Source organism: Calliphora vicina, chromosome X (genome assembly GCF_958450345.1).
Source record: "Calliphora vicina chromosome X, idCalVici1.1, whole genome shotgun sequence".
Classification (NCBI taxonomy): Eukaryota; Metazoa; Arthropoda; class Insecta; order Diptera; family Calliphoridae; genus Calliphora; species Calliphora vicina.
Genome location: NC_088785.1, coordinates 4,974,488 through 5,105,552, shown reverse-complemented (window position 1 = coordinate 5,105,552; position 131,065 = coordinate 4,974,488). Strand labels below are relative to the sequence as shown.

Sequence of the window (131,065 nt, the reverse complement as noted above, 5' to 3'; positions counted from 1 at the left end):
TCGTTCGGCCGGTATTATCAAATTCTCGTGGAAGGTCACTTGGTAACTTCTCCAAGGTGACCCGCCGAACAGAGCCTTCTCCCCGAACCTATGAGTGCTACAAGTTTCACCAAGAGAGTCTCTCGACAATCCCAGAAGCCCGTCCACATCCAGTTCGTGACGTTTCTTTCATCTTCCATTATCCTTGATACCCCTTCTTCAGTACCCTTGTCCGTACTGTCTTCTCTACTACTTCCCTAATTTCCGTTTTTCATAGTTTGGTAAATCTTACACAGTGACGACATGAACCCGGTCTTCGTTACTGGCCCTTAAGCTGGCCACTCACGGATGATTTGTGAGTCCGATTTGTTCGTGTTCGACGTCTTGTTAATGGGGCTGTGCGCGAACAAAATCACAAGTAATTGAAATTTTTTAATCACAAATCAGGCGAATAAATCATTCCGTGTGTGGCCAGCTTTAGAAAACATCTGTTTTGTATTGCATCTCGATTTTAATATACAGTGTCGGACAAAACTAAAGTAGCTAGATGACGGAGGATGAGGCGTTCATATAACAAAGTTGTACATATATATTTATATATTATATTTATGAATTCATCTTAACACCAAGGTGTTCATATAACAAAGTTGTAGCAGATATCTATAAATACATATATGTTTATATATTATATTTATGAATTCATCTTAACACCAAGGGGATAGTGTTGTAAATTATGGGTACTTTTGACTACTCAATACAATACTCAATACTTTTATTGGGTACTCAATATACATATTATACAATACTTTAACGATTTTTTATACCCTTCACCTTCGTGAGAAGGGTATATATAAGTTTGTCATTCCGTTTGTAATTTCTACATTTTTCATTTCCGACCCTATAAAGTAGATATATTCTGGATCCTTATAGATAGCGGAGTCGATTAAGCCATGTCCGTCTGTCTGTCTGTTGAAATCAATTTTCTGAAGACCCCAGATATCTTCGGGATCCAAATCTTCAATAATTCTGTCAGACATGCTTTCGAGAATTTTGATATTTAAAATCAGCAAAATCGGTCCACAAATGGCTGAGATATGAGGAAAAAACCAAGACAACCTCGATTTTTGACCTATATCTGGATTACTAAGGCATTAATATAGACAATATGGATATCTAATGATAGATATTTCAAAGACATTTACAACGTATATAAGACCATAGTAAGTTGGACCTGCAATGGGTCAAAATCGGAAAAAAAATTTTAAACCGAATTTCTTTTTTCAAAAAAAAAAATTTAAAAAACAAAAAAAAAATTTTTTAAAATTTAAAAAAAAAAAATTTTAAAATTTAAAAAATTAAAATTTAAAAAAAAAAAAATTAAAATAACAATCGAAAAAAATTTTTTCCCAAAAAATTAAAAAATTAAATTTTGTTTACCTAAAAATATTTAAAATTTTAAAGTATAATTTGGTGAAGGGTATGTAAGATTCGGCACAGCTGAATATAGCACTCTTACTTGTTTTTATTCAAAAACTTAAAGAGATACTTCTTACATATATTGTAAAGGGAAATGAATAAAAAAAATATTGTTTATTATTTATATGCAAATGCATGTTTTTTCTCAAACTTCCAAATACTAACAATCAATATTTTAATTATTTTAAAATGTAAGTCGATTGAAGGACTATGGCTCATAATCATAGTCAAACACTAAAGTCGGCTCTTTTTAAAAACAACTTTAACCCTCTAACCGGCCAATTTTATTTTGATTTAAAAAAATATACCAGGTTATTGTTTGAATAAAAAAAAAATGTTGGAATAAAAACAAGTAAGAGTGCTATATTCGGCAATGCCGAATCTTATATACCCTTCACCTTTTGGATGCATTATTATTTTTTTATAATAATTCGTACATATGTATGTATATTGCCCACTTTCAGCATAATAAAACACTAAACAACAAAATACTCAAAGCAATAAAACCAACAATTATCCAAAGCATGGCGTAATGATTATAAGGTGTATGCGTTACGGCAACAAATACAACAATACAAAAACAAATAACTTTTATAGTGTCAAAAACAACTGACATAATGTATACAAACTACAGCAAAAAAAAATTTTGACAAGATTGAAGTTGTAAACAAACTCGAGCAAAAAAATAATCAGCTGTTTGATTAATGTCACCTTGTATATCATTACACCATGATCCAAAGTATATTTATACAAGTACATGCAAGTGATCAGCTGTTTATTTCATTTTCCTTTGTAAATACTTGTGAGATTGTCAAAATTTTTTACTTTGTTGTTATACGCAAAGCAATAAAACCAACACACATCCAAACATACGTTTTGCTGTATAAAAAACAACAACAACGCCAAACAAAACAAAACACAAAAAAAAAAAAATGCGCAAAACAATGAAACCAACACACATCCAAACATACGTTTTGTTGCTTTTTTGTCAAAGCATGCAATAAATTGTTTTGAAATTTTCATAGGTTGTCTCGGATTTTTGCTCATATCTCCGTTATTTATGGACGGATTTTGCTGATTTTAAATAGCAAACTTCTCGAAAGCATGTCTGACAGAATTATTGAAGATTTGGATCCCGAAGATATCTGGGGTCTTCAGAAAATTGATTTCAACTAACAGACAGACGGACATGGCTTAATCGACTCCGCTTTCAGAATATATACTTTATAGGGTCGGAAAATTATATTGTGGAAATTACAAACGGAATGACAAACTTGTATATACCCTTCTCACGAAGGTGAAGGGTATAAAAACAAAATACAAGTGAACGTTCATATTCACCACATTAAGTAAATTGTTTGTCTCTTTACACATATTTACCGTTATAAAGGGAGAAATAAGCAAATAAAGCAGCATTACATACATTTAACATACCCCGCCTAAAGGCAGCCTTGCCGGTTAGAGGGTTAAAATAAAAACCTTTTATTAACTATTTATCTATCATAATTCAAATTAAAGTATGTATGTTTTAAGTCGAACCAGCTTTAAACGAATTTAGATAATGTGTGCATACAATTTGTAACAAAATAGAAGAAAGTCTCTAATCAGCATTATGTTTAAAACTGTCAACAAACATCATAAAGGGGAAAATTTAAAAAAAAAACAAGTAAGAGTGCTATATTCGGCTGTGCCGAATCTTATATACCCTTCACCAAATTATACTTCAAAATTTTAAATATTTTTAGGTAAACAAAATTTAATTTTTTTTCGTTGTTTTTTGAATTTTTTGGAAAAAAAAATTTTTCGATTGTTATTTAAAATTTTTTTTTTTAAATTAAAATTTTTTTTTTTTTCAAATTTTTCAATGTTTTTTTTTTAAATTTTAAAAAAAAATTTTTTGTTTTATCAATTTAAAAAAAAAAAAAAAATCGGGTTCAAAATTTTTTCCCGATTTTGACCCATTGTAGGTCCAACTTACTATGGTCTTATATACGTCGTTGCAAATGTCTTTGAAATATCTATCATTAGATATCCATATTGTCTATATTAATGTCTTAGTAATCCAGATATAGGTAAAAAATAGGTCAAAAATCGAGGTTGTCTTGGTTTTTTCCTCATATCTCAGCCATTTGTGGACCGATTTCGCTGATTTTAAATAGCAAAATTCTCGAAAGCATTTCTGACAGAATTATTGAAGATTTGGATCCCGAAGATATCTGGGGTCTTCAGAAAACTGATTTCAACAGACAGACAGACAGACAGACAGACAGACAGACAGACGGACAGACAGACAGACAGACAGACAGACAGACGGACATGGCTTAATCGACTCCGCTATCTATAAGGATCCAGAATATATATACTTTATAGGGTCGGAAATGAAAAATGTAGAAATTACAAACGGAATGACAAACTTATATATACCCTTCTCACGAAGGTGAAGGGTATAATAATTGGTTTAAAAATAAATAAAGTGATTGGGATAAATAAAAGCAATGGAAAAAATATAAAAGGTAAGTTTAACATAAAATTGTTGGTTTTAGAATAATTTTTTAAAAATTTATTTACAGAAACCAAGAGAAAGAGAGACGAACTGGGGTACTTCCATGATTCTTAAAAAAAAGAATTCATGGATAAACAATACGGTATAATATGGCTTCAGCGGGCTACGATCGCGAAATCCCAAAATAAAGCGCAATGGGTACGGATGAAAGTAAGCGCTAGAAAAGCTGTTGCATACATAAAGCGGGCATCTGTTGCAACAGTTAAGAAACTTGACTATGTTTGGGCATTTTCGAAATGAAAGAAAGGCACAACCACGATATGAGATTTTTTAACCATCCTCGGGTGAAGTTTATTGTTAATCTTCTCCATTTGCAATGATTCATCTTTTCTGCCTTTCTTTTATTTCGAAAAAGCCCAAACATAGTCAAGTTTCTTAATAGGCTCAATAAAATGTTAGTCTATTTAAACAAAAATATAAAATACGAAAGGAAAAGTTTCGCGTTAAAAATGGGAAGCTCGATTTTGATTTTATACCCATGGTTTCTTCGGCAAAACTTCTTAGAATTCATCGTAGATTACGATTTTGATAACCGCTTTGTATAGAAAAAAATTGGACCACTCTAATGATCACAGTTGCCCCCTGGTATAGAAAAAACGCTAATAATTTGAGTATTTCATGAGTATTTTTTAATAACTCAAAATCAATGTTTAAATTATTCATACATTTTATTTTCGTTACAAAATATTTGTTTTAAAATTCAACACTTTAGTTTTGGTTAACATCTTTTATTTATAATTGGGCTGTGGATTGCTTAACAAATTTAGTTTATGAAATCAAGTGATTTTGGAAGAAGTTAAGCAAAACCAGTAAAAAAATAATAAAAATAATTATGGATTGCAATACATATGTTGAAGTGTATGTGAAATTACTTATTTTTTTTAAAGAGATGTAACACTCAGGCATTAATGTTTCTATGTACATATATAATTGTGTCACCTTCTTTAAAAAAGGCATAGATAGTTCTTGAGAAAGAAATGTGGTGAAAGGAGAAGAAAGCTTTTTGTTTGGCAACTCTGTAATTGCGCATTATGTTTGATATTAGTACAGGTTACAGCGTCTCTGGTTGTGAGTATGCGCATTATTCAAAGTTTTATAGTCCTTTTTTATTTAATTTACTTCGGCGGCATTTCAATGCTATACCGCCGAAGGAGGGCGCTGTGATAAATACTTGTTATTAATAGACTATTAAGCTACAGCACCCTCCAGAGGTCCCGGACTTTCAAGCGGATCACAAACTGTATTCGCAATAAGATTAGCAACATTTGCTTTTAAAATACGGAAATTAATTTCATCATAGTTTAGTTGGCTGTATAGATAAATCGGCAAACGATTGCTTATAACCCATATATTTTGATGTGGTAACGGCTCGTGATCAACTTTTAAGTCGTTTGGAAATTGTATCAGGGTTTCTGTTACATTTTTGCCGCCATTGTTCGCCTTAGGACCGTTATCGAAAAATCTATGGATGTTGTTTTGACCATACGATTTAGATGTATCCCAGCATCCAATATCATCTCTGTGCACTTGTGTAAAAAACATAACTCCATTTTGTGCAATACCAGACGTTGAAGATTGGCCAAACTCTCCTCTTTCTCCAATCGGTACAAAATACTTGGCCACCTTTTGAGCATCAGCTATCCATATGTTTTCATCTTTCAATAAACTTGTAGACACCATAAATTCCTATAATGTGAAAAAATCTGATCAATATTATAAAAAAGTTTTAAAAGTATGTACATATATGCATCAGTGTAGGATATCATTAACAAACTCTAACCGCAATTGACATGCAAATAATGTAAAAAGAATTCCAGCAATAAGAAAGGGGGGTTTCAACAGGGACGCTACAAAAATAGACCGATAGGGACAGCAAACGACGCCATATTTTATACCGCTCTTTTGACATTTCTCATCAGTAAGGTTTGCCATTTCATGATGGAAAGATATAGATATCAAATTTACTACCGAAATTCGGAATCAGTGGCCTCAACGTTAAGATCGAAAAATCATCTTCAGCGATGAGGCTCATTTCTGGCTGAATGGCTTCGTCAATAAGCAAAATATGCGTTATTGGTCAAACAGCAATCCACACGTACTCCATGAGTCATCATTGGATCCTGAAAAAATTACGGTTTGGTGTGGTTTATGGGCCGTACTTCTTCCGTGATGATCAAGACCCGCACGTTCGAGAAATCGAGTTCCATACATACTGGAATCGAACGTACTTTCACAGGAATAAAGAATTTCATTGATATCCAAAACCGTTTTTGTTTTATTTAAAAAAAACTTTTGTAGCGCTCTTATTGAAAAACCCTTTAGGTGAATAACGTCTTGTAAAGTGAGTAAGCAGTAAACGGAGTCATTTGAAGTTTGGCGTATCTATGATTTGGACAGAATTGTTATTCAATTACATTTTATGAATAAAAGGAAAGACTGGCCTTTGACGATTTGCACTACAAAACTACGCTATTGAAAATTAAAATTTTAGTACTCTGAAGTTGAATATTGTTTGACACCGAACAGCAAATTTGTTTTCCATCATTGTTTGGAATATTAAAATTTAAACTGATTGCTTGGTATTAATACAAATTTATCCTATTGAGCCATTCATTATTAGGTGCTAAGCAAATGAATTATTAAGAATGGAAAATGATCTGTATCATCTTATCAGCGCTAACTAATCATATATGTATGCGCATCATATGCAGAATAGTGATGCAAATCTGAACGTGGTCATTACTATTTTGATGCATAAATTATTGCCATACCTTAAAGCTTGCCATTGGATGAAAGTACAATACACGTTCATTTGTCGATATCTTCGGCAAAGACATGCTCATACCAAACACACCATCCAACCATTGAAAGTTTAAGCCATATACATTGAAATCAGAAGCAACCGGATCGGGAGAAAAGTTATAGTTGGTTACTCGCCAACTTCGGTTTTTCCTCAAACTGTACACTAGAATGCCAAAGCGCCAAACGTCAGTAACGTAAACATGTGCATCATCGCAACGATCATCGGTAACATCCACCACAATATTTGAGTGTAAACTATCTTCTTTTATTTGACTAGCTGGAAAGTCATAATGGACTATTTTTTCATTTGTCCTCAAATCGAAGGCAACTATTTTCGGAGGACATACTTGATTAAGTGAGACAGTGGCATTAACAATACCCGAATCTATTAAAAAAATTCGTTTACAGCTATCAATAAAGGTTCGGTATACGGAGATTAATTTGGAGCAATCCGGATTATAAGGATCACTATGAGCTTCCCAATTTGGATATGGCTTAATAGCCGGACTACGTTCTGCAGGTGGATAATTTAAATAGCCGAAACTGGCTGGAACGCCATCTTTCCATCGAGGTGTTGTAATAAATATTCGATTTTCGTAGAAGTCAATGCCTAGTGGCAGGTTATTTTCCGGAATAAATTCCCTTGAAGAAAGAAAAATAAAATAATAAGATATATGAATTATGAATATCTAACGTTTAGTTCGAATTTTTAATATAAAGTAAATTATTATTATTACGGCTCATGTTCGTGATAAATTTCTTGTTCAATGTATTCATCGAATTAGCTAGACATATGTACACAAAAGAATGGCATTACTCTCTGAATGAATAACTAACAGATTCAAGCCCAAATGCCTGAAGCTAGATACATAGTGCATAAAATTTGCACTGTTGTGCGTATCCCATCAAGTAGAACCACTAAAAAGGAAAATTCTACTGTTTAAAGTCAATGGCAAGGCGAATTCATACAAGGTGGTTGTAGTTCTACAAAAGCAACAAGTGGTCTTTAAATTAAAACTTAATATAAATTAAATTAAACTTAATTAATTTAATTAAACTTAATATAGTGCAGATAACTGAATAGTGATGGCTTTACTTATTTATGTAAAAAATAAATATTTTGTTAATAAACTTAAAATATAAAGATATTAAAATATAAAAACTAGCTTTGACAATTGTTAGAAAAAAACTTTTTTTTTTTCAACAAAAAAACTTTTTTTAAGTACATACACAAATTACAAAACCTAATTCGTACATATACAGTGGCTCACAGCTTATTTCGTGTATATGACTTTTTATAAAATATTTCGTTATATTTTTATAATTATCTTACATACTAAAAAAATAACACCGATAAATATTCGAAAATATGGTATTATTTATTGTTTTTTACAAAAAAAAAAAAATAAAATTAAAAACAATTAATTTATTAAAAATATTTAACATAAAAACGAAATTTCAAGAAAAATAACCTCACAGCTTATTTCGTGCACATATTAAATTACTAAATTAATTTATTACAAACAATAAATTAAACCATTTTTATTCGTATTTTAAAGAAAACTAATATTTTGTGGGATATCCTTTTTGTTTTAAAACTGATTTAAGTCTAGATTGCATAGAGTTAACCAGTTTTTGTGTATATTCCGTCGTTATATTCTGCCATTCATGTTGGAGTGCATTTTTTAAGTCCTGCTTATTATTTATCTAATGTTTTCTAATATTTCTTTCAAGAAAACTCCACAAATTCTCAATAACATTGATTTGACATTGTGGGGACAGTTACAAATAAGCCATGTTCGTACAAGTTGCGACGTATGCTTTGAGTCATTGTCCTGTTAAATCCTAAAATCGTCTCTTATACCCCCTTTCTAAGCACTTTGCAATAAATTATTTGTCAATAAGTTAAAATATACATTTTTGTCCATAGTATCATCGATAAATATTAAATTCCCGACCCCAGTTGACGACATGCATCTCCACACCATGACATGGCCTCCATCGTGTTTACAGTGCCACGTTAATTTTAGAGTTTCAAATTGAAAGCAAGATTAAATTAGCTTTTATCTACAAATTACATCTTTTTGGATCTGATGGAAAGTCATATGTTCGGGGAAAACCAAATACGGAACTGCAACTCAAAAATCTACGTGGCACTGTAAACACGATGGAGGCCATATCATGGTGTGGAGATGCATGTCGTCAACTGATCAATTTTAACCCGAATTTCTTTTCCAACAAAAAAAATTAAAATACAAAAAAAAATTTAAATAATAATTCCAAACTTTGGAAAAAAAAAATTTTGTTTACCTAAAAATATTTTAAATTTGTATTTTGAAGTATAATTTGGTGAAGATACATATATAAGATTCGGCACTGTCGAATATAGCTCTCTTACTTGTTACTATTTAATTTTTTCTGTGTATAGATAGTTGTAGATCTTATTCACAATTTATAACTATTACTACGTTTATACGCACAACTTATTAGCAAATAAATATATTGAAAGTAAAAATAAAGTGAATTAATTTTTTATTTGCAAATAGCTAACTCACGAAAACAATTACGGATTAACAACAATATTTGCAAATAAGATTTTAAATATTGCCATATTTTTTTAATGTTTTTAGTTTTTCTTCCGTTTTTAAAATATTTTATTGAGTTTTTGCATTAATTGGATTGCAAGACAATCAAGAATTTTTAATTATTTCATTTTTGCATTTAAAAAATTAAGAATTTTCCGAAACCAAAGTAATATATAAACAGGGAATTAGAGATTGCAAATTATTTTTATTTGCGAATAGGCTACGTATAAACGTAGTATATATTAGTTACTGCTTTGACATGTAGAGAAAACAAAATGTCGATAATATTTTGATTGATATATACTGTAATTAATTAAACGGCTTATAAAGCTATTAAAAAACTATTTATGTTCTCCAAAAAGTACATACAAAATTTATAGTTATAGTTTGTATGTAAATCAATTAAAATAAGGACATGTAAAATTTAATTTTTCAATAGAATGCTGTTGACAAAAAAAAAAACACATGTCTAGTTTATTTTATTTTTGTATGAGAAGAGAATGAGAAAAATGTCTGCATTGTAAAAGGGGACTTAGTTGGCATCAAGGCGTATTTATACAAGGTGGAGTCAGTCAAACAGCTGATATCTTTTATAAAAAGTCATATGCACGAAATAAGCTGTGAGCCACTGTATATGTACGAATTGGGTTTCGTAATTTTTGTATGTACTTAAAAAAAGTTTTTTTGTTGAAAAAAAAAGTTTTTTTCTAACAATTGTCAAAGCTAGTTTTTATATTTAAATATCTATACATATATTCTAAGCTTATTAACAAAATATTTATTTTTTACATAAATAAGTAAAGCCCTCACTATTCAATTATCTGCACTATATTAAGTTTTAATACTTATTTGTTTAATTTTTCATTTTTGTTTTTTGACATTTGTTAAGACCAATTGTTGCTTTTGTAGAACTGCCACCACCTTGTATGAATTCGCCTTGGTTGGCATTTAGTTACAACTTTACCCATGATTAAGTGCTAACTAATTGTTGTCCAATAATCAATAAATAGGTACTTAAAAAAGTTAAGACTTGGTGATCGTTTATGAATATGCGCCATTGTTCGATTTGGCTGAAATGATCTGTGCTGCAATTATAGCCGCACTTAGTTAATTGAATTCGAATAAAAGTAAGGTAGGCTACCGATTCGAAACGTTTAAAATGTAACGGCAACTTTCATTTGCAGGTTTCGAAACAGTAGCCAACCTTGTACTTGTAATATTACATAAAATATTAAATAAATGAGGGGTTTGCAATGGAGGTGAATGAAATAAATAAATGTTTACGATATTCAAAATACAAGTTACCTATTTTCAATTGCTCGTCTTCGCTGTTCGTATGTTAAATATTCGAAATCTAAATATTTCCACTCGTTTACAATTTCAAACAATTTCGTTTTAGTTTGTTTGCCTGGACCTGAATATACAGGTTGTTGATCAGCATTTCCATAAACAGCATGCGGATACAATGAAAGAAACTCTTGTTGTTGAACACCATTATTATTATGGTGAACATAACTGGATTTGTAGGCCTGAATTTGAATGATGCAAAAACAACATACCAATGCTGAACTATATAAGATATTCATTTATGTACTTGAATTTCAAATGTGAAATTTAAATATTAATATTTATACACAGCCGCTGAGAACTGTATCGACTGTATAATAAACACACACTAATGTCTAACAGCATATTTGGTAATTGCTTTATAGACAAGACAAGACTTTTTACAATCAAGCCAACCAAGTATTGGGCAATCATCAATCGACTTTCCTTTCAACTAAATGTATCTGCATGTATAGTAGGGTGGTTCACCCGTGTATGAGGAAACATTACTAAACAGTCATAGGAAACAGTCACTAAGTTTGGCTGCAATTAGAGTTTTTCACAGGAATTCCAGGGACGCGAATTCCGCAAAATTTTTAATCCCGAAATCCCGGGAAATTGTGCGAGAATTCCCGGGAATTATTTTCCTTAGTTTTAGTCATGTTTTTTGAACTTGACTTTCTCTAAAAGAAGGGGTCCATAACAAATGCAGAAGATTCATACAACAAAAAAGATTTAACCCAAATAGACCAATAACAAGTTCGTTATTTAAAATACATATTCCAAAAACTCATGAATGTTCAGGGCTGTCACCGAATTCTATTCCTATCGAAAGTGGAATTATTTTTTTTTACAAAGAGTGAAACGAAAATATTTGGAATAAAACTACCTTCCGTGAAATTGAATTTTGTTTAATATTATTGGGTTTTATTCAAGTTTTAATTAACATCTTTACTTAATTTTTGATTTACTCACGAATTCAAAATAAAATATTAATTTTTTGCTAATTAACAGAATTAAATGGAATCTAACAAAGGTAATCTAATTTAAATTGAAGCCATTCCGATACAAATTTCAAATGGTGAAATGTTTGTTTGTATATAACCAAAATTATACCGGGAAATTTCAAAATGAATCCCGATTCCCGGGAAATGAAAAAGTGCGGGAAAAGAAAAACTCTATCTGCAATCGGAAATAATTTTCTGCCTCCGGTTTCATGTTGAATCTTTCAAAAATGTATGTAATTAAAAAGACAATGGCCCATAATCATAGTCAAACACTAAAGTCGGTTCTTTTTAAAAACAACTTTAAAATAAAAACCAGCTTTTTATTAATTTGCAACCATAGTCAAAATTAAAGTATGTTTTAAATTGAACCGACTTTAACTGGGTGCCACCGCAAATGTAGAAAATGTTTTCATACAATATACAATAAAAAACAGACAAATGGCAACGCTGAACAGCTGACATACAAAATTAAAAAAAAATCCAAAAAACGTAAACAATAAAAGTAACCGGGACATCTAAAGAAAGAAAGTTGTTTGTTGAGGAAAAATGGTAAAGATAAGATTAATATCATAATAACGATATTTTGGTACTAATTTTATTGATAACTGTTGAATAATTGCAAAATCTCTACCAATATCTTGTAACTTAAACATTTTTTACTTTGTGACGAACTTTTTTACTCGGTGAAGAACAGTAGATGCTGTTGTTAAACGAGTTAAAAACAACTTCAGCTAGTTTTATATTTAGAGTCGACTTCAGCGTCAGAAGTATACTTTAACTTGTCTATGATAGACCTAAAGTCCACTCTTAAGTAAAGTCGAGTTTAATTTTCTTAAAATGTACTTTATTTTTGACTATGATTATGGGCCACTATGTTTACAGAAGTGAAATAAAAGATAATCAAAACAAGTAAGAGAGCTAATTCGGCTGTGTCGAATCTTATGTACCCTTCACCAAATTATACTTAAAAATATTTTTTTTTTAAATATTTTTATTTAAACAAAATCAAAATTTTTTGTTTAATGTTTTAAAATTTTTTTTTCCAAATTGTTTTTTAATGTTTTTTAAAAAAAAAGTTTTTTCAAAATTTTTATTTTAAATTTCTTTAATTAATTTTTTTGGAAAAAGAATTTATGACAAAAAAAAAATGTTTGATGAAAAAAAAATTCGGGTTAAAAAATATTTTTTTCCGATTTTGACCCATTGTATGTCCAACTTACTATGGTCTTATATACGTCGTTGCAAAGGTCTTTGAAATATCTATCATTAGATATCCATATTGTCTATATTAATGACTTTATAATCCAGATATAGGTCAAAAATCAAGGTTGTAATAGTTTTTTCCTTATATCTCAGCCATTTGTGGACCGATTTTCTCGATTTTAAATAGCGACCGAGCCGGAATAATTTCGGAGATATTGATGTATGAATCGTGTATGTAAGTTATTTGGGGGCAGACGGACATGGCTATATCGATTCCGCTATCTATAACGATCCAGAATATATATACTTTATGGGGTCGCAAATGAAAAATGTGGAAATTACAAACGGAATGACAAACTTTTATATTTACCTTGCCACTCATGATGAAGGGTATAATAATGAAGTGTTGATCCTAACGACATAATTATTTTTGCTATCAAATTTTGGTTCTGAGATTTGATGAATCTTTCTCTTGTTGTTTTGCTACACAAAGTTGATGTGACTTTGCTCACAGCTTTGACTGCTCTCTTTATCGCTTGATTATAACAGGGGAGGTGAAATACTAGTTCAGTTCCCCCGTTTTTATCTTCTTCAATAAACAGACGATTTTTTTCATCTACAGATTAAGGTGATTAAGTAATATTTTCATCCCATTTCAAAAGGTCATTGTATGACGTAGCATTAAAATTTATCTTTGGTATCTGAAACAGCTGTAATTTATTTGACGTTGTGGATCTACTTTTCAAAATTTGATGGGCAGCTAATTCACGAATATGTTGTGTCTGTTAACATTACAATCAATAAGTGCTAAATAACTGTTTCTTTGAATTACCTTCAAAGTTGTTGGTAAATATCTGGTTGTCGAGGTCCGTCTTTATACGAAGTTGGGAAGAGTTTTTTTATAGAAAATCACGCTGTAGCGTAAACCTTTACAATATACTATATTGCAAGAATTATTAGATGTGTTCTCAACAGCTCTGGTAAGTTTGTGGGTATTGGTTGAAACTTCGAAGTTTTCAACTTCATCAGATGCACTGTTCAATATATATGGCTACTTTAGTAATTTGTGTAACCTTTCTGTGGTATGTTATCAGAATTCGTTCTCTTGCGCGTATTTTTTTTGTTTTTGATACAAGTATATTTAAAAAAATGTTTGCACTTACATGCTGAAATATCAAACAAAGTCTTGCTTTCACAAAGGATCTTTTTTAACTTTTCTTTAGGAATTTTCGGGTGAGACTATAAACGATTTTTACATTTCGTTCGTTTAACAGATACTGAAGATATTGGCGATTTCTTCCATATTTCCATTAATTTTCTAATAACGATGGCTTCTATTTCTTAATATGCTATGACTGGTCCACTCATAAAATTTCATCAGATCTGCATAGGTTTGCAATATATTATTTTTCAAATCACGCAAACACCAAATAAGGGCAACTTCCAAATCGTCACATCAAGTGCAAACGGGCGTAACTACATTTTTATTGTTTTTACAGGAGAAGCAAAACACGTTATAAAATCAATAATAATAGAGTATTCTTGGCAATTTTTTTTCGTTTGAATTTATTTAATAATTGTAATTTTTGATCGCAAAATTTGCGTGAACTTGTAGTTTGATAAAAAGAACATAATCAATCAAAAATTCGATTTTGAATTTTTGTGTAGTTACGTCCCGTTTGCATTTAAGGTGACGAAATATTCCTGGTACTCTACATTTCTCAGATTATGAAAACCAAATAAATAATAGCACTTTTCAACGCAACACTTGTCTCATCTAACTCCGTGTTGTAAGAAACAAAGAAATTGTTTAACATTTGCCATGAATTGTTTGGTATGCTGAATTTTATATCATTTATTATTTTAATGACTCTTTGGCTGTATTGCACTAAATCAGTGCTGTATATCACTATCTAACTCATTTATCAATCGATAGACTATTATGTAAAAAACTCGATTAATGGTAAAATTTTATATTCGTATCAGTAGTTAATTTTATTTCGCATAAAATAGTATTATAAATGTAATGTAAAAAATTTATTCTTTATAAAAATTCAATCGCGATCCGGAGGCAGTAAAACTTAAAACAATGCAATAAAAAAAATGTTGATCCACCCTAATGTATCGTATGTACGGTACGAGGTGATACATTTAATGCATTGTGAACAATAAATCATTAACATTGTAATTATTGTATAGGAGAAAAACCAATTTCGTATGTATACAGTACATACAGCATCAATCAGTCTTATTAACAAACCAGATTTTATATTTCTGATTTAGAAAAAAGCCAAATCCCTTATAAGCCAAAATTTTTTTTTGTTGGGAATTTTGGAACGGGCACCCTCTATTTTTTTATATATATAAAACTGTTGTTAATAAACTTAGAAAAGAACTGCCATTTTATTCAATTTCATATACATATTTCATTACATGTGACAGTGATGTAAACTTACTGACTACTTTGTATAAATAGGTTATTCAAGTACATACATATTCACAATATTCCACCTGAATAAATTATTTATACAATTTATTATATTATTCTTCACTATAAGAATAGCACTTTTGTTGTCGCAATATAATGTAATCGGTTCTTGTACATCTTGGATAAGCTCCCTCTGTAGTCGCTGTAACCATATACACTCTTTCATGGCTGATACCATTGCCATATATTCAGCTTCGGTTGAGGAGAGTGCCACAGTACGTTAGCGCCTTGTACACCACGAAATTGCACCACTTTGCAAAGTAAATATGTAGCCGGTAGTAGAACGCCTATCGTCGATATTGCCTGCCCAGTCTGCGTCACAAAAACCAACTAGACTGCTATCGATGGTGCCCTTCAGATATCTCATTACCCTCTTTACTGTAGTCCAATGAGTTTTACCCGGATTCGCATTAAATGTGTTTAACAAATTTACAGCATAGCTGATATCGGGAAGTGTGATTTGTGCAGCAAACAAAAGACATTCCACGGATTGCATATATAGCACCTTCGCCATTTCTTGATTTTTGACCAACATCCATAGGTGTCGATACCGCCTTACACTCACTCATTGAAAAACGATTTAATACTTCCTCGATATACTTGGATTGATCAATTTTGATTGTGCCACTTTGCATTTTATCGCCTTTTTTCCTTGCGGTAATTCAGTGAGACACCAAGTATTGTTTGCTGTGGGCGATTCCATTTCGGAAATCATTGCCGCCATCCATAAATCTGCTTGCTATGACAAAATAGCATCATCATAGGTTTCGGGGTCACCCTGTTGGCTACCACTCTCAGTTTTTGTAACACATAAATTGTACTTGCGCAAAGGTTTATTTGCAATACGTTCTGAACGACGAGGTGTATGGATAACGTTTTCGACGTCATTGTTGTGTTCATCGCTGCTGTTGTTTACGTCTTCAAAATCGTCACTTTCGAAACCAAAAAAATCTTCTTCTGCAGTTGACAATTCATCAGTAGTTTGCAATTCCATTGGACTTTCTTCCCCTGAATTGGAAACTTCATCCTCAACACCAATATCAACTACGGTAGAATTACAATTATTAGAAGTATTCTCATTGTTATTGTTTTCGATGAAAACCACATTACGGCAGATGATGATGTTACGGGTAATTGGGTCTTGTAACCTGTAGACCTTACTCCTTTTTTTATTTTTCATTTCCCCCGCTGTGACCCAAAATATCGGTTTTAGGTTCTCGCACAATCACAATATGAGATTTTGTAACCATCCTCGGGTGAAATTTATTGATAATCTCCTCCATTTGCAAAGATTCATCTTTTTTGCCATTCTTTCCTTTCGAACAATCCCAAACATAGTCAAGTTTCTTAAAAGGCTTAATAAAATGTTAGTATATTTAAACAAAAATATAAAATACGAAAGGAAAATTGTCGCGTTAAAAATGGGAAGCTCGGTTTTGATTTTAGACCCATGGTTTCTTCGGCAAACATTCTTAGAATTCATCGTAGATTACGATTTTGATAACCGCTTGTTGCATTTTTTTGGCTCCATACAAATTGACCCACTCTAACGTACATATTTCGATTCTCTTAAATTAAATTGCAAAAGTAATTATTTAATGGCAACATTTTTACAAAAACTGAAAAAATTTAATTTATTTCCCCTTGTAAATGCACCTTAAAACTAAATCGCAAGTCGGCACGGGTTGCAATCCTGATAGAAAGACAAAATTTCATATTTAACTATAGTTTTATATATGTATATAAAAATAATAGAGGGTATGCGTTCCAAAATTCCAAAAATAAAAATTTGGGACAACCTAATATACATATTATTATATATTACTAACTTTAATCCGGTGCGCTTTGCTATCCCTATCGTAGGAAAATAAAAAATGTGAAAGGATTAGATATTCCAAAACAACTATTTACTTACCATGATCTGATACCAAAATAAAACATGCAAAATTATTGAGAATCGCACTATTGCAGATCTCCATATACATATTCATTAATAACAATACGAAGTATGAAAACTCTATCTATAGTAGTTCCCAAAACATTTCACAATGAATATTATTTACGAATGGGAGGAAAAATCAATATTGTTCAGAGCTACGTTCAGTTTTTGCTGTTGTCAACTATGTACAATGGCAACAAAATAACTCACGAAAAGTTTTAAGAATCTCACTATTATAGTTCATCAGATATTCGATAATACATATTTACTTTGTATAAGACCGATTTCTACAAATATTCGATAATGCAATCCAGCACATTTTCAGCCAACTACGCACAGTGTACGCACGTATTTTTTCTGCAATAATTCGGTATCTCGGGAACTATTACGAAATTTCACATGGTTGGAGCTGAGGTGTTTTCGAGTTGATTTACAGTTGTTCAGCTTCCTAGGTAATGGGGGCTAATACGTGGCCCTTCAAATTTGGTCATCTCGTGTCTCAAATTATTTAAAAAAATCGACAAAAACCCATTTATGATCCGAATAAGCTAAAATGGAAATAGTCCTTGTGAAGATCTACTGAAAATATGCTTATACGTGTAGGTTATCTCCATTAGTTGAATAGATATTTAGGTTTATTGATTTATATTCTTTTTTTAATTTTGCTCGATCTTTTTTTAGTTTTTTAGATATGGACAGTATGGATGAGAGTAATTTTTTATAGGGACGACATAACTGTCCATATCTAAAAAACTAAAAAAAGATCGAGCAAAATTAAAAAAAATAAATCAATAAACCTAAATATCTCTTCAACTAATAAAGATTACTTACACATCTAAACGTATTTTTAGTAGATCTTCTCAAGTACTATTTATATTTTAATTCGGATCATAAATGGAATTTTGGCGATTTGTTTTAAAAATTCGAGACCAGAGGTGACCATTACCCCTAGGAAGCTGAACAACTACGAATCAACTCGAAAATACCTCAGCTCCAACCATGTGAAATTTCGTAATAATATCTCCAATATTCCCGAGATACCGAATCATTTTTTATTTAAAAAAAACTATTATTGCATGCTCAATAATATGTTTGTAACGTTTTCTTTAAGTTTTTTATAGCGGAACTACTTATGGGCAAAAATGGGCAGCTGAATTTTTAATAACTTCAAGCTTTAATTTGATATAAGTCTTGGACATAAGCGTAGCTAGACTATTATTCCTTGCCCACCCCAGAATTACGCCCGCTGTTGTGAGTTAGTGGAACTATTTTTAGGAATTCAAAAAACATCAATTGTATTAATTTTTAATGCAGAATCCATTGGTGAAATCATATTTGCAGTATATTCAACCGTTTTTGCTCTACAGAAAAATGTGCTCGAAATCCGCGTCTTTAAATGTGTTTAACCACCACAGGAGTGAAAATTTTCCAAAAAAAGGCCGCCATTATTTTTATTTATACAAAAACCTTCAGAAAAATTATGATACCCGCAAATCAAATTTTTTTAAATTAACTCTAATATATATGGGGGATTTCAAGTCAAGTGAACCAAAAAAGTTTTTGATTTCGGAAAAAAAAATTAACAATTTTTTATTTTTTTTTAAATATTTTTTTTCGAAAGATTGAAGAAATAGCTATCTAAACTATTTGGAACACATTTTGCTAAGAACAATAGGTAATAAGTTACATGGATGAGAAAAATCACATGTTTGGCCAAAATGTCAAATTTTAACCCCTCTAACTAGAGAGTTCTGGACCGATCTTGTTGAAAAATTGTGTCTGAATTATTATCCAATAGGTCTAACCTTGGTATAAATTTCATCTCGATCGGAAGACATCGATTTCAAAAGTTGGTTCACTTGACGTGAAATCCCCCATATATATTCTGGATCGTTATAGATAGCGAAGTCGATAATCCATGTCCGTATGTATGTTGAAATCAACTTTCCGAAGCCCCCAAATAACTTACATACATCAATATGGTAATGGTACTTTATGCGCAAGATAGGATTTGATTTAAGACCTATGCTTTCTTGAGGAAACTTTCTTAGAATTTTCCGTAGATTGCGTTTCTGCTATACGATTTCTTACTTTTTTATCGTCCATACAATTCGACCCTGCCTACTATTTATATATGTAAATATCTCAATTTTAAACACTGTTTTGGTACTAGTTATTTGAAGCCTGGTCATATTGTGGTGAAATTAAGGACGGCTACATTCCTAATGGTTGAGTATCCCTAACAATTCCTAATGGTTGAGTATCCCTAACAATATGATTATATAGGATATTAAATGTATTATACAAGAAATTAAACGTATTTACAAATGTAAATAGTACCAGGGTTCGTAGAAAAATATTGGTGCCAGAGCCAGATGGTTAAACAATTGCTTAAAATTATACTTTGTGGCAGCCAATTTTTTGTCCATACTTTATTAGGTCTAGTTTCAAATTCAAAAATTAGTTTGGCGACAATCTAATTCCTTTTCACATTAAAAAATTTTGACAAAAATATACTTTTATATATTTAATTGCAAAAGGTATTACTAAAATCATTTTCACTACAACAAATCATGTCCTCGTAATCTATAGGACTTGTTTTATCCAAAAATAAAGTGTAGGTTCAATAGCGCAATAAAACTTTTGATAATACATTGGGTGAAATATGAAACCAAAATCCCTCACGAACGTGTACTACTTATTCATTGCATACATTTACGGCCCTGTATTTTCATAATTAACATATCAATCGAAACATGTTGAATGCATTTTTTAGTAGCAACTATCATAGAATTATTCTATTTATAGGTTTATAAATTTAAAAAAAAAAATATTTTTTATAAGAAAGATCATAGGTCATTTTTCCCACAGTGCGCCATTTTGAATTTGGAAAATTTTACCTCAGATTCGAAATTAGCAATCGTGAATAACCCCGAATAACGATTTTCATGTAAATCAGAAGTCATTTTAAAATTTACGCCGCCATATTGGATCCGCCATTTTTAATTTGAAAAATTTTACCTCAGATTCGAAATCAGAAACCTTGAAAACCCCCGTAGACCGATTTCATCTTGTTCAGTGTTTCCTTATAGTTTTGGCCACAAAAATGGGTAAAATTATCTGTAGTGCATGGTCCGGGATTTTCTTCAACTCCAGCGCGGACCAGTAAAATGCGGAGCTCCGAAGATAAAAATTGCATTGCTGTTGTTGCTGGATAGACAGCCCTTGGCCAAAGATCTTCGGGTCATTCCGGTACGTAGAACATTGCTCAACTAAAAGCATTTATTCAATGTTGTATGTTGAACAGCTATGTTAATAATACCCACAGATATGTTAAAGTTTGAGAAGCACTGCTGTTTGAACCGTCCGTTAAAACCAATATATTTGAAATCAAGTACAATTTCAACGAGCACAAAGCGCTTTAAGAAAAGCTGACGGAACCTGGGCACGAAGTGCTATAGAAAAAGCCTCAGTATTTGCTGAACATTTAAGTGAAGTATTTCAACCCAACTCCACGGCAAATGAGTTTGAACTAGAAGAACTGCCAGCTTCAACAATGGTTAATGCAGCCCAATTCGATATTAGTCCTGAGGATGTTAATAGAGTAATTAAAAATAAATTAGACTTGAAAAAATCACCGGGATATGATTTAATAACGCCATCAATGATTAAGAACCTACCAAATGTGGCAATAATTGTGCTATCTATATTGTTTAATGCGATCTTGAAACTAGGAATTTATCCAAAAAATTGGAAAATTTCTCAAATAATGATACCTAAACCGGGTAAAGATTTAACCCTGCCATCTTCTTATAGACCTATTAGCCTACTCCCTTGTTTGTCGAAGATATTCGAGAAAATATTCCAGGAAAAGATAATACCTTTTTTGAATGATGAAAACATTATCCCAGTACACCAATTTGGTTTCCGTGAACATCATGGCACCATTGAACAGGTCAATCGTTTAACTGGAGAGATTAGAAAATCTTTTGAATTAAAGAAATATTGTTCTGCCGTCTTTTTAGACGTTGCTCAGGCTTTTGACAAGGTATGGCATAAGGGTCTAGTACATAAAATCAAATGTTTACTACCACTATGTACTCATAAATTGCTGGAGTCTTATTTATCGAATAGACTTTTCAGAGTTAAGTACAATGATTATGTGACGAGAGAATACAAAATTGGAGCTGGCGTTCCACAGGGAAGTGTACTAGGACCTACGCTGTATTTGATTTACACCTCCGACCTCCCTACGTGCGATAAACTAACAATTTCAACATTTGCTGATGATACCGCCATTATTAGCTCAGACGAAAACCCACTCATGGCATCTAGTCAACTGCAGAATTACCTCGTACGTGTGGAGTCATGATTGAAAAACTGGCGAATAAAGGTAAATGAGCTGAAAAGTAAACATGTTACGTTCGCTCTAAGAAGAGGAAATTGCCCACCTGTCACACTCAACAACGTTAATATACCGCAGTCTGATTATGTCACCTACCTTGGTATTCATCTGGATAGACGGCTTACTTGGCGCCGACACATAGAAACCAAGAGACTTCACATGAAGTTAAAAGCCTCTAGCTTTCATTGGTTAATCAGTGACCAATCAAAATTAAGCCTTGAATATAAAGTCATCCTGTATAAGACCGTTTTAAAACCAATTTGGACATATGGAATTCAATTATGGGGAATGGCTAGCAACACCAGTATTGATCTTATACAGAGGGCCCAATCTAAAATTCTTAGGACCATGACGGGAGCACCATGGTACATAAGAAATGAAAACATCCACAGAGACTTAAAAGTGACATTGGTAAAGGAAGAGTTCGAGAAAGTCCGTGAGAAATATATTGTGAAGCTGCGAAACCATCCCAATACGCTTGCAAGACAACTTGTGCAGACCCGTAGAGCAGATCTACCACCCCGCTAAGATGAGTGACAGTTTACCATTATGTTATAAGATTTAAATACTTATTGTAAGGTCAAAATAGACAGATTCAATAAATCAATAAAGCGTTTAAAAAAAAAATAAGTACAATTTAGTTTTACAACGATGTTTAAATCCAGTTTACCGTACCTGGTCGTAGTCCCCAATTCATAACAATGGATTATCTATCTATATCAATTAAAATGAAATGGTCCATGTATGTAATGGCATCACGTGAGGACGGCTGGAGCGATTTGGCTGATTTTTTTATTCGATTTCAAATTTTCAGATGTTTTGTAAAGAAAAAAAATTCAAAAATTCCGGGTAAAACTCGGAAATTTTTTAAAATTTTTTTGAGTCCAGTCAACTGTAATAAAAAAGCTCCCTAAAGTATGCAGTACAAATTTAGATATTTTATTTGCAAATAAATAAGAACATGTGGGTTGGAGAAACTTGAAGAACTAACATTAGTAAATGCTACCGGGGGGGTCAACTAGTAAATTATAACTTTCAAACAAACAAACTTGAGTCATTAGACGTTGGAGATAATCAGAGTTCCTAGGAGTGAGATATTAAAAAAAAACTTGTACCAAAAAAGTATGCTTATATGATTTGTTCAAATTTTACAACGTGAGAGTACTAATGAAAAATACATTCCAGAGACAAATAAACACTTAACCAAAATAGCGATTTCAAAATCGGCGTAGCATAAAAAAAGTAATTGTAAGTAAATCATTTTATTACGTACAAACCAAACTCTACGTTCCAAGTATAAATAAAATGTTTTACTCACAATATTTTATCGATTACATACCACTTCTTAGGCGAAATTAAAACGTTTATTAAATACATCATTTAATTGCAGTTGCATAGTTCAAAATTTCATTTTAGAAAAGTAGTTATAGTAAGTAATTTCACGATACGAGTATTATAATTTCTATATGGTGATGGATAGAAAAATATTAAGTAAATAAAAAATATAATTCAGAGTTAAATACAACTTATACTAGATTTTTTATGTAGTAACCTAAGGGTATATTAAATGAATATTGTATAATTACAGTGGCAAATTCAGTTTTAAAATTACCAAAAGTTTGAAAGAATAATGTATGTATAATATTACTTATTATTAAAATGGAAAGTAAATTCAAATTTTTAAAGACATTATTATTTACAAGATTATTACAGACAGTATGAAATCGGCATTTAATGGAGGTTATTATTTATTATAAAAAGGTACATGATCTGTTTTTATTTATATTTGGATTACAACCCCAATTTCATACTTTTGTATTTGTATTCTACAATTTCTTTTTCTTAACTAGTAGTTTATCCAGAATTTATACAATTTGGTTAATGATTTAACCATTTATGAAAACACTTAATTTGTTATGTAACTAACTTATTTACCAATAATTCAAAACAAATATGTTACAGCTGCTAATTTAACTTAAAATTCAATAATAAATTAAATATATCTTTGTTTGTTAGACCTTGATATAAATCCTATTACTCAGTGTATACAACATATGATGAATTTGAGTCCATTTCGTTCATTTCCATTTTTATAAAATTATTGGTTGACGAAAGTTGTACGGGAGGACTGTTAGAATCATTATTACTTGTATTGCTTCCACTACGTACAGCCATCGATGATGTACTTCGCCTGCAATGAAAATAGAAAAACATAAGATATCGTAGACTAGATCTTTTGCTGTTCCTTGATTACAAAAACATATTTTTTTTTGTTGAGTCCAGTCAACTGTAATAAAAAAGCTCCCTAACAAATTTAGATATTTTATTTGCAAATAAATAAAAACAGGCAGGTGTATGTGGGTTGGAGAAACTTGAAGAACTAACATCAGTAAATGTTCAACTAGTCAACTAGTTTTATATCTTATTCAATCTGATGTCAAAGATATACTAAAAAAAAAAACAGAATCCTATATGCATCCTTGATGGAACACTTACCTTTTTAACAATTTCGTTAAGAATTATTTTTCAAAATACATATATTATCTGGTAAAACCCTAATTTTAATAACTGATTTATTGCCATTGTATATTCATTTCTGCAAAAAACACAAAATTTTAATGAATACGAAATTTAAAATGTATGAAATAATTAATTAAAATTCATATCCATTAATCGTTGATGAATTCATTCAATTTTTAATTTAATTCGTTTTTGGAAGAACAAATGCAATCAACAACTTTTGATTCATCAAGATTCATTTAAAAATCAATCATTATTTTACAGCTATGTTACCCAACCTTTATTTTATTTGAAGTAAATGTTTTTCAATTAAAAAATATTCAATATTTATACATAAATACATATTTATCTAAATAATAATACCTTTCGAATTTCTTGGTTGTCCGACATAATTTTTGTATCTATATTTTTCTTCTATATAAATAAAAATCAAATGTCGTTCGTTGGTAAATGCATCAGTGGAGAACTGCTGGGCCGATTTGGAAAATTATTTTATTTAAACATTCGTCATGGTCCAACTTAAGTTTTTACGGAAAGAAAAATTTACCATGCCTACTTTTACGCCCATTTTTTCGATTTATCTAAAATCGGAAAACGACTGCACCGATTTGTCTTTTTTTTAAATGTTCGTTGTAATAAGTTTTTACTGAAAGAAACACTTTTTTTAGATACATATATCTAAAATCGCAGAACGCCTGGACCAATTTGAATAATTTTTTTAAATCTTTGCAATAGTCCACAAAAGATTTTTACAGAAACCTAAATTGTCCACGCCCACTTATACGCACATGTTTATTAATTCGTCGGGTAATTTGATGCACAAGTTTAACTGTATACGGTCACGAATAAGGGTTTTAGGGAAAGAAACATGCTTCACATACAAACGTTCCACTGTTGAATCTACGATGAAACTGGAGGGATTTTTTTACGTTCCTGTGGAACTGCTCATTCAGCACTGATGTTGCCATTGAATATGCAAAACAATGCAAATTCAATATGCAACATTTAGATATTTCGAATTTTTATATAAAAAAATCGAGTTTTTTTTCAGAAATATGAGTGATCACAGATCGACCTCCCATTCTTGATTAAACGCTTTTTGGCCAAGTTATTAGCGAATTTATATATTTTGAGTTTTTATATAAAAAATTGATTTTTGTTCAGAAATATGAGAGATCACAGATCTAGCTCCTTTTCTTGATTAAACGTTTATTGCCCAAGTTATTAGCGAATTTAAATATTTTGAGTTTTTAAACTAAAACAAGATTTTTTTCAGAAATATGAGTTATCGAGATCGAGCTTCTTTACTTGATTAAAAGCTTATTGGCCAAGTTATTAACGATTTTAGATATTTTGAGTTTTTATATAAAAAAATCGATTTTTGTTCAGAAATGGTCTGAAATATGAGTGATCACAGATCGATGTATTTTGCAAATGTATTTAATAAGTGGACGTATTAGTGGACACGGACAATTTTTATTTCTGTAAAAACTTTTGCGGACTATTGCGAACATTAATAACAAAATTAGCCGAATCGGTCCAGGCGTCCTTCGATTTTGGATATATCGAAAAAATTGGGGTGGTAAATTTTTCTTTCAGTAAAAACTTTAATTGGATTACTATGAACATTTAAACAAAAAAATTAGCTAAATCGTTGCAGCCTTTTTCCGATTTTGGATAAATCGTAATCTAAGTTAGACTATGACCAACTTCTCGAATGCATGTCTGACAGAATTATTGAAGATTTCGATCCCGAAGATATCTGGAGTGTTCAGAAAATTGATTTCAACAGACAGACGGACATGGCTTAATCGACTCCGTCTCAGCCTTGTCAAATTTCGTTACGATATCCCCAATAGAATTATTTAGACAAAAAAGAAACGTTTCTAAACCAATGTTCATTGATGGTAAGATACTAAACGTCGACGAATTCTATGATTTCGCTTAGGTCCCATACAAAATTTAGCAAGGAGCAGTTTTGTGTACTTAGGAATCATGCTGTAAATATTGGTGAAAATCGCCATATAAAGTCCCTTTCAGAAATTTACTATAATGTTCACAATTAACTTAAAAAGATTAATATCGTGATTGGACCTAAGTACATGTTAAAGTTATTCAAAAATTCCCAGGTCATTAACGTCTCTCAGGCCACTAGAACGAGAAATGTAGGAACAAAATTAAAATATTTGAGAAATATTAAAATAAAAGCTTCTTTTTACTTAAAATATATCCATATTTACTTGTATATGAGTTTTTGTCTTCGTAGTATACTGTTAACTTATTCGTAGATATGACCAAAAAAAATTAAATTTTTTTAACGGCAGTTTCAAAACTCCAATTAAAAAATTTTTAAAAATTTTGTTACACAAATTTCAGAATTGTGTGATCATCACATTGGGATTTATGGAGAACATAATCTTCTATCTTCTATATAAATAAAAATCAAATGTCGTTCGTTGTCGTTTAGACAATTTTTTTTTTCAAAATGTTGGTCATAGTCTAACTTAGGTTTTTACGGAATGCAAAATTGACCACGCCCACTTTTTACGATTTATCCAAAATCGGAAAACGGCTGCACCGATTTAGCTAATTTTTTGTTTAAATGTTCATAGTAATCCAATTAAAGTTTTTACTGAAAGAAAAATTTACCACCCCAATTTTTTTCACCCCAAAAATCGCATAAAAAATTTAACTAAAATGTATTTATTTAATTTACTTAAACAATAAAAACAAAATACGTTAAAAAAAATAAAACAAAATATAATATTAATTCATTAATTACAGAAAAAATGAAAATGGTCCAAAAAAATTAGATACAAAATTTTTTCAGGAAATTCTGTAAATATGTTGATTAATCTAAATCACTGAATAATTATCTGCATCGTTTTGGAATTGGTTCAACGTCACTTTCATCACTAAATGATATAATCTTATTGTCATCATATGGTAAAATATCATTTTCATCACTTGAATTAATCTAGTGAATAGGGGACGACATCAAAGAATTTTTAGGGGCTTCAATTGTTACTTTTCTTGCAAAATAATTTGTCATTAAACTTTGCGATTTTGGATTTTTAAGTTGATTTATGCAACTCTTGATATCCGGAAAATTGATTAGTCAGTAGTGTTTATAAAAAACCGACTTTTTAAAAAACCGGTTTGTCGGTTAACCGAAAATTGGCCTTTTTGAGAAAACCGGTTTTTCGGTTAACCGACATTGAAAAAACCGGTTAAACCGGTTAACCGTCATATATGTGTAGAAAACATAAAAAGACCAATAAAGTATATACAGCTTTAAAAGTTTTTAGTAATCAGTAATGGAATTGAGTATAAATATGTTTTAGTTTTGGGTTTATTCATTAAATTTCAACCAAAAAATTTAAATCCATTTTTTAATTAAATATTTGATAATTTTAAAAAATTATTATCACCTCGACTTTCAGATATGAAACAGAAAATGTTGCAAGTCCAAAAAAGGACCTATAATATGCAAATGCACTTCTTCTTAGTTGTGATTATTTGTCATTATAAATCATACTAAATAATTAATAAAACTCCATTATCAGATTTCAAAAATATTTCAAATCATAGATTTTAGACCGTTTATTTCTTAAAAGGAACACTAAGCTAACGAAATGATTAATAAAATTTTAAGAACAAAACGCACTAATGAAGTTAAATTCATCAAAAGACGGTATGCACATAGAATTCAAGTTAACGTTAGGTAAAATCATCACTAAGTTTACAATGAATCATTATTACGATTTAGCTTAACTTCTAGAATTATGCGGAATTTAATTTTTAATAGTTTCATGTGTAATTTATTGTGAAAAAGTTTTTAAGTAAACTCATCGTCTTCTACTATTTAGAATTATTGCAATTCTTAAAAATATCAGTCTAAATAGGTTTGTATTGTAAATGAGCAGTTTAGATTTCAAATTAGACCAATAATGTATGTCCAATGAATATAAAAATTGCACCAAAACATGAAATTTATCAATTTTAGTCCCAAATTTTAAAAACCGGTTAACCGAGTGATAAAAACCGGATAAACCGGTTAACCGAAAATCAACATTTTAAATTAACCGGTTCGCAAAAAACCGAGATTTCGAAGAAAAACCGGTTTTTCGGTTAACCGGTTTATAAACACTATTAGTCAGTCCGCGAGAAATCTTTAATGCTCTTTCCGTATCTGAATTTGATTTTGTAAAAAACAAACTACCCAGCAAAAACTTTTCTTACAAATAAGCCGAAAAATAAGGGGAATTTGACGATTCAACTACTTATTTTTCTACTGTAAGAACTCTTTATTTTTGTTCGCGATGTCCCAAAAGTAATCCTTTATATTTTGGCCAGAAATAAGTTGTTTTGTTAGTAGAGTTATTTATAGAATTTTTATTTACACAAAAAAATAAAAATAAAAAAAAATAAGTCGCAGACCCGATTCGAACCTGCAACCTTCTGTTTGGTAGTCTGCCGTTGTGCTCACTACACCACTGCTTAGTTATTTCATTGTGCATCAAATAATGGTTTTCACACAGTAATGCAATATTCTTTTCTGTTTTTCTAAAAATAAACATGCAATAAAAAAAATGGGCAAATTGAAAAAAAGTAACAGTTTTTTTTTTTTTTGTTTGTTTATTTTGTTTTTTTAGACTTTACTACTTAAAAAGTAAGTTATTAAAAAAGACATTATTAAAAAGGCATTGTAGCCTTTGTAAGGGAAGTTTTTGCTGGGTTGTTTAAACTATAAGTAGTCCGTGAGAAGATCTACAAAAATATGCATTAAGTGCTCGATTTTAATTTTGCTCGATCTTTTTTGTTTTGTTTTTTAAATGCAGCAATATTTGCGATAAAATTGTGAATATTTTAAAAAAACTGACAGTTGGAACATGTAAAAAGCCGTATTTTTTAATTTTATCCCAAAAAAGTCCCTATATTTTTTTCTTTTATAGAAATTTTTTTTAACTGAACTACATACTATATATATACTGTTTATATATGATCCGGAAAGATAACTTAATGCAAAAGCGTGTTAAGTAAAAATTGGCTAAATTAAATGGACACATTCCACCTCAGACCTATTCAAAATTGGCCAATTTTGAAAAAAAATCAGGTTTGATTAAAAAATTCTAAAAACACTTTTGTAAAAAAAAACTCAGTTTTTGAAACACATTTTCAGCATTTTGGGAATTTCGGTTTTCAGAAATAAAATAATAATAAATAATTATGTACTTACTTAGATTTGGCATGTGTAAGAATGTGAGACTTTAGATTTGTAGATTGTGCAAATTTCTTATTACAACCATCAAAAGGGCAAACGTAGGGTCTATCACCAGTATGTATACGAACATGAGTTCTGTAAAGATCAGAGTATAAATAATTAAAAACAAATTCTAAAGTATTTCGAACGATACTATATTTTTTTATTAATAATCTAAAAATTACTTTTTAAAAAAATACTATAATTATTATTTACTATTACTTTTAAATATGTATAATAACCCAGCAGTTAAGCAAGTAGTCAATGTATCCCTTAAAGACAGTAATTGTCACAAATGTCTTATCACTTGGCTGACTCCATTTTATATATTTTGGTCATTTGACACGTGTGTGCACTTTGTAGTGCAGAGAGAAGACAATTGGTTACTTTATGCATCCCAAGTAATCTAGCGTGAAGACAATTGTCACTTAAGTGTCTCTAAGTAATCGAGAGTGTAGTCACTTTAAACGTTTTGTGAGTAATTCGTACAAACTGGTTTTTTACAAATTGTGTTAATATAATTCTCATACAGTTTATTTTTATTTTTGCTTAAGTATACTGATATCGCATGTAACATAGCATGAAGTCAATAGTCACTTTAGTGTCTCTTAGTAACCTATGGTGAAGTCACTTCAAACTTTTTTTTGTACTGCAGTTTATTTTACCCACCAGAAGCGTTGACAACCTTCGATCAGCTATCCGATAGTCACATTGTAATCAAAAGGGTCAATTGACCCTCTGCTTAGGACATGCACGTGTTAAAATAACTAGTCAAGTAGCTGATCAAGTAACCAGTTACAAAGCTAGGAAAGTAACTGACGCTATGTAACCAGTTTGTGAATCCAATGCGTTGCCTACTTTGGACCAGCTATTAGACAGTCCCATTGTAATCAAAAAGAGACAATTGACCCCCTGCCTAGGACATGCCCGTGTTAAAATGACTAGTCACGTGGCTATTGAAGTAACTAGCTCCCACCCTAAATGATTGGTAAAATCACTAGTTCGGTACTGTCTCCTAGAACTGCTGGGAATATACTATATACAAATTTCTACCAAAAGTTAATTATTGACTTTTCTATACATTAGGAGGAACCCGTTTGTATTTAACAAAATAGGGTATCGATGTTCTCAACTAATATGAAAGATTAGTTTGTTTGAGACGAACGAAGTATAAAAATACTGCATCTGGGATAAAAATGCCATTTTCTTAAGGTTTTTACTACATACGAAATTTTGATATCATGTGAAAGATCGTCATATGTAACAATTTATAATTGGATTAGGTTATAGATTTTCTAAAAAAAAAACATTTAAAGTACGATCGTTTATTTTGCGTGATTTTGTGCTTTTCGAAAAACCAAAAAATCGCAACTATGCACGATGTTATACCTGGTACCTGTTGAATTCTTGCATATTCATTATATGTATTTGGGTCAATTTCCAAGTTATTTTGATTGTGCCCTAAGTCACCGACAGATCGCAATCTTTTCCATATTTGCGCCTGATTACAATTTGAAAAAATGTTGATGTAAAATTTCCTTCTAGTTTTTCGGATGATAAGCCAATTTCTAAAGATACATTAAGTCTTCACGGTTTGTTCCGTCCTATTATCACGCTTTGCCCGAAATGCCAATCTCTATTTTCCCTAGCAGCTATTATATCAGGATGATTCATCCAATCCACGATGGGGCCAATGACAGGTTTTTGAGGCAAAAAGTCAATTTTTCAAGTCAACCATTTAAAAAAAAATAATAACGGAATATTATATTTAACTCTTTGAAACACTCAAATATTAACAAGTAAGAGAGCTATGTATATTCGGCTGTGCCGAATCTTAGATACCCTTCACCAAATTATACTTAAAAATAATTTTTTTTTAAATATTTTTAGGTAAACAAAATTAATTTTTTTTTAAATTTTTTCTTTTCGAATTTTTTTTTAAAAAAGTTTTTTAATTTTTAATTTTTGTTAAAATAAATTTATGATTAAAATTTTTCCCGATTTTGACCCATTGTAGGTCCAACTTCCTATAGCTTTATATACATCGTTGCAATGGACTTTAAAATATCTATCATTAGATATCCATATTGTCTGTATTAATAACTTAGTAATCCAGATATAAATCAAAAATAGTCCAAAAATCAAAAAAAAAACTTTTAAGATTATTAAAACTTTGTAAAATTTAAAAAAAAAGTTAGATGTGGTAAATAATTTTTTGTGTCAACATGCGTTGTCTTTGTTGTTCTTTGGAATAGAACTTTGTTTATCTGAGCGTATCCGTGAAACAATTTATATGTGGGGAAAGGAAATAATGTCTACTATAAGTTTTTGGAAAAACCATCTGCCGCTGTTTATAAAAATTTATTTCCCGATAGCGTATAACTTTAGTAAAAATTTAGATTTTTATACCCTACAGATCCATAGTGGGGAGGGTTTTAGTGCTGAAGTTTATAACACGCAAAAATATTGTCCCAACACCCACCTTATAGTATACCAATCAGCTCAGGATAATTTTCTTAGTCAATTTAAAGATAATTCAACAAAATTTGGTACAAGCTTGTCCCAGGGACAAATCCTATTGAATTTGGTTACAATCGGTCAATTATTTCTTCTAGCCCCCACACGATTGCCCTATCTGAATAGTTAAGCTCTCATAAAAATCTTAGTTATAGATATTCATACCAAATTCAGCACAAATAAGTTTTATATAAGCCGAAATCGCACAACTAAATTTTATGACGATCGGTCCTTAATTAGACATAGCTTCCATATAGGGTCCACTTCCGAAAATCACTGTAACGAGCATATATCTCTTAAAAATGTGGGTATTCCATTAAAATTCAATACAAATAAGTTTCATATACACAGAAAACATGCCACCTAATTTTAGGGCGATTTGTCCATAACTAGTGGTAGGTCCTCGCTAAATTTCAAGATCCGCCTATCGCCATGCATATATTTCCTGTCACTAGAGGTGGGTGTGGCAGTAGGCGGATTGACTTGAAATGATTACTAAAGTCTTTGGTGAACATACTATATATGACCTAATTGAAAGTCAGAAATTTAATTTTTTCCAGTGATCTTCATCCGCAGTTGCACTTTAATCCACTTACTGGAAATGGAAGTGGCACTGCCCGATTGACTTAAAAACTCATTATTATCATCTGTACGAAATTTGAAAAGTCTAGCTGTTTCCTGTGATTTATTGTCTCAAAAATTGGTCATTGGCCCCATCGTGCTATGTAATAATAAAGCAAGTGTCAAAATCATTACTAACGTTCATAATTCATTCGAATTCAATTTAGCTTGGTGAAATGAAGAGATAATGATGGAGTTTTTGGTTCTAATTCGGCTTTGACAAAGGGAATTCATGGAAAGGATATACCAAGATCTAAATGCTGCTTTGCTGGGATAAGACAGACAAATGCAAAAACGTTTGTTTTAAAAATTAGAACTATTAATACAAATGTGTTTCTGTTTATTGTATGTACGAAATTGTATTTGAATTCAAATGTTTCTCAACATTTCTATTTCTGGAAACTTCTAATTGTGGACAATGTTGTTTACCGGCCAATTAACAGCAGTTAACGAAACTGAGGACATTATTTACATATCTGTAGATGGTATTAACATAGCTGTGGAACATACAACATTGAATAATAGCTTTGAGTTAATCATTGAATAAATAGGACTTTCACAAAGGAAGTTGAAGAAAGATGGCGCTGTGTGTAAATAGTGGCTGTGTTTAATTCATCATAACATCATTATCATAACATCATTTATCATAACATCATTATAATGTGTAATTTAAGTGTGTGTATTATTGTGAATTATAAACGTTTATTTGTATAAAACCACATAGATTAGTTTGTCGCTGGCAACATTATGGTGTGTTGCTATTTTTGGGCAAGGTATGGATCCAATTCATATCATAAAAAATGGATAGAGATCCATTTTAAACATACGCTTAGGACGGCTTTTAACCGAGTGGTTACAATGCAATGTGGTACGTGTTTTGAAGAGACCAGTCCAATCATCTTCGAAGGAAACGATTAATTCGTTAATTAGTTCAATGAATATAACAATATTTTTGCTTAAACTATTTTTATATTATTCCTTTTTTATACCCTTCACCACGAGTGGCAAGGGTAAATGTATATAAGTTTGTCATTCCGTTTGTAATTTCTACATTTTTCATTTGCGTCCCAACAAAGTATATATATTCTGGATCGTTATAGATAGCGAAGTCGATATAGCCATGTCCGTCTGTCCGTCTGTATGTTGAAATCTACTTTCCGTAGACGCCAAATAACTTACAAACATGATTGATACATCAATATATCGGCTCGGTTGCTATTTAAAATCGAGAAAATCGGCCCACAAATGCCTGAGATATAAAGAAAAAACCGGAACAACCTCCATTTTTGGCCTATTTTTGATCTATACCTGGATTACTAAGTCATTAATATAGACAATATTAAAATCTAATGACAGATATTTCAAAGTTCATTGCAACAATGTATATATGGCTATAGTAATTTGGACCTACAATGGGACAAAATCGGGTAAAATATTTTTTAACCCCAATTTTTTTTTCCAAAAAAAAATTTGGAAAAAATTAAAAAAAAAACAATTTCGAAAAAAAAAAATTTTTTAATTTTGAAAAAAAAATGTTAGTTCTAATCTATCTATCTGTCCATGTCCAGGACTATACATATTTATTTCGAACCAAATAAAATTTAAGATTGTTTTTATACCCTTCACCTTCGTGAGAAGGGTATAAATAAGTTTGTCATTCCGTTTGCAATTTCCACAATATAATTTTATGACCCTATATATATTCTGGATCCTTATAGATAGCGGAGCCGATTAAGCCATTTCAAATCTTCAATAATTATGTCAGACATGCTTTCGAGAAGTTTCCTATTTAAAATCAGCAAAATTGGTCCACAAATGGCTATTATATGAGGAAAAACCTCGATTTTTGACCTAATTTTGAACTACCAAAATTTTTTTTAAAATTAAAAAAAAATTTTAAATAATTCGAAAAAAAAAAAATTTCCAAAAAATTAAAAAAACAACTTTGGAAAAAAAAGAAATTTTGTTTACCTAAAAATATTTAAAATTTGTATTTTGAAGTATAATTTGGTGAAGGGTATATTGTATATAAGTATATTGTTTTAACTAGAACCGAAATATGGTATCGCGAGTCCTTGGAAACGATCGATACTTAATTGAGGAAGTTCCCGTAAGTTTTGACGTGTGTGAGAAAATAATTTCTTAAAACTTTATTTTTTATTAATTCTTTATTGAAATTGTTTTGGTCAATAAAATTTCTATTTTAATCAAATAAACTATTGTCGAGAATTATTTAAGCAACAATCAATCAGTGGACAAATGTACGCCGTACATTGTCGAAGGACAATGAAACTTGGCTCATAGGCCTTTTTTGTTTGAATCAAGAAAAAATGGAAAAATCAAAACGATCCACCTACTTTTACGCCTACCTCCCATACAAAGTGAAAATTAAATTTTGACCTACGGCATTGGTTTTTTGGCACATAGCATTTTTAAACACACAGAATCATTTGTGTGAAATTTGAAAAATATTCGCCCACCATACGCCCACTTCCCATACAACTTGTATTGAAAAAGCGGCATAAGTCCCTTGATTTTTAATACTCAACTCAATTTTCACAAAAAATAAATATTATAATTGTAGAATGGGCTCGTGAAAATATATACCTGATTACGCCTTCTCCCATAGAAAAAACCAATAGAAAAAACATGAATAAGTAATTTAAGCATATGTAGTCTATATAAATAAAAATCTAATGTCGTTCGTTGGTAATTGCATCAGTTTAAAACGGTTGGACCGATTCGGACAATTTTTTTATAAATGTTCGTCATAGTCCAACTTAGTTTTTTACGGAATGCAAAATTGACCACGACCACTATTTCCGATTTATCTAAAATTAGAAAACGGCTGCACCGATATGGCTAATTTTTTAGTTAAATGTTCGTAGTAGTCCAATTTATCTAAAATCGGAAAACGGTTGCACCGATTTGGCTATTTTTTTTTTTTTTTGAAAATCCAATGAGTAATCCAATTTAAGTTTTTAATGAAACAAAAATTGACCATGCCCACTTTTTTCGATATACATATCTAAAATCACAGAACGCCAGGACTGATTTGGGTATTTTTTTTGGAAATGTTCTCAATAGTAAACAAAATCCTTTTAAAGAAAGAAACATTGGTCACGACCACTAATACGCCCACTTATCAAATACATCTGCAAATATATAACCACCCAGCAGTTTGAAAAGTGCCAATTGGAAACCTTGCACTAGCTATATTACTACTTGTACAACTAACTAGTTCGATGTGGCTGCTAAAGTGGTAGTTAAATGGTTATCATTTGCACTACATTTCACCAGCATATTCAGTAATAAACAATAGTCAGATATTTGTCTTTAGTTTTTGAAAATAAATTCAAGAAAAATAAAATCTTCTAGAATATACCACTTCGATGGCCACATGTAATGCTGAATGTGGCCGTTTCTGTTTTCATTCTCAGTGATGATGTAGAAATGCAAAAATAGAGAGTAGACTCACATGTTATTCTTAATAACAATTAGAGAGCAGTACAAATAAGAGCTCAGTGGTTTAGTGGTTAGAGCATTTGACTAGAAAACGAGAGGTTATGTGTTCAACCCCGCTCTCAGAAAAATTTATTTTTTCTTTTTTTCTCAAATGCTGGAGTATTTTCACTATTGAATTTAATAGTGAAGTGTTAAGCAGAGTGTGCCAATCGGCCACTTGCAATGACATCCCCGTGTTAAATTCACCAGTCAATAACGTTGCGAGTGGGTTGAAAATTCACTAGTAGTAGTTCTTAGTGGCCAACGAATTCGATGTAGCGGAACTAGTGCAATGAACTGCAGGGCAATGACTGAGTTAGTGCTAAGAATTCCAGCGATGAAATCATTCAATTTCAATTTGGCGCATTTTTTCATTTTCCATTCAGACATATATTCAGGAAAATGGTCAAAAAGTGTACTTTACTGAGGAGAATGTTGATCATCCACCATCTACAACATTGACCAGATTTTTTGAAATGTGCCGGAATGATAAATTTTCCCGAACGCAGATATACTCCGAAATAACAAATAACTTGAATCAGTCGTGAAAGAAATTTCAACGGCGGAAACAAGGAAATCCAGTTCCAGGTTTTCCAGTTTATCCAAGAAACGATGAGTGATTAGTCAACGTTCGTGGACCAACATCATTCAAAGATTTGCGAACTTTAAATGGTGAATTGTGTGACACGTATAGAAATGGGTGTCAATGCTTGCATTTGTTAGAGAATAATATACATTGGCAATACACCCTCAGATATGCTGTGCTTTCGTCAAATTCCCATCAAATACGAACACTGTTTTCTATAATAATCTCAACATGCTTGCCATCCAAACCGACTGATTTGTGGTGAAAATGCAAAGATGTAATGTGTGATGATATTTTTGTATCAGATGCGTATTAGAACATCAAATCCAAATTAGCAAAATTTACAACTAAGCTTTGATATTAATTGAGGATATGTGCTTGATGATGTCGAACAAGGTATTATCCGATGCACGAAGCATTTAATCAAGAGTTCGATGCGATGCCTTCAATGTTTCACTGTTGAATTGACAACAAAAATATGCGTATGAGGGATTTTTTTGGAAGGCGGTCGAACTGCTCATTCAGCACTTAAGTTGCCATTGAATATACAAATCAATGAAAATCCAAAGCACACTGATCGTCTGGGTTGGCGCATAAAAAGTTTATGACGGTATTAGACAATATGTTGCAAGATTTACGAAACTAGGTGATTTTCGGCAAACATTGGCAGTGATTGCATGTTTGAAGTCGTCCGTTTTGTGGAAACACGTCAAGAAACTCAAATTGACTGTGAACATAAGTGTCGAGTTGCAGAACGATCAATCTGGAGAAGTATTTTCCAAAAAATTGCTGGACATTGGCAACGGCAAAATCCCGGTTGACATTTCGACCGGCTGCATTCCATTTCTGCCATTTCACCGAATCATAATCCGAACTCATCCGAAATGTGTTTCCAAACATTGCACAAAATTACAAAAACCATGATTAGATGTGCGAACGTGTTATACTGGCTGCGAAAAACATTGATGTCGACAAACTAAATTTTTAAGATTCAAAATGAAATTGCTGTCGAATTAATGACGTAGAAATCGGATGATGTCGTCAACTATCCAACCGAGTTTTTAAACTCGCTGGAATTACCCGGATTACCGCCTCACAATCTTTAACTGAAAGTCAGATCGGTGATCATAAAGTTACGAAACATAAACCAACCACGTCTTTGTAATGGCTCCCGACTTGCGGTAAAAATCCTGATGAATAACGGCATCGAAGCAACAATACTTAAAGGCAGTTTCCGGTACGGCTTGCATTCGCAATGACAATTAACAAATCTCTAGGGCAGTTATTGCGTGTTTGCGGTATTAACCTTGAAATTTCATGTTTCTCGCATGGTCAATTGCATGTCGTATGTTCCAGTGTCGGATCAGCATCAGCATTATTTGTTTACGCGCCAGACGACAAAACAAAAAATGTCGTGTATCATAGAGCACTGCAATGAACGAAACTATGATAACATAGCAAATCAGTCGAAAAAAAGTATTTCTTTATTTTCATTGGTTACTTTAAAAAGCATAGGGTTAAAATTAGAGACGCAACTGAGATAAAAATTATTACTCTCTTCCAAATTTTATGGCTGACATAACAACAAAATGAATTTTTGAAATTTGGACAGGACAACGTCTGTCGGTATATAGAAATGGTAGTCTTAGTACTACAATTTCTATATAGTGTCATATCCGAGCCCTTTTCCTAATTTCCATAATGGCCAAAAATCCTCTCCAGATTTATTTTTTCAAAAAAGTTAAATTTACTGGAATCCCAAAATTATCTCAGATATCCCACTACCACAGTTCCATTAAGTGAATCTAGGACTACCATTTCTATTTAGTGTCATATCTGAGCCCTTTCCCTAATTTCAATAATGGCCACAGATTTATTTTTTCAAAAAACTCAAATTTATTGGAATCCTGATATTAAGATATTCAAATATTATATTATAATATTGTTTATTATAATTCAAGTATTATGACTGTTAAGTGATTTACAGTGCTCTGTTAACTGCAAAATGGGCTGAGCTAAAATATATGGTTTATGTCTGTGCTAAATAAATTTAAATTTATCTTCACACACATTAAATATTTGGGCCTGCTATTAGTCATATTGTCATAATGTCCTAATATATTATAGTAGTTGTTGTTGTGTTTTAAACAAAAATAGTATTATTTTATGACAAAACAATAAACATAGTTCAAATAGTCTTATTAGTTTAGAACTTTTTTTGTTTGAAACACAACAAAAATTTTATTAAACTATCATAATATATTAGGACATTATGACAATACGACCAAATAGTAGACCGTGTGAATACCTCAATTATGTTTACAAGTTCAACTTCAACTCTTAATTTCAAAGGAATATGAACAATACTTCACAAGTTTCATATTTATTACCATTCATTTTGGGTATAATTAATATAGCGGCCTATTTAATATATGTAGTTATATTTATACGGAACTCTATTAGTTAAATTAATTTAAAGGGTTTGTGTCCAAGTTTTATCTGAATTATGATATTAACTATAAGGCGACACACAGTGGTATGAGAAAAAAAATGGAAATAAATCTGTAACTTCTAAACCCTTAGTCCAATTTAAACGAAATTTCACATGCGCAAAGAGGAAGTGTTGTCGAGTTTAAGTTTTGAACTCGGATCTCATGACCCCACCACGAGCGGGACCATGGGAAAATGGGTCGAGTGATCCCATTGCTAAAACCTGGGAAAATCGCGAGTGAGGGACAATCGTACAGGCCGATTTTCCTCCTGTCACCTGTAGCGAAGACACTCGAAGCTTTTCTCCTCCCCCAGCTGACCCGTCAACTACCAGCTGCTCGTCACCAGCATGGATTCCGTAAAATGCACAGTACCACCACAACATTATCCGCCATAGGCAATCAGATCTCACAGGGCTTAAACCAGCAGAGGCCTTGTGAACGGACTATCCTAGTGGCACTTGACCTGTCGAAAGCCTTCGACACTGTCAGTCACGCCACACTCTTCCAGGACATCCTGCAGTCCACAATGCACAACAACACGAAGAGATGGATAGTGAACTATCTGAGTGGCAGGCAGTCGTTCGTGGAGTTTAGAGACAAATGCTCAAAACCCCGTAGAGTTAAACAAGGAGTCCCTCAGGGCGGGGTCCTGTCGCCGCTCCTGTTTAACTTCTACCTCTCTAAACTCCCAGTGCCCCCACAGGGCGTAGAGATAATCTCGTATGCGGACGACTACACTATATTGGCAACAGGTCACAACGTTGATGAGTTTTGCGGTATGGTAAATGGTTATCTCAATGAAATCCACAATTTATTCACTGCACGTAACCTGCAGTTATCACCAACGAAGTCATCAGCAACACTCTTCACCACCTGGACGAAGGAGGTAAAACTGAATTTAGTCATCATGGTCGACGGCGTACAAATTCCGACAGTGAACCACCCGAAAATCTTGGGTGTCACTTTTGATAGCCTTTTTACCTCCTCAGCACACGCCACTGCAACCACGCATAAACTGCGAAATAGGAACAAGGTCCTCAAAGCACTAGCCGGCAGTACTTGTGGTATGGACAAAGAAACCTTGCTTGCTACCTACAAGACGATTGGCCGGTCAGTGGTCAACTATGCTGCTCCAGTGTGGTCGCCTTCGTTGAGTGATACCCAGTGGAGAAATATTCAAAGCTGTCAAAACGCAGCCTTAAGGACCGTCACAGGCTGCCTTCAAATAACCTCCGAACACCACCTTCACGAGGAAACCAAGGTTCTACCGGTCAAGGAACACAACGTCATGTTGACGCAACAGTTCCTTCTGGGATGTCATCGGAGGAGTCATCCAAACTTCAACATCACACAGTTGGAATCTCCCCCGACGCATGTCAGACAAGACCTTCGGAAATACGAGGAGAACATACAGAGGTATGTGTAGGATCCATTTGATCGCCGCTCGTATATGACAGCTTTGAACGACATTCACAGAGACGCCATCAATTCCGCGGTAGCAGGATACCGTATGAATGTCGTACTTTGAGGTCGCCCACCACCGATAGCAGACGCCGAGAAGATTCTGCCGCGTGGAACAAGAGTCGTTCTGGCACAACTTAGATCAGGATGGACCAACAGGCTTAATGCCTTTTGGTCCCGCATAGACCGTGCCGTCCTTAACTTATGCCCAGCATGTGGTCAGGGTCCTCATGACACCCTCCACATATTTAACTGTTCTGCCAACCCTACTTCACTCAGTCCAATGGATTTATGGACTCATCCTGTTGAAGTAGCTCAATTTCTTGGACTTGAACAACATGCAGAACATCCAGATTGATTATTGTAAATTGTTCATGCTGCTACAACAACAACAACTTGTTTTTAACCGCAAAGCCTGTTAATCGTGCTCGTTCTTGTTTCCCCGCATTGTCAACAACTAATGATTGTCAAACAAAAGAAAACCCAACAACTAATAATCTGGAGTTTATTTACGCCTGAAAGTATGCTAGCAATATCAGCTTCAGAAACGAAATCCAAAACACCGACAATAATTAAAATTAACCCATTAAGCGGCGCTAAACCCAAGATTAGTCAACCATTAAATAAAGATAATAAATCCCAAATACAGGTTGGAAAGGACCGGTATGTTACAGTATTAAAACGGGCACGAAGTCCCAAGTCTTCGAAAGCGGCACCCTTGGCTAAATTATATAAGGATAGTGAACCTGCTAGACTAAACAATGAAAATCGTTTTTCTATTCTGGAATGTGAAACAGATGAACCAGTAAATAAAATTACCTCTACAAAACCACCCCCTATTTACTTGAGAGAAAATAATTCAAATTCACTGGTTCAGAGCCTGATCTCATTAATAGGAGAGAACTCTTTTTACGTTATCCCAATCAAGAAAGGCACGAAGGCAAGAAATGCACTTATCAGCTGAAAGGAAGCAAGGGTCTACAAGTTGTAATAAAGGGTATTGACTGTAATGTTGAACCACTCGAAATAAAGCATAGCTTAGAAGATAAAGGCTTTAAGACAAAAAATGTGATAAATATTAGAAATCGCGAGAAAAAAACCCCAACAACTCTTCCCTGTTGAACTTGAACCCGGTGACATAAACCTGAAAAAAAGAAACACATCCCATATATAACCTGAAGTATTTATTGCATCGTAAAATTACGGTAGAAGAACCACACAAACGATTTGGCCCCGTCCAATGTATGAATTGCCAAGAATATGGACCAAGGCATATTGCAAATATCCACCAGTATGTGTTATTTGCGGGGAGTTGCATAACACATCCCAATGTAACAAATCCAAAGATGATCCTAAAATAAAAAATGCAGCAATTGCGGAGGTAACCACACAGCAAACTACAGGGGTTGTCCTGTCTACTCAAAATCACAATGCCAGAAACCAAAGATTTTCCCTGCTCAGCCATTAAATAACATCAATTTTAATTACCCCCTGTTGTAACAGACATATTACAACAAAGTAACATATGCAAATGTACTTAGAAACAACCAAACTCAGACGCAAGTCCGTCAACTCCAAAACGAAAATGTGAACCCAGAGGTAAGAGAGCAAACGCCAATTTTCAATTTTACAAGACTAGAATCTACAATAGAAACTCTTGTGCAATCGGTAAATAACTTTTCAAACTCATGCAAGAAATGCTTAAGATGCTATCAATGTTATTGCAGGCTGTGCTTAACAGACCATGAACTGCCTAAGAATATGTTTTTGGAATGCAAACGGCATACGCCAACACAAAAACGAAGAAATCAACAAATTGATGTAATGCTGGTTTCTGAAACTCATTTGACGTCCAGAAGTTCATTTCGAATAAATGGATATGTAATATATGACACCAAAGATCGCAGAGGTAGAGCATGCGGAGGCTCGGCAATTTTAATAAAAGCTCGAATCAAACACTACTTAATGTGTGATTTTTGCGAAGATTATCTTCAAGCTACTACAATCTGTCTTGAAGATTTTCATCGAAACTTAGTTATTTCATCGATATACTCACCCCCTAGATTTTCAATTACAGAAAGTCAATATAATAGATTTTTTAAATCACTAGGCCACCGTTTTCTGGCTGCTGGCGATTATAATGCTAAACACACATTCTGGGGATCACGACTGATTACCCCTAAAGGTCGTAATGTTGTATTTTTTATATTTGAGCCAAACACGACCTTTAGGGGTAATCAGTCGTGATCCCCAGAATGTGTGTTTAGCATTATAATCGCCAGCAGCCAGGAAACGGTACAAGTTCTAAAATGGATCTGAATGTGCTTTAACGATGGCAGGCACAAGAATAAATTGGCTCAAATATAAAAAATACCTCAGTTTACATTGCTCGGAAAACATACCGCTAAGAACACCAGAAAACATCGATCACTCTCTTATCAATTTCGATAAAAATCTCAAACTGGCTGCTCAACATGCTACCCAAACCTCCCGACAAATCAGATATAATAGAATTAATTCTGCAGATGTCGAACGGCTCTTAAATGAAAAAAGAAGATTTCGCAGAGAGTGGCAATTGCACAGATCCCCCAACTAAAATCGAAGCTTAAAGATTGTATAAAAAGACTTAAAAAGCTCTTGGAATTTCGAAAAATGGAATCATTGAATAAATATTTAGAAAGCCTGGACGCAACCCCGCAATCGGATTACTCATTATGGCGAGCAACAAAAAGTCTTAAAAGACCCGTTATATGTAAGTCCCCCTTGCGAAATTCAAGTGGCGGTTGGGCAAGAAATGATACTGAAAAAGGGAATCAGTTTGTTAATCATTTAAAAAAAGTATTTACACCGAACACATCAAACGAAGCAATTGAGTTGCCACCTGTTGCACCCCATTTTGGAGCAGCCGAACCCCTACGTTTTGAGATTCGAGAGATCGAAAATGCTATTGTTGATTTAAATCCCAAGAAAGCGCCTGGTATGACAAGATCAGCAACAAGATGCTTATGGAGCTACCCCGGATAGCAATAAAAATAATTCTTTTTATTTTTAAATTGGAACACAAACGAAGAAATAGGATCATTTTTAAAATTGAACATACCCGAGGTGTCCTATTTTAGGGTCCCCTAGTCCCGCTCGTGGTGAGGTCATGAGATCCAAATTCAAAACATAAACTCGACAACACTTCCTCTTTGCGCATGTGAAATTGGACTAAGGGTTTAGAAGTTACAGATTTATTTCCATCTTTTTTTTTGTCTCATACCACTGTGCGACATGAAATAACACCCAATGAAATAACGCCCAATTAGGAAAATGAAATAAGTTCCAATAAAATAGGAAAAATTTAAAATTGGGCTCTATTTAATTTTTTGGGGGGTTAATTCATTTGTAAATTGGGAATTATTTCATTATGAAATAACTCCCAAATGAAGTAAATTCAAAAAGAAAAAAAAATGGGAGTTTACTTCATATAAAATATTTTTGGGCTTTATTTCATTTTATTTGGGCTTATTTCATATTCATAAAAATGATTTGTTGAAAAATTTTTAAGAGTTTTAAAACTTGTGTTACAACTAGAAACCGTTAGGATCGACTTAAAATATTCTTGATGCAGTATTAGAATAAGTATTAGAATTTGACTACTAGACGATAGAGTGTTGGGCTATCAATCTGAGGGTTGCGGGTTCGATTCCCGCCAGAGACTCTGGGTGTATCTGCAGACAAGCAAAACGCTTCGCAGTTCGTGTTTTTTTTTTTAAAAAAAAACTTTTGAACTCGTGACATCAAACTAATTTTTATTAATGGAATACGAAATTATGAGTAGTCACCGTAGAAATAGAAAATTGTTGTATTTTATTACTGAACAACAATTGTACTTAAAGAATCATTATACAAAAATACAGTACTCTACATGTACTACGAAAAGAAGCTTTACTTCTTTTTTCCATTACAAAATGATCTTAATGTAAATTTGTTCTTGTAATTACATTAACATTTGATCCTGCAAAGGTTACAACCACATATTTAAATATTTTAATTAAAAGGTGTTTAATTTCAATGCAGCCATATACAAAACTGTATATGGCTGCATAAGAAACGTATTTTCAGGTTCCAGAATATTTGGATGCTGGTTCCATTACTGCCAAGCATTATGTCGACAAATAACATCGAAACACAAAAATTTAGATAAATTCATATATGAAACACCAATAAACACATTTCATTAAAATTTAAAATATTAGGGTCTTATTTCAATTTTTTTGGTACTTATTTCATTGGGCCTTATTTCCATATTTTTTCGGAAATTATTTCATTATGAAATAAAACCCAAATATTGGGAATTACGCTGTAATTATAATTGGGAGTTAGTTCATAGAAATTGGGTATTTATTCATTGTTTTTTCATTTGGGAGTTATTTAATTTTTTTGGGTTTTAATTTATTGGGACTTATTTAATTTTCCTAATTGGGCGTTATTTCATGTCGCCTAACTATAAAAATATAAAAGTAACATAAAAACGTCTACATAAAATAATAACAAGTAACTAACCTATTAATATTGTATCAAAGTAGCTTACCTTAAATTAAAATCTAATGAAAAACGTTTACCACATCCCTCAAAGGTACATTGAAATGGTTTTTCTCCCGTGTGCACCAATTGATGTCGTTTTAACTTTGAACTTTCTACAAATGCTTTCCCACATTCGGAACATACATGGACACGAGGACCATGTGTGTGCAAGTGTTTACGCATAGCGGACATATCACGAAATAGTTTATTGCAGCCCTTGTGAGGGCAGGCGATTTTTTTGTCTGGTCCTACTGGAATCACATTCGTTGCGGCAGTGTTGCTCGATAAGGTATCGTGTGAGTTATAGCTTAATGGAGGAGGCGTTGTTAAAGTTGTATTTTTTGGTTGCTCATTATTTATGTTTTGCAAAACTACACCCATAGGTAAGAGGCGCCCATTTTGTGATCCAGTCATTTGTAAAGTATTCGCCGTAGTGTTATTTCCATTGAAGGTGTTTATTTGAACATGGTTAGAGGAAGCGTCCTCATCGGATGTTATACTTGTTAATGTTGAATTACTAGTTTCATTAATATTAGACAATAAGGTAGTAGGATTAACAATATCTGGCGTAGAATGCGGAGAGTTTGTTGTTATTAACGTATTGGTGGTTATCGTGGGCTGCTGGAGAATATTGGAAGAATTTATTTGATGTGTATTGTTGGTGGATTCTGTTATCCTTTTTGATTTGTCTGTGTAGGGATTGGATCGTGAGCAAATATTTTGTGGTTTTTTGCTATCATTGATTTGATTTAAGTTTACATCTCCTGGTAAATTGTAAGAAATAGTCAAACCATTTTTTACAGTTGAGGCTGCATCCTCTATTATAAGTTGATGTTGCTGTTGTTGCATCAATATATGCTGCTGTAATATTTCTGGTTGCAAATTACATGCAGTATCAAGTAAATTGGCGGGTAATGAGGTGGCTGGTGACGTACTTGTAGTTGTAATTACATTGGTGTTTGCACAACGATTGGAAAATTTTTGATATTGCTGGTTTATATCCTGCTGATCATTCTGCTGACAATCGGAATTTTCAGGATTAATAGTTAATGCATCATCTTGCTCTTCTTCATCATCGGATATTCCAGATGCCCACATAGTCACACTGAATTCTCCCTCCAATGTTTTGATTTGTACTTGCTTCTGCTCCCAACGCCTAGGTTTCATAGTCTCCTCCATTACTGCTTCGCCTCCTCGACCATCATGACTGGAGGAGACACATTTATTTAACGGTGTAGTTGTTGACTGGAAAAAATTTGGTTTCGATGTTAACGGCTGAAATTTTTGGTTGCTTTGAACTGTTGGCGGTATTCTTGAAGTGTTTATATCTGAAGATAATGTCTCACTAGAACTGGGCTTTAAATTAGAATAACCTTGGAGATCGCTATTTAATATATTCACACTTTGATTAGACGATAAATTATTTACAGCAAACGAAGAAATACTTTGATTTTTTTTTCGTTTTCTGTTAAAAAAGAAGGAAAATTACTTTAGTAAATTTCTATGTGAATTATTAATAAATGTATAATACATTACTTGTTGCTGGATGAATTTATTAGAGTAGCTGCAGATGAGTTCAAGGGTATAGATGTTTGAGACGGTATAAACATATCCGGATGAAAAGGTGACGACGCATTCAAATATACATGATTGGTTAATTGATGATCAGCATGTATGCCCATATCTTCTTGTATCAAAACTTAAAATAAAACATAATTCTACAATAATAAATACAGAAAATATACAAGTTAACGATTAAAAATCTAAAAAATCGAGGTCGTACCTATATGCCTCTTTGCTTATATCACAGTCAAGCATAGTTTTTGCTGATTTTCAATAGCAAAATTTTCGTTAATATATCTGACTTTTGAAATTGATTAATATGGAAACTAGGCATATAACTAATTTTGGCGAAATTTTTGCCATACCACCACGTGATGGCCAATGTTGTATAAGTAATGAAAATCATTTTTTTAGGTCATTTGGAATCAAAAACATCACGCACCAACACCAATTTCTAAAATAAACCAAACTTTTTTTTCCCTGAAAAATTATATGAATAACTAGCTGAATCCGTTGACTTTTTTATTTTTTTTTTTGCTCAAAAGAAAGCTTATGTCTTTTCCTTGAAGACCTTTTTAGTCGCTTAATGGGATGCGAGAGGCATATCTATCAAAATAAATATTTTGTAACTCAAAAAATAAAATTTTTGACATTTTTTTTTTCAAAATCTAACTATTTTCCAAAATGGACCCTTTTTTAAATTTTTTTTTTGTTCAAAAGAAAGCTTAGGGAATGGACATTTTCTCCGAGTTTTAGCGATAATACAGTTTGTGGGTCTTTTTGACCCAAAGGAGATATAGGGTTAATCTCCAAAATATTTGTAATCTTACCCAGCAAAAACTTGGTAATGACTTGCAATTACTGAACAGCTTACTTTTGAATGACTACTACATACCACCTGCATTACATATAAGTAGTTTAGTAATGGCTGGCATATAATCTATAAAGTCAAAAAAAATCAAAATAAACAAACAAAACAAATAATCAGTTACTTTTTCTCAATTTGCCCATTTATTTTATTGCATGTTTATTTTTAGAAAAACAGAAAAAATATAGTACTACTGACTGAAAACCATTATTTGATGCACAATAAAATAACTAAGCAGTGGTGTAGTGAGTAGAACAGTAGACTAGCAAACGAATAGTTGTTGGTTCGACTCTTGGCTGCGATTTTTTTTTATTTTTTGTTTGCAAATACAAAATTCTATAAATAGCTCTACAACAAAACAACTTATTTATCTGCCTATTTGTAAGCGAGGGTGGTAAGTACTTGCCTCCAATGACATCACCGTGTTAAAATAATTAGTTAAAAAGCTATTGTGTAAGTAGTGTATAATAGTAGGTATATTAGCTTTTTAACTCATTACTTTTCAATGTAAGTTTTGCTGGGTATATATAAATAGGCCACACGTTTTTTTTTTTGTGGTACACTTTTAAGTATGTTATTGTCCACTAATATTGATGAAACATATATGGTTTAAAAGGGGGTTTCCTCTAGATATGCACAATATATAAAAATATTTAAAAATTCTTTCCATAAAAGTGGTAAAAAGCGTTTTAAAAGTGGTCGAATTTCGACCATTAGGCGATACTAGTTTTCTTTAATTTAAATAATAAAAACATATTTCTGTAAAATAATGCAGAAAGTTCAGGAGTTTCACAAATATTTTTCATATAAATAGTAAAGTTTTACATATATCTAAGGTGACAATACGTTCTCTTTTTTAGAGGACAATCTTCTATTTAAACTGGCTGTCATCTATAAAAATGGTGTCATCTATCTGTCATCTTTTTCCATAATCTGCCATCTTTTGTCATCTTAATTTTTAAAAACATGATCAATATTTATTTTTATAAAAAGCATTTTTACTGGAATTCAAGTTGAAAGCAAGTGCAATTCAAGCCTAGAATTATAGCCAAGCAATTGAATTACAGTTGTATTATTACACTTTATTTCAATAGCATTCTGCAGTAAAAAGGAAACATAAATTCAAGCCATATGATTTTTGCTTGAAAAATATTTAATTTTTTATTAAGTGTTAATTTCCATTTTTGTGCTGTTGTAAATACTAGACTTCATGCTATATTTTTCTAAAGTTTCATTAAAATTGGTCTAAAAATTTATAACTTTCCGCTATCTTTCAATTAGAAATTCCAAATATTGAAAAATTTGTCCTTTGACCTTCACGATGCACAGAGGGATTTTGGTGTCAAAAAGTCAATTTTTCAAACACTCAATTTCAAAAATCAAATGATGCGGTTTTGTTGAGAAATGTTTAAAGATGAAATGTACACTTATAGTTTTAAGAAAAATTTTATTTTTAAAAAATTTAAGTAAAGTCCATGCAAGGGTGTTAAGCAATAATTTTCTTATATTTTCACGCAATTCAGTGGTTTATACATGAATAATTTTCCTAATAATACCATTTAGCTTTCACATATTTGAAAAATATAACATTTCTCTATCAATAAAAAAAAATTATGGGGATATCATAAACCGTTAAGAAGATATGCCCAAATCTATAAGTCTCTAAAAATTATATTATTTTTGATTTTCCTAAAGCTGTTTTTTAATAAAATGAAAGGTTTCGAGCTTGTTTCGATTTAAAAAAAATTGTTTTCGGAAATTTTCGGAACAGGATGAAAATTTAACATTTTTTGTCGAATTATAAACGAAATATCAAAAAAATTCTTATCTATGTATGGGTTTCGTGGGCGGTGGGCGTGTCCGATTTTATTGAAACTCAGCATGCATTCTTCTTTTGTTTCAAAAAATATATGTACCATATTTCTAGACTTTTACTCGGATAGGAAAAATTTTATGCGAAAAAATCTATTTGGATTGTATGGGCAGTGGGCGTTGGGCTTGGTCGATTTTGATAAAATTTTATTTTTTCTCGGTGCCAAATTTCCGCGCTCTACGACCACTCCTTATAATTTTTGCCAAAAAATGTGCTATGTAAGAAGGGTTAACTTTTTTCGATTTTAGTAAAACTTTCAGACTATATTTAAAATTATCTGGATTTTAATATTATGGACAGGTTTACTTAATATTAATAACAGTAAGTAAAGTGGGCTCATTCGACAAAATATGGCCAACAAATTAGTTTTTCTCAAAATCTAAGAGGTCATACTTTTTTCACATTTATATTCCCTATTGTATTGTAATACCTGCGAATAGGTTAACGGTATCCTACTAACGACAATTACCCACAAATTCCGTTCTTTTAAATTAAATTGCAAAAGTAATCATTTATTGGGAAAATTTTGACAAATACTGAAAAAAAATTCACTTTTTCCCCTTGTAACACCTCAAAACTTCAGCGTCGTTGCGCCGTAAAAATATGCTGAATTCAAATAAATTTTTGACTTTTTTATTTATGTCTATTTTCATTTTCAAAATCTGGTCGCCTTAATATATCTGACCTTTGACCTCGATGCGCGTCCCGCAATCGTTGTCCGATTTGGCTCAAATTTCCAACACATAACTTTTAGATCTAGTGTCACGATATTCCACCCGGCACTCTTTGAAATCTAAAAAAAATCGACTGTCACCCTACTGTATATATAAATATTTGTTTAAAAGTAATTAAAATTTTTCAATGGTCACGACTCAGTAGTTTCGGAGTTATATTACCAAATTGAAGCAAAAAATATATTTTTTATGTGAAAATAGCTAATTTTTGTCATGAGATATCGATCATAAAAAACGATGGATTACTGTCGAATTTATTTACAATTAAGTGAATTCGCGTACAAGCGTGTACTTTGAGTGTAAACAGTTTAAATTCATTTTATTATATTTTCCAATAAATTACTGTGTTAACTTATGTTTTCAAATTGTCAAACTTAATATTTGCCCTATATTTCCGTAGATATTCTTAGACAATATCAATCAATTGTATCAATTGTATAGTTTAAAATTGAATTGATAATTTTAAACTATTAGACAGTTTAAAATTTAAATTTTTTTTTAGGAAATAGTTGCATAATATTGTACTTTCTCAAACCAGTGGGGAGAGGATATTAAGGATTTCTTGAAATGATTCTATTCTTCATAAAGCAGTGTATTTTGGAGCATTCATCATATATGAAAATTAACATCTAAATCTGACTTCAAAAATTTAAATAGAATTATCAAAAAGCCTTACAATAGTGGAATGATTTGTTCTATTTAAAAGTGAGGCAAATAAAAAATCCTTTTTCGCAGTTTTATTATTGGAACTCAAAATATAGTGACATGTTTGTTCCTTTCTCATCCATTGATTGTTTTTTAATGATTTCCTAATACATATCTGTGTTACAATTTGTGTAAATATATCAACGGGCTTTGAACGTGAGATTTTCGATGGATCTTAATATTCTGAACATTTGCTGAAAAGTTGTTTAATTTTATATTAGTAGTTAACTGTTAATGCCCAATCATAACTGTCTCAAACAACTTTTATGTTTTTTTTTTTAAATATATCCAAAATTTTGTTAAGAAGTTGCTCATTTTTAAATTTTCTTTTAATTTTTTATGTGCTTTTAACTACTTTTTGTTAAATTTTGATACATGTGTGTGAACATTTTTAATTTAATTCAAATATATGGAAACTAAGCTCCATTAAGTCAATGAAAATTTAATGAAGATAAGTCGATTGGGTACTCTAATTTTTTCATTAAGTAGCTTAGGCAAATTAACATTGGACCTTAAAAATATTGTAAAATATAGAAATGAAAATTACAATACAAGCAATAAAATTATATTTAGAAAACAAAATAATGAAAATAAAGAAAATATGCAACAAAAATATGCAGTTATGAGATAAATATGCAAAAATATGCTATAAGACTATATAGATATTTTGCTATAAGAGCAAAATATGCAAAAATATGCACTAACAAATCGATGCCAAAACTCTTATAATTGTCTGAAACGGATAAATAACTAACTCATATGTTTATACGATGCACAGCTAAAAAATATGATATTACATATTTTTAGTTGCCCTGGTTATCACAAATTATGTGGAGAAACATCTAACAAAATTCACAATTTTAGAAAAAAAATCTATCCATAGAATTAAAAAATTTTACCATTTCTGTACTTTTGTAAATGTAACCATGATGCATCAAGGCTATATAGACGCCTTTTTTTGCTATTGACCTGTGTAATCATAGCAACATAGTCGGATAAGTAATAATTTTATAATTATATATACATATATACACTTCAAAATCGACAAACGATCAGGATATGAAAAATTAGGTATGCAGTTCTACCACATAGAGCCTATACATACTTACATATGTATATGGTGTGGTTCATATGTTAAAAATGCCGTTGTACGGTTGTATATGGTCGTTCGTATTTTCCTAATTTTGTATACAATACCATGAACGATTTATGTATTGCATTTCATATTTTAATAAGATTATTTTAGTATCAATAAATATTCAAACTTCTCAAACTTACCATCGTCTATGGAATGCATAACTAAGCTTTGACAATCTGAGGATTTGATACACATATCCTCATTATGGTGAACTTCGTTAGGGTCTTCATCAATATCAATATCATCATTATCATATTCTTTTGTTAAATGTTTTTGTTGCTCGAAGGCTTCAACTATATCATGTATATCAGGCTGAATTATTGATAAAGACGCAGCTGCTACATCCGCTACGTCCTCAAATTGATCATTTCTGACTTCATCAATACCATCATTATCAGCTATATCATGTATGGGTTGAATTATTGATAAAGACGCAGCTGCTACATCCGCTACGTCCTCAAATTGATCATTTCTGACTAGTATACCATATTGTGTGTATGTCGTCATCACTAAATTGGAAAAGTTATTATTGTGGTGATCCGTTAAATGATCGTTTGCCTGTTTTGTTACCGCTATGGCACCTCCTTGTGTTTCACATTTAATATCAGGTTGTGAAATGTTTTTGACAAAATTGAAAATTTTTGTAGTTTTATTCAACATTTATTCAACAATAAAACTGTTTTTTTTTTAATTTCTTCACCATATCATGTTTAAAATACTGTAAAATTTTTGATAAATTTCCTGAGATCGTATAAAGCAATTATAAGCATTTTCTGAATTCGGTCTTCTTTGGTTTGTCAATAATTTACGATGCCTAAAAATATTTAAATTAAATGATAGAGTTAATTCGTTAGTACTTAAAAATAAAATCGATAAATTTTAGAATAGGTCCCTGTTAAACGCTCAAAGTATTTTTGGGGTGGTTTCATTTAAATTTCTCATTTTTACCATTCTCAATTTTAAATTTTGTTAATAGTTGTTTGCCATATTCTGACGAATAAGTAAAATTTCTTTACTGTTTAAAGAAACCCTATTATGATTATTATAGCCCAGATAATTTTAAATATACCCCGCAAGTTTTACTAAAATTAAAAACAACAAAACATAAAATGTAACAACTATAAAAATTTTTTTTGGTAAAAAAAACAATAATTTTATAATTTATTTATTACTAGCTTGACTCGGTGCGCTACTCTACCTCTGTCGCAGTAAAATTAAAAATTTTAAAGGATTTTATAAAAAAAAACAGTTAAGAGAGCTATATTTGGCTGTGCCGAATCTTATATACCCTTCACCAAATTATACTTCAAAATAAAAATTTCAAATTTCAAATATTTTATTTTGAAAATTTTTTTTTTCGAATTATTTAAAATTTTTTTAATTTAAAAATATTTTTTTTTTAAATTTGAAAAAAAATTTTAGTTTTTTTTTTTTTGAGAAAAAAAAAATCGGGTTAAAAAATATTTTTTCCGATTTGATTGTAGGTCCAACTTAATATGCTCTTATATACGTCGTTGCAAATGGCTTTGAAATATCTATCATTAGATATCCATATTGTCTATATTAATAGCTTAGTAATTCAGATATAGGTCAAAAATCAAGGTTGTCCTGGTTTTTTCCTCATATCTCAAAAATTTTGTGGACCGATTTTGCTGATTTTAAATCTCGAAAGCATGTCTGACAGAATTATTGAAGATTTGGATCCCGAAGATATCTGGGGTCTTCAGAAAATTGATTTCAACAAACAGACAGACATGGCTTAATCGACTCCGCTATCTATAAGGATCCAAATATATATACTTTATAGGGTCGAAAAATTATATTGTGGAAATTACAAACGGAATGACAAACTTATATATACCCTTCTCACGAAGGTGAGAAGTTTCGTTAGTTGTAAGAGAAATTTCTTTAGTAGTAAATTGTTGTGTGTTAGTTCTTCAAGTTTCTCAAAAAAAAATTAAAATTTCCGAGTTTTACCAGGAATTTTTGAATTTTTTTCTTTACAAATCATCTCTTGAAAATTTCGAATCGAATAAAAAGGATCAGTCAAATCCTTCTCACGTGATGGGATTACATACATTTAATGATCCATGTATGTAATCCCATCACGTTAAAAGTTGGTTCACGTCAAGTGAACCAAATTGGGAATCCCGGGAATGTTTTTTCAACTAGAGAAATAAGTAAAAAAGAAAATTATTTTATAAACTTAAGTCATTTTATTATTTAAAAAAAGAAAAACAATACATTACAATTCAATTCAATTGTATTCACATAAAACCAAAAAAAAGTTTGTTAAAATATTTGGAGATCACTTGTTACTATAAATTAAATATTAGCGGTATTCATGATGTAATAGAGTAAAAGAGCAATTAAGTGTCACAAAATTTTACAAATTGTGAACGTACCTTTGTAATTCGATATCGATTAATATGTTAATGGATGTAATGCACTTTTTAGCTTCTTCTTTTGATTTTTCTGTTATAATTTCTATTATATTTTTTTTTATATAAAATATACATATTTTAAAATAAAATTAAATTCATTTCCAAAACAATTACCTCATATAGTTCAAAAAGAATAAAGAAGTAAACAAGTGGTTCTAATGTGTTTTGTTTTTGGTTTCTGCTAAACTGCTGCTTTTCTACAGATAGTACACTACATTGTGAATACCGCTATTATTTCATAGAAATAATAGATGAAAAAAAGAAGTTAATACTTTAAATTTATTAAACTAACAATTAATTGCTGCCTTTGGAGTTTTTTATGGATAAAAGTTATCTTTCCACTTTTACACACTTATATCAACATTATATGGCTGCTGCTTGATTCTTTGGGGATAAATATTGCTGTTGTTGTTGTTGTTGCTGTTGTTGGAAAATATTGGAATAATTCTCGACATATAATTGCTGCTGTTGTTGGAGTTTTTGTGGTATATGCTAATTGCTGCTGTTTTCCCATAAAGATACAATATGCCTCCTGCTAAAACTTATAAATGTGGTGTGTGCCAGGATACTATTGCTAAAACTCAAACGAGCATTCAATGCAAGGGCTGTAAATTGTGGCTTCATTTAACCTGTGCCGACGTTACTGATAAGCATCTAGCCCTATTTAAGGAGAGACCTAATGCGTTTAGTTTCACATGCTGTGTCTGTGCTAAAAATTGTGATGATGATAAATCAATTCGTGAGGATCTGAAATCTTTAAAAATTAGTTTTGATGACTTTGTTAAGTCCAGTAAAGAGGACTTTTCCGCCTTCAGAGATGATTTCAAAAAAGAAGTATCATCTAGCATCAATGAATTGAAAACTGATATTCGTCAACATCTGCCAAGTTTATTGATTTTGAATTAGAAAATCATATTTTACACCGAAGATTTAATAGAGCTGATGTAGTAATAAGTGGGCTACCATCTGGATTAAATGACTTGCCTTCTGCTTGTGATCTCCTTATGTTCTTACTATGATATTGATATCTCGGAATTTAATTTGAATAATGTCTGTTATATGAATCAGAAAAAACTTATTTTGGTTAAATTTGGTAATGTTGGATTACGTGATCGTCTAATGCAGCAGTATTTCAAAAGTAGATCGCTCCAAGTTTATTTAAACGATCACTACTCTCCTTGTGCTTCGAACCTAAATGTTCTCTGTCGTAAACTATTACATCAAAAAATTATTCTCAAATATAGAATATTGAACAGAGATGAACTTAAGGCAAAACTAACTCAAAATGATGACAAAGAAGTTCTTTATGATGTTAATAAATGTGCTGAGTTACTGAGCAACGCTGCATGAGCTAAGAACTAATTCTTATAATTTTTATAATTGAGTAAGATTTAATGATCTTTTGGATTTATTGTTGTTTTCTTTTTTGAATTTCAATTATTAAGTCTTGCTTACAATGTTATATTTTCATTACTTATATAACATGATCACAACATATATTTTATAAAATTTATTTTTTAAAATTTGTATTTTTTAAAAAATGTTTCATAAAATATTATTATTCTCTTCTTATTATCATTGGTTCCCAACCATAATTATGATATTTGATGTCTTTTAATGGTTTTAATATTGATCCCGTTATTAGCAGTGATTCTTATTTTAAAAGTAACTTACGTATATATTCAAATCAACGTAAAGTGTCGCACAGTAATTGCCGGAGCATAAACCCTTCTCATAATTCTGTTAAATTTAATGAACTAGTATTAAATTATTTTTGGGAGTAACTTTGATCTCATTGGTTTATCTGAGACGTGGTTGAAACCTTGTGTTTCCAATGCGTCAGTTCATATGTCTGGATATGATTTAGTAAGAAATGATCGCTTAATAGGTAGAGGAGGAGTTTGTATCTTTGTATCTGTTGGTTTAAAATATAGAGTGGTATCAAAGGTTTCCCTTATTGGGTGTGAATCGGTTTTTATTGAACTCAATTTTAATGATGTTAAAACTCTGTTTGGCGTCGTTTACTTACCTCATGGGGATATTGCTGAATTTGAGAGCTCACATTATGAAATACTTTTGAGATATTCTAATATCATTATTGTTGGTGATTTCAACAATAACATGTTTGACAATTCTTATTTATTTCGATTGATGTGTATGCGCTACAATCTTTCTGTGTATCATAATAACAAACCAATTTGGATACTTGGTTAACTAGCGATGACGCTATGTTTCAATTTTCTGATCAAGTCCCTCTGAAATGTCCCTCTTTATCTCATCATTCATTGATTTATGCTGTTTTTCGCTTGAATGTGGTACGTATGGTTGAATATTTTGAATATAAGGATTTTAATCGTATTGATTGGGATGGTCTCTTATTTTCGATTTCTGAATTTGATGTTGATTCCTTTTTTTCAACAAATAATGATGAATGGCTTAAATCAAGAGTTATATTACAAGCAACCTCTTTCAAGGACCTAGCTTATAAAGCTTTCCGTTCAAATCGATCACCTCTAACCTGGAATATATATTGCAGATATCGAAACAGAGCTCTCTCTTAATTAATATGACGGATGAGATACGTAAGCATTTGAATGATGGAAAAATAACTTCACTTGTATCCCTCGATTTAACTAAAACTTTTAATTCGATTAATTTTTCTACAATGATCTATAAATTGAGGGAATTCTTTCACTTTTCTTATACTGCTTGTAAGTTGATCTTCTCTTATCTTTCAAATCGGCTTCAATTTGTTGATGTTAATGGAAACTATTCCAATATGCTTCCCCTTTATTCTGGTGTACCTCAAGGATCTGTATTGGGTCCACTTCTTTTCATTTTATACATAAACGACTTACCAACTCATATTGATTCTGGAAGTTCCAGATCTTTTTATATGCGGATGATGTAATGCTTCTTTTTAATGGAAGTAAAAAAGATTTAAACATACTTTCTGTTGACATAAATTCTACTCTTGATCGCTTTTTCTGCTGGACATCTAGAAACTCACTGTCTATTAATTTATCAAAAACGAAGGCTGTTGTTTTTGGAGTTTCTGATAGTGTTGAAGCGAATCTTAATGTACCAAATGGTTTTTCTATCGCTTTTGTTGACAAATTGAAATGTCTGGGAAATGTTTAAATTTTGGATATCATATTGATCATTTATGCTGTAAAATTTCAGGTATTCTATGTAAAATGTATTCTTCTGGTATTTACTTACCGTTTATAATTAGAAGTCGCCTAGCTCATTCCCTTTTGATGTCTGTTGTATTATATGGTCTTGAGGTTATATCAGGAACATATTCTTATTTTTTGTCAAAACTAAATAAAGTTTTTAATATGATTATTAGATTTGTTTTTAACGTACGTTTAAGGGAGCATATCTCACAATATTTCAAACGTTTCCTTGGTTATTCCTTTCAAAATTATTTACAATATCGCAGTTCACTTTTCTTTTACAGAACTATGAAAACTAGGGTGCATATATCACTTTATTCTAGATTTTCATTTACTCATTCTTCCAGAAACCCACAGATTTTAATTCCTAGAATTTATGTTTCATTATATGAGCGATCATTTATAGTGAGAATAGCCCGATCTTGGAACTATTTACCTTTGGAGCTGAGAGTTTTCTCCCACTCTAATAATGCCTTTCGTCTTAAACTGATCAATGCCCTTCTTGAATAGATTTATTTTCCAATGATTGACTCCATACTTAAGTTTGTTTTAATGGTTATATATTTGTTTTTAATTAAATAAAACTTTTATATAATAAATTTGTATATCACTGCTGGGATCGAATTCAATTTCTATGTTTTCAATGTTACATGTATTTTTTGGTTTGGGAACCATCGATTTCATAATATAAAAAGTATGTTGATATATTTGGTATGGATTTTTTTTTTATTATATAATATATAAATATAGTTATGTGTATAATGTATTATTAATTCAGGATTACAGCTTTGTAATATATGTATATTAAAATTGGCCTAAATGGCTTTATATATTACAATGAATAAAATGAAAAAAAAATTAAAAATGTTTATGGTTTTCCTTTTCAATATTGATTGAATATTCTGATTGGTTTTTACAATTTTGCTCCATTTATATTTCGGAAACCTCATGATCGCTTTGAACAGATGAGGGAAGATTGTGGTCAAATAGGCGTTCATACATTTGCTGTCCATAAATTTTTTACATTGTGTTTTATATTATAATTAGAATTGTTAGCTGTTCATAAAGAGTATTCATTATAGCATCACCCATCAGAACAAGCCATTCATTAAAACATTTCCCGGCCGGGAATTCCCGGACCCCAAACCCTAGTATTGACACATAAGAATGTGATAGCAAAGCCGATGGCATAGCTTAGGATTTTAAAATTCTACTTTATAACATGATCATAAAACCGATATGATGTTATGTCATACAGCTATGGGGCACGGTCTCAGTGTCAAATGTAGAAAATATCCAAAGACGCCAAAACAAGTTCTTAAGGATGATCAAAGTTGTCCCCGGGTATATCAAAAACGCGAATATACACAAAGATTTAAACGTGCGATTTGTAAAAATTGAGATCACGAAAAATGTAGAAAAATATAAAAAAATAAACTTGAAATTTACCCAAACCCACTGGCCCGCAATATACTAGATAACCGTTGCCACACTCGATTAAGAAGAGGGACACAGGAGACCTATTTCAAAGACTAGAAGGAAGAATGTCAATATAATCAAAGAAACAATGAATAAACAATTTTTCGTCCGGCACTAGCTGGACTAATTAAATTATAATTATTAGATATAAGAATTAAAAACTTGTTGTTAGTTCATTAAGTAATGAAAACACAATAAATAAAAAAAATAAAATTAAAAAAAAAAATAGCCGAAAGAGAAAACTATCCGGTCGAGTTTTTGAACAGCCTTTCACCATTTGGTATGCCGCCTCATTTACACGGTTAATGTCATTTTTGGAAACATGTATTTTTTCAAAATTTTACCTCTAGCAAAAAATTGGGCAAAAACGGGCAGCTGGAGATTTTTGGATTAGGTAAAGGAATAATCAAAGAACTTATTTTGAAAATATGGCAAATATAGAAAATGATATTTTTTTTTATTTTCTATCAAAGTTGAGATATCTTGAAAAAATGGATAGTTGGTAAATATTTCTTTTTTTATTCTTTTCTTAATAAATAGATCTATCAAAAATAATGACGATCCGTTATATAGTTTTCGATATATTGTATCTGAAAGCGGACCAAAGTACCTATAAATGGTCTGTTTTCAACTTTGAAGGGCTATATCTTCTGAACCAAAAGTCTGATTATAATATGAGTAGCATATTTGAAATCGTTGGACAATTTACTCTATAATAGGTCTATTCAATATTTTTTAGGGGCACTTGAAATTTTTGATTTTTGCAACCTCACTTGTTCTACGGGCGCCACTGTGCGTCGATGCTATTGTAACGCTTCTGAGAGAACTCTGTAATGGCACAAGATTGCAGGTGACCAAACTTTCGAAAAACCTCATATGTGCAAATATCCTAACAGGCACTGCCGAAGAAGTCCCGCCTTTATCCCCAAATTGGCCTGGCTTCTATTAATCCAGACCTCCCATTCCTTTTGCGCAGAACACAATTCCCCATAAGGCTGGTATTTACCATAACAATAAATAAAGCACAAGGTCAGACGTTGGAAAAGGTTGGGATCTATCTGCCTAAATCAGTTTTTAGCCATGGCCAAATGTATGGTGCATTTTCTAGAGCAAGATCCCTACATGATGTTAGTGTGAAAGTGATTCGTAAGGGCAGTTCCACAGTATTCTCAATGAATATTGTCTATAAAAAATTATATTATTATAATATTATTCATAAGTTATAAATCGAAGTAACTAAAGGAAATTTAAGTCAATTTTAGTTATTGCTATTTGTTATGTATGATTTGTCAATTAGGTTTATTTGTTTGTAAATTAAATTGTGTATTTCATTCTATAAATAAATAAATGAATTAATTAATTAAAGAAATAAAATTGTTCTTCCTTAAAAACTATTAAAAAATTCTTTAAATTATTAAAACCTTTTTGGACTTTTCGACTTCATGCAGCTATGCATATGTATGTATATAAAAGTGAATGTGTGTTTGTATAATTGTTTGCGTATTTGTAATTTATAGGAAGCTAAACTGCTAAGAATTAGATTAATACACATCGACTTTGTAATGGCACTCGACATACAGTAAGGAAATTAATGAACAATCTAATTGAAACGACCTTTATAACTGGGAACTAGGGTGACCAGATCTCATATGGGGGGAAAAATATCAGAATCTTGTTCGTCTGGACCCCACAAAACGATTCCCCTTTCCAGATATTGAGATAGCTCGATTTAACGACGTTAACCCGTGCCGCTCGTCGCTAAAAGTTTTGAGGTGCATTTAAAGGTAAAGGTAAACGAAAAATTGCAATTTTTCAGTTTTTGTAAAAATGTTGCCACTAAAAAATTACTTTTGCAATTTAATTTAAAAGAATAGACATGTATACGCATGTCTTTTTTACCCCGGCAGTTGTAACTTTAGTACTACGTAGTCTCCTAATTTAAAAGACGTTGGTGGTTTGTGATAATTATTGAAGTAATTAAAGTTGTACGATTTAGATTTCTCGATGGCTTAGGAAGCCGTCTTCCTAAGGGTATTTACATCTATTGTATTACAGACTTTAGAAGTAAACAGTCCGTCGCGTCAAATCCATTATTCACATCTAGTTCTAAGTATTCTTCAATCGTACAAATTATATGCATCAACTCCTCACATTCCTCGTGTTCTTCAACTATTTTTACCGGCGACACGTTATAACCAGTGGAGACATCTACCTCTGAATCAACTGTGTTAAAAATCATTAAAATAAAATGAATGTGCTTATTTTCATCATCAGAAATCTTAAGTGCTGCAGCATTTAATAAAACCTTCACTACTAACAGCGGATGGAAACATATGTATAAACATTCTGCGGATCACTGTATAAATTAAAAAACATAAGCGCACTGATAATTTGTTTGGTTAGTTTATTATTATTGTTATTTAAATTCATTTCTATTAATATGTTTTTATTGTAACCAAAAATGTTTCCCCTTTGGATCCCGTCCTATTAGGAGCGGTACCACAGATTCTTCATCTGGAAAAATAAAAAAATATGGATTACTTTTCTCTCTCCAGAATAAATTTCACATTCTATAAAACCAAGCATACTTAAGTTATGGTTACCCACTCCACTGTATGACAACGATTTTTCGTGTCTTCAATAAAAAACGATGACGGTATTTCTAATGCAACTAATGGGGCATCAAATAAAGAGTAAATATTCGTTACCGCAGTGCGCTTATATTTATGAAAGAAGGCAACACTTACCGTCTGATATGCTCCTAGAGATTCATCAGATTCTCCTATTATTGCAGCAGTTGCGCTCTTCTTCCTTGGACAGTCCTGATGGTAGTGACCTACTTCAGCACAAATGAAGCAAGAGTTCGGTCCTGATAATGTCCGAACTGCGAACAATTATCACAGCGTACTTCAGCATCAGTTGTTTTGGGAGTATTAACTCCACTAGTAACGTTTGATTTTAACTTGTTGATTACTGTATTGCCAGCAGTTTTCAAAGCCTTAGTTCACATAGTATAACGTCATTCGTTTCACCAACTCATCGATAGTGTCGGCGCCACACAGGAATGCAATGGCTAAATTAGCATCGTCTATAATGTAAACTAATTCTATTTCATTAATGCCGGATTGTGCTGTCAGTGTTTCCATCGAGACTACGCAGTTACGTCTTGCCGGCTTGATTACATGTTACTTTGCTGTGTCCTCGAGTCTGTGCACTTACACGTGGCTACATTATCTTGTGTACATAACATTTCAATATGTCGTAGTGACATGTGCGGCATCCTGTTCGGTTTATGTCGTACATTTTTCTCTGAAGTTTTTACTGCTGCAGCTTTAGGATTTCCATACGTAGTTCCACTTTTTTAGTTCCTATTCAAGAGTTACATTTTGCAGCTTCACTGCATCGGTATTAGGTTCTGCCGTTGTAGGGGCATCAGTGTTTAACACTACAGTTGTATGTTTTTGACATCAATTTGTGTGACGGTGGTTAATAGACCTGCGTCTGTTATATCATCCGCATCGGTATATTCAGTAGATATATCGGCATCTTCATCGGTATAATTCACTTATTTTGGATCTATAAGCTTTTTTCTCAAGGGTCAATTTCTCAGTTGAGGAATTGTCAACTTTTGCGACCGACTCTATAAAATTTTTAGTTGATTTAGAGATGACGACTCGGGAAAATCAATCCCCCCGGCGGTCAATGTTGACATCAGGATCTGCCGAGATGATCACAAATCCATATTTTTAAAAATTTTGGCCAAATAGTTGTGAAAATTTATCTTTCGAAATATACAACGCCAATTTTTGGGTACATTTTGTAATTTAGTAATATGCACCCAACATCTGAATTGTAGTGTTATGCATTAAACACATTGAAGACAGCAGGCTTCACGAACACACGAAAACAAATGCTGCTGGCTTCAGTTACAGTCGTGCGGCAGCTGCTGAATTCTTTTAAAGACGGCAACTTCAAAGTAAACAGCTGATTTATAGTTCAATGGTGTCACTTTAATTTTTTACTTTAATAAAAACTAACCGTACAAAATTCCAAAGTAATTAAGATTTAAACAATTATTTTGAGTAAAAATATATATGTGGTAATAATTTAAGTACATGTTATCAATTTATTTCAATATGGTTATCAGAAACTTTTCTTAATTAAGTAAAAAAAATATATATTTTTAAGCACTAATTTGATTTACACGTTTTATTACATTAGCAACACTATTTCTGTATTGCAGTTGACAAAAATAGAAATTAGAATAATTGGGCAGCAGCAGCAAAATAAGTCGTGTCGCCGTGAAGTTGTGCTGTCGTGAAAAGAATCGTCTTCATATAAACGTTTGTATTTTATTTTTGACAGATCGGAAGCCTGTTGTCTTCAATGTGTTTAATGCATTAGTCTTTTCAAGTGTTATTTCACAGAAATCCGGTAACAATACATAATTAAGTTGGCTGCAGTTCGGAGAGTGTTGTCAGATCGCATAGTATATTAGTACCATCTCTGAGACCGTAAAATATAAATATGTATATCCAATGTTAATTGCTTTAAGGTTCTTTGGTGCAATTATTTTGACAATAAAAATATTGTCGGTCCTTATACAATTCTAAGTCGATTTAGCTTTGCCCTTCCTTGCGATTTAGACACAATAAGGCTTAGAGGTAAGGACCTAGGAGATTGAAATTATCTCCATATATTCTCTGTTGATCACAAATATTTGGCATTGAAAATGGACAAAATCGGTACAACCAAAAAAAATATAAAAAAAACCGTAATAGTCCGTTCGTCTATCTGTAAATACACTGTACCATAAAGAGACCAAAAAAAAAATAGAAATTTCGAATTTTGATCATCCCCCTTGAATTGCTCTATATATTGTAGAAACACGTTCTGTAAAATATTATGATGATAGGATAACGATAACTGGTGGCGCAACGTACAGTAGCGTCAATTGCCAAAAAATGTGGTAATAAACCTGAATCTTGTAAACTACTGGTCAAAATATTTTTCTAAAAACATCTTATTTCTAATAAATTACGTAAAAAGTTTTTTGGAAATATCGTCTAGTTCGTTCACAGTTCGTCTAGTCTTGAAAAATAATCAATTTTGACAGAAATGGAGCTTAATTGTTTTAATATTTAAAGATACCTTTTCATACATTTTTTCATAATTCATTAAAAGCTTAATACTCTTTTACAATTTCAAAAATTATTACATCCTAAGTATGTCAAAACATGGTGAAATCGATTCAAAAGCGACTAAGCAACTAAATATTGGTCGCACACTTTGGAATACCTATTTTACTCTGTCCGATTATGTGTTTGGAACAAGAAATTGAGTTATTTTGGTTTTTAATTATGCAAATTTTAGTTTTTGTTATTTTTTAGAGTCACTGTAACACACAGGCAAATCATCAAAGTCGAAAAATCCAAAAAGGTTTTAATGATTGTAAAGAATTTTTTAATGGTTTTTAAGGAAGAACAATTTTATTTCTTTAATTAATTAATTCATTTATTTATTTATAGAATGAAATACACAATTTAATTTACAAACAAATAAACCTAATTGACAAATCATACATAACAAATAGCAATAACTAAAATTGACTTAAATTTCCTTTAGTTACTTCGATTTATAACTTATGAATAATATTCATATGTTAACAAAAAATAGTCAAACAATTTTTTATAGACAATATTCATTAAGAATACTGTGGAACTGCCCTTACGAATCACTCCATGAATCACTTTCACACTAACATCATGTAGGGATCTTGCTCTAGAAAATGCACCAAACATTTGGCCATGGCTAAAAACTGATCTAGGCAGATAGATCCCAACCTTTTCCAACGTCTGATCTTGTGCTTTATTTATTGTTATGGAAAATGCCAGCCTTATGGGGAATTATGTTCTGCGCAAAACGAATGGGAGGTCTGGATTAATAGGAGCCAGGCCAATCCTGGGGATAAATGCGGGACTTCTTCGGCAGTGCCTGTCATATGAGGTTTTTCGAAAGTTGGTCACCACAATCGTGTACCATTACAGAGTCCTCTCCTTGTATTTAAATTCCGTAGGCATACCAGATGGTGAAAGCCTGTTCAAAAACTCGACCGGATAGTTTTCTTTTTCGGGTGTGCTATCACATTCTACTCAATATCAATACTCAAGTATGTTGAAGGCTCGACCTCTAAAAGGTTTAACACCTCATCGTTGATTTGACAAACGTCATCATTTCTAGGCAAAGAATGGCAGATTTGGAATACTTTTCTACAGTAGAATTTTGATTTGGTGAACTGGCAGAAAGCGACGGGAAATTGAATGCAGCCGGTCGAAATATCAATCGGGATTTAGCGTTGCTCATGTCCAGCAATTGTTTGGAAAACACTTCTCCAGATTGATCGTTCTGCAGCTCGACATGCATGTTTACAGTCAATTTGAGTTTATTGACGTGTTTCCACAAAACGGACGACTTAAAACATGCATTAAGTTCTTCGGCTTGCGTTGACCGTAGACTCACTGGCAATGTTTGCCGAAAATCACCTGTCAACAGAATCATCGCACCACCAAGCCGGTTTTGATTGTTTAGTAAATCTTGCAACTTTTTGTCTAATGTCTCCAAAAATTTTGTATGCGCCATTCATCATTCATTTATGTACATTCATCCTAAACGATCAGTTTGCTTTGCTGAAAACTTTGGCTATCGCATTGTTCTTGGAAATGTTGGATTTTCATTGATTTGCATATTCAATGGCAACTTGAGTGCTGAATGAGCAGTTAGACCGCATTCCAACAACGTAGCTGCAATTCCTGATGAAGCAAGTGCTGAGAGCATTTCAGCATTATTGTTTTTTTCTATGCTTTTGCTGTGCTCTTTCACTTACAAACAACTGCTTGTGGTTTTTTTAATATTCAGAAATTAAATGTGTGTTTGCACCATTCTCTTTGAAATGTACATACATACACACATACGTACATTATTTATGAACATTAAGAAAAACATGAAGGATTTGTTTGTAAGTGAAAGAGCGCAGCAAAAGCATAGGAAAAAACAAAAATGCTGAAATGCTCACAGCATGTTTGACTATAACTTGGACGCAATTGCTGAAAAACTGTGCTTTTGCTAATTTCAAGCAATAATGCCAAAATCAACGCAATCAAAAAAGTTTTTCCAGTTCCACCTTGAGCGTCCAAAAAAAAACTCCTTCTAGGTCAATATTTCACAGCAGTGGAAAGTTTGTTCCATCACACATGGCTTCTTTGTATTTGTTCCACATATCAGTCGGTTTGGGTGGGAAGCATGTGGATATAATTATCGATAACAAGTTCGTATTTAATGATTTCATTTGACGAAAACACAGCATATCCAAGGGTGTATTCCCCATGAATGTCATTCACTAACAATCGCAGGCATTGACACGCTTCTCTATACGTGTCACAATTCAATGCATTTATAGTTCACAAATCTTGGAATGATGATGGGCCACGAACGTTGACTAATAGCAAACGCAAACGAAACACTTATCGTTTCTTGGATGTACAGTGTAAATGCGAACTAATGCGTCGGTGGAAAATAAATGGGAAACCTGAAATTGGATTTCCTTGTTTCCGCCGTCGAAATTTCTTTGACATTGATGATAGAAGCGTTCGGGCAAATTCATCATTCCGGCACATTTAAAAAAATCTGGTCAATATTGTAGATAGCGGTTGTAGATACTCGTTGTAATACATTACTCAGTAAAATACACTCTTGAGCAGTTTCCAGATGTACGACTAAATGAACAACAGTTGGATAACTTTCATGAAAGCAATTTCGTTACTGCTAACATAGCGGCCAATTTGAAATTGCAGATGCATTCGATAAGTGGGCGTGGAAAATTTTTCTTTCTGTAAAAAACTTTTGAGGACTAAAAAAATATTAAAACATTAAAAAAAAATTGTCAAATCGGTGCTCTTCGATTTTAGATATATTATGTTTCAAATCGGTGCAGCCATTTTCCGATTTTATATAAATCAAAAAAAGTGGGCGTGGTCAATTTTTCTTTCAGCAGAAACATAAATTGGACTACTACAAACATTCAAATTTTAGATAAATCGAAAGAAGTGGGCGTAAAAGTGGGTGTGGTCAATTTTTCTAACCGTAAAAACCTAAGTTGGACTATGACGAACATTTTAGAAAATGTTTCCGAATCGGTCCAGCCGTTCTCAACTGATGCAATTGCCAACTAACGACATTTGATTTTTATTTATATAGAAAGATAGATAAGGTAGATAGGCATTTCTATGCAAAATATCTATCTTCGAAAAGTTCACTTTTAACGTTGAATCCATTTCTGGATAATGAAGGTGTTATGAGACTCAGGTCGCTTGGCTAAATCACCTTCATTATCGAATATTGGGTACCTCGTTTGAGAACACTTGTGCGAGCGGTTATTAACCGCTGCAAACGCTGTATCCAAATATTTCCCGATTTTCTCCATTTGTCTTTTATTAACAACAGATCTATATATCAAATAAAGAATGAATGGTTTAAAAATCATGACTAAGTCCAAAGTTACATGCATTTGAATTTAAAAAAATTAAAAAAGGCGATTTTTCGCTATTTTTTTGAGAAAAAAAGTACTTTTATTCTTTTTAAGTTACCTAAAAAATTTCTAAAAGGATGTATAATGAATTTCTACTTTTTGAAAAGCTAACTTTACTTCAAATATTTTAAAATAAAAAAAAATTTATAATTTTTGATACCGAGGGACCAGGTCCATTTTTTCTGTAAAATTCAACTTTAGGGCAAAAATTCTCAAATATCAAAATATAGTAACACATTTTAGATGGCCCAATATGTTCTTAATTATTTAGTAAAGGGTTCCGATAACCCCGACCCTGGTATGGATATTATAGCCAAAAAACGAAAATATCCCATTTTTTGAATTTTTCAATACTTTTTTGGGAATTGCGGGATTCCTGATTATAAATTTCAAAAGTTTTTTTTTTATTTTTCCATTTTCAATCGAAAAATCTATATAAGTGTAAAATTTCGAGTTGTTAAATTTTCCTTAATTAATTTGACACGTAAAAAACATAAGGTAGACATATTATATATCATCGGATAGAGGATTTTATCGTCTTTTCAATAATGTATATAGCTTTTGACAATTAAAAAATCCATGGAATACTTTTTTAAAAAATATGACAAAAAATGCTTTTTATTGAAATAAAATTTTATTTCTGAATATTGAAAGTGGAAAAATAAAAACAAATTTTGAAATTTGTAATCAGGAATCCCGCAATTCCCAAAAAAGCATTGAAAAATTCCAAAAATGGGATATTTTCGTTTTTTGGCTATAATATCCATACCAGGGGCGGGGTTATCGGAACCATTTACAAAATAATTAAGAACATATTGGGCCATCTAAAATGGGTTACTATATTTTGATATCGACTATGCGATTTGAGAATTTTTGCGCTAAAGTTGAATTTTACAAAAAAAAAATAGGCGTTTTTTGAATGGACCTGGTCCCCTCGGTATCAAAAATTATAAATTTTTTTTTATTTAAAATATTTGATGTAAAGTTAGCTTTTCAAAAAGTAGAAATTCATTATACATCCTTTTGGAAATTTTTTAGATAACTTAAAAAGAATAAAAGTACTTTTTTCTCAAAAAAATAGCGAAAAATCGCCTTTTTTAATTTTTTTAAATTCAAATGCATGTAACTTTGGACTTAGTCATGATTTTTAAACCATTCATTCTTTATTTGAGATATAGATCTGTTGTTAATAAAAGAAAAATGGAGAAAATCGGGAAATATTTGGAACCGCGGTCATCAAAAAACTGGAGTATGGTGGGTAAAAATGTTGAAAATTTAATTTTCAAATGCGAATATCTCCTAAGCTATAAGAGATAATTGTTATGTAGTGCTCGATGAGAATATTCTATATATGTAATTTTTTTGAAATCGGAACACAAACGAATAAAAAGGATCATTTTTGAAATTCACCATACCCGAGGTGTCCTACTTTGGGGACCTCTGGCCCAGCTCCTGGTGGGTTCATGAGGTCCAGATTCAAAACTTCCCGACAGCACTTCCCCTTTGCGCATGTGAAATTTCATTCCAATCAGACTAAGGGTTTAGAAGTTACAGATTTATTTCCCTCTTTTTTTTCTCATACCACTGTGCGTCTGTATTTTTGTTTGTTTTTCAACAAAGGCCATTCATTTGGAAGTAAGTTCAGATTTATCAACGCATAAATACTTAGCCGCTTTTAATCGATTTATATCGAGGCGAGGTTGTCCAACTACCATGTTTTCCGATAACTGTATAAACTTTGTTGGAGCCTCTCGTGAGCTAGAAAGGCCGCTTTGTCCCATTAGAAGTTACAGATTTATTTCCCTCTTTTTTTTCTCATACCACCGTGCGTCTGTGTATTTTGTTTGTTTTTCAACAAAGGCCATTCATTTGGAAGTAAGTACAGATTTATCAACGCATAAATTCTTAGCCGCTTTTAATCGATTTATATCGAGGCGAGGTTGTCCAACTACCATGTTTTCCGATAACTGTATAAAATTTATTGGAGCGTCTCGTGAGCTAGAAAGGCCGCTTTGTCCCATGAGCGACAATCCTAATGAGCCAGTAGCTCTTACTCCGGTCCATTTTTTGATTGGCTCGCCCACCTTAACTCCCCCGGATCCTTATATCTACGTATCCCCTCAATCGATATCGAAAAGTCAAAGCGCTAAATGATATGGTAAAGCGACCAATTACTAAGCCGGTCGTTCTGGCTAGTTAAACATTTAAATTTGAATTTAGCTAAGTTTCATTGTTTCCTAGAATCATGGTCTCTTTAAATAATTTCTTTGAGGACGCTTTGCTTGAAGATTTTGAGGAAGCAATGGATGTAGATCATGCAGCCGTTAAAGCTGAGCTTAATGTCAAAGTGACTATTGAGGTCCCGAAAACAACAACCACGGCTGACGTCTCTACTGCTGACGACATGGAAAAGACCCCAACTTCTGTTGTGGTACCGGCTCCTGTAGCCCCTATATCTAAGGATATAAATACCTCAAAGTCTGGTGGAGGATCGGCTCCTGAAGATACTATAATATCTAATAACTCTGTTTCTACAGTGGTAGCGGCTCCTGAAGTCCAAACACCATCAAATCCTGATGTAATGTCAGGTGGCGTTGAAGCCTAGGGTTCGAATTGCATAATTTGTAATCGTAAGCATTTATTGTCATCCTGTCGCGCTTTTTAATGGCAACCAAAATGTTACGCGAACTAAAAATCGTCGTCCTACCGTCCCTAGCTCTACCTCTACATCGTTGTCAATACGGCACATTGTGTCTTTTTCACCAACTGCAAAGGTTTTTTTGCAATTGTCCAACAGGAATATTCCTGTACGGGCAGCCTTGGTTTTGTGCTGTAACATGAGCTACATTTGCTCCAGTTTAGTTGCAAATCTAAAGCTGCCCGTTTCTACAGTCGACAAAGACAGGATGTGTCGTATTCGGATCAGCTCCATTCAAGATTCGTCGCAGATAATTGATTTGACCGTAAAAGTACGACAAATGAACGGCATAAATACGCCAATAGAATCGGTTTCGGATACGGTCAAGATGCATTTTGAGGGTCTGCAATTGTCAGATCCTAGTTTTAACGTTTCTGGAAAGGTCGCCCTTGTAATAGGCCCCGAAGTAGCTCTTCAAATTATGAAAGGCATCAAAACCATATTCACTTTGGGTGCAGTATGTAGTCTGAGTAAAACTATATCCCATAGATCTTGTTCTATGGGAACTTTTTACCAGCTGCTGGTCTGGTCTTATGACCAATTTGTATTTGAAAAAATAGAAATAAAATTGAATAAATAACAACATTAATTTAATTTATAATTTATTTTATTAGTATTATCTTTAAGTTTAATATAACTGTTGCAACATACTTTGTTGTTGCAAGGTTGTCGGCAATGTTTAATTTAGATTTTTTTTATACGTGTATTTTTACTTGAATTCATATTACTTGTTAGGATCTAATATAGTCCATAAAAACCGTTAACGGTATCATTTTGCAACATTGTTGATTGCCCTTTTAGTGTGACACACTAAAAATTTGTAAACAAGGTAATATAAATAAATTAAATTTATTTGAAATATAAAAGACAACAACTTCTACTTGTTTTATTTTCTTTACACGCACAAACAGCAATAGTATCGTCTATTATTGCAAACTAGCTGAACCCGGTCCGCGTTTCTGGCCTTTAGAAAACATCTGTTTTATATTGCATCTCGTTCTCGATTGTAATATACAGTGTCGGTAAAAGTCGGTAATCCAACCTTCAATGTTAATACATGTGGTGGCGTTTCGGCTGGTTCCAATGAATTCAAAAATTCAGTAGGACAATTGACGACTTGTTCTTCGTTCATTACTGTGTCAATCGATTTGTAATTTATTGTTTCGCCAGACACTTTCAATTGTATTTGGTCATCGAACTTGTTAACATCATAATTTTTTGATTAAAAGTAGATTTCATATGGAAATTTCTTATTCATGCACCTAATATGCAAGAGTAAACAAAATTGTTTATCACAGACCGAAAATCAAAAATCTGAAGATTCCGTGAAAATTGTATCAAAATCGGTCCAGCCATTTTTGAGTCCATACGGAACATCACACACATCCATTTTTATGAAATATATGGCATTAGCGGTATAATGTAAAAATTGGATTTTTACACGCCCAATTTTTTATAAGTATGGCAACATTAGCTGTGAAGCAGCTTTAAAAAACGCTGCTAGAAATAGAACATCGAGTTATAATAATAATAATGCTCGATTTATCTAGATGTCTCTATACGAGGTAAAAAAATAAAAATTTTCCTGAAAATATATAAACAATTCTCACACATATCCAAAAAGGAATGTATTTATTTTTTATTTCCTTAACCCTTAAAAATGTTGTCTTTTTTTTATGCATATTTTCTTTTTTGAACAAAAAATAGCATCAGTTCTAATCAAATTGTCACTTAATAATTTCGCTGAATAAGTGTTTGAATTTATTTCTTCGATATTTTGTGCTGAATTCCATTCTAGCTACTGCTAAATAAATTATTGTTTTCACAATTTTTTTACTTACATTAAACTATTTATTTAATTGAAAAAAGCATGAATAATTATTACTAAATACTTACAGTAGATGAACATGATGGTTGTAGTTCATTATTAAAGGATTTTGTAAAGCAAGTTGTTATTTTTCTTTCATTTACGATATTCAACAGTGCTAAATTTTTTCGGAAAAGCACTCATATTAAAAAAAAGAATCAATTGATGTAAATTTCAAAAACACAAAAAATATTGAGTCAGCTGATTACTTTTATTTCGCTTGTCTGTCAATGCTTGTTTTTATATTTCAATATCTACATATTCTATGCTTATTAACAAAATATTTATTTTTTACATAAACCAATTAAACCACCACTATTCAATTATCCACTCTATTTTATGTTTTAATACACATTATTTATTTGTTTGACATTTTTTAGAAATGCCACCACCAGAGTAGCAAGCCGTAACGGTGTGACCGGCAGCCGGTTAAATTTTCACGAGCCGCGCCGCCTCTAAGTCGACCTAATAATAAAAAAAGTAAATTCAACAATTGAATTACTTAATATGCATTATTTACTATAAATTTCGTATTCGTTTAAAGTAAAACTTAGCCTAATTAATTTAAATTAACCTTCTACTATTTACTTAACAATTTTGGAACTCCTTTAAATTATGCCGCCCTAGGCCATGGGCCCAAGTGTAAATAATAAAAAGGTCAAAACATACATATTTTGGACAGATTTGCCAAAAGTGTATTATTTTCTAGTATATGTACATCCAATTTTGTTAGTATACATTAGAGCGCATTAAAAATAACACCTTTTTGAAAATTTTTAATTTTTTTACATATTTATTTATTTAGATTTGAAAGCTCATAAAACAAGTTTATTTTAAGGTGTCGTAATGATATTTTAAATTTAGATTATGTATGTTTTTAATGAGTTATAGAAATATAATTTTAAACAGATCCAATTGAACAAAATTGTATAGAAAATTTCAGATTAATTCCAATAAATACAAATGTTTATTATAATTTGTAAAAAAAGAGATGTGACATTTTTTTAACGATTAACATAGAATTTTTAGAAAATCAACATTTGCGACCATTGCATGATGTAGGTTGCATGACTACATCGATTTAAATATTTGTTATTAGTCATTTTTGAAACTTGTTCTCACTAAATATGTCAAAATATTATAAATAATACCTCCCGGTATTAACGGCGGTTTATTCCCGGATAATGGAGCATAAAGGGCAGGTTAGGGTGTTGGGTGTGCACGGGCTTCTGGGATTGAGACTCTCTTGGTGAATCTAATACCACTCTAAAGTATGTGTGTGAAGATAAATTCGTATTTAACTAGTAGAGACACAAACCACATTTTGTAACAGAGCTTATTTTGCAGTTAACAGTGCACTGTTATGCATTTAATAGAGTTAGTATTTAAGAGGTAGTATATTTAGAGGGCTAATACAGGAGAATGGAACCAAGTCCATGACCAAAACTATTTTGTTTATATACTCCATGAGATCTATAATAATGAAATAACTAAAATATTTATAGAATTTACAGATGTCTGTAAAGATCATTGGTAAAAATGGTAATTCCAAGGAGTCCCTAATGAAGCACTAGTAGTGGAATAGCTGAACTAATTTTGGGATTTGAGAAAATTGACTTTCAAAAACATATGATTTTGATCATATATCATATTCTTAGAGTGTCCAAAAAACCGGCAAATTTAAAAAAGTGTGTTTTTGAAAAAAAACGGTTTCGATTATAGTCTTTTAAAAATCCGGTTAAGCGGTTTTGGTTTTTATCTTCAAAAAAACCGGTTAACCGGTCTATAGTAAATTTTTATTTAATGGAAATTTAGAATTTTGAATTCTTTATGCAATTATTTTAAAAGGTGTGAAGTTAAATTCTTAAGTTAAATACGTCCCACATATATGTTAACTACTTTACATAGCACTGTTAAATAAATAAATTTGAAAAACTTATTTTTTTTTTGCAAAAACAAAATAAAATTAATTATTTTTATTCACCAATTAAAGAAAATACTTTAAATTTAAACTTTTAGTTAAAAAATAAAAAAGACATCTTCATATTAAGATTAAAATTACAGTATGAAAATGTAGTATTCAAGTTCATTAGCGGGCCACTTAGGACAGACCTGAATGAGGTTTCGACATACTAAGCTAATTCACAAGGTGTCCTAATTTCAGAAGTACTAAAATAATAACAAGAAAAAATACGACTGTTGTGAACAACCCCTCATAACTAAGTGTGCTATTTCAAATCTAAATCAGCTGATATAAAAGACAGATACAAAATAAAACAATAACAAAAATTTTCTTTAACAATGCCAAGTGAGAAATCTAAAATAATATCCGGTTTGTGCGAAAAATACATTTTCGAGGTGGTAATGGCTGACTCAAGTAAATAAAGATTATCTTAAATTTGTTTGCATATTATTCTGCAACCACTTTTACACTTTTACGAAAACAAATTTTGTTCAAAAAATAATTGTAAACAAAAACAGCTGATTATCAGAGACCTGTGTCGAAAACTTTTATCGGTGGCGGCGGCTTGTGAAAAATGGTATGGCGGCTTTGCATAATTTTTCCAGACTATAACTTTTTGACTGCGATTCTCAGTGTCGGCTCCCGAATATTATCAGCGACTCGGCGGCTCGGCGTATGCGGCTATTAGGGTTCGGCGCAGGTCTCTACTGGTTGGTTACGACAGCACAATAAACATAGCTAACAGAGTAGTAATAGTTTAGGACATTTTTTGCTTGAATGGCAACAATAACATTTTTAAACCATTGTGAAATATTAGAACATTAACACAATATGACATGATAAGAGACCTTGTGAATTGACCAACTGGGTGAAAGCTGGGAGGGAGTAGATATCAAAACTGTATAGGGTATATCCAGTTGTTTCTCAGGGAAGGCGCTACTAGGGGCGGAATTTGTTCGATTACTTTGTTAACATTAATGTTCAAAGCGTTATAGGGGCCATTTAGGACAGACCTGAATGGGGTTTTGAGATACCGGGTGAAAGCTGGGAGAGAGTAGATGTCAAAATTATATAGAGCATATCCAGTTGTTTCTCAGGAAGGGCGCTACGAGGGGTGCAATTTGTTCCAAAATTGTTGTAACATTTATGTTCAAAGTGTTATAGGGGCCAATTTGGACAGACCTGAATGGGGTTTCAACATGGCGGGTGAAAGCCGGGAGGGAGTAGATGTCAAAACTATATAGGGTATACCCAGTTGTTTCTCAGGGAGGGCGCTACGAGGGACTGAATTTGCTCAATTACTTTGTTAACATTAATGTTCAAAGCGTTATAGGCGCCATTTAGGACAGATCTGAACATGGTGGGTAAAAGCTGGAAGGGAGTAGATATCAAAACTATATAGGGTATACCCAGTTGTTTCTCAGGGACGGCGCTACGAGGAGTGGATTTTGTTGAATTACTTTGTTAACATTAATGTTCAAAGTGTTATAGGGGCCATTTAGGACCGACCTGAATGGGGTTTTGACATGGTGGGTAAAAGCTGGAAGGGAGTAGATATCAAAACTATATAGGGTATACCCAGTTGTTTCTCAGGGACGGCGATACGGGGGGTGGATTTTGTTGAATTACTTTTTTAACATTAATGTTCAAACTGTTATAGGGGCCATTTAGGACCGACCTGAATGGGGTTTTGACATACTGGGTGAAAACTGGGAGCTCTTAAATCACAATAAGGACCTCTTTTAACTCACAATTAAAAGATATATTTATAAAAATTTTATTTTATAAACTTCATCATTATATGTATGTATCCACTGTAACTTATTTTGTTAATTAACCGTTAGCTTTGGATATTTTTTCTTACTTGTATTCTTATAACTAGTATGTTGTTGTTGTAAACAAGAATGCAGTACCCAGCAGTTTTAGGAGACTGTCGCGGATTAGTGATTTATTAGTATTTTAACACGTAAATGTTCTAAGTATGGGGTCAAGTACAATTGTTAGCAGGGATGGCAAATGAACGATTGTTTTATTTAAAAATTACTTTTTTTATAATTATTATTTGAGTTTTATTTTTACTATAACAGTTTTATAAAATAACAGTTTTTTGTGATTTTTTATTTTGCTCGGAAAATAACAGTAATTTTTGAGTTTTATGTTTTGATATGGATTAACAAAGAACGACTCTGGAGATAATTTCCTTATTATACCCTTCACCTTCGTGAGAAGGGTATATATAAGTTTGTCATTCCGTTTGTAATTTCCACAATATAATTTTCCGACCCTATAAGGTTTATACATATATATATTCTGGATCCTTATAGATAGCGGAGTCGATTAAGCCATGTACAGTGGGGGCCAGGAATTTAAGACAAAAATTGTTTGCTAAATTCCATGTAATTGTCAATTATTTTTTCAAATATTTCCACAAATATGTATGCATGAGGACCAGTGTTGCCAATTTAGCCCTTTTTGGTCTAAATTTAGCCCTTTTCAATCTTGTTTAGCCACAAAAATATTAATTTAGCCTTTAGCCTTTTTTTTAGCCTTTTTTATTTTCATTTAGCCATATATATTTACTCTAATGAAAATTATATATTTACTCTAATGATCTGAAATGAATGCTGTTGAAAATTAGTAAAATCAGTTCAAAAAAATTGGCAGGGATATTATGACAAAAATTAACTAAAAATGTTGAACCAGTAAACAATTTAATTGTTTGAACCTTCCATACATTAAAAAAATGCCATAACTAATATAGAGAAAATGGACGTTATTTGAATAAAAATTGTTAATAAATATGTTAATGTTTTAAAGAGAATACTTTTAACTTTATCTGGGCGATGTATTTTTTGATCATTTTGAAGGTTAGGTTCCTCTAAAATTAAAATTTGATGTAAATATAGTACTTTAACAAAAATTTTATAACACATGCCATGTAGTATACCGTTTTCAAAGACTACAATCCAACCAATTTAGAAAGAAAAATTCAGTTCATTATCGATAATAACTTATCATGATCATGATAATGATCATTTATACATATCTGATCAAATATAAAAAATTAACTTTTTTCCAAATTTAAATTAAATATTTATGTTTACATATTTTGGCTACATTAGTTTTGATATGTTTACTAACTAATGGCAAAATTTATGTTTTTGCCAATGAAAATCAATTCTGTCCGGCGACGTGTATAATTTTTAGAATATATTTTTTTCTGCGAGGCATATTTGCCATATATTCACTTATCAAAATATTCTCCATCGAAGTTATCACAAAGGATTACTTTATACATAATTTGTCTTTCATATAAAAAAATTTTCCTAGGAGCATTTTGCAGGCCAGGTGATAAATACGAGGTGATAAAAACATCGGCATATGATATACGTGTGGCCCCATATTACGTTATTTGAAAGTTAAGGATCAACATACAGGAATAAATATTCTTATTTTCGCATTTGAACGTGTGTTATATTCATACATTTTTATTTGTCTATTCGGCATAGTCAAATGTAACATTCTAAGTTGTTTTTTGTGTCAAATGTATGTATTTTTTTAATTAAAAATGTTAGCCCTTTTTTAGCCACTTTTTAGCCTTTTTTTCTAAGTATTTAGCCCTTTTTGCTCACCATGAATTGGCAACACTGATGAGGACTGTTTTAACACACAAGTGTGTTTTATTCGACTGTGTCAATTCATACATTTTCACCACGAACACATAAACTTTTTCGACAACTTGACCAAACATTTTTTTTTAAATAAACATATTTTCTCACATTTATATCATTATAATTTTATTATTATAAAATATTCTTAACAAATTTCGTATTTTTAGTTCCATTAGTTTCGGTCATATCATGTTATTAACAACGGATGTTCGCTGAGGTGGTTATATGTTTTACCGATTTTTCCAAACATTTTTCAGAAACTAGAAACATTAATAATAAATTTCATACCCTTAGAGGTCCTTTTATTTTGGCTCTATCGCACTTAAAATTCAGTTGATGAAAAAAATTCAAGTATTTGTCTTAAATTGGTGGCCACCACTGTACGTTTGTCTGTCTCTTGAAATCAATTTTCTAAAGACCTCAGATATCGTCGGCATCCAAATCTTCAATAAAATCGGTCCATAAATGGCTGAGATATGAGGAAAAAACCAGAACAACCTCGATTTTTGATCTATATCTGGATTACTACCCAGTATGCAAAATGATTCGAAGTTATGTCGAAAATGAATAATTTTTTCGTAAAATTTTATCGATATCGACTTCGATATAATGTCGAGAATGTGCGTGTTTTCCTAAGTAGAGTGCAGAGCGATAAAGAGTCGAAAATCGTTTATTATTCTGAGTCTAATTTTTATCGATAAACTATACCTTTTTCGGTATTATAAATGTTCTAAAATGATTCGATTTCGATTAAATATATGAACAATTTCGTATACTTTATACCATCGAGCAATTTCTTCTTGAAATAATGCATATTCAATACCTTTATTATTATCCAATAATGTTGCGTTAGATGTGTTTTCATTTTCAAATGCAATAAACTCTGCACATATTTCTGATGTTTGCTGATTATGAAGATTCGAATTGTCAAAAACAACATCAATAATTGGCTGCGCTTTTCTTTTAAGACGTCTGTCTTTGATCCATTTTTTGTGTTAAACTATATTTTTATGAATATGTTATTGATAGGATTAGAAATAAAATTTTATTTTCTCACAAATTGACAAAAGAATAATATGTATGTATGTATATGAATTTGTCAATTTGTTTAAAAATAATATTTGACATAAAAAAAAACTCGAACATTATTCGCCATTTCTATAAAATATTAAAATACGATATTCTAAAAAATGTAGATTGGATAGAGCATCATAATAAATTCATATTTTCGATTTTAATTCGAAATAAGTTCGATAAAAAGAACTGACTCGAAATGTTGCATACTGGGTAAGTCATTAATATAGACAATATGGATATCTAATGATAGATATTTCAAAGACTTTTGCAACGACGTATATATGTATATAAGACCATAGTACAACCTACAATGGGTCAAAATCGGAAAAAATATTTTTTAACCCGAATTTTTCTTTTTCACCAAAAAAATTAACAAACAAAAAATTTTTTTAAAATTTAAAAAAAAAATAAAATACATACAGTGCCGGACTTAGATATTCTAGCATACAGATTTATCTTTAATCTTCCATATTTTTTAAACGAAGGCCACAACTTTCGTACGGATTTCAAAAAAATATTTATTGACATATAACTTATTGAATTATATGGAAAAACTAAACATAAGTTGGCACATTTCAGAAAAAATAAATAACTAATGTTTCGAAGTTCGATTTTAAGGGGACAAAAATATTCACACAGTTTCTAATTTTTAATAGGAAAATAGTTTTTTTTAATAGTTAAATAGTTACAATATCTTTCTTCTGTTAATATTTGAAAATAATTATATTGTAATCTGGTTTTCAGGATTTATAAATTTGTTTTACTTTTCATTTAAGCAAAGTTTGTGTGGCTGGGGAGCCATTATATTTAGTTTTTATATTTTAAATTTGAATTAATGATGTTATTATTGTATAACATGGTTATTAATCTAACAATACATGTATAATTGGCCACGAAGGCTTTTATGTATTGAAATCAATAAAAATAAATAAAATAAATAAATATTTTGTGGAGTAGCCTATATTTTTATTGACTTTTTTTAATCGCCTTGGCATTGAATCGACAAAGTTTTGGTGACGTCAGCTCCAATATTTTGCCATTCTTGTGACAGGACTTTTTTAAGTTGAGTCTTACTAATAATATGGTGCTTTCCTACGTGTCCGCCCAATTTATCCCACAGATGTTCTATGGGATTCATGTCAGGTGATTGCGGAGGAGTCGGGAGAATGTGGGGAACATGATGCACTATCCATATTCGGGCGTCATGGGCTGTGTGTTTGGGGTCATTGTACCGTTGAAAGTAGAAATGTTCCCAAGCTTTAACTTTAGAGCCCATTGTAGTAGGTTTTCTTTTAAAATATTAAGGTACACTGTTTTGTCCATTGAACCGTCGATGAAAACTAAGTTTTCTACATCAGATGCAGCCATATAACCCCACAACATGACTCCTCCTCCACCATGTTTGACAGAGTTTACTACATTGTTTTTCCAATTCAATATTTGGCCTTCTCCCCTTAAATTTTTTTGAAACCCGTACGAAAGTTCTGGCCTTCGTTTAAAAAATATGGAAGATTAAAGATAAATGTGTATGCTGTGTGAATATTTAAGTCCGGCACTGTACATAATTCGAAAAAAATTTTCCAAAAAATAAAACTCCATAAAATAACTGTTATTTTTTAAGCAGAAAATAATAGTTGAGTTTTTTAAGCAAATACAGTTAAATTCGGTTAAAGGAAGTCCGTCCAACAAGGATCATGTTGGTGTACTCTTTATAGACGTACCATTTCTTTATCAGTATGATTTTTATAGTTGAGATTCGAAAAATAATCAATAAACGAGTTAAAAGAATTTTTTATATAAAACAGATGTTTAACAAAATTTGAAAACTGAATTTTTATTTTTTTGGTCACACAAATTCGCAAATTAATTTTTTTAAAGCATTGTAATTTACAAAGTATTTGCCGTTAACTTACAAGAAATTTATATTATTCTCAGGTATTTTTGTAAAAATTCTAAAACGATAGGTTTTTTTTGGAATATTGCGTTCTCCCTGAGAAACAACTGGGTATACCGTATATAGCTTTGATATCTACTCCTCCCCAGCTTTCACCCACCATGTCCAAACCCCGTTCAGGTCTGTCCTAAATGGCCCCTATAACACTTTGAACATTAATGCTAAAAAAGTAATTCAACAAAATCCACCCCTCGTAGCGCCGTCCCTGAGAAACAACTGGGTATACCCTATATAGTTTTGATATCTACTCCCTTCCAGCTTTTACCCACCATGTCCAAACCTCATTCAGGTCTGTCCTAAATGGCCCCTATAACGCTTTGAACATTAATGTTAACAAAGTAATTGAGCAAATTCAGTCCCTCGTAGCGCCCTCCCTGAGAAACAACTGGGTATACCCTATATAGTTTTGACATCTACTCCCTCCCGGGTTTCACCCACCATGTTGAAACCCCATTCAGGTCGGTCCTAAATGGCCCCTATAACACTTAACATCACAACAATTTTGGAACAAATTGCACCCCTCGTAGCGGCCTTCCTGAGAAACAACTGGATATGCCCTATATAATTTTGACATGTACTCTCTCCCAGCTTTCACCCGGTATCTCAAAACCCCATTCAGGTCTGTCCTAAATGGCCCCTATAACGCTTTGAACATTAATGTTAACAAAGTAATCGAACAAATTCCGCCCCTAGTAGTGCCTTCCCTGAGAAACAACTGGATATACCCTATACAGTTTTGATATCTACTCCCTCCCAGCTTTCACCCAGTATGTCGAAACCTCATTCAGGTCTGTCCTAAGTGGCCCGCTAATGAACTTGAATACTACATATTCATACTGTAATTTTAATCTTAATATGAAGATGTCTTTTTTATTTTTTAACTAAAAGTTTAAATTTAAAGTATTTTCTTTAATTGGTGAATAAAAATAATTAATTTTGTGTTTTTGCCAAAAAAAAATACATTTTTCAAATTTACTTTATTTAACAGTGCTATGTAAAGTAGTTAACATATATGTGGGACGTATTTAACTTACGAATTTAACTTCACACCCTTATTATTTTATCTTTTACGAAATGTTGTCAAATGCTACAATTTTCTATAAAATAAATCAATATTTTTAAAAATTGTATCAAAGTTTTTCATAAATATGTATGTTTGAATGAGCTTTAGAAAATATATTTCATTAAAACCGGTTTGTCAAAAAACCGAAAAGTTAAAAAAACCGAAACCGGTGGAGTTAACAAAGATGAAAAAACTGGGTGACCGGTTTTGTATACTCTACATATTCTGTTAGCAAGTTTTTTTTTATATTTTATTTAGAATTTTATCGCCAATATACAGTAGCGAGCGTAAAAAATGCAACGCTATGCAATGTGATTTTCAACAGCACTGATTTTGCTCAAAAAGGTATCCAATTGTCGCCACCTGCTGTTTTTATATTCTTATTGATCATATGAAATTATTGTATGACATTTTGTCCAATATTTTGTACATAAGGATAATTATAAAATTTTTAGTAAAAACCGTGGTAAAATTGTGCTAGCAAAAAAATGCAACTCTAAGAAAATTTACTTGATTTTTGAAATTTTGAAAAAAATAATTATAAAAAATTGCTAAAAACTATGATACTGTTACAATACAGTAATCTACTGTTAATACTAATAAATTCAAGAATATGATATCTACAAAGGATAACAGAATTAACGAATGATGCATTTTCCGTTCAATATGGAGAATTGTTCGAAAACCAAGAACATTTTAAGAATTTTTATTTATTTTTTTACCAATTTAAAATCTTGCGGATATTCTCTATGTAAAGGAAATTAAATAATTGTGGTGGTGTGCCTAAAATTGAGTGCATAAGAGCTCAAGGTCAAAAGGATATGACTAGTTAATGTTAAATTTAATGCTAAAGTAATATTTTCACAATAATATGACATTATGTGGTCTTTAAAAATTACAAATAATGAAATCATATTCAAATATCCATTTATTTTGGTAGGTAAACGAATTCCAAAACAGGTGAAGACAACTGTAAATAATATTAAATTTGACACTGTTCCTATTTCATAGAATCCTGTATTTAGCTTACGTGATTACTAAGCTATCGCAATTTTTTACTATTTTAATTTAATATTTAAGGGAATATCTGTGACCAGACCGCCTGAGTAACATATCAAAACTATCAGACACGAATAAATTAAAATAACGTTAATTGACCTTCCATATCATACGGCTGCACCATTTTAAGCATAAAGCATAGGCGCTTAATTTATTTTTGTAAATAATATATGGTTTATTGAATTGGTTTCTCCTTAATATATATCCATCATTAAATTATATTTTGGATGTTGCAATAGTCATAAATGTCCACATGTGTTCGTTTGGGTAGCATCAAATATATGATGTCACCTTACATGGATCAGGTAATACAGCCTTGATTACTTCTATGTCTAACATTTTAGTTTTATTTCAATAAAATCCAATTCAAAACTAGCCATCAATATTATTTCGGCACTCTAATCTTAACACAATTCTTAATTGTATCTTAATTTTTCTAACTGAATAGCGTTTTTGGGATAAAATGTTTATACTTTTGAATTTTAATGTCCTTAAATTTGTTTGTATTAATATTAAATGACGGTAATGCAACATTGTTATAGTTTTTAGCATTTTTTTATAATTATTTTTTTCAACATTTTAAAAATTAAGTAAATTTCCGTAGAGTTGCATTTTTTTTGCTCGCACAATTTTACCACTGATTTTACTACAAATTTTATAAGTATCCTTACGTAAAAAAATATTGGACAAAATGTCATACAATAATTGCCAATGATCAATAAGAATATAAAAACATCAGATGTGGACAATTGGATATATTTTTGAGCAAAATCAGTGCTGTTGAAAATCACACTGCATGGTGTTGCATTTTTTATGCTCGCTACTGTAGCTGATATTTTAAAAAAAATTTCGACCTTCCGGAGGCCCTCCATATCTAAAACACCATGAAAAGATCGAGCCAAATTAAAATAATAAATCAATAAACCTGAATAGAGATAACCTACACTTGTAGAAATATTTTTTTGTAGATCTGCTCAAGGACTATTTATATTCAAAATTTCAGCCCTTTCGCTCATTCGGATCATAAATAGATTTTTGGCGATTTTTTAAAAAAAAAATTGAGGATCAAGGTGACCAACTTTGAGGGGCTACGAACTAACCCCCATTAGCGCTAGGAAGCTGAACAAGCGTAAATCAACTCGAAAAAACCTCAGCACAAACCATCTGAAATTTCGAAACAATATCTCCAATAGTTCCCAATATACCGAATTATTTTCAAAAAAATGTTTCTAAACCACTGTACATCGTTAAGTGATACTCAGTGGAGAAATATTCAAAGCTGTCAAAATGCAGCCTTAACGACCGCCACAGGCGGCCTCCAAATTACCTCCGATCACCACCTTTACGAAGAAACTAAGGTTCTACCGGTCAAGGAACATAACGTCATGCTGACGCAACAGTTCCTTCTTGGAAGTCACCGGAGAGTCATACAAACTTCAACATCGCATAGTAGGAGTCTTCCCCGAGGCATGTCAGACAAGACCTTAGAAAGTACGAGGAGAGCATTTATATACATACAAAGTTATTTCACTATCACACGGAAAATAACGTCGCAGTAGGCACTTTTCTTTAAAACTCAGTTTTTTGAACATTTCAAAAATTATAATGCTATTGATTCTTTAAGTCCCAAGGTTTTCACCAATACCAGCTACTTATACAAAAAGTTTATATGTTTTCATCAGGAGCTCCACAAACATAGATCCCTTTTAAAAAATTTAACGATTTTTTATATATTTTGGAAAAACTTTGGCCATTTTTACATGTTTCAACTTTGGATGCGTGTAAGTTTTTATAGGGACGAGCAAACTTGAAAAAAAATTCGAAAAGATAATAAATCTTGACTTAAAAGTGAAAAATAATTTGGTTTTTGTGTTCCATTCCTATGTTTTAAAAAAATAATAATTTTCAGAGTTAAATTCTTTTTATACTAAAAGATAATTTGGAGCTTTGTTTTCAGCCTAAAACATACTAAATAAATTACAAAATTAAATATAGTCAGTTTAAACTATTATTTTTGCCCTTAAAGTTATATAATAAGCTCTAAATACCTTCACATAGTACAATTTTTTTTTTATTTAACACTAAATGTTATAGCCTTATTGGCCATAACCTTTAGTGTTTTCACCTATTTAGATAAACTCGAAGAGAGGAGCTAGTGGTTTAAGATCTTCCACAAAAATGATCCCCATAATAAACGCATAAAATATTTGTTTGGAATGCGGGCCGAAAGGATTATAAACTATGTGGTATTTCCAACACCGGCTTTACATTTACTAACGATCAAATGCATTCTTTTGTCGTCAAATACTAAATTATTTAAAATAGAAAAAAATCTAAACACATACAAGCATTTGTAAAATATTTACATATGTATTTCATAAACACGGTAAACAAAGATGATAATGCCGGAAAAATTTAGCCACTTTCACCAAAAACAATTATCCAAGAATGAGCTTGTTTTAGTAGCGTAAACAATAATGAATGAGCGTAAACAATGAATGAGACCAAGAGTGATGTTTTGTAATTAATTAGCAACTAGAATTTAACATCCAGCTAATGTTTTTACAATTTCAGAATAATCTTAAAACTCAATTCAACTTTAATCCTATCAGGTAGAAAATATGTATATTCCTTTTAGGTGCATTTCCTTTATCTAGCTTTATACATATGTATGTACCCTTTCCTTTAGTTTACCTTTTGTTATTAAATATGTTGTGTTTTTGCTTTATTTTTTTGGTTTTTAATAAAATTATCTAGGTATATTATCAAATTATGTGTAATTTATTTGAAAAACTATAAGAATAATAATACAAATTGAGATATTTTGTGTTGATTTTGTACGCCTTTTTGTTATTTTCCACTTTTATGAAGTTTCATGTATTTTTTTTATCTTTTTATGCTTTGTAACACTTTCAGCTTTTACTGTATTTGTATTATTTGGTTAGTTTCAAAATCATGTGTTAAATTTTACATATTTTTTTATATATTCTATAATTTATCACAAAAATGTTTTTATGCATTATTAGTTGTTTTCAATTAACAAAACAAAACTTGCGAAAAGCGCAAAACAAAAAAAATACTCGCGGTAACATGGCGTACTTTTTAGTGTTCTATAAGTCGTTGGCAAAAAGTCGAACAAACGACTCATTTCCAAAAAAGTTGATTTGGTTAAATATGTCGACATTTATAAATTGTCAACAAAATCTTTAATTGCAACAGTATTATTATAAGAGACTAGCTAAAACCCGGTGTGCTTCGCTACCCGTACCGTAAAGATTTACAATATATTTAGTCTATCTAAAATTAGTTTCTGTTCATGTGAAAAACATGGATTTTCTAGATTTAGTCCGCAAACTTGCAAACACTGACGTTGAGCTTTATCAATTATCATTGCAAATACTAAGCAAATAGGAGTAAAATCAAATGGCATTTCCGAAGTTATAATTCCCAGTTATAAAGGTCGCTCCGATTAGATTGTTCATTAATTGCCTTACTGTAAGTCGAGTGTCATTACAAATACGCAAACAATCATACAAACAAACAAACACACATTGACTTTTATATATATATATATATATATAAGGGTTTCAAATGTATACATACAAATTTTAACATTTACTTAATATTTTTGGTAGTCCGCGCATTTCTGTACTAAATATTAATATTGATAGCTGCTATAGCTGTCCCTATATATAATTTTTCATCACATCTATGGGAGGTGCCACGCCCACTATTGCTATTTTGCCCTAAATAAGTAGTTCATACAAAATTTGAACGCTTTACATACTACAATTATACAGATAGATATGAATTTTAGTATTTAGATTGTTTGGGAAGTGCCACGCCCACTATTTCAGTCCGCCCATTCTTGTCCTAAATATTAAAATTGATGGTAGAATATCCGTACAAAATGTATGGATTCTATCTCTTATTGTATCCCATATATAAGATTTTTTAAATAATCATCATATGGGAGGTGCCACGCCCTCTGTGGCTACTACTCCCATTTTGCCGCAAATATTTAAACAAACAGTGGAATTGCTCATGCAAAATTTGAGGACTATAGCTATGATAGTTTCCTAAATATTTGATTTTAAAAATTAACTTTGTATGGGAGGTACCACGCCCACTTAAAATTTCAAAACAAAAAGTAGCCTATAGCTCCTTCCAGACATACATAAATATACTGTAAAAATTTCAAGCAAATCGGTTCAGCCGTTTAGCCGTCTATAGATCCCAAACTAATAATAATAAACATACATACATACAGACACACATTCACTTTTATATATATAGATGATTATAAACAGTTTTCATTTAAAATGTATATTTGAGCTATGACTAATTATGGACCAATCCCGAATTTTATTTAAATAACATAATTTTTAAGAAATCTATAATCGTTAAAATGAATTTCGAAAGTTGTTATTATAGGGGACATATGACTAATTATGAAAGTTCGAAAAGACGACTCTTCATAATTTACCAAAAAAAGACGAAAAGTCGACTATGCGAAAAAAATCTAACTACGAAATGTCGAATTTTTAAAATCAAAATGTCTAAATGTTGACTTTTTGTTTGAACTATAGACGCCAGATTAAAGGTATTATAAAAGTAACCGAGTAATGAAATAAAGTTCGGTGTGAACAAAACAACCTGGAAGTTAATGAAAAAAAACAGCAACAGCTGATCGCCTAAACCTATGTCTCCACGAAGCAATTTTTATTGCTAAGCTCAAGCAATAACGTCGGCAGAACAACAGCAGAGTGATTACTGATTGCTTTACTTGGGGGTTATACGATCAAGTTTTGCCTTTCAAGTTTTAACACATTCACACTTTTTTACTAATACACTCACACTTTTAAGAATTGAAACGAACTTGCATTCAATTTCTCATTAAAGTTTGTGTTTCAGTTTTCAATCAAGAAAACAGCTGATTACATTTCTGTTAAACAATTTGTAGTAAAATTGTTTTCAAGTTGCGTGCAGTCTACGTCACAGCTTTCAATTTTTGTAAATTTTGACAAACAGTATATGTAGAAAACTATCAAGAAAACCTTGATCGTGTGGCTGCAGGGTTAGGTGGTGCAAACGTTCGTCACAAATACAAAATTTTCAACGCGAGAAGTTCTATAAAAAACTGTGGTTTATTTTGCTTATATTTTGCGTTGAATGATTTTTTCACTAATTTCTATGTTTTTTCTTTTGGTTCTTAAATAAATTAAATATGTATGAATTAATCGTACCGAATCGTAGAAAGAAGACATTTTACATTAATGACAACTGAACTGACAGCTTATTGCTAATTGCTCAGGTAATCACATATGGCAATTTGCTGTCTACACTCGCAAATTTCATTGACGCAATCAAATTTGACAATTACTGCAATAAATATTGCTACGTGGATACCAAGAGTAAAGCAATATGCAATCGCTGTGCTGTGCTGTTGTTCTGCCGACGTTATTGCTTGTGTGTAGCAATAAAAATTGTTACGTGGAGACATATGTTAAAAGAGATGTTAAAACACATGTTAAACAAACGTGTTAAGGACACCATACACTATCAAAAAGCTTGATGTCACTTTCGTGTATCTGTAATTTGATGCTTTGATGTACACTTGATTGATGACTCGTCAATCTACATTTTATTTTTGATTTTGTGGTGTTAACGCCAATGGGAATTATATTTAATTTTTATTTGCACTAAATTGTATTTAAAAATGTCAATATCGGATGCAACTTTAATTGCAATAACGACAACATGTTGAGAATAAAGAAAAAAACTAAAATAATAAGTGAAATATGTAATATAAAAAATTATTCTCTTCATCCGACACACTCATCAACCTCACGCCTTGAAATATTTATGTAAATGACTTCGTGATTGATGAGAAAACACCATACACTATTAAAAAGTGACATCAATCATGCTAAAAATCAAAATGTTTTTGATTTTCCATCAAGCGTTGTCGGTGTCACACATACAAAGACATTTTCACTAATACTACCATAGTGCTTGATGAGTATTTTGATAGTGTATGGTGCGCTTAACATGATGTGTCTATACCTAACACCCCGCCTACAACAGGCATGAAATGCTGTTAAAACATGATGTTAAGACTTCATGTTAAATTATTAATATGTCAATATTAAGATATTTCATTATTTTTTGGTTGTCAGCGAAGCAAATTCTATAAAACATGGGAACTGTTCGTATAATCCATTGATTTTAAAAGTTTCTTCAGCGTTAGCATCCATTTTTATTTATTTTTTGTTTTATAGAATTACAAAGCCAATCAATTTTTACACAATTTTCCACATTATTTTACAGCATTTATTTGTTTGTTTGTCGAATGAAAATTGTAAATGAAAAAAAAGCAACAAAATGGCTGCTGTCAAGCTTAAACGTCATTTCATGTTATAATAGAGTTGTTAAAACATATGGTTTAACAACCATGTTAAAACATGAGAAAAACGCTAACATGATGTCTCTATACCAGCGAGCTGCAGTGAGCTCTCAAATGAGCTCTCTTGTTTTTATTTCCACATGTACGCAAGCACACACATTGTATAAAAACAGTCAGTCTCGCATGAGCATTGATAGAAGCAGGTTGTGTTACGCTTTTATGTTTGTTTATTTCATTATTTCAGCTATTTGTTTTTGTTTTTGCCAGAGAATAATTCTCAACTCATACAACTACAAGATCTAAAAACTGTAGTGGTGTGAGTTTGCATTTCGCTGCTCTATACCTAACACTAACATCGTGTTAGTGTTAATGTTTAGCATTTCATGCCTGTTGTAGACGGTGTGTAACACTAACATCATGTTAATGTTAAGCATTTCATGCCATAAGTCACCACAATAAATATAACAAATTTCAAACAAATTACACATTGGCCCATAATCATAGTCAAAAATAAAGTACATTTTAAGAGAATTAAACTCGACTCTACTTAAGAGTGGACTTTAGGTCTATCATAGACAAGTTAAAGTATACTTCTGACGTTGAATTCGACTCTAAATATAAAACTAGCTGAAGTTGTTTTTAACTCGTTTAACAACAGCATCAACTGTTCTTCGCCGAGTAAAAAAGTTCGTTACAAAGTAAAAAATTTTTAAGTTATGTTAGTGTTACACACCGTCTACAACAGGCATGAAATGCTAAACATTAACACTAACACGATGTTAGTGTTAGGTATAGAGACATCATGTTAGCGTTTTTCTCATGTTTTAACATGGTTGTTAAAACATATGTTTTAACAACTCTATTATAACATGAAATGACGTTTAAGCTTGACAGCAGCCATTTTGTTGCTTTTTTTTCATTTACAATTTTCATTCGACAAACAAACAAATAAATGCTGTAAAATAATGTGGAAAATTGTGTAAAAATTGATTGGCTTTGTAATTCTATAAAACAAAAAATAAATAAAAATGGATGCTAACGCTGAAGAAACTTTTAAAATCAATGGATTATACGAACAGTTCCCATGTTTTATAGAATTTGCTTCGCTGACAACCAAAAAATAATGAAATATCTTAATATTGACATGAGTACGATACTCCACCATTAACATATTAATAATTTAACATGAAGTCTTAACATCATGTTTTAACAGCATTTCATGCCTGTTGTAGACGGGGTGTAACACTAACATCATGTTAATGTTAAGCATTTCATGCCATACGTCACCACAATAAATATAAAAAATTTCAAACATATTACACATTGGCCCATAATCATAGTCAAAAATAAAGTACATTTTAAGAGAATTAAACTCGACTTTACTTAAGAGTGGACTTTAGGTCTATCATAGACAAGTTAAAGTATACTTCTGACGTTGAAGTCGACTCTAAATATAAAACTAGCTGAAGTTGTTTTTAACTCGTTTAACAACAGCATCAACTGTTCTTCGCCGAGTAAAAAAGTTCGTTACAAAGTAAAAAATTTTTAAGTTACAAGATATTGGTAGAGATTTTGCAATTAATGAACAGTTATCAATAAAATTAGTACCAAAGTATCGTAATTATGATATTAATCTTATCTTTTCCATTTTTCCACAACAAACAATTTTCTTTCTTTAGATGTCCCGGTTACTTTTATTGTTTACGTTTTTTGGATTTTTTTTTAATTTTGTATATCAGCTGTTCACCGTTGCCACTTGTCTGTTTTTTGTTGTATATTGTATGAAAACATTTTCTACATTTGCGGTAGCACCCAGTTAAAGTCGGTTAAATTTAAAACATACTTTAATTTTGACTATGATTGCAAATTAATAAAAAGCAGGTTTTTATTTTAAAGTTGTTTTTAAAAAGAACCGACACTAAACACTAAAGTTTGACTATGATTATGGGCCATTATAAACAACTCTCTCTAGTCGTGTGTTTATATTTCATATAAACACACAACTAAACTTGTGTTTTCTTTTTATGTTATTATATATGTACATGATTTCATGAAACACTAACAAAATACATGGTCTATTTTGTGTTTTGCTTATATCTCAGCCATTTTTGGACCGATTTTCTCGATTTCAAATAGCAACGGAGCCGGAAGAATTCTGGAGATATTGATGTATCAATCATGTTTGTAAGTTATTTAGAGGATTTGGAAAGTTGATTTCAACATACAGACGGACATGGCTATATCGACTTCGCTATCTATAACGATCCATGGGGTCGCAAATGAAAAATGTAGAAATTACAAACGGAATAACAAACTTATATATACCCTTGCCACTCATGGCGAAGTGTATAAAAATGCAGAAACTGAAAGGCAGACAGACGAAGTTTGTTGGCGAGGGATTGAAGAGGTAGAGTGTGTAGTACAAAGGTTTAGGCAAAGTTTATTTATACAAGTACATGCAACTCTACAACAAATCAACAATAAAAAAACAACATTCACTTTGTTTGCGTAAAAACTAGTGAGATTGTCAAAAACTGTTGACAAACATAGAAAGAAAAACAACAAAGTAAAAATTGTTGACAATCTCACAAGTATTTACAAAGGAAAATGAAATAAACTGCTGATCACTTGCATGTACTTGTATAAATATACTTTGGGTTTAGGTTAGTTCAGAAGAGAATGAGAAAAATGTCTGTCTTTCAATTTCTGCATTGTAAAAGGGGTCTATAGACTCTCAAAACAACAAGAGGATTCTGAAGAGCTAAAATAGTTGTAGGAAATTCCTGCATTATGTTTTTCACCAAATGTAAATATATATCTGATAATCCTTCACTTATACATTCTTCTTCTGCATTGATATTATCATCAGATATTCATCAAACTTTTTGGCATTTTTCCATTCTTCAAAGTTATTATGTACTGTGTATTAATTAGTAGTAAGTAAATTTTAAATAATAAACAAGTAAGAGTGCTATATTCGGCTGTGCCGAATCTTATATACCCTTCACCAAATTATACTTAAAATTTTAAATATTTTTAGGTAAACAAAATTTAATTTTTTGGAAAAAAATTTTTTCGATTGTTATTTTAAATTTTTAAAATTTTTTTTTTAAATTTTTAAATTTTAAAATTTTTTTTGTCTTTTAAAATTTTTTTTTTCCGATTTTGACCCATTGTAGGTCCAACTTACTATGGTCTTATATACGTTGCAAATGGCTTTGAAATATCTATCATTAGATATCCATATTGTCTATATTAATGCATTAGTAATCCAGATATTGGTCAAAAATCGAGGTTGTTTGGTTTTTTCCTCATATCTCAGCCATTTGTGGACCGATTTTGCTGATTTTAAATAGCAAAATTCTCGAAAGCATGTCTGACAGAGTTATTGAATATTTGGATCCCGAAGATATCTGGGGTCATCAGAAAATTGATTTCAACAGACAGACAGACGGTCAGACAGACAGACAGACAGAGATGGCTTAATCGACTCCGCTATCTATAAGGATCCAGAATATATATACTTTATAGGGTCGGAAATGAAAAATGTAGAAATTACAAACGGAATGACAAACTTATATATACCCTTCTCACGAAGGTGAAGGGTATAATAATATGCATATTTTTGTCGAAAATGTCTATTTAGCTGGACAAATTAAATTTTAGCTTAAAACTGGACAAACATAAAAAAATCCAGCCCGAATGGCACCCTAACTAGAACACATAACATTTGACAGTTGTGGACATAAAAGTTTTCAAGCATATGTTACGTGGAGACGAGTGATATATAGGATTAGTCTACATCCCTTCAACAAACTAAATGTATTCGGAGATTTTACATTTATTTCCAAAAACTGTATGAGTAAATCTGGTAACGTCACTAATTACCAGTTATTTTTATCAAACAAAAATAATCAAGTAGTCTTAAATTTATCATCTCTTTTTTATAAAGTATCACAATTTTTATTAGAAATATATAAATTTTAACTAATAAGATATTTGTTTTAATAATTAAATTTTAAAGTGTTGTCAATCATAAGTTCATGGGAAAAGTGAATACATTTATATATTTGATGCAATGAAAGTATTTGTATATTAGTGTATAAATATCAATATTTTTACTTACATACATATATGGATTGGAGTGTTTGTATATGTGTTTATCTTAATTCCGACTACAATTCTACTTGTAAAAAACAATTGTTACTGATGGTTGTAATTTTTTTTTGGCAAATTTTTACCAGAGGTACATCTTTTTATGTTGAACATGATGTTATATTTTATTTTTGTCGCCAGTCCATATTTTACTTCAAATATAAAACTTGAATAATTTTTTTTTTGATTTCTAGGTAAAAATCTTTCACGATAATTCGTGGAAGATTTCTGTTTACTCACAATATGTCGGATGAATGGTATTAATTTTTTATAACTATTTTATTCTTATGATATCAGGCTTTCCCGTGTTATGGGTCATTAAAGAAAACTTGTACAAGTTAGAAATTTGTTTTAAAACCCCATATTTTTATTTGATACTAGGTTAGGATTTATTTAGCTACCTAATTTGTCATCCTTGGAAAAAGTGTAGAAATAAATCCTAACTAGTAAAATCGCTAAGGCCTCTTTCACACTAGGCAATTTAGTTGCGCAAGTCTGTTTTTCATTTTCAAAATGAATGCACAGAGTCTTTGTCCCTCTGAAAGATCATGCAAGCTTGATGAATTATCTTTGATTATGGGAAATAGTCATTTAGATATTATTTGCTTACAGAGACTTGGTTGGATAATACTGTTTATGACTGTGCTGTATTAATTCCGGAATATACAGTATGTAGAAGCGATCGGTGGCATGGCTATGTATATTAAAAATAATATAAAATTCAAACCTGTTTATAGATGCTATGAATATTTCATATGTGAGGGTTTATTTGTTAAGACTTATCTTGGAGCTGTCAATATATTGATTGGTGTTACTTAGCTTCCTAGGGAGAATTTGTACTTATTTGATCAATATTTTGGAGATCCTTTTGTTCGTCATGATAACATTATTTTAGTAGGTGACTTTAACTATAATCTTTTAAATTTAAGTCTGATGATATTCACATACTTTGCTGAAGATACGTTCTTAAATTTTGGCATAATTCAATTCCCTCCCATTATGACTATTCATCAATCAACTTCTCTCATTGATTACTTTCTTATTAGTCAAAATATGTCTGTTGGTATCTCAGCTCAGTTTCAGCTACCGATCATTTCTCATCACTCATTGATATATGTTTCCTTCCGCACTCCTTTAATATATATGTATGATACTACATATTTTAGGGACTATAAGCATGCTGACATTGCTTCTATTGAAGAACATTTACTTCATGTGGATTTTACGGTGTTATACCGAACTAATGATATTAAGGAACAACTTGATTTATTTAATTCACCTATTATAAGATGCATAGAGTTTAAATTTTCTAATTAATTACTTAAGATTGTGATATAAATCAAGATCATCGAAACAGCTTGAATTTTAATAATTTTTATGGTTTTGATAGCTCTCATAATTATAATTTTTGACCGCTCTCTCTTAATTTAAGAGTTATAAGAATTTAAAGTAGGTAAATTGGGTTATTCACGCGGTCTGCTATTAGTCATATTGCCATAATATCCTAATATTATATAATAGTTGTAGTGTTTTAAACAAAAAAAAGTATTATTTTATAACAAAATAATAAAATATTAGTAGGGGTCGGATTTACAGTGGTGGCCACCAATTTAAGACAAATAATTGAATTTTTTCATCAACTGAATTTTAAGTGCGACCTTTAAGGACCTTTAAGGGTATCAAATTTATTATTAATGTTTCTAGTTTCTGAAAAATGTTTGGAAAAATCGGTAAAACATATATGGACAAAGATATGTGGAAATACGTTGACCCACATCAACGAACATCCGCTGTTAATAACATGATATGACCGAAACTAATGGAACTAGAAATACGAAATTTGGTCCGAATATTTTATAATAATAAAATTATAATGATATAAATGTGAGAAAATATGTTTATTTAAAAAAAAATGTTTGGTCAAGTTGTAGAAAAATTGTATGTGTTCATGGTGAAAATTTATGAATTGACACAGTCGAATAAAACACACTTGTGTGTTAAAACAGTCCTCATGCATACATATTTGTGGGAATATTTGAAAAAATAATTGACAATTACATGGAATTTAGCAAACAATTTTTGTCTTAAATTCCTGGCCATCACTGTATATGCAAATGCGTGTTTTTTCTAGCAAATCCAAATACAATGCAGACTAATTATTTATCAGAATCACACATTTTGCTGTAAAATGGCATCGATTTGTTAGAGCATATTTTATGTATAATGCATATTTTGTTATATTTTACTTCAAAATGCATATTATTCCAATTTTTAATAAAAATAAAATCTTTTGTTGTCAATACACTGTTTCAACAAAACTTTTTAGTGTGTTACGTGTACCATTCCAAATATGGCCATTTTTACCTACGATCCTCTAAAGAATTTTTCAAAATCATATTTTTTTGAAAGTCAATTTTCTGAAATCCCAAAATTAGTTCAGCTTTCCCAGTAATACTGCATCATTAGGGACCCCTTGGACTACCAAAGCTATGTAGTGTGTTACGTGTACCATTCCAAAAATGGCCATTTTTACCAATGATCCCCTAAAGAATTTTTTAAAAAATCATATTTTTTTGAAAGTCAATTTTCTCAAATCCCAAAATTAGTTCAGCTATCCCACTAATAGTGCATCATTAGGCACCCCTTGGACTACCAAACGTATATAGTGTGTTACGTGTACCATTCCAAAAATGGACATTTTTACCAATGATCCTCTAAAGAATTTGTTTTCGAAACAGACATCCAAATTTGTAAATTCTATAAATATTTTAGATATTTCATTATTACAGACCTCATGGAGTACCACTTCAATATAGTTTTGGTCATGGACTTGGTTCCATTCTCCTGTATTAGCCTCCTAAATATACTACCTCTTAAATACTATCTCTGTTAAATGCATAACAGTGCACTGTTAACTGCAAAATAATCTCTGTTACAAAATGTGGTTTATGTCTCTACTAGTTAAATACGAATTTATCTTCACACACATCTCAAAAGCTCTTTTAAAATCGAGAAATATAGCCATAATTTTGTTGTTTTTGTTAATATTTTTCCATCTATTTATAACATAATTCACTGATGTTTCACACGAAAAACTTCTTCTAAACCCGGATTGATATTTTGATAATAAATTATTTGTTTCTAAGTAATCTTCTAGTTGTATCTAAACAGTTTTTTCCAGAATTTTTTCACATAGTTTTAATGCATTTATCGGACGAAATTCTTCACATTTATTTGTTTTTGTCACCTTTTCAATTGGTGTTTCCATTGATGTTTTACAATTTTCTGGAAAAATTCCTGTTTCCAACGATGTATTTACTATTTTCAGTACAACATCTCCAATTAAATTCCAATTATCTAAGATAATATGAATATTTAAATTTTTAAAATCTGGTTTCTTTTTTAGGCATATGGTGTTTTCTTTTCTGGCATAAATGATGCATTTATTCAGCATTTTACCCTTCTTTGTGTTCTTTTCTAAAAAAAAAATGTAGTTTGGTCGTGTTCTTTTCTAATAATGTTACCCTAAAACCCTAAATATATGCTACATGTTTCACCCTCAATTTTATCAATGCACCACTTTTTATGTAAGCAAAAAGTATAGTTTTATAATATTTCGAAGCTACATAAAAGAAAATTGCATAAATGGTAATGATTTTTGTTCTATTGTGATCGTTAAAAATGCAACACATTATGAGGGTATGGGTAACATTTAATAAATGGTACAAAATATATAGGCAACATTTTGTGTCAGAAAAGAAAACACCAATAGTTTTAAGTTCTATATTTGATATTGCACGAAATTTAAATTTAACATTTATCACATGTATTTCATTTAAATATTGCACATTTTCTATATTATCTCTAATTTCCTTAATACTGTTCACAAAATATTCGTTAAACTGGTTCGCTATATCACAATTGTTATTATATTCTATATTATTAAATATCACAGATCGGTTTTTCCTTAGGACTAAGTCTTTAATGTTTTTCCACATTTCTTTTTGATCTTTGGTTTTGCTTATATGCCTGTTAATATATGTATTTTTTTTCATTTTCAAGCTTTATTTTATATATGTTTCTTGCCATTTTGTAGTTATTCCATGCTGCATATGTGTTTTCGGCTTTTGCGATATTATATTTTATTATTTTGTCATTTTTTAAACGTTGCCTATTAAACCATTTATTTTTTAAACTATTCTCATTTACTGTCTTCTTTACTGATAATCTTTTTATTGCGTTTTCAATAGTTTCATCAAAAATATTTACATTATTGTTCAGATCTTGGCTATCATCATAATTTATTTCATTAACTTCTCTTTGAAATCTATTTTTGTTGTATTTAAAAAACTCTATTTCTTTTTTATTTGAATGTTTTTTTTTCTCATTGTTTATTGCAATTTCAATTATTTCGTGATCAGATATTTTATTTTTTTTACTATTATTTACTTTCATATTTATTTTATTTGTTATAACATAGTCAATTATTGTTCTTGAATTACGTGTTATTCTTGTACTAGCATAACCCGGTGCACTTCGCTACCCCTAACCTAGTAAAATTAAAAAAAAAATATGAATGGAAATACGAAAATAAGAATCTCTCAATTACAGTTCACTTGATATTCGAAAATAACTAACTAATTTTGTATGGGAGATTTTTAAACATTTTATGTAAATATCAAGCTTAGCTAAACTTCGAACAGGGAACAGGGAATAAATTCGTTTTTAGCTAACCTCCGTAGAATGGATAAATTGATTGATACAGAGTTTAAATTCTTTTAGAATTATAAATAGTTCTCCAGATATTCAAAATTAATTATTTACTTTGTGCCACAACCACTAATGCAATCCCGACCATTTGCAGCCAATCTGTGTAAATTGGTAAGAGAGCTATGCGGTAAGAAATAACTACTATGTACTTTGTATGGGAGACCACTCGACATTTTTTCCGACCCGTCCCATTTTCGATTAAAATTCATGCAGTGAGAAGTAATTGATTCGTATAAAGTTTGAAAACCGTCACAATTAAATATAGTTCTGCACATATTATAAAATAACTATTTACTTGTATGTACAATTACATATTTAACCCCATATGCATAAACAGTTTTTAAATTTGTTAAAGGTTTATAAAACAAATTTTGAATGGAAATTTTGTTTTATAAACCTTTGATAGTTAGAAAATACAAAAAACATCTTCAAAATATATTTTTTAAGGCGACTTTAAATTACTAAGGTCTTCTTCTTTGTTTTCTATAACAACTATCACTTAAAACAGAGCGAAATCAATCAACTGTTAAATTGTTTCTCTTATTTATTTACAACGACAAATTGGACAAACATGCATTGCTTTGTTTACTTTTTAGCTTAAGGTTCACATGTACACGTTTTTGCATATGTGTTAGTAACTTCTTTAAACGCTTATAACTCCTAAAAAACTGAACCGATTTCAATAAAATATATATTCTGCACTTCTGTGAATAAATCCCTTTAAAATGGTATATATCTTGCCGAAATTTAATGTATAATGTGAGCGTAAAAGGGGTCTAAAGAAATCAACTTGCCTATTAATATTATGATATTCTTTTATCACTTGCTTTAATATATTATCATTAATGATCTGTTCTAACTTCTTCTTATATGCATTTTCTTTGGCCCAATCAATATTAAAATCTCCTGCAACAATTATATCCGTTGTTTTTTCACTAAGTTCTGAATTGCCATTCTTTATTGAAATATATGATTTATCCACCTGTTCTCGTAGAGTTTGATAATGTTGCAAATTGATGATATCCTTCTAATTGTATTTCATCTTCATATACTCTTTCTGTTAAATGAGTTTCCGTTAATATAATAAAATCTAGTTTATCCGTATTTGCAATTGCTTCCATCTGATTAAAGTTGTTAGTTAGGTTTTGTATGTTAGTGAAAATTCCATGTATACTCTTTAATTGTTAATCCATTAATCCCATTCTTCTCTTTTTTAACTTTAATTTATTTTGGGACACCGGACATTCTTTACTTATGGTTGCATGATTCTCGTCAAGTCCCAAATTCAGCCTCTTATTACTTCTGATACAGTTAATGCATTTATTTATATATTCTTTATTACATTCCTTTGTTTTATGGTTTCCATTACATCTAAAACATACTTCATCATTTTTACAGTCCACAGATTTATGATTGAAACCTTTGCATTTAAAACATTGTATTATTTATGTTCCATCAAAAACTCTACATTTCTCCCATCCGACGTTGAGCTTTTGAGCCGATACTATTTTTGGGTATGTTTCACTATCAATTTTTAATTTTGCGGTTCTATTATTTCTCTTAATTTCAAACACTTTAATTAGTTCAATCTTGCTGTTTTCCAAAATCTGATTTTGTTTTTTTAATTTTTCAATCAGATCTCTCTCTTCATATTTAAAACTCATATCAGTTAAGACAATAGACATTTCGATCTCATTTGGGACTTTTATATCATACCTTTCACTCATTTTGGTTTCAATCGCGGTTTTTATTTTTTCTCTTTCATCTATATTTTCACTTTGTATCACTAATGTACCATTTTTTCTATTTTCAATGTTTGTTATTTTAAAATTTATTGGATCTACTTTTTTATTTAAATCGTCTTTCGTTTTTTAAATTTTTTGTTTTTCTTTCGGTTTAATTATTAAAGGTACTTGATTTTTCACTTCTGGCAATGCCATGTTGTTTTTCAATGCGTCAGAGAATGATAACTGGTATCATTGGAAAGGAAATTTTATGAATATGGTTTTAGATACCTCAAATATAACATTAGGTCCATTCGGACTTTCGTAAAGAAGATTTTCGAATTTTCTCATACAAACATTTTTCATCAATATATATAAAAATGGATGTATGTTCCCAATGAACTCAAAAACAGCTGGACCGATTTTAATGAAATTTTCAGGGAATCTTCAGAACACTCTAAAGTCAGATTTTTGATTTTCGGTCTGTGGGCGGAGGGGCGTGTAAAAATCAAATTTTTACATTATACCGCTAATGCCATCTATATATGTATATAAAAAACCGCTGGATCGATTTTGATGAAATTTTCAGGGAATCTTCAGAATAGCCCAGCGGGTAACACTGAATAGTCAGATTTTTAATATTCGGTCTGTGGGCGGAGGGGCCTGTAAAAATCCAATTTTTACATTATACCGCTAATGCCATATATTTCATAAAAATAATTGAGTGTACATATGTATGTTCCGTATGGACTCAAAAATGGCTGGACCCATTTTGATAAAATTTTCGCGGAATCTTCAGATTTTTGATTTTCGGTCTGTGATAAACAATTTTGTTTACTCTTGCATATTAGGTGCATGAATAAGAAATTTCCATATGAAATCTACTTTTAATCAAAAAATTATGATGTTAACAAGTTCGATGACCAAATACAATTGAAAGTGCCTGGCGAAACAATAAAATACAAATCGATTGACGCAGTAATGAACGAAGAACAAGCCGTCAATTGTCCTACTGAATTTTTGAATTCATTGGAACTAGCCGAAATGCCACCACATGTATTAACATTGAATGTTGGATTACCGACTTTTTCCGATAACGCTGTATATTAAAATCTAGATCGAAATGCAATGTAAAACAGATGATTTCTAAATGCCAGCAACGCGGACCGGGTTCAGCTAGTACATTATAAAATAAATTTAAAGATATTAGATTTCTGGTACTACGTGAATATGCTACATTTAAAATAATTTTCAATAGAATAATGAGATTTGTTTTTCATTTGGGAATACGTCACCATGTAACTCCCTTTAAGGACAGATTTCTTCGATGTTCATTTCATAATAAGGTTATTAATATTTTTTAACAAGATTTTTGTAAACGGTTCCCTGATTATATAGTAGACAACTTTCATTTGAAAAATTCTGATAGGAACCCTCAATTTTTATATCCACTTTTTCATTCCGCAATATTTGAAAGATCATTCCAAATAAGATTATCAATAATATGGAATACACTACCTAGGGATTTAAGATGTTACTCATTTTCGCCTTATACCTTCCGAAGGAAACTAATGAATTATGTAGTTACACACTATTCCTCAAAGATATACACTTTCATGCTTTATAATTTTTGTTTTATTATTAAATCTTAATGATTTTTTAAAAAAGGGTCTGATAACTACATTTTTTTTTATTAAATTATATATACATTTATATTTATTTAAATGTTTGCTTAAAAGAAAAAAATGTTAATAATTTTGTAATTACTTGTTTTTAACTATATTTATTTATACTATTTTTGTTAAAAGTTAATATATTTAATTATTTTATTTAGTAGCTTTTATTAGCCATTAATGGCCCCTAAGGCTTGGTTATATTAATTGAAGATAAATAAATAAAATATTTATTATACAAACAATTATTCTTCGGTTTTTTCTTTTAATTTATTTTCAGAAGAAAAATTCAAAATTTAGAAATGAAAAACAAACTTTTCCATTCAATAATTCATCTAAGTTTACCGATCGACTCAGAATCATTTTCTGAGTCGATTAAACGATGTCCGTCCGTCAGTAGATACCTATATAAATTAAACATTTATGACCGATAAAGTCCAATTTCGGAAGGACATTTGTATGGGGGCTAGGTGAAATAATGGACCAATTTCAGCCAGTTTCAATAGGCTTGGTCCTTGGGCCGAAAAAATAATATGTACCAAATTTGATCGAAATATCTTCAAAATTGCGACCTGTACTCTGCGCACAAGGTTTTCATGGACAGCCAGCCGACCAGACGGACGGACATCGTTTAATCGACTCAGATGACTCAGTGATTCTAAGTCCATCGGTATACTTTAAGGTAGGTTAGACTAATATTTTTGGGCGTTACAAACATCTGCACAAACGCATAATACCCCCCCACTATGGTGGTGTAGGGTATAAATACATAAATAAGTAAAAAAAAGAATTAACATATTGAGTATTTTTTAATACAATTTAAATCAGTTCCCAAACCAAGAGGTAATAAAACGAAATAAAGAAAAAAAAGAAACTGATCCCAGCAGTGATTAGGTATGAATAAAACATAATAGGTTAATTTTAAATTATTAGATTAACCGAATAATTTCTATTTTAATTTTAAATTGACAAAAAATAACAATTCAACAAAACAATAAATAAATATATACACGTGTGTATTTATTAGGGATTTAGGGCGATCTTCTGAAATAATCTTTTAAAAAATAATATAATTTAAATGCTTTCCTTTTAGTTTTAATAAATCTTGACTTGAAACTCTATCACTGATTGTAGTAATGTCTTTAATTTCGTCTATTACCATGTCATCATCCGATTCATTAGAACAAAGTTCATCATAGAACATTCTAGAAAAAAGGTAATTTCCAAATTCCTTAGTTTCAGTTTTCGTACTATACTTCAAAAGACTATTGCTAGAAGGGAATATTCACGAGTTAAGAAATAAAATGGGTGTGTTAAAACTATCAGCCCAATTGTGAATAAAAAATCCGAGGGAGTTTTTTCCATTTTCCCATTTTTTCTATTCAATGTTGAAAATGGAAAAAATATCCCGCGGAAATTTTATTATATAAAGAGCAAAAAAAAAAAATTCGGTTAATCGACACAAATTAATCGGTTTATTTGTTATTTGAAAATCGTCAATTTTAAATTATCCGAACAGTTAACTGACCAAAATTAATCGGTTAACGGTTAATCGATTGAATACCCTAGTATCTACACAAGTTTTGCTCCGAATATACGGAATTCCTGTCACCAAATTTTATTATGAATGGTCCATAATTAGTCATATTGAAAGAAAGATATAGTACTATTAAGTCTCCCTTTGTGAATTATTACCAATTCAGGATAACATGTCTCTAGTTTCATGTTAATTGATTCATTGTAAAGTTGATTCATTTGTAACGTATTATTAGAATACAAAAAGTTCAATAAATACCCACATTTTGTATTCCCACTCAGCATCATGATTCTGGGTCCACTATTATAGCTAAAGTCACATTTTTTGTCATTATTATAAAATAGCTAAAATGTCTTATAGTTGGAGAAGAGTACCTGTGAATCCCTTTTTTAGATTCTAACTCGGTCAGTATCATATGTGTTTAATTTTCGCTTATAGGTTCATTATTATTGAAATTTAAAAATAATGACATTCGAAGAAGGAAATTGATTCTTCCTCTACTCAGAAGCATATCAGCCAACTAAAAAGTACCATGTTTGAAATCAAATTAATTTCCTGATTCTAGTTTCAGTATTATAGAAAATTCAAAAAGTATAATTTATTAATTTGTTTTTTTATTTATTCATGTAATATAGAGCCAAAAAGGCCATACAAAAATTCATATTACATAGAAAATAACCTGAGCAAAAAAATGCACTAATATTATACATTAAAAATAAGTAAATAATAATACAATGTTCCCTAAAATTTTAAGAACGAAACTCCTTAGTTTAGTTTAGTTCTCCCTTTTTGGTATTATAATACCATTGAGCCCCCAATTCTTGATTATTTATTTACTGAGAAGCATATTAGCCGACGTTAATGTTACTAATTTAGTATACATATTAAAAAAGTACCATTAAAGGAAAGAGTACCAATTTTCCTTTATCCAGTTCAATTTTAAATTTGTATAGCATTTCCTATATTATTAACTGATTTTGTTTCTATAACTGAAGTAAAACCGAAACCAATTCAATTTTTTAAATCCGAAACCGCGGTTTTGAAATTCTTCAGTTTTTTGGAAACTCTACAATAAACCATTTGACAATAGCAAAAAACAATCAGAGTCATATTCATTTAATACTTATTGGGAGCCTAGTTTTCGCCTCAATCTTAGCCTAAAACATCACACACGATCATTATAATCTATACACTCCTAATTCAGTACCATTCTTATTACATTCACGTCGCAGGTACATACGCCAACTATCAGGCCTGTCACACATTTTGTTCGGAATGGTTTCAATTTTGTAGGTTCTTCAGATTCCGTGTAATTTATTAATTCCAAAAATATTTAATAATTCTGTATTTCTGATTTTAATTTGACTACTTTTTATACCCTTCAGCTTCGTGAGAAGGGTATATATAAGTTTGTCATTCCGTTTGCAATTTCCACAATATAATTTTCCGACCCTATTAAGTATATATATTCTGGATCCTTATAGATAGCGGAGTCGATTAAGCCATGTCTGTCTGTCTGTCTGTCTGTCTGTCTGTCTGTCTGTCTGTCTGTCTGTCTGTCTGTCTGTCTGTCTGTCTGTCTGTCTGTCTGTCTGTCTGTCTGTCTGTCTGTCTGTCTGTCTGTCTGTCTGTCTGTCTGTCTGTCTGTCTGTCTGTCTGTCTGTCTGTCTGTCTGTCTGTCTGTCTGTCTGTCTGTCTGTCTGTCTGTCTGTCTGTCTGTCTGTCTGTCTGTCTGTCTGTCTGTCTGTCTGTCTGTCTGTCTGTCTGTCTGTCTGTCTGTCTGTCTGTCTGTCTGTCTGTCTGTCTGTCTGTCTGTCTGTCTGTCTGTCTGTCTGTCTGTCTGTCTGTCTGTCTGTCTGTCTGTCTGTCTGTCTGTCTGTCTGTCTGTCTGTCTGTCTGTCTGTCTGTCTGTCTGTATGTCTGTCTGTCTGTCTGTCTGTCTGTTGAAATCAATTTTCTGAAGGCCCCAGATATCTCCGCGATCCAAATCTTCAACAATTCTGTCAGACATACTTTCGAGAATTTTGCTATTTAAAATCAGCAAAATCCGTCCATAAATAACGGAGATATGAGCAAAAATCCGAGACAACCTCTGAAAATTTCATCAAAAAATACAATGTATTGCATGCTTTGACAAAAAAGCAACAAAACGTATGTTTTTGGATGTGCATGCTTTGCGTATTTTGTTTTTTTTGTGTTTTGTTTCTTTTGGCGTTGTTGTTGTTTTTTATACAACTAAACTTTTGTTTGGTTGTGTGTTGTTTTTTTGTCAAAAGCATGCACATCCAAACATACGTTTTGTTTGGATGTGCATGCTTTGCGTATTTTGTTTTTCTTTTGTGTTTTGTTTCTTTTGGCGTTGTTGTTGTTTTTTATACAATTAAACGTATGTTTGGATGTGTGTTGGTTTCATTGTCTTGCGTATTTTGTTTTCGTTTTTTCTTTTGGTGTTTTGTTTCGTTTGGCGTTGTTATTGTTTTTTGTGTTCTTGATAAATTTAGAATGCTGTACGCTGAAAGTGGGTAATGTACATACATATATACTAATTATAAAAAATAATAATGCATCCACAACAAAGGTGAAGGGTATATAAGATTCGGCATAGCCGAATATAGCACTCTTACTTGTTTATATTAAAGTTTTTGGTACAGATATAGACAACAAATTTTCGAAAAACAAATAATTACAAAGAAATATCAATTCCACTTTGAAAACTGAAAGTGGTTTCATTTCGAATTTTACATTTAGCATCTTCCATATTTCCATTGTTTGTATTTTCTACTGCGCATATTTTTGGCAGTTTATGGTTTCCACGCTGCAGTTTGTTTGCAGCTTTGAATTTTTTTGTACTAAAATTTGTTTATATTATACACAAGCAATATGGACCGGCGACAAACAATTTTTGTTTTCCAATATCAGCTTCTTTTGGAAAACAAGCTGAAGCTGATTTTGGAAAACAAAAAGATTTTTATTTCCCCTGGCGCCCATAAACTAGATTTGTTCCAAATTTTTTTAAGGATCGAAATGGATTGCAACCTGAAGTAAAGAAAATTTTTATGTGGATCTTTTAATGATTTGTAATCTAATCATATAAAATGGGTACGACGATGGGAAAAAATGGTAATTTCCTGGATGCCTTACCATCCCAGGTAAAGTAGAGTATAACGATAATATTAATTAGTTGTGAAAATAGTGTTTGTGTTTGACTATTAAATAAGTTTGTTTTATCTATAGGGTACATTACACGTCGTAATGTTGGGTCTTGATTCAGCTGGAAAAACCACTGCTTTGTATAGATTAAAATTTGACCAATATTTGAATACTGTTCCCACTATTGGTTTTAACTGTGAAAAAGTCCAAGGAATGGTGGGTAAGGCAAAAGGAGTGCAGTTTCTGGTGTGGGATGTGGGAGGACAGGAAAAACTAAGACCTCTATGGAGGAGTTATACACGGTAATTGATTATATTTTCTGTCTCCTATAGATGTCATATATTTACATTTCATTTTACAGCTGTACGGACGGTATTCTTTTTGTAGTAGATTCTGTAGATGTAGAGCGTATGGAAGAAGCTAAAATGGAACTTATGCGCACTGCAAAATGCCCTGATAATCAAGTAAACGTTTATATTTTAATCCAATTTATTATTAGATATTAATTTCTGATAAACTAATGTTGCATTAGGAGGAACTTTTTAACTATAAAAACTGAACAAGATTAGTAAATAGATCAATTATTTTCCCATTTTAAGAAGAAAAAAATTTAATGTTAATTTTTTAATGATTATATTCTTTATAAGTTGTTGAGTTTTCTTAAGTTAATAGGGCCTGAAATTCTTCAGTGTTCACAATTAAGAACATTGAACACATAAATATATTTTCTTATAATTACCCTATCGCTATTTTATTAAATATTATTATGCAAAATTTATGGATATATTCTATAGCAATTAGCGAATCGATAACCAATAGTGTTATCCTTAAAGGACAAAAAGCTTCGTTATTTTATTAAATATTATTATGCAAAATTAAATGGATATATTCCATAGTACTTAGCGATTCTGCTGGCATTCCGCCAGTAGGGAGAATTTTTAATTTCGGCATTTATATCATTTAAAAATTGTAGAATTGATGAGTTTACGGAATATAAATTATGAAAATTCTCAAAATAAAGCTGATACTAGATACCAAGCTTGGCTTATTACGGTAGTGGTATTTATCTATAACGGCAATTTCAAAAAGACTTAAATTATTTATAAAAAATGTTTAAAAGATAGACGAGTTGAAACTATAAAACTATAATTAATCACGTTTATAGTGTGTTTAGGTTGAACGTTCATATATACAAAATTCATATAATGTTTGTGCATATAATATTGTACTTTCAGGGCGTTCCAGTCTTAATATTGGCTAATAAACAAGACCTACCTGGTGCACGCGAACCTAAAGAATTGGAAAAGCTTTTAGGATTGCATGAACTGCTTTCACCAAATTCGTTGAATATACGTTCAGTTTTAAAATCCTGTTCCTCATCAACTGGCAACATTGTCGCTTCCGCAAAAGCCACAGAAAATGAAAACGAAGATTACGGTTATGGGGAAATAGGAATTGGGAACACATCTTCGGCAGTTATAAATTCAAAACTATCTTCATCTTCACCATCCAATCAACAAAATACCCGCGTAATTAATGACATTAAAAGTAAAGCGCCCTCATTACAAAATTATTCATCAACTTCATTGATAGACTCCTATCATTACCAACAACAACAGCAACTTAAATTAAACCAACAACATACTTCACAAAAATCTCTAGTACCACATGAATTACAAACTACATTAGTAACGCATCAGTCCTCTCCATCCTCATTAGTATCTACTCCAACCTCATCAAATATGCCCAGCAGCTGTACCATCACTAACAATACTAGCCATTATAATGACAATATTTCGAAATTGACGTCATCTGCCACAACATCTAATATAAATAATTCAACAACAATATTTCAAAATAGCAACACAAAGACGTGCACCAATACTAGCAGCATTTCAACTCAATACAAGGGCTGGTATATACAACCAGCATGTGCTATTACAGGCGAAGGACTACAAGAAGGTCTTGAAGCTTTATATGACATGATTCTAAAACGTCGTAAAATTCAAAAAATCCATAAGAAGCGACGGTAATATTTATCAAAACCGGACATATATTGTAAATCATGTTAAATATTTAAGAATGAAAATAATAATAATAATAATAAGTAAAAAACTTAATATGGTCAATGCTATGAACGCTATGATTTTTAATGAAATGCGTTTGTAATTTGCAATTTATTTATGTATTTCTATTTCAATTTATATCGCTCTATTTTTTGTTACTTGGTTATTACTTCTGGGACACTTATTATTAATTTTTTTCTTATTTTAGATTTGGCTGGGGAGCCAATTAGTTAAAATGTTATGTATTTAATTAAATATTTATAGATTTACTTAAATAACAGTATTAGTTTATGTATTACTCAGGAATTTACTTTTGCTTATTATGTTACTTTTTATTGGCAATAAATAAATATAATAAAATTGTACGAAACGCGAAAAATTGTGACGTGTAAGTGTAGCAAAACCTAAAACTTCAGCAACATCATACTAAAGGTATGTAGAAATGATGAATGGCATTTAGAATTGAAGAAATTTCGTTAAATGTAACTATTTTATTTTAATCAAATTGAATAAAGCCACATGCATTTAAGAAATTTCTTCATTTCGTGTAATAAAAAAACAAAACCATAAAAAAGAACAGTTGAAAATGTGTGGCAAAGACTATTGTCCATTATTTTATATTTTGGTTCTTTATACGGTGTTTGAGTTAAAAAAAAATTTTTAAATATGTTTTGGAGGTTAAATTAGATTATACAAAATATTTAATACTAGCTGACTCGACAGACGTTGTCCTGTCCAAATTAGAAAAACAATTTGTGTTCGATTTGTGAATTTGTCAGAAGCTGTTTGAAATGTGTAAAAATTGTTAAAAAGAAAAAAAAAATTATTTTTGAATAATACTTTTTATTCATATAGGTTATGTTTGATTTACATTTGATTTGAAAATATGTACAATGAATCTTATGGTCATAGAATAACTGAGAGACAAAAAACCTAAGTACGTTGTCAAAATCAATGTATTTTGTTGTTGTGTAGCCATACAATTTGAGAGAGAGTAATTATTTTTAGTTACTTACACTCGGTACCGTTAAATAGCTCCCAAATGAAATAACTCCCAGTGAAATAACTCCCAATGAAATAATTCCCATCAAAAATGAAATAATTCCCAAACTTGAAAAATGAAATAACTACCAAAGGGTAAAATGAAATTACTCCCAATAATCGGCGGTTTCATAATTTTAAAAATATTAGTCCCAAAAAAGTGAAATAACTCCCAATGAAATAAATCCCAATAAAAAAGAAATAATTCCCAATGTGAAGCAATTTATTTACGCAATCTAAAAAAGTGAAATTATTCTTCGCTTACCAAACATTCTTTGCATTGCGGGCCTGTTGCGTAGAGCAAAGTTTTACTCCTCTGGGATGTGTCAAAAACTGGCTTCACTCAGATAATTTGTTTTGCATTGCCGCTAAGTTTTTCTCCTCTGGGGTGTATCAAAAACTGGCTTCGCTCAGAAAAGTTTTTTGCATTGCCGGCCTTCGTCCGGTCGCTAAGGTTTTCTCCTCCGGGGTGTATCAAAATCTGGCTTCGCTCAAAAAAGATTTCTTTCATTGCAGAAAGGTTTTATAATATTTCAGCCGGTTTTTGATACACCCCAGAGGAGAAAACCTTTGTGCCCGGCCAAAGTCCGCCAATGCAAAAATCTTTTCTGAGCGAAGCCAGTTTTTGATACACCCCAGAGGAGAAAACCTTAGCGCCCATGCAAAAAACTTTTCTGAGTGAAGCCAGTTTTTGATATTTATGGGTTCTGCTTTTGCAAAGTAGAACCCAACAAAAATGAAATAACTCCCAATACAGTGAATAACTCCTAATTCCCAAAATAAAATGAAATAAAACCCAACAAAAATTTCATTGGGAGTTGTTTCATTGGGAGTTATTACATTATGAAATAACTACCAACAAAAAATTATGAAATAACTCCCTATGCGTTAGGAGTTGTTTCATAATGAAATAAGTCCCAAGTTGTATGGAAAATTTGTTGGGTGTTATTTAATTTTTTCGTGGGGAGTTATTTCATTTGGGAGTTATTTCACGGTACCCTTACACTCTGTTGCGCCTCTAGTTTTACCCTATGGTTATGGTGTTCAATTTACATTTTGATTGAAAGATCGATTGCTTTGCTGTGATATCATAATTTCGTCCATTGCAATGCTCTATGATACACGATGATTTTTTGTCGTTCGGAGCTATTGGAATGCGTTGTATCAAAACGTCTTCTCCTTTGTACTTTGCTTTAAGTATTGTTGCTTCGATGACGTTATTCATCGGGTTTTTTACCGCAAGTCGGGTGCCATTACAAAGACGTGGTTGGTTTGTGTTTCGTAACATTATGATTACCGACCCGACTTTCAGTTGGAGATTGTGAGGCAGTAAGAGGCAGTAATACCAGCAAGTTTAAAAATTCGGTTGGATAGTTGACATCATCTTGGGAAGTAATGGAATCCACCGATTTATACGTTATCAATTCGACAGAAATCTCACTATGAATCTTAAGATTCAATTCGTCGACATCAATGTTTTTTGCAGACAATAAAGTACGTTCGCTCAACCAATCATGATTTTTATAATTTTGTGCAATGTTTGGAAACACCTTCCGCATGAGTTGGAATTTTGATTCGGTGAACTGGCAGAAAGCGACGGGAAATTGAATACAGCCAATTTGAGTTTCTTGACGTGTTTCCACAAAACGGACGACTTAAAACATACATTAAGTTATTCGGCTTGCGTTGACCGTGGAATCACTGGCAATGTTTGCCGAAAATCACCTGCCAACAGAATCATCGCACCACCAAGCCGGCTTTGATTGTTTAGTCTAATGTCTCCAGAGATTTTTTATGCGCCATTCATCATTAATTTATGTACATTCATTTTAAACGATCAGTTTGCTTTGCTGCAAAACTTTGGCTATCGCATTGTTCTTGGAAATGTTGGATTTTCGTTGATTTGCATATTCAATGGCAACTTGAGTGCTGAACGAGCTGTTAGACCGCTTTCAAAAAACGTAGCTGCAATTCTTGATGAGGCAAGTGCATGTGCAATATCATTCTGCTAGTGTATCACTGGCATTGACACGTTTCTCTATACGTGTCACACTATTCTCCATTTATAGTTCACAAATCTGGGAATGATGTTGGGCCATGAACGTTGACTAATAGCAAACGCAAACGAAACACTTATCGTTTCTTGGATGAACTCTGTAAATGCGAAATAAATAAATGGGAAACCAGTAACTGGATTTCCTTGTTTCCGCCGTTGAAATTTCTTTGATTTTGATGATAGAAGCGTTCGGGCAAATTCATCATTCGGACACATTTCAAAAAATCTGGTCAATGTTGTAGATGGTAGATGGACTCGTTGTAATACATTCTCCTCATAAACAAATGAATAAATGCGCCAAATTGCGTCGTTACTGCTAACATAGCGGACCGTTTAAAATTTAGTGACTTTATCGTTGGAATTCTCCGCCAACATTTAAAAAAAATATTTAGCCAAATCGAGCCAGGCGTTCTGCGATTTTAGATATATCGAAAAAAAATTGTCGTGGACAATTTTTCATTCAGTAAAAACTTAAATTGTATTATTACGAACATTTAAAAAAAAATCGCCATATCGGTATAAAAATTAAAAAAGTGGGCGTGCTGTCCGATTAAAAAATATTATCTAAGAATAGTATTACGTTCCAGAAATCTTCAGATTTATTTTTGTAAGTATTTTTCAATCGGACGACAGAGTAACAGATTGGAGAAGGCCAAGCACTGAATTGGAAAACAACAATGTAGTAAACACTGTCAAACATGGTGGAGGAGGTGTCATGTTGTGGGGTTGTATGGCTGCATCTGGTGTAGGAAACTTAGTTTTCATCGACGGTTCAATGAACAAAAATAATATTTTAAAAGAAAACCTACTACAATGCACTCTAAAGTTAAAGCTTGGGAACATTTCTACTTTCAACAGTACAATGACCCCAAACACACAGCCCATGAGGTCCGAATATGGATAGTGCATCATGTTCCCCACATTCTCCCGACTCCTCCGCAATCACCTGACATGAAACCCATAGAACATCTGTGGGATAAATTGGCCGAACGTGTAGGAAAGCACCATATTATTAGTAAGACTCCACTTAAAGAAGTCCTGTTAAAAGAATGGCAAAATATTGGAGCTGACGTCACCAAAAATTGGTCGATTCAATGCCAAGACGATTAAAAGAAGTCATTAAAAAGATAGGCTACTCCACAAAATATTAAACTATTAAAAAAAAAACTATTTTCCTATATAAATTATATATAAATAAATATTTTTTTGAAACCCGTACGAAAGTTATGGCCTTCATTTAAAAAATATGGAAGATTAAAGATAAATCTGTATGCTGTGTGAATATTTAAGTCCGGCAAAAAAAATTTTTGGAATTGCTTTTTTTAATTTTTGAGAAAACTAAAAAAAATTTAAAATTTAAAAAAACAATTCCAAAAATTTTTTTTTCCAGAATTGAAAAAACAAATTTTGTTTACCTAAAAATATTAAGTTTAATTTTTTGGAATTAAATTTAAATTTTTTTTTTTTGTGTTTTCAATTTTTTTTTTAGCGAAAAAAAAACTTTTAGTGAAAAAAAAATCGTTAAAAAATATTTTTCCGTATGTAAGACTATGGTCTTATATACGTCATTGCAAAGGTCTTTGAAATATCTATCATCAGATATCCATATTGTCTATATTAATGACTTAGTAATCCAGATATACAGTAGTTGACAAAATAATGGAAACTTTTCCAAATATTCCATATGTAGCCCAAAATTTAAAATAATTTTTTAAAATAAAAATTTTTGTTTTTAGTATTTTACTTGTATAGTTTTATTTATATAAATTAACTGAAAAACAAACAACATAATTAATTATATTCTGAAAAAAGGGAACAAAATTAAAAATATTCACTATTTTGCTACTAACAAAACAATGGAAACTTTTAAACTTCTGCAAAAAAGAAGTGTAAAACGAAAATAATATTTAAAAGAACGATGTAAAAAGCATCCTGTTTACAGTTATTTTACTTTATTTTTTAAATTCTGGTAATTTTTCACAATTTCTTTTTCTAAGTTTTTCATTTTTTCAAAGTTATCGAAAATGGCTAAAGTTAAGATTTGTGAAGAAAATAATTAATTTTATTTTGCTGGTTTAAAACAAAAAAGTATCTGTGACAAATATTCAATAAATAAATCAGCAGTTTCAAAAATTATAAAGAAATTTCGTGAGACCGGTTCTGTAAAAACTCAACATTTAGGTGGAAGACCTCGTAAGACTACTCCTAGACAAGATAATTTAATAGCGATAGAGTTCAAGAAATTCCCAAAAATAACTCCTCGAGAGGTTGTTAATAGCCTAAAATTAGAAATAAGTACCCGAACAGTTAGTCGCAGGACAAATGTTCGGGTACTTATTGCTATCGTCCTGTGAAAAAACCACTCATTTCTAAAAAGAACCGTTCTGCTCGTTTACAATTTGCCAGGGATCATTTAAACTGGTCGATACAAATGGAATACAGTCCTCTTTTCCGACGAATCCAAATACAATTTAACAGGCAGTGATGGGAGAACATTTGTAAGACGACCAAAGGGAAAAAGATTTGATCCAAAGTACACAAATAAGACTGTAAAGTTTGGCGGTGGCAATATTATGGTATCGGAATGTTTTTCAGGGCAATGTATGGGCCCAATTCATATTATAAAAGATACCATGACAGGTATCCGTACGCATAGGAAAATATGCCCTTAGTTTGGAGATTCCAACACGACAACGACCCGAAACACACCTCTAGGGTTGTAATCGAGTGGTTACAATCCAACGAGGTACGTGTTTTGAATTGGCCTGCCCAATCGCCAGATCTCAATCCCATAGAAAATCTATGGAAAATTGTAGATCGTAAAATAAGGACCCAAAATTACACCAGGAAGGAATATTTATCGGAGCCGGTTATAAGGGAATGGCAAAATATTTCAAAGGAGACCATTGTCTCTTTAATTGGTTCAATGCATCGTCGATGTGTAGCAGTTATAAAAAATAAAACAAAATATTGAGTTATTGCAAAGTTTAGACCATATTTGTTAAAATAATACCTAAGTTTCCATTGTTTTGTCAATGCCGTAATAAAGAAATCTTTTAATTTTGTTTTCTCATTTTTAGAATTTAATTAATTATGTCCTTTGTTTTTTGTTAAATTAAGTTAATAAAATTATACAAATAAAATACTACAAAAATGTTAAAATTTTTTAAAAAATTATTTCATATTTTAGGCCACTAATGAAATATTTGGAAAAGTTTCCATTGTTTTGTCAACCACTGTAGGTAAAAATAGGTAAAAAATCGAGGTTCTTCTGGTTTTTTCCTTATATCTCAGCCATTTGTGGACCGATTTTAAATAGCAACCGAGCCGGAAGAATTCCGGAGATATTGCATGTTCAATCGTCGCTGTCTCAGTGACTATTAAATCAAAGAGAATAAGAATATGTGTGTGGGTAACTTGCACCTCTGATGTAAATCAATGTACATATTTTGAGTTTTTATTAAAGTAATCGAATTTTGGTCTGAAATATGAGTGATCACAGATCGAGCTCCTTTTCTTGATTAAACGCTTATTGGCCAAGTTATTAGCGAATTTAGATATTTTGAGTTTTTATTAAACGCTTATTGGCTTATTGATTAAACGCTTATCGGCCAAGTTATTAGCAAATTTAGATATTGTGAGTTTTTACATAAAAAAAAGATTTTTTGTCAGAAATATGAGTGATCAAAGATCACCAAATTATTAGCGAATTTATTTAAGATATTGTGAGTTTTTATATAAGTAATCGAATTTTAGTCTGTTTACATGTTTTGTTTTTTTTGTTTGTTTGGTGCGAATTTTAAATTTGTAATTTGGCAATGGATAAAAAAGGTAAGTAAAAACATAAAATTGTAGCATTATTAATTAAACAAGTATAATTTAATTATTATTTTAATTATTAGAGGTGTGGGCTGAAAGAATGGCAGAGCTGCGTGGCTTTAACTTTAATCAGACTTTTTATTTCTTTTAATTTATTTATTTAATAATACAAAAATCTTTTTCTTTATTTTGTTTTGTTTTGACATTTTTGTTTGGACAGCTGATTTTGATACATAAATAATCGATAAAAATTAGAGATGACAGTCATTCGTTCGTAATTCATAAGGTAATTCAAACTGAATTACGTACGAACAAGGTAATTCGCACTTGAAATTTTGTATGGCGAATCATGTAATTCAGTTCGTAATTGGGGGTTGAATGACGAATGAGAGCGTGAATGACGAATAATGCCGTCGTGTGAACATGGTATAAATGTTCTCTTAAATTTTGACAAAACTTTTTATAAAATTTTTTGCAGTTTTCTCTGAAATTATTTACAATGTCGGTATCAATATGATTTGTGCATATCAAATGAGTCTCGGGAGTACCACGGTACTTTTGAACATCAAATAGTATCAAAAAATAGTACAATGGTATCAATTTTGCCAACCCTGCTAACAGTGTTGTGTTGATGTCGACTTGTTATCGATAATTTAAAAGAAATAAGTATCATCCCTATGTATTTCGTGACATCTGTTGATTTTTATTTATTATTCGTATAAAAATGCCTTTTTCTATTGGATTCCAGAGAAACAAACAAATCCTTAAGCTTCAATGTAATGAAAAGAAACTATGATTTGAATATTTCGAACACCGGCTTCGCTAGTAAATATTTCATATGCAGTCGGCCGTAGTAATGTTTTACACTGTGGTAGTACGTGGCAGGATAATTTTTTTTTATTTTGTTTACAATAGATAACTCCGCTAATAGCAATATTTTTTAATTGATTTGAAAAGTGTCAATAGAACTGACTTAAGCCTGAGTTCATCCCATGGTTGGGATGAACTCAGGCTTAAAATATAAATAAATTGTAGCTCTACGTTCTGCCATTACGGTTTCAAATTGCTGATTTGATGTTTTTAATTTTTCTAATCACAACTATTTTTAATTTTTGTATGAGTCGTTGTCAAATATCGTATCGACAGAAAATACTGGTTTTCAGTCAATTAACGCGTCTTAGAAAATTTCAAATTGCTGTCAATAGTTAACAATTGTTATCGATATTGACTTCGCAAATACCGTTTTAGCGCCGTCGACGTGACTTAATGTCGACAACGACATACATAATAGGGGTGAATATATTGGCAGTTCGGAGTATAGCAGCGTTCGGGCAAATTTCAAAAAATCTGGTCAATGTTGTAGATGGCGGTCGATCAACTCATTGTAATACATTCTCCTCAGTAAAGTACACTCTTTGCGGCTAAATGAACAACCAACGCTGACAACTTTGACGATTTATAGTCATTTTGACGATTTTTTAAATCAAATTTATTAAAATGACGATTGACGATTTTTCACTTTTCCCGCGAACAAAAAATACGATTTTTTAAAAGCAAAACATATGGTAACCTTTTTAAAAAATTAAAATATTGTAAGTCCCCTTTTGCAATGTACAAATGGAAAGGCAGACAGCGTCCAATTTTATATTGAATTGGTTTCACAAATTTTAAAACGTTTTGATTTTGACGATAAACTTTTAGAAGGATTAAACTCCATTGAACAAAAAAAAATTTCCAATTGGCCAAACTTATTCCAATTTTATTAAATGGAAAAGAACTTGATAATGAAGTTCGAGAATTACATAATATGAAATTCACCGAACTCCAAACATTGGAAAAATATTTATATTTTAAAGCGAGTCAATAATGCAAAAGCCTTCCCAATTTTAACACAATTTGTTTCGAGTTTAATGGCACTACCACATTCGTCGGCCAACCTTGAAAGAATTTTTAATATTGTAAATTTAAATAAAACAAAAATCAGAAATGCTTTGTTGGATTCTTCAACATTACAAGGAATATTGTTTTCAAAGGGTTATCTTAAGTTAAATAATTCTCAGTGTTTTAATGTAGCAATTAAAAATGACTTATTAAAAAAATGTCACACAGAAATGTACCAGAGTAAAGTCACATAATACCAAAATTAAATTAATTATTTTTATACCCTTCAGCTTCGTGAGAAGGGTATATATAAGTTTGTCATTCCGTTTGTAATTTCTACATTTTTCATTTCCGACCCTATAAAGTATATATATTCTGGATCCTTATATATAGCGGAGTCGATTAAGCCATGTCCGTCTGTCTGTCTGTTGAAATCAATTTTCTGAAGGCCCCAGATATCTCCGGGATCCAAATCTTCAACAATTCTGTCAGACATACTTTCGAGAATTTTGCTATTTAAAATCAGCAAAATCCGTCCATAAATAACGGAGATATGAGCAAAAATCCGAGACAACCTCTGAAAATTTCATCAAAAAACACAATGTATTACATGCTTTGACAAAAAAAAAAACAAAACGTATGTTTGGATGTGCAAGCTTTGCGTATTTTGTTTTTTTTTTTGTGTTTTGTTTCTTTTGGCGTTGTTGTTGTTTTTTATACAACTAAACTTTTGTTTTGGTTGTGTGTTGGTTTTTTTGACAAAAAATCAACAAATCGTATGTTTGAATGTGCATGCTTTGCGTATTTTGTTTATCTTTTGTGTTTTGTTTCTTTTGGCGTTGTTGTTGTTTTTTATACAATTAAACGTATGTTTGGATGTGTGTTGGTTTCATTGCCTTGCGTATTTTGTTTTTTCTTTTGGTGTTCTGTTTCGTTTGGCGTTGTTGTTGTTTTTTGTGTTCTTGATAAATTTAGGATGCTGTACGCTGAAAGTGGGCAATGTACATACATCCTATATACTAATTATAAAAAATAATAATGCATCCACAACAAAGGTGAAGGGTATATAAGATTTGGCATAGCCGAATATAGCACTCTTACTTGTTTTTTATTAAATAATAACTTTATTAACATGTAATAAAATAAAAATATTTAAAAAGTTAATAAAAAAATGTTTTTGGTATTTTTAACGTATTTTTGTCTTGCCGATTTCTTGACGATATTTTTCTTTTTAACTTGACGATTTTTTTTTTAAAAATTGACGATTTCTCCAAAAAAAGGTTGGCAGCACTGTGAACAACACTTGCACATCCCAGTATGCAAAATGATTCGAAGTTATATCGAAAATGAATAATTTTTTCGTACAATTTTATCGATATCGACTTCGATATAATGTCGAGAATGTGCGTGTTTTCCTAAGTAGAGTGCAGAGCGATAAAGAGTCGAAAATCGTTTATTATTCTGAGTCTAATTTTTATCGATATACTATACCTTTTTCGGTATTATAAATGTTCTAAAATGATTCGATTTCGATTAAATATATGAACAATTTCGTATACTTTATACCATCGAGCAATTTCTTCTTGAAATAATGCATATTCAATACCTTTATTATTATCCAATAATGTTGCGTTAGATGTGTTTTAATTTTCAAATGCAATAAACTCTGCACATATTTCTGATGTTTGCTGATTTTGAAGATTCGAATTGTCAAAAACAACATCAATAATTGGCTGCGCTTTTCTTTTAAGACGTCTGTCTTTGATCCATTTTTCGTGTTAAACTATATTTTTATGAATATGTTATTGATAGGATATTAAATAAAATTTTATTTTCTCACAAATTGACAAAAGAATAATATGTATGTATATGAATTTGTCAATTTGTGAAAAAATAAAATTTTACATTAAAAAAAATCGAACATTATTCGCCAAATATTAAAATACGATATTCTAAAAAATGTAGATTGGATAGAGCATCAAATAAATTCATATTTTCGATTTCAATTCGAAATAAGTTCGATAAAAAGAACTGACTCGAAATGGCAAATGAAAAAATGCGCCAAATGGCTTCGTTACTGCTAACAAAGCGACCCATATGAAATTGCCATATCACTACCTTTGGTCACATATTTACAGATGCATTTGATAAGTGGGCGTAAAAAAAAATAGCCAAATCGGTCCAGGCGTTCTGCGATTTTAGATACATACATATATCAAAAAAAAGTGACCGTGGTAAATTTTTCAAACGAATTTTGCTCTGCGATTTTAGATATATCGAAAAAAAGTGGGCATGGTCAATTTTTCTTTCAGTAAAAACTTAAATTGGATTACTACGAACATTTCAACAAAAAAATAGCCAAATAGGTGCAGCCGTTTTCCGATTTTAGATAAACCGAAAAAAAGTGGGCAGTTGGACTCTGACCAACATCTATCTATCTTCTATATAAATAAAAATCAAATGTCGTTCGTTGGTAATTGCATCAGTTGAGAACGGCCGACTTTTTTTCCGATATATCTAAGATCGCAGAGCACCAGGACCGATTTTGGTAATTTTTCTTTAATGTTCTCAATAATCCAGAAAAGTTTTTTACAGAAAGAAATATTGTTCACGACCACTAATTCGACACTTATCAAATACATCTACAAATATGTAACCAAAGGCAGTAACATGGCTAAGTTAGTGCTAAGAATTCCAACGATGAAGTCACTCAATTTCAAATGGGCCGCTATGTTAGCAGTAACAAAACAATTTGGCGCATTTTTTAATTTGTCATTCATGAAAGACATCCAAGTTTTGTTGATTTAGCCGTACATCTGGAAAAAGTTCAAACAGCGTACTTTACTGAGGAGAATGTATTACAACCTGTCATCTACAGAATTGACCAGATTTTTTGAAATGTGCCGGAATTATGACTTTGCCAGAATCAATCGTCAAAGAAATTTCAAAGCGGAAACAAGGGTGGAAATAGGTTTCCCCCATTTTTTCCACCGATGCATTAGATCGCATTTACACAGTCCATCCAAGAAACGACGAGTGTTTCTATTTGCGTTTGCTATTAGTCAACGTTCATGGCCCTATATCATTTCAAAATGTGCGAACTATAAATGGTGAATCGTGTGAAACGGAGATTCTGTGCTTTCGATAAATGCTCGTCAAATACGAACATTGTTTTCGATAATCCAAATTTACTGATTAGTGGAGCAAATACAAAGATGCCATGTGTGATGATATTTTGCAGCAGATTCGTATTAGAACATCAAATCCAAATTAGCAACTAAGCGAGGAAATTTACAACAAGACAAGACTGATATTAATTGAGGATATGTGCTTGATGATGTCGAACTGCTGACAAGCAAAACGCTTCGCTTAAAAAAAATTATCCGTTGCACGACGCAATTAATCAAGAGTTGCGATGCGAAAAACAGTATGATTGCGATGCCTTGAGGTAATCAGTTAGAATAAATGTACCACTGTTGAATCGACATCAAAAATAAGCTTACGACGGATTTTTGACGATCATGTTGATTTTGGCAACGATACGCACGCATAATGATGTTGCAATGCAGCTACGTTCCAATAACAATTCCAATGCCAAAGTTTTGCGGCAAAGCAAACTGATCGTTTGGGATGAGTATACAATGGCGCATAAAAAGTCTTTGGAGGCATTAGACAATTTGTTGTAAGATTAACAAAATAATCAAAGCCGGTTTGGTGGTGCGATAAATCTGTTGGCAGGTGATTTTCGGCAAAAATTGCCAGTGATTCTACGGTCAACGATGAACTTAAAGCATGTTTGAAGTCGTCCGTTTTGTGGAAACACGTAATGAAATTCAAATTGAATGTGAACGTGAGTGTCGAACTGCAGAACGATCAATCTGGAGAATTATTTTCCAAACAATTACTGGACATTGGCAACGGCAAAATCCCGGTTGACATTTCGACGGACTGCATTAAATTTCCCTTCGCTTTCTGCCAGTTCAGCGATTAAAACACCTTTCGCATTCATCCGAAAGTTGTTTCCAAACATTGCACAAAATTACAAAAATCATGATTGGTTTAGCAAAACGTGCTATATTGACAGCGAAAAACATTTACCGATTACCGCCTCATAATCTCCAACTGAAAGTCGGATCTGTAATCATAATGTTATGAATCATAAACTAACCACGTCTTTGTAATGACACCCGACTTACGGTAAAAACTCTAATGAATAACGTCATCGAAGCAATAATACTTAATAGGAAAGTACAAGGGAGAAGACCTTTTGATACCACAGATCCCAATGGCTCCGACCGATAAGCCATCCGATTTTAAACGCTTGCAGTTTCCGGTACGGTTTGCATCTGCAATGACAGTTAACAAATCTCATTTAGGGATGAAACGATAAGAGAAACTACAAGTAAATATCGATACTTTTGTTTCGATACCAAGTACTTTTAGCATCGATACTTTAGCACCGAGTACCAAGTAGGTATCGGTCAAAATTACTCGTATCGGTCAAAAATACTCGTTTCATATTATTAAACAAAACAAAGCTACGTTTACGCTATTTTCAATATAATTTTTAATTTATGTTGTAAAACTTTAATTTTTGTCAAAAATCCCTAGAAATTGGACCACAAAGTCGGCTTAAATGGTTAAAATGCCTTTTCATAGTGCATGTTTAAAAAAAATTCGATTTTTTTTATTATACCCTACACCACCATAGTGGGGTCTAACACCCACCCAGTATACCGATAGACTTAGAATCACTTTCTGAATCGATGGTACATATTATTTTTTCGGCCCAAGGACCAAGCCTATTGAAACTGGCTGAAATCGGTCCATTATTTCACCTAGCCCCCATACATATGTCCTTCCGAAATTGGACTTTATCGGTCATAAATGTTTAATTAATAAATGTATCTCAACAAATTGCGCTCCAAATAAGTTTGATATATACAAAATTCATGTCACAAAATTTTGTTACGATCGGTCCATAATTAGTCATAGCTCCCATATAGACTCGCTTCCGAAAATCAATAGGTCTATCATTTTTACACATTTTAAACAGCTTCTCACAAGTCGAACAGGATAACGTCTGTTGGGTCAGTTAGTATGAAATAAATTTGGGAAACTCCTTAACATTCAGCATTATTTTGCAGATATATGTAGATTTATTTATATAAATGAAATTACAGTAAAAAACTCTTTGGAGTGTAACCCTGGGTTAGCTACTAAATAATTACTTTTGCAATGGAATGCAAAATATGTACGTAATTGTCGTTGTAATGAGATACCTAATTAACAAAATAGGTTAATTAGGTTAAATTTAGGAAAAAATTAACATATAGTAAGAGTAGCAAAAATCGGTCTCCAAAAAGATAAGGATTATCGCATTGGCTATGGGTATAGCACAGTGCACATTAGACCTACAAATCGCCAACAATGAGCGAACGACCTCCACAAGAGGGCAAAAGGGAGTGACTGTACAAGACAGACAACGTCTAGCACAGACCACATTAAGTGTCCTAAAACGCAAATACACCAACCTTCATGTTCTGGTACAATCACCAAGTCCGATACGCCAAAGAAGGACGTACCCAACTCAACAGGAGTGGTTCGTCAAGACCAAAAGGACAGTATTGTCCACAAAAAGTCCTCTGATGAGCCAACCAGTTCGAGAAAAGGTATAAACTCTCCAGCAATCAAGCCAAACTCGAAAGGGCTTTAGTGCCTCCGCAGAGGAAGCAGCACTCCAGGGCGCCAAACGTGGTAGAAAGATGGCTGTACTTTCCTGGAAACACTGATGTTTCCGACCGCTAAATAAAGTAAGGCCAAGAGGCACTTGAAGTGCCTACAGGTGAACCTACACCACGCCAAGGCAGCATCTGATTTGCTATGTCGTAGGTTCACCAAAGACCTCATGGATATCTGTTTTATCCAGGACCATGGTAAGCTAATGTATAACTCAAAAGTGACAAGGAAAGATCTAAAATTTTTACCTATTTCAGAATTCCTACTTCCCATCGATAGCAGGCGAACACGAAGTGGCCAATTCCTCTGCCTACATGCTAGGCGATGATGTAATAGCGCCTTCATCAGCGGCTCTGTGATGCCAATGCTCATTATACGGTTTGGGGAAGTTGTGACATCAACAATCACCCCGTTTCATTTGCAGCAATAGGAATATTCTCAGACAGGAGATTTTAGATCTCACATTATCTAGTAATAACCTATCGTATTCCATACGAAACTGGCACTTATCTGATGATGTTTCTGTGGCCGATCATCAATATAGAATATTCGATATCTAAAGTTCTTTGACGTACGATGCTAAATTTCGAAATCCGAAAAATATGAATTGGGAACTCCTTCGCTTTCACTTAGATAATACTGAAAATTTCAATAGGCACAATGGAAATCAGACACAATTTTTCAACAAGATCGGTCGAGAACTCTCTGAAATAAGTTCGAACATTCGTATTGCCTTCGAATCCAGTTCTCAGTTAAACTCAACATACATGTGATTGGATCACCTACAAAATGGCTCTCACTGAATACAATAGGGAAATCAGGAGATCAAAAAGATCAACGTGCCGTAGCTACTACTTTTGATAACGTCCCGGAAGCTATTCGGCTACCGAAGACCTTATCTCGGGATCATACTAGGTACACTGAATGAGGAGACCTGTAAATTTCTCCTGGTTCATTTCCTTTCAGCCTATCGAATAACAGCCTGTTTTATTCACTTTATTCCTTTTGGTCGTCTGACATTACGGTATATGATTGAAACTTATATTTTTAAAACGCTTTTAAATGGGATTTATGTTGTTCGAATTTTATATAATTCCTTCTACTTCCTTATCACAATGGGATCAGTTTTGAATGGACCCAAGTGAGCTGCTTGAAGAGTGGCTACCCATGGAACCTTCTACTTTTCTTTATTATTAAAATTATGTTATAATATGCCAAATTCTTTTTCCAAGCGCAGAAGTGATCTATTCGTTTTGTTCACTGCAAAAACATTAAAAAAATTGTTCAGTCAAACACCACAGAATAGAAGTGAACTGAACAAAAAGAACGAACTTGTTCATTTATTTGTTCTGAACAAAAACGACCAATCAGTAAAAATAACTATTATGTCCATCTCTATTATAAATCCCCAGGAACAGATGGAATTTTTCCAGGCATTCCCTCAAATATCGAGAATCTTCAAATCAAGTTTAACTGTCTAAGTCGTGTAAAAAAGTGGAATTAAATTTGTAACTTCTAAACCAATAGCACTGTATAGGAAAGGGGTATATTATAAGAAAATTGATTTTGGAAATGCTGCCATCGAAGGTTATTAAGTTGGACTTATGATCATCGAGAACCATACTGTTACTGGGTGTGATGACGTAATGATATCGGATAGCGCTCTATCTGTAACTATACTTCTCTATAACTGCTCTAAATATAACCAAATTGTGTTTGGAAAGAGGGTTGACCATTGACCCAGCCAAGACAATTCTTGTATCATTTAATAAACGGGGAGTTATTAGATTCATAGAACCTACATTTAATGGTTCATCTATAGGATTTCATAAGAAGGTAAAATATTGTAACGATTTTTTTAATTGCAATTTATTTGCCGTCACAATTAACGATTCGGTTACGATACGGTCACAATTTGTCCGAATAATACAACACTGCAATTTATTAAGAGGTACAAATAATTGATAACGCGCGAACAAAAAGAAGAACAACCAAATCAGCGAGAATAGAAATTCGAGAAAAAGAAGAGGAACAACAACAAAATGTATAGAAGAAACGAAGTTGATTACCTCTCGGGAATCAGATGTACAACACGTACAAAAAAATAAAATTTAATAAATTAAACATTTTATAAAATAAAATAAATAAAGATTTTTGGAATTTAAAGATAAAAAAATTATTTTCTTTAATCAACACAATCTCGTTAGATCTCGTTACATTGGTGTCAGATTTTTACCATGCCTAAATCAAAACGTGACAGACACTTAATTCGCTAACTGATACCCTTACTAAAGCTATGATTTACGGCTACAGATTTTAGAAGCTAATTTGATGGATAGAGTTGAAACTCGAATAACAGAATTAAGCACCATTCGAACCTCTCAGCAAATCGTGATTGGGGCGACATTTGAATCCAATTTATTGGATGCTAATAAAACAATGTCAAGCTCACGTAGAAACGCAACTGAAATGTGCGGAGTTGTTCCAAGGGAAAACAAGGCAGTTGAAAATCAAGTAGACACTTCGGATGCAACAAGAAGTGAAGTTAATATATTGCCTTCCACTTCTTCGAGTAAACAAAATCGTATTACAACATTATTGGAAGAACTTCGCGAATTATCTTTGTCCACAGAAGATGTATCCAATAGGTCCAGTACCACTCCCCATGTCACTGCTCTTGGCAATGAAAGTCAATCAAATATGCAAAATCGACCTTCTTTTAGCCAAAATCTTATTTCAACTTTTGATGGTACTTCTCCTTGGTTTGAATATGAACGCCTTGATGAAACGTCTATTTTCTACGGCTGGTCTAAGGCAGAGAAAATAATGGCTTTAGTATCAAATTTAAGGGGTATATGGTGCCTTACCTATTTTTCCACCGCCTACTTATGAAGAAATTTGTAATTTATTACGCAAAAGGTACACTTTAGATCCACAAGCATGTTACCAGAGATTTCGGAACTATGTACAAGGTCCAAACGAGTCACTTGCCGATTTTGCTACAGAATTAGAACGCTACGCACTGGGTGCATTTTCAGGTACACCGAATGGCATTGCCTTTGACATTCTTAAAAACCAATTCGTCGATGGCATCCGCGATACGTACTTACAAAACTTTCTAAATGCTAGTTGCCCGAAAGATATTTGCGAGGCCCTACAGGTAGCAAAGGAACTGCAAGCCCATTCATCTAGGCATCGACCACGACAAGTTTACGAAGTGGAATCAATGGATCCCCGTACAGCAAATAATAGAGGTAGATTACAGCCGAATGAAGAGCAGGGAAACGAGGAGCCCTCGGCCTAGAGGAGCAAAGGTCGACTATGGGCAATGATGCTCCCACAAATAACTCACAAGTACAAAATATACAGTCACCAGTACAACTGAATTATAATTTAGCTGAACATCACGTAAAAACACAACAAAATAGTGAGATTCAACAACAACCACAACAAACACATATCAATCACAATAACGCTAGTGATGTAGTTACGAGTATGGTTCATAATTGTTAGCATTCGAATCAAACGTTTTATATTGGTGCCGTTGGTGACCGCAGTCTATGCTGTAATATTAAAATAAAAAATAAAACCTCGCAGATCGTTTTTGACACTGGCGCCTGGTATCTATTCTTAATCCAGAACATGTCCCTGATGCTTCAAATATGATGAATTGTTCAATTAGGCTACAGCGGCCATCATCCGAAATATTTACCGCTAGTCACTATGTTACATTACAATTTCTTATTGGATCATCGTCCTACACACATGATTTCTTGGTTGCGGATTATAATACCCCTTCCATTCTTGGACTCGATTTTCTACGAAAACATAGTGCTGTGCTCGATTTATCAGGGACGAAGCTACGTTTAGGGGCACAGGAAGTACCACTTATATTACCAGGCAATTATAATTCCAATTTAGTTTATTTATTACAACCTATTAAAATTTCTCCTTTTTCCAATACTAAACTATATGTGCCGGCAACATCGATACCGGTGATTCGCATCCGATAATACAACCGCCACGTCGCACAGTGGGGTCAAATGCCCTTTTTTTACGGATTTATTAATATCTCAACAACAAAAATAGCGACGTTCGCAAAATTTTACGTGGGTATCTCTTAGACCAATCCGCATATTGTATCAAAATTTTAGGGATATAGGAGGGGTAAGTCAATTACCCACCATATAAAATAATTATTAACTGCGCTATATCTATAGAACTACAATAGTTATGCACACTAAATTTGCTGTGGGTAACTCTAAAAACAAACTACACGTTCCACCAAAATCGGAAGGGTATACTAGGGTGTAATCGGGTTCCCCCCATACAAGTGAATTACTAATTCTCCTATATCTAAACTAAATTTATGCATGTTATTGGTAAAAAAACTACCATATTGTTTTGAGATGATATAATTATATTAACTAGCAATGGGAGGTTGAATAATATAGATCTTTCCCAACACCTGCCACTAAAAGACTTGGGATACGAATTATTTTAGAACTGATTTTCAATGATTTTTTAACTCATATAGAAATAAATAACATAATTTCTTTGTATTTAATTAAAAATGGATGTGTTTTTTACAAAAATAACAGGTTTTAGTTCAAAAATTAAACATAAAAATATGCTAAAGGACTTAATTATTATTCATAATCAACATCAGACTCATCATCATCCAAGCTTTCATTAAAATCATAGACATCATTATCATCACCATCATCATGTCTAATTAAATCCATAGCCTCCTCTGGCAAGGTATGTGACTTCTTTTTCGGTAAATTACGCATGCTAGAAACAACGGGATCAGAGCTTAACAAAAAATAGTTTATAATATCTTCATTAGATTTTTCGCGGCTGCACTTTCTTGAATGAAATTCCCTAGATTTTTTGAAATCCTTATTTCTAGCTTCTTGAGCTTCTTCCGATAGTTGGCCAACAGGTAAAAGGGCGTGATTAACAATTTCTGGTCCGTGAATAAAATACTTATGCAAAGTAGGGGTCATGTTGTACCATGCATATAATTCAACAAAAAGTCTTCCTACTTTATGTGAAAATATTCTAAATTTCTCGTTGTCAATTTCATAACCACTAGACACTACAATAAGCAGCACGTGCATATGCTTTATTAAGTTTAAATTTAATCCCGTTATTTCGGCTGATTTTTCAGCAAATTGAAAAAAACGTCTCGATATATTACCATCATTTGTGTTTCCAAAACCAGGCTTGGGCTGATCAACTATTAATCCCAATTTTTCTTTAAACAATTTTTGGATTCTTAATTTGGTTTCAGAAACGATTCTTTTTTCAGACTCAGTTCTAGCCTGCCACTTTTTTATAGGTAATTTGTATGCAATATGTAAGAGACTTTCAAAAAACCTAATCCAGCCATGTAGAATAGAAAGGCCGAATTTTAAATTTTCAACATTCACAGGTCTTTCAATCATTTCATCTATATTGTTAAAACTTTTGCTAGTGGCGCCACATAAATAACACTTTTGTGTTGACGTAGTATCAGTCAAAGCATTACACACCTTTCCATCAATCATTGTCAAAATTAATTTATGATAAACATGCACAGCAATTGTTACAGTTGAACAAATTAAATTCTTTATCTCATTCTCCACCCTTTCTTTTTCGGCAATCGACACAGAAGGGGTTTCCTTTACGAATTCAATTTTTAAAGGTCTGCAAAATCTGGTGGAAGACGGTCGAGGATTCTGCCAAACGACCTCTTCTTCTAACATAATCTTTAATACTTCTTTCAAATTTGTAATTTTTTCATCAAATGTTTTACCATCGCAATTTTTAAAAATGTCATATAAGCTTTGTCGACTGAAAAAAAAACACGTTTGAGCTGGTTCCTGCAAAGTTTAAATGCATTGCATTGAAATATATGTAACACAATATTTAAAATGAGACAATATAAAAACTACAGATTTGGACGTGAGTGATAACTGGCTCCCGATATAAAATTTTCGCGATCACGCTCACTAACATGATTTTTTTTATTAAGCTAAATTGCCTGCTATCGGATTACTTCGTATTAACTACAAGAAAAAACTTCGAATTAAGAAAAAAAAAAAGTTTAAAAAAGCATATACAAACGTGAGTGCGTGAGAGTTAAATTGTTAAAATCCCGCATGCTATTCATTCACGATTAGAAACTCAACGGATGGAAAACTAAACTTAACTGAACTAAAGAAAAGTAATTGGTAAAAGTTTATTATTGTTTATCTCATTATAATACAAGAATATAGCCACGTCCAGGCCCGACTCACACGTGACTCTCGTATTATTAATCACAACATATGCACATCTCTTATAAAACAAAAAACAATGACAATAACAACAACAACGACGACGATAAAACGTTTAGCAGAATCGCTTTTTGTTGGTAGACTTAACGGGTGAAGCTCTTACTAATTTACATATAACTTATGAGGCGCAGCGATGCGCAACCTAATTTTTTCTGAAACAACGCTTAACTGTCCAGGCTTTTATATTATACTAAATTCTCTGCCCAGCTGAGCCCAGCTAATAACTTTATGTCCATTTGAACTGATAAAATCCATTTTTTTTTTGCACTTCCAATATAAAAACTAATAACAAAGCCACTTCCACATATAATTAAAATTTAAATTTAACCAAAACATATCAATAATTACCTGAACTTGATGGTTGCATAATTAGATTTATTAATTTTTTGAAATTACTTATTAAAAATCGTATTTATTTGCGGAATTTTTTTTATTTTTTTTATCACTTTTTTATGTTTTTTTCTCACAATATGTATTTTCAACACGAGACTATATAAACACCGTTTCATATTAGACATTAATTTCTTGCCTGCTGATGTAGAATTTTGTGCTCTTTAAGCAGGTACTTTCAGTTTTCACGATACTTGAAATTTGTTTTTTCAATTAATCCGCAAAATTAGTATGTTTGGCCCCTCTGTGCGTCGTATACCATTTTCCAAAAAAATGAAGTACAGGATCTTGTGCAGGACATGCTAAGTCGCGGTGTAATAGAGTCATCTGAAAGCCCCTGGTCATCACCCGTGGTTTTAGTCCGAAAAAAGATGGGACATCAAGATTTTGTGTGGATTACCGGCGAGTTAATAACGTAACAAGAAAAGATTCCTACCCCCTGCCCAGAATGGATGAAATTCTGTCTACGCTTTATGGTTCCCGCTGGTTTTCGACAATGTACTTACAAAGTGGCTTCTGGCAGGTGGAAATGGATTCCAGTTCTAAGGAAAAAATGGCTTTTACTTGTGGTTGCGGTCTTTGGCAATTCAACGTAATGCCTTTCGGGCTATCTAATGCGCCAGCTACTTTTGAACGCCTCATGGATGGTTTATTTTCGGGTTTAGTTTGGAGAGGTGCCCTAGTTTATCTGGACGACATAATTGTCCATTCATCTTCCATTAAAGAGCACATTTGTCACCTAAGAAAAGTTTTGTAATTTCTTTAAGGAACGTGTTAATTATCTGGGACATATAGTTGGCCGCTGTGGATTAAAACCAGATCCAGCTAAGATTGAAAAAGTCCTGGATTGGAATGTCCCAGTATCTAAAAAGGATCTACGTGGCTTTTGAGGACTTTGTTCTTACTACAGAAAGTTTATACCACAGTTTTCCACTTTGGGGGCGTGCCAAACAGTGGCTCATTTTCGTTTTTCATCGGCCAAAACTCTGTAACTTTTGAACCGATAGAGATATTTTTTGTGGAACAGATAACTTCTTGAATTTTTCTCCAGTTTTAATTTCATTAAAATCGGTTCAGCAGTTGTTGCGCAATTTAAGGTTAAAGTTGAAC

At 31.6% G+C, this 131,065-nt stretch overlaps 3 protein-coding genes across 3 annotated transcripts; 1 reads left to right on the top strand and 2 right to left on the bottom strand.

Annotated features, from left to right (window-relative positions):
* Nucleotides 1–5,206: 5,206 nt before the first annotated feature.
* yellow-h (L-dopachrome tautomerase yellow-h) lies at nucleotides 5,207–10,991 on the bottom strand. The gene is made up of 3 exons (XM_065514695.1): nucleotides 10,711–10,991; nucleotides 6,790–7,462; nucleotides 5,207–5,704 (listed from the first exon to the last, which is right to left on the bottom strand). Exons 1-3 carry the CDS (start codon nucleotides 10,989–10,991, stop codon nucleotides 5,207–5,209), a joined length of 1,452 nt encoding a protein of 483 aa, XP_065370767.1.
* Nucleotides 10,992–23,095: 12,104 nt separating this feature from the next.
* Nucleotides 23,096–86,259, bottom strand: LOC135962823 (transcription factor Sp2-like). Its single transcript, XM_065514720.1, has 7 exons — nucleotides 85,920–86,259; nucleotides 52,573–53,001; nucleotides 52,328–52,422; nucleotides 46,843–47,005; nucleotides 45,314–46,771; nucleotides 29,533–29,652; nucleotides 23,096–23,964 (listed from the first exon to the last, which is right to left on the bottom strand). Exons 2-7 carry the CDS (start codon nucleotides 52,845–52,847, stop codon nucleotides 23,808–23,810), a joined length of 2,268 nt encoding a protein of 755 aa, XP_065370792.1. The 5' UTR covers nucleotides 52,848–53,001; nucleotides 85,920–86,259; the 3' UTR covers nucleotides 23,096–23,807.
* Nucleotides 86,260–93,596: 7,337 nt separating this feature from the next.
* On the top strand, nucleotides 93,597–108,798 carry Arl4 (ADP ribosylation factor-like 4). Its single transcript, XM_065514685.1, has 5 exons — nucleotides 93,597–93,877; nucleotides 106,508–106,639; nucleotides 106,725–106,942; nucleotides 107,002–107,104; nucleotides 107,876–108,798. Exons 2-5 carry the CDS (start codon nucleotides 106,586–106,588, stop codon nucleotides 108,671–108,673), a joined length of 1,173 nt encoding a protein of 390 aa, XP_065370757.1. The 5' UTR covers nucleotides 93,597–93,877; nucleotides 106,508–106,585; the 3' UTR covers nucleotides 108,674–108,798.
* The last annotated feature ends 22,267 nt before the right edge of the window (nucleotides 108,799–131,065 follow it).

Coding starts and splice junctions, on each gene's coding strand:
- Arl4 (XM_065514685.1), top strand. CDS start 106,586: ATGGGTACGACGATGGGAAAAAATGGTAATTTCCTGGATGCCTTACCA. Junction 106,640..106,724: donor TGGATGCCTTACCATCCCAG/GTAAAGTAGAGT, acceptor TTTTATCTATAG/GGTACATTACACGTCGTAAT. Junction 107,105..107,875: donor CAAAATGCCCTGATAATCAA/GTAAACGTTTAT, acceptor TTGTACTTTCAG/GGCGTTCCAGTCTTAATATT.
- yellow-h (XM_065514695.1), bottom strand. CDS start 10,991: ATGAATATCTTATATAGTTCAGCATTGGTATGTTGTTTTTGCATCATT. Junction 7,463..10,710: donor AGACGAGCAATTGAAAATAG/GTAACTTGTATT, acceptor TCTTTCTTCAAG/GGAATTTATTCCGGAAAATA. Junction 5,705..6,789: donor ATCCAATGGCAAGCTTTAAG/GTATGGCAATAA, acceptor TTCACATTATAG/GAATTTATGGTGTCTACAAG.
- LOC135962823 (XM_065514720.1), bottom strand. CDS start 52,847: ATGTTGAATAAAACTACAAAAATTTTCAATTTTGTCAAAAACATTTCA. Junction 52,423..52,572: donor GATATAGCTGATAATGATGG/TATTGATGAAGT, acceptor TGATGATATTGA/TATTGATGAAGACCCTAACG. Junction 46,772..46,842: donor ATAAATTCATCCAGCAACAA/GTAATGTATTAT, acceptor CTTTTTTAACAG/AAAACGAAAAAAAAATCAAA.